Below are 144,179 nucleotides of genomic sequence, written 5' to 3' on the forward strand. Positions count from 1 at the left end.
ACCAGTCCACCACTATACCCATTTTTTCGAGCTCTTGTTTGTCCCTTATCTCCAACTCATTTGTTAGCAGATTTTCATATGTGGTTAACCTTCTAAAGGAAATCAACCCTGAGTGCTCACTGGAAGGACAGATCCTGAAGCTGAGGCTTCAATACTTCAATACATCTCATGAGAAGAGAAGACTCCCTAGAAAAGACCCTGATGTTGGGAGAGTGTGAAGGCAAGAGGAGAGGGGGATGACAGAGGACGAGATGGTCGGACAGTGTCATCGAAGCTACCAACATGAATTTGACCAAACTCTGGGAGGCAGTGGAAGAAAGGAGGGCCTGGCATGCCCTGGTTCATGGGGTCATGAAGAGTCGGACATGACAACGACTAAACAACAACAACAACAGGTAAACGTAATTGAAATGAAATCATAATTTTACTTATTGCTGTGTTTTGCAAAAGTAGGTCTTTTCCACACAAATCCTGGGCACCATGAGAGAGCAAGGTGGGCTTGACTCAAGAAGCTGATGGGACTACTTGGGGAAGTTGTGGCAATAGTCTTTTATTTCATAAAATAAAATCTTTCCAACACACCCTTGTGTTAGTATTAGAGCAGACATCTTCTGTTGAGTAATCGTAGCATTTTTGTTGTCTGCTAAAAGAAATACAAGAATCTGTTGCCTTTTATACTGCTTCAGTTCAGAAGTTAATAGTGGCATAGCGCTGTCCTCAAATGGCTTTCTAGAATATGTTTCTACCTGTAGTAATCATAAGGTCTTGAGAATCTTCCAATATGACAGGATATCTAGATTTTGTCCTCCAAGCTACCACTGTTACATGGTGGAGGGGGAAGGGTGAGAATTTCTGTCTTGGCATGATTGCAACTAATGGAGACATAGTAATATTAAGTATCTCAACAGGATTTCAGCCAAAGATTAAAATGTCTTAATAAATAAACATAAACCTTTTAAAGATTTGACTACAGGTATTCCATCCTTTTCCTTATAAACAACAATCTTCAAGGTCAAAAAGCAACCTTCAGAACATGGCCAAAGAGCCCAAAAAACCCACAACAGCCATTAGATCCTGGCCGTGAAAGCCTTCGCGAATACATCAACCATACAGCGTTTATTGTTGCAGGTTTTTCGAGCTGTTTGGCCGTCTTCTGGAGAACACCGCCAAATAGCCCAAAAAAATCACAACAACTGTCAGATCCCAGCTGTGAAAGCCTTCAAAAATACGTGCAGTATTTACTTAGGAATCCCATTGGTTTCAATACACTTAATCTCTGGTGATTTTACTCCCCTCGCCATCCGTAGAACTACTGCTTTTTAGAAGAACTGGAACAGGTAGATGATAGTTATTTATGAAACAAACATGAAATTATCAATTCCACGCTGTCCTGTGGTGTCCCCCTGACAGTTGCTGATGATCTACATGGCAGTGGGGTGTGTGTGTGTGTGTGTGTGTGTGTGTGTGTTTGCTAATTATTCAGACTCTCTGTGAAATCTCCATGACCTACTTCTTGGTTTCAAAGTAAAGATCCAGGTGGAGAAAGGTCACATTGTTTATAGGTGAAATCTCTTCACATATTTCCCCAGTTTTGACTTGTCAGTAGCACCACATGGGCCCTTAATTGTGCTACCATTCGAAAATGATGGGGGGGGGGGATCCACTTCAGTGCTTGTTGACTATGGATTGTTTGACATATGGATTTATTTCATCTGTTTTCTGATCTGGCTTAGCACCAAGACTACTTTATCCACCATGGACCAATCTATTCCTGAGAATAATTCAAAATTCTGGTCTCAATTTTTCAAGCTGTAACTAGGTGAGAACCTGGACATCTAAGGAACTCTCTGCAAACCTGTGTAAATATTATGATAGCTTGCTCAGACACTACTTTGCCTCTTCTTCATAACCTGTATGGAAGCTGACATTTGGAATCATCATGCCATCTTCAGTGAGAAAACAATACTTCCTTAGAGAATTACACTCAAGGGACAGGAGGGAAACTAGTCCGCCGCAAGAGGCTATATGACTAACAAAGAAAAATGTGTGTACGGGGAAATGATCAAGTATGAGAGTGTCTGCTGTAGGTGGGAAGCACTGGTGCAAAGTATTCCAAATGCCTATTTCTAATCTATTCTGTTGGTTCCTAATAGAAAAGTTACTTCTGCTAGTGTTGCTGCACAATTCTCCACATTCAGCAGTGAAGTGGGTGGCAACCTAAAATGGACCCTTTCACTGGCTGATTTTGTAGTGTTTCCAAGGGGAAGCCTGGGGCAGATTCTTTGGTTTTGTATAGCTGGAAAAGACGTGTGAGATCATCACACCTAGCAACCTGCATAAGCAGAACATCCACCGATAGAGCAACTCAGATGGGAGGCCATTTAACCTCCACTCAAAAACTTCCAATAAAAGAGAACCTATCATCTTCTAAGGCAGTCTGTTCTCGTGTTGAATGGCTCTTACTTGTCAAGATGTTCCTCCTAAAATTGCCTCTCTTGAAATCTGGATTCATTACTTCAAGTCCTATTCTCTGGAACTTGCTCCATTTCCATATGTCAGCCTTTCATATATTTGAACATGGCTATCATCTCATCTCTCAGCCTTCTCTTTTCAAGGCTAAACACGTCCAGTTCCATCAACCATTCCTCACAGGCTTCAGTTTCCAAATCTTTCATTATCCTGGTCACCCTCCTCCACAAGAGTTACAGCTTCTCAATATATTCTCAAACTGTGGCACCCAGAAGTGGACAAGGTATTCCAGATGAGGCCTGATCAAAGCAGAGCAATATGATATTAAATCCTTCTCCTGATTGGGACACTATACTCCTGTGGAAATGGTCTGGTATAGCACTGGCTTTTTTTGCTGCTGTGTCACACTGTTGACTCCTGTTTAGCTTGTGGTCTTCTAAAATACTGAGAATGTTTTCACAAGCACCACTGGTGAGCCTGCTGCCTCTCATCCTCTGTTGGTACATTTTATTTTTCCTCCGTAAGTACAGGACTGTTTTCTCCCCCCCCCCCCCGCCCCAGTATTGAAAATCCACGTTTGTATTGGCACAGTTCTCTAATCTGTCAAAGTCCTATTAAATTCTGATTCTGTCTTCTGAAGCATTGGTTACCCTTCCAAGTTTGGTGTCATTTGCAAATTTGACAAGCAGGCCAAGATTGTTAGGTGGCAGACACAGATTGTCTTCATTTAACCAGATCTTTTAATCTCTCATCTGCTTTTACTGTAAATTGTTGTTCATTCCCCTTTTCAGACTGCCTTTGCTTTCAATCTTTTCTTTTTTAAAAAAAATTGATGTTTATTTTTATTTTTAACCTCATCAATTGAAGTCCAACCTCAATTTGAGCTGAAGGATGGATATGAAATTTTATAAACAAGCAAGAAACCAAATAGAACAGTGGAGATGAGAAGGATTCATTATTTCCAGAAGAGAAACTTGTTGGATGCCTGTATTCAGACCAAAAACACCTATGACCCACAAGGGAGAAAAAAAGATGAAGCCCTCATTTATAACTAGATTGTAATTCTGTCTACTTGACTTTTAACTCCCCATTCGGAGCAAGTAAACAGCTATTTACTGCAGCCCAAGACCTAACAATTCATTGTTCATGTTTAATATATTATATCTATATAAAACACACCACACTCTAACCTTCGGCTTTAAATACCTAAATGCAAATGCATATTTTGATTTTTAAGGGATTTACTTGATTTTATCTCAAATAAATGTTATATTTTATTTGATATCTCTTTGCAGATACGTGAGAAGAGACTAATGGTGAAATAAAACAAAACTTCAAAGGATAAATGTTATTAGATCTCCACCAACTCCACATTTAACCAAAATTAAAAATATTATCCATAGTCAGTACCAGATTCAATTGCACTCAGTAGTTGGGCAGAATGAGAGGCTGATCAGAAGTCCATTGATGTGAATGAGAGTTTTCTATTGATTTGGGTCTAGTTCCCAGCACTCATATTAAATCAGCCATCACAAACAACAGAGAACAAAGAGCAACAATTCAATTAGAATTGTTTCTGAAAACAATTCTGGATACATCCCTTAGGAAAAAAAGTAGGACTAACAATGTCTGTTGGCTATTGGTTTTTTTCCCAAATGTCTGCGCAGACACACACCTGCAGACTCCCTTTCTTCTTGGCAAACTGTTCTAAAGCTGATTAAAAAGAGAAGAAATACAGTGCAGGCTAACACATTCATGCTAGAAATTCCAGGCTAAATAAATTAAAATGTGAATTGCTCATCCTTCTCCAGTTTCAGGAAGGCAAGGTCCTGTATCAACTATTATAAAAACAATAACAAAATGCAGGACAGTCTCTATGTTGTAAAATATGTGAAATCTGCACCATCTCTACTACTTTGCAACATTATTAAATCATAAACAACCCCTACTTACATGGAATCAAGTCAACTCCAGCTTATGACAACCTTTTGGGGGTTTCTGAGGCATGGAGTACTCAGAGGCGGTTTACTATTCCTTCCTTCTGGGGGATGTTTTGGGGGCATGGAGCTTGCCGAAGGTGACACAGGCTGGCTTTTCTCCAAGGAGGCAGAGTGGGGAATCTGTCAGACCCAGAAATTTGGTGCTCTGTAAGAGTCCTATAAAAATTCCACAGACCTCCAGGGGAAAAAAATCAGAAGTCTGTGTTTGCCCTAGCTGGCATTTATCCCAATTAGGGGTTAATTCTAGAATGAAACCAAACCATCTCGAACAATCATATTAAAACTGAACTCCCAGTCTCTGCCTCTGCAGCAAGGTACACAGCTTCATTGAGCTAACATTGCCTTCTGCTCAACTTTTCCCTGCCTGAATGTCGCAGTAGCAATAGAGTTGCTATCAAGCTTCTTGCCTCTTTTCATATTACTCCAGTTCAAGTCATAGGTATTTGCCTGCCTAACTTTTAGCCACCTTTACCTCTATATGTGAATGAGGCTCCGTGTGATTGAAGGAAGATATGGTCATGTTGCTGGCCCAATTGTGATGACTACACTTTAAGCAAAGAGTAGACCTTTGGTCTTGATGGGCGGGGTAAAAATCTAATAAAATAAAATAAAATAAATGTCTGAAGAGAAAGCTCTATGCACAGTCTTCAACACACTCTGGAACCCCAGTCCTGGGAAGGTCCAGATCTCATGGAAGCCTAAGTACGCAAACATCTACATACATAGGCTTTGTCTTTCCAGATAGCCTTGCTCAAGATACACATGTTGGAGGTGCAGAAGCACATGAAGCAGCTATTTAATGAGGTGTGGGAGTCCCACCGTGTTAATAGAAATACAAGATTTCAAGACAATACTTCTGTTAATGCATCCTACAATCACATTTGCTTTTTTTTTTGCAGGCACATGACATTGTTGGTTCATATTCAGCTTGTGATCTATGATTCCAAGATCCTTCTCACTCACAGTATAAATGATAAATATCCCCTATCTTGTAACTGGGCATGTGGTTTCTCCCACTAGGTGTAGAAGTTTGCATTTATCCCTGTTAAATTTCATTCTGCTGCTTTCAGCCCATTGCTCAAGCCTATCAAGATCCTTTTGAACACTGTTCCTATCTTCCAATGTATTGGCTATTCCACCCATTCCCTGCACTCCTTCATCCAAGTCATTAATAAAAAAATGTTAAAGAGTACTGGGGCCAGGACTGAGCTTTGTAGCACCCCACTTGTATGTATATCAACTATATTTCAGCACTTGGATACTCACAAAATCCAATGAGTGGCTTCATTGCCTTCCACACTTTGGTGCAAGAGCTGCAGATCAGGATGATTCATGTTCAAATTTGCAAAATTCACATTCCTCAAGGATCTCTAACTGTATGCAACAAACCTCACTAGCCAAGGAGGAATCTTTGCTCTAAGGAATAAAAATGGAATCTCTGCCTCACCCTGACACTGATATAATCTTCTGGTTCAGGCAGGCTACCTTACAAGTCACAGCAAGAGCTACTGTATACCTGCTGTTAGTGTCTGCCAGCTCCTTGGCCTCACCACACCCTTAACTGAAGGGTGTTGGCTCTGAATTCAATTACAGAACAATCTCTAACATACACTGAGATGAGGTAGCTACAAATACAACATGAATATGTTTGTAGTTAAATATTTCCTTATTTTTTTAAAAAAACTGAATGCTTATTGGAAGGAAGAATAGATGGACAGACAGGATATAATTGCTGAGTATAAAGTTAGTATATTCACCATGATGGGCAACTTAGCTGTCGGGCAGGCAAGGCTCACAAGGGAAAATGAGTTCATTAGTTAAACAATGTTACGTGATAAGTCATGTTCCCTTATTTCTCCTTTACATTAATAAAACAGACATGGAAGAAATGTCTTGTTGTTAGAGAACACTTTCCTACAAGAAAACAAATTAAGATAATGACTGTGTTTTTGTTTTCCTTTTGCTCTTTCCTTCCTTGTAACATCACTGGTGCCTTTAGGAACATGAACATGAACGTGAATGTGAACACATAGAGACTAACCAAGCTGGTGGAAGGAATGGAGTGTTTGGACAACATTTATTTTTAATGTTATAATTTTCTACTAGTTATGACAGCAGCCATTCAGATCACTTTGGTTCCATTATTTGCAAGCAACATTTCTAAATCATTGGAAGTCAGGTTTTCATTCTTTTTTGTGTGTTTTTTTTAAAATAAGAATTTGAGATTGGCTTGGATGAAGTTGGTGCAGTCCTAAGAATTCTTGCAGTGCTGTCTGGAAACTAGACAAGGTGATGGGGTCAGCAGAAAATACACAATGTTCCTGTTCATTGTGTTTCACAAATGTTGACGTCTGGACTTGGGGAAAATTCGAACAGTTAGAGAGGTGCTGCTTGCTGCCAACTAGACTTGCCTGCCAAAGATTGTGTAGCTTTTTGGCAGGTAAGACAAGTTGCCATTGTGAAAAAGGCCTTCCCCAATTCCTCTTGCTTATGTTGATGTACAGCCTAATATGATGGAAGTTATAACCTACAAATCCAGATGTGGAGCGTCAGTATTTTGATGTGGATGCTATTCTGCTCAATGGAGACACCAAAACTATGCTAAAATGTAGCTTTTTTGGAAGAAAGAGTTGTTTGTCACTCAACTGCATATGCCAAGAATGGTTCCAAGCCTTTGCCAACCTTTTATCATGACTGCCAACCATGTAGGTATAAAGTTTGGCATTAGGTCAAAACAAATGTCCCATTTAGTCCTTATTATGAAGAGAAAATCTAACATGGTAAGGTTGCCTAAACCATAACTAAAACAAGTTTTGTGAGGAATGGAAATTCATATTACAGTACATTTATTTTCCACCTAATTATAGAGTTTTGTAATAGTTACCTACAGATCTTTAATTACAATTATATGTTGCACATTTGTGAGTATTAGTGTTCATCTGATGGTGAAGAAAAGGCAGGCAGGCAGGCAGGCAGGCAGGCAGGCAGGCAGGCAGGCAGGCAGGCAGGCAGGCAGGCAGGCAGGCAGAAAGAAAGAAAGAAAGAAAGAAAGAAAGAAAGAAAGAAAGAAAGAAAGAAAGAAAGAAAGAAAGAAAGAAAGAAAGAAAGAAAGAAAGAAAGAAAGAAAGAAAGAAAGAAAGAAAGAAAGAAAGAAAGAAAGAAAGCTTTGCCTTAAAAAGAGGTCATGCTATTCCTAAACAAGCTGGACTCAAGTGAGGAATTCAAACAATGTGAAAACCAAAATGACTAGTCATTTTGGAAAACCTTTTGTCACCTTGTCATCAAGCACTGTAAAAATGCCGTTTGGATATAACCCAATTCTGTCATTCTTATTCTCGTTGATACATACATTCCAGAGCACACACAAGCATGCATGCACGCAGACATTTGCCCTGCTGTTCAGGTAAAGATAAGCATCATTAACCTCATTTCATTTATTAATACTCAGACTGTAGCATGAAATAAACATTTCCCCTGTTCCCTTCCATTGTGATTGCTCTTGATTGCATTGTGGGTTATATTGTATGTGGCTATACATTTCCTGCTATTAAAAACATATATTTCTTTCAAAATACAATCAGACTTGTAAATTAAGCTTGTGTTTACCTCCATATACTATGTTATATAATGGGTTACCAGTTTGTCGGCTGAGGGTGGCTGGAGCAAGCAATGTGGCAGGTGCCATTTTATGGCTTAAAGTCTTCTTCCCATGGTTAGTGCCCAGCCAGTCAGAGAGGCCAGGAGCAGTGCTGTCTCCACATGCAAAAATGAAGGAAGATGCTTCTTGGAGCAGCCATTTTGATTCAGACCTTCTGTGCATGATCCTTTGATTTTTCTCAAGGTTGTGATAGGCAGTGTACTTGTGGGGCAATGGACTGTTTTTCTTTTTATTCGCGATGGCTTTCACGGCCGGGATCTAATGGTTGTTGTGGGTTTTTCGGGCTTCTTGGCCGTGTTCTGAAAGTGGTTCTTCCTAGCGTTTCGCCAGTCTCTGTGGCTGGCATCTTCAGAGGACAGCAAACTGTGCTCTGGGTAGGCTTGAGAGTGGGTGGAGTATTTGTGGCTGTGAGAAGGCTAGTTTGTGAGGTAGGCTATTGTCCTAATCAGGAGATGGTTGATTAATGTGTTTTGTTGTGGATGTATTGTTTTGATGAAATATATTGTACCTCACAAACTAGCCTTCTCACAGCCACAAATACTCCACCCACTCTCAAGCCTACCCAGAGCACAATTTGCTGTCCTCTGAAGATGTCAGCCACAGAGACTGGTGAAACGTTAGGAAGAACCACTTTCAGAACATGGCCAAGAAGCCTGAAAAACCCACAACAACCATTGTTTTTCTTTTCTTTGTCACAGCTTTGCTGGAGGTGGTTTTTTTAAGCATGAGGACGGGTCAAGGCAAATGAGGGAAAGGTCAGGCAATTCCTTGACTCTCCCTAGTGAATCCCCTTCATGGGGTAGAGTGGAGAGCCACTAAGAAGACTCAACTCAGGGGACTGAAGAAGAGGGAGCACACAGTGGTGAACTCTCATGTGGCTAACTCCAGTTCCAGTCACCTTGGTTTACCATCAGCTGGCAGGCAGGCCAGCTCTATGTTGGTGCCAGAGCTATTGACAGTAGTAGCCAAAAAAGGCTGGGGCCTGTTTATGTCCAGTTACGTTTAGTGTGTATGGTTCTTTCAGGGGGCACCTTTTGGGGGTACCCTGTCTTGGCTGTCGTACAGCTCAGATGACAATTGCTATTAAGTCACTTCCAACCTGTATCAAGCCTAATAAGTTTTTGAGTTATTTGAGATATTCAAAGAGCAATCTCCTGAGTCCTAGTCTGAAACTCTATCTTGCTCATGACTGATCATATGTAGCACACAAGCGAGTTTGCAAAATGTGGCGTGAGGCAAGCTCATAATAGGAGAGTCAGACCTCTTTCATCACATATAGAAGTTCTGCTTCTAATGACACGCAGACTGCTCCACCTCGTTTGAGTCTCTGTATGTGGCCTACTGAGATGGGAAAGAAAGCAATAGCCGCTTTCTGCTTCAGACATGGGATGAGATGGGCAAGTCCTGTCATTTGAGTGTTACCCAATTCCCTTCCTTAACATTGTGACAGAGTTCAGCAAAACATGCTCAGAGACCAGAGACTTTGTGTGTGTTCGTGAGAGAAGGAAATGTAAGAGCTATCAGGGGGCTATATTAGTCTTACATCTCTAAGGGGCACCCATCATCTTTTCTCACTGACCTATGGGGAGAAAGCCAGCAAACACATTTGGGCATAGTCACCATTACATAAAGTAATATGTTTTATGTGCTGTAAGATTATCTTTTATCCATGCCCCCCAAAACCCATGTAATACAATGCAAGGTCAGTGATAACTATAGAAATTTTCAGGAATCGGTGGAAAAAAGCAGCTCATTCACATGCATAAACCCATGCACTGTGTGGTAAAGAAAACAGACCATTCAACTCAATTCATCTTTTGAGAGAAGGGAGAAAATATGCTGAGCCACAGGGGTGCAGTACAAGAGCCCTTCCCATGACAGAAGAATGCAGCCATTACTTTGAATGCCACAGAAGTCACACTGGGACTACTTAGAAAGACAGAGGTCAACATCAGCCTTTCCCGTGCATATAAAACATCTCAGCCATAACAGAGCTGGCAAAAGCCAGAGGGTTTCTCAAAACTGAAGAGACTTCTACAAATGTTAGAAAGAAAGAGCAGCATGGACTATATGATCCTCTCTCGAACAATGTGGGGAACAGACTTCTCAGTTGAACTTAACAAGTGGCAAGTGAGGTCTTTTCTACTAAATTGCCACTGAATCGTGCAGCATGAGTAACCAAAGCATGCTTGTTCAGAAATAAATCCCACACCATTTAATGAGCCCTGCATAGGAACAAAGTCTTAACTTTCCTTTCTTGCTTCATCGTTGCCAATTAAGGAAGAACTCTGTAGGCAGTAGGGAGTAAGGGTAGTTAACCTTCCCCATCTCATATAATTAACCTGAAATTAGGCCTTCCAGATAATTTCCTGTTCAAGCCAGAATGCTTGCAGCCAGGCTTTCGGCCTAAGCCCTCCTTGACAAAACACAGAGCTAGCAGTTCGACTTGAAGGCAACTTTTAAAAATATGGCAACAGCTTGTTCGTCTTATTTACAATCCTAATCACATCATTGATTTTGGTAATCTTTCCTGCACTAAGAGCAGTTATTAATCCTCTCAAAACAGGACCTGGGTGTTTGTTTGTTTTGTAAGCCTAGATAATTAAAATTAAGCTGAGTAAAGACACTCTAGAGAATTCTCTTAGAACTATTAGAAAGACCACAACCAATGTTAATGGGAGAAATTAAAGCTAGCATAGAATTTCCCAGCGTAACTGAGATCATGTATGCATCAAAGATTATTCATTAAGAGAGTAGACCAAAATCCTTCCTTTCTGTGGCACTCTATAATATAAAGCTGGCCAAGATGGAAGTAGATTCATAAGACATTAGAACCTGATCCTAAAGGACAGTAATAATGTAAAACTCCCCATAGCTTGAATTGTTAGCAGGATAATCATTACAAGTGCCACCATTGAACCACAGAAAAAAAAATCACATTTTCTGTTTTCCAAGTTGTAAATCGAATTGAAGTATTTTTCTATATATATGCATTTTAAGAGTGTCTTCCCCCCCTCCTGTAGACTATAAAACACATAGCTGATGTGGTGCTGGTGTTGGTAATGGAGGAAAAGAAGATGATACATTCAAGAGGGCAGAGTACAAAATCAAACGTAGAAGGTAGAAACATCATTAGACCTGTAAATTACAGATGCATGTATGAACTCCTGCCTGTTCAGAGACAACATGCATTTAGAAGAGCTCTAAATGTTAGCAGTAGTGCATGTGGGCAGAATTTCCCCAGGAACATGTATGTTGGTTTGCACATACAGGAGCTATTCTGGTGAGTTGATATTGAACACACACACAATTAATATATACACATAATGATTGTGTTAAGAAATTGACTTGTTTGTAAGATGAATGTGATTCAGTGGATATGGAAAGCAATCATTCAGAAAGGAGGAGGACCATTCACCTGTGCCTGAGAGTTACAGTTAATAAGGCTTGCCTTTGACCAAGGAATGCCATGAGGAAGAGTATCTCCATCAGTGGAAAACTGGCTAGTTTCCCATGAGCTTCTTAGTAGGATCTCTGGGCACTGAGCTGGCTTAACCTTGATCTGGGCTGTTCTTAAACCAGAGTCCATAATAAGGAGCACATTGCAAAATCAATTGTGGAGATCCAGAACATGCTCTCTTGCTTGTATGTATTTTTAAAGAGGCAGCTGTGTTAGTCTTTATAAACTAACCTTGCACAAATCTAAAAAAGAGGTTAACATTGAATGGGATAGTTTTGATCCCACTGGATTTTCCATGGATTAGAAAGTAGTAGTAGGGCTAGCAACTATGAGTGCAACTGGAAGGGTTAAATTTACACATATTTCATTTCCTGAATCTACTCAGAATGTCAGTGCCCCCTGTTCAAATGGGGCCAACCTACTGAAAACCACATCATCAGGTTGGCTGGAACAAAAATCTAGCTAAGTTGCAAATAAAAGTAGGGATAGTCAGGATATATTGTTTTGGTGATGGGGTTTTTGCTTCTTCACATATGCGCACGTGCACACACACACACCCCAGTATATGGCATGTGGCTGAAAGTCAGAGACTTGGTTTATCACTCTGCAGTTAACAGTGCCATACAGTGTTTCTCTTATACATGCAGATGTGAATCGACTGAAAGAAAGCATGCCTCTCAGAGAAAAATATATCCTATCCTGGTGCATGGAGGTTAAAATATATCACAGGTGGCAGTAATAGCAGAATGTTGGAGCCAGAGGACTGCTCCTTTAGAAAAGATGCCTGAGCAGGCATTTATGCAACAGGTAAAGTTGTCTTCATCACACCATCTCCCTTCCATGGTCAAATGTGTGCCCATAAAATACAGACGTCTTTGTGGAGGAGGCAGGGAAGACAGTAGCCAAAATAAAACACAGATGAAACATGTCTTGGTAGCTAATAAACTATCTAATTATAATTTACCTTAACCTGCTACACTTTTCATTTCTTCTCTATAACTCTTCATCAGAATACCTGTCATACAAAAGATTCGTAGGTGTAAATCATCACCTGTTTTCCTTAAAAATCTGTTCGATGAGACTTGGGATGAAGTGTAAATCTGATCTCTTAAGAACACTGGGATTTACATTTTTAACTAAACCTGTTCAAAATTTCCAATTACTATTGCCTTTTCTTAACGTGGATTAAATATAGATTATTTAACACAAATCCCATTTTCCCATGGAAGAAAGAGAAAAAGTTGATCCAGCTCTGTGGCAAAGAGGGGTTTGCCTTAGCTTCTTCAGTTCTGCATTCTACAGGTTGTTTATGCAACATTTCCCTCCACTATGATGAGTCCGATCTTGTTTGTATGTCATGTTCATATGGGCTCCTAGGTCTGTTTTGACTGAATCACAATAATGGAGATGCAGTAGCATATTCTAGAACATGTCCAAGGAGAGTGACAAAGATGGTGGCCAAGTTTTAAGGAAAAAGGCTGAAGGAGGTGCCTATGTTTACCTATGTTTAAACTCAAGAAGAGACAATTAAGAAGACTCCGAGACTCTTAAAATATGTGAAGGCTATCACACAGATTATAGGGCAAGATCTTTTTCTGTTATTCCAGAGTACAGAACTCAAACCAGTGACCTCAACAATAGGGGAAGGGAGGGAGGGAGTGGTTTAACGTAGAGAAGAAATTTCAGAAATTACAAAGTATTTGATAATGGGAAAGAAACTATATTAGAAGATTATTTTCATTAGAGGTCTCATACTACGGATGCCTAGCAACTGACTTCTCACACTGGGAGGAAACTGGACAAGACAGCTTTTCAGGTCTTTCCAAAATTACTTTTCTGGTTAGAAAATAGCAGTTTGAATAGGATCTTATTTACACTTAAACCTGTTTAGTGCACTAGTCACTGGTAAATAAGACAGCATCGGGTGCATCAAATAAAGCTTTTGACAGAATATGGAATAGTTTCCTAAACAACATGTACATACAGGGCTGTTTTGAGTCACAGACACTCAATTTGTTAACTCAAAGATGTGATCCTCTTTCAATGAGGAAAGGAAGGAAAGAGCAGTCTTTTCCTCTTAACTGAACACTTTTGCTGATCAGTTGGGAGGAAAGCCCAGGATCAGAAAGTAGCATGTTGTGCTTTTCATCTGTGGATCTGCTGACCACTGAGAACAATCAGGACACTGGTCAGAATTGCATTTATGTCCATATAAGGCCTTTACAACTTGCTGCAACTAGTTACAGTTATGTGGTAAGGTCCTGGGATACATCTCAGTTGCTCAGTTGGACATCTCAAAAAGTATATATACACACATACACACACACACACACACAGAGAGAGAGAGAGAGAGAGAAAGAGAGAGAGAGAGAGACCATAAATAGGCTGCAATTAACCCCAGCAAGCTATGCAGACGTTATGTGACCACCAGTAGGATTCAGGGCCAATATGTATATTACAATCCCATAAAACAATGGAAGTCACAGAAAACAGCTCTGGCAAAAACTGCAACCAAATGCTCTCACACACATGCCTTCCATAAAAACAAATCTATTTGATTAACACTGTGCTAAAAGCAATGTTTTCCTAAACCCAGATCCTTGGATAATTGGAACAAAAACATTTCATGGTGACGAAGGAGACAAATGAGGATCAAGACCAAAGCACACTGCAAAGGGAGAGGAATCTGTTGCTAATTGTCTGTTTCAATCGGAAAGGTGGGATTTTCCAGGCTGGGACCATTTATTTGCATTTCTAAGTGGCAGCATGGAGCAAAATGCAGTTTTGCAAACAATTAGTCTTCATTTGTCGAAGTAATTGCTGCCTAAAACAATGACATATGGAGGAGCTGACAGTAACGGTGGCACTGAGGTCGATTTTCGTCACTTGCCTCCAACATGAAAGAATAAATAAAATAAAACAGAAAACCTCATTTGGTGCTGGCATTTTAAAAGAGAAGGAAGAGAAAAAGGCATGTCTGGTGAAAAACTAGCCCTGGAACTTCTTATTAATCAATAGCCCTTATTGAAAAGACCCATGTATGGCATCACAGCTGCAACAGTATTATTAGAAAATGATATAGTGAACATTAGGATGTATAATTCATATTGCCTTCATTTGCTCAGGCCATCGTGAAAATCCATAAATCATTTTCTTGTTCGTGTATTGCCTAAGTGCAATTTGTCATTTTGCATTAGGGGCCTGCTTCAGATCATCAGTGCTTTTAATTCACTATTTAGAGTTTAACAAAATGCTGCCCAGCCCTGCCTGACAACTGAGACTATATGAGAACTAAGTGCCCTTGCATGGAGTTTAGACAAATAGAGAGATGAGATAAGGAGGATGCCCTTAGCAATGAAACAACGTTCTTTTACCCTGATGCCTTGTTTATGCATATGAGATACAATCTGTTGGGAATTTATCCTCCTGTGTAACCTCATAGAAGTAATGGCAGGCAGTTGTACAAGGGCATTGAATGGGATATGGACAGGATTGTTTCTAGACTTTTTACTATACGTGTTATATATACTGCAACTACAGTAGTTAAAAACCCTGAGTATTTTTAACCCATTGGCTTTCCTACCTTGGCATCATTGATAAAAGTAGGCTTACGGCTCATTCACATAGGACATGATTTTCTGTAAAATATTGCATAGAAAAAGATGTGCTTCCTGACTTCCTTTTTAACATGGCAACCAATATGTTTATGACGAGGCATAGCCAGACGAATTTATGAAGTTGACTCACCAAATCCCCATGGGCCAACTCTAGTGCAACATACTACTCTAAGCAACAAGATTTCAGACATTGTTTATATATTTATATACTGCCTTTCTCCTTTCCCCATCACTTCATTCCTCAAAACAGTAACAGAATGTGTACTGACTCTACTGAAAAGTCTGATACTGTATTGAGAATAATGTTATGTGAAAAACTGCAGTGTTTTATCTTGAATAAGTCATTCACATAAGAAAGAAATCATTTAGGGTGAAATCCTCTACTAAGAGATGCCCTCATTGAAATTGATTCAATTTGTGTAAATATGGCTAGGGATTAAGCTGACAGTGGCATGATGCATGCATGCATGAACTATGCATGCATGAACTAGCATATAGTAACATATTATACGCTCACAATTGTTTCTGACTTTTGGTGACCCTTCCCAGAGTTTTCTTGGTGTAAAGTATTCAGACGTGGTCTACCAGTTCCCCACTTTTGTAGATGCTCTGGAACTGTGCGTGTTACCTAAGGTTGCACAGCCTGGCTCTTCTCAGGAGGACCCAGTGGGGAAACCAAACTCCCAATCCCTTGCTCTGCAACCATGTGGTCCAATCCACTGAGCCATCCAGAAAACAACCAGCCTATCAACAACCTCATAACTACATTAACATCTTTACAGCAACTTCTTGTATTTCCATTCCAGTGTTTGGCAGTATACCAGACCTGCAGAAAGTAGGGGAAATGGGGGGAATCCCTTATTTTGTTGATTTCTCACTTTTCTAACTACACAGGCTATATTGTATCCTCAAGGTATAGCTGTGAATGAGGCCCAACAAAGACCTCTGTAGCTTTCTGGAGTTTAATAGGAACTGCAAGTTAACTCAGTGGCTTAGGTATCTAGCTCTGGAGCCGGAGGTTGTGAGTTCAGTTCCCCACTATGCCTCCTTGACAGTGGCTGGACTTGATCTATAGGGTACCTTCTGACGCTGCAATTCTAAGATTATTATTGTCAAATACTGTATATTATAAAATATATAAGGCAGCATTTATAAACGGAGCATTTTATTCTGTGTTTTTAACTTGGGCTGTGTTATTATTCTTATTCTGGATTTATTTGTTTAATCCTTTTTACATATTTTAACAATCTGTTATTTGGCTTTTAACTTTGTTTCTTTTAATACTATAAGCTGTCTTGGATCCTTTAGGAGAAACACGGCATATAAGTATTTTAAATAAATGAATAAATAAATGCAAGGGTTTTGTGAAGCAAAGTCCATTTCACAATATGCACTTATTCAAGTGTTCATGACACGTTATCCAGAATATCTATCTGTTCCTGAAGTTGTGCACAACACGTCATACACCTAAGGAAGCTGACTGTAGCCCACAGGAGCCCACATCGATCTCATGCAAACTAAAATGATGGCTCTAAATTGCAGGAATTAGGCACACTCAATCAGGCATTCCCTCCCCTTAAACAAAGAGAAAATACAGTACTAGCGAGGTGAAACATCCTCCTGAGCTATCAAACACATTGACTTTATTGTGCGTCACATGATAATACCCCTTTTTTCTCAAAACACAACACATTTTACAGGTTTTTGCTCCAATATTCTTTATTTAGGCCCTAGTTCTAGGATATTTCCCGAAGAAATGTTTTTGTTTCCCTTTCCTCCTTGTTGTTTATTGGTTAATTATCCTAGCTGGGCCATCCTTTTTTCTCTCGCTCTCTCTTTTGAGAATGCCTTTTTATTACCCCATCTGGATTTCCTATTTTTCCTCAATTACTCAGAAAATGCCTCTCGCCAAGCTCCAAGCATGCTACAATAATAAGAGGATTTAGAAACAGATTGCTTTCAAGTCATATTAAATCACCACAAGCAGTCATTTATCCAGATGTTAACAAACTGCCCCTTCCTTTTCTGCAACACCCCTCCTTTTTCACTTTATGAAAACTCAGAAAAGCAGAACCAGGACAGTGTTTTTAAATATATCCATCCATAAGCACACACAAGCATCTGTCTGTCCGTCTGCCTGTTTCGGGGTATCCAGCTTTCCCCAACACAAGAGCCTTCAAAATGGGATGGCTGGACTACAGCGCCAATCATCCACAACCAGCGTTAGACACTGGCGCCCTTCAGACCGATGGAGGCTGCCTTGAAAACAAGCCCTCGCATCCAGACCCCTACAACAAGCCAAACCCGCATGGCAGGGTCCACAAGTCAACCTCCTCAGCCTCCGCTTGCTGTTGCCTGAAGAGCGACAGATAGACTGCGACTGCTTTGGGGAGTTCTCTCTCCCAGGACCGGTGGGGAAAGAATGGATCGTGAATATCACACCTATCTTGGTGGGGGGGGGGAGGAGGAGAAGATCACCCCAGGGCACTCGATCGTGGTGCATCGTGGTCCCCCCTCCACATATATTTGCTTAGGTGAAATGACTTCCTCGTAAAATGGGGGGAAATATGTCCTGTCCGCGGAAGAGTAACGCCGAAGACTTACGGACAGGAGGAAGGGATGGCAGGGGAGAAAACGGAGGAAGTGTATGGCGGGTGGTGGAAGAGGAGAGAGCAGACCCCCCCCCCCACGCCCCAACTGATCAAATTCCCTCCAGCGCCGCGGCGGCACCAAGAGCTAGGGGGCCGGCGATTGCCTGCGCGCCAGCCCAGGGAGACCCTCGCAGCTGTTTCCAGGAAGGCTGCAGGGGCGCCTTTCGAAAGGTAGGCACCCTCTCCTCTTCGGCGATGAGGGAGGGAAGTAAGGGAGAGAAGCCTGTGGTCCGTACATCACCCCCCCCACGCACACATACACACAGACAGCGAGCCGCCTGCCAACCAACCCGTCTCCGCGCAGTGCCTCGCGCTCGCCGCTAAGAGGCGCCTGCTGCCTACGTTTGCGAACCGAAGCGGCGCCGGGCGCTGGTTTCTTGCCGCCTGGAGGAAACTTACACGTTCGAGTGGCTACAGTGGATTATTTACTATCGGTCCGTCCATCTCTCCCCGCGCAGCCCTCCCTCCCTTCTCCTTTCTGCACACGCCGGGCTAAAGTTTCCTTTCCGAGGAAGGAAAGGACCGTGTGTGTGTGTGTGTGTGTGTGTGTGTGTAGAGATCGTCTCCAAGAGACAATCTCTTTAGTCATCCAGATTGCGTTTTGAGAGCAGGAGAGATCAAATCGGATGATCATTAATCATCCTCTCTCCCACTCGCTCGCTCTCTTACACGCATGCAGAGCTTGCATCCAGCGAGGCTGAATGGAGGGCTAGTTCATGGGATGATCATGATTGTAACGGCAGCCCATCAGTCAGGGAAAGAGGCGGTATTGAGCCAAGAGGGAGCCTCTCCGCCCGCCTGTTCAGCCTCCTCTTCCATTCCGGGTAAGCCACAGGTCTCCCACCCACCCAACCCTCTTCCTTTTTTCACCAACCCCCGCCCCCCCCGCCTGCTCGCCCGTCCGTGTGACGCTGCCATGGCTGCTTCGCTCTGGCCGCCCGTAAATCTCCAGCCGAGAAGGGACCAGCCATTCCCCTTCCCTTCCCTTCCTTGGCGGCTCCGGGGTTTGAGCTGCTCCATGACAGGAGCCATTCACGTGAAAAGAAGCCGAGGAGAAAGAGGACGCGGCAGCAGCAAGCAAACTGGCTGCGGGGAGGGAGCTGAAGGATGCTCTCGGAAAGGATGCTTCGAAGTGGCTGCGGGAGGGACGGGGGGGGGAGCGGAGGGAGGGAGAGGGAAAGCGAAGAGGCGAAGTCCGTGCATGGCGGGGATGGTGGTGGTGGAGGGACCTAAAAGAAGTCACGGCGGCTTGAAGCCGAGGACTTGCCTTCCTTCCCCCCCCCCCCTCGCGGTGGCCGAGATGTAGGGAAGTGCCTCCTCCCCCACTCCAGCACCAGAACCTTTTGATCTCGGAACCGGTCGATCTTTTATGGCCCTTTACGCCATCCTGGACGAATGGAGCCCCTGCTCGAAGCCAAGGCATCTCTCTCGTGTGTGTGTGTGTGTGTGTGTGTGTGTGTGTGTGTGTGTGTGTGTGTGTGTGTGTGTGTGTGTGTGTGTGTGTGTGTGTGTGTGTGTGTGTGTGTGTGTGTGTGTGTGTGTGTGTGTGTGTGTGTAAATTCGGGAAATAAAATAAACATCCGTGCTGCAAACAGCGAAGTAGTCGATGGCCAGCACTCCGCTGCTTTGATGTCATAAGCATAACCAGAAACGAATCGTGCGTGGAGAGAAGAAATAAAACGCACCCTCTCCCCTCCTTCCTCAGCCTTTGTGGTTCTTAAGGGTTAGGTCCAGTGCTCACTCGGAGGATTTCGGACGGCGGTCGGACACGCGTCGGCCTGGGAAGGGAGCCCCACTGAATTCAATGAGGGTTCCTGTTTGAATAGACGGGTGTGGGACGGCCCTGTAGTCGGGCGAATCCGGAGCTCTCCTAACCTTTAGATCAGGACAACGTACCCCGATCTCTGTGTGTGTCCCCCTCCTTCTACCTGTCCCTGGAGCGCAAGATCTCCCGGCCGTTCTAGGGGAATCGCCGTAAAATGGCTTGCAAACCGTCATCCAAGAGCCCCTTGCGCGGCAGTCGTGGCGCAGAAGCGTCTCAGTGTTATTCGGGATTACTCTGCCGCCTGCATCTACAGCTCCCCCCCCCCTTCCTGGGCATCCTTGCCCTTCGTGGGGCGTGTTTGCTAAGGAGCCATGTACGGATCCCTCGGATCCTACGGCTGCTGGCTGCTTCCCAGAGTCGCCGCCCACCCCCGCCCTTAGGAGAGAAATGTGTGCGCGCAAGTGCACGGCCGCCCGTTTTCTTCCCTCCCCGTCGATCTGTAGGTTGCGATCCTTCACTCAGCCGCACCGCTGGCGACCCCACTGGAGCGATGCAAGCCTACGCGTGTCTCCTCAGAAGTAAGACGACTGAGCCCGCCAGGCGTGCTTAGGATCGCACGGGAACAAAACTAGGGACTAGTTCCATTCCCCGAGTAGCGAGCTGCTTCCTACAGCTCAGCATCCTTGGACCCAGACGTCCGCCTTTCCTTCGTGCAGCGCCTTCGGGCCGCGGCTTGTGCCTCGTCAAGGAGGATGCCTTCTCTCGGGAGAGTGGAGATGGCGTCCCCGGGAATGCCCCTTCCAGCCCCAAGTCCCTCGCCGGGGGTGGCGGGTGCTCCTCTATGGCCTCAGGTGCGCTGCTCCGGGAAGTCAAAGAATAGATACACCAGGCGCCCTCAGGTAGCGCTTCACCAAGACAGCAGCTGCGCCCCGTTGCTATAGTAGTACAAATCCTTGGAGTCACAAGAGTCTGAAGTCACTGTGCCCAGGCGGGAAGCCAGATGGGCCGTAACGTCAGGAAAGGCGCCCTGCCCGGGCACGAGCGTCCGCCCCCACGGAATGCTTTGACCTCCCAAGTTTTCAGACCGGCTGATTTAAAACCTCTTCCACCCGCACCCCCACCCCCAACCAAACCGAGCCTTCTTCCGTCAATTCGGAAGGAAGTCCTCGCCCGCCCCCTCTCAACTCGAAGGGAGGGACGCCCTTCGGCGTACATGTGGGTCGCGGGGTGGGGTGGGGGGAATCGAACCGCTGGCGGTGCCGTCCATGTGGGCGGCGGCGGGGGGGGGAGAGAAGAAAAGAGACAGGAACGAAGCCCGCCCATTCCAGTTTCCCACACAACCCCCGCTTTCTAAAAGCAGCGGCAGCCAAAGGGAAAGGGGCGCCACGAAGGCTACAGGAGCTGAGCGCCCCCCCCCCCGTCCGACAAATGCGAGCCGGGCTCCGGAGAGTAGAGCCACGAAACTGCAGAGGGGCCGGCCGGACGCCGGTCAGATGGGAGGAGGGCGCGCGTGCCAGGCTCCATCTTCATGTACACGTACACACAAACACACCATGTACAGTCCAATTCATTCAGTGCAAACCTCCTTACTAATTGTTCGTAATTTTTTTTAAAATGTCTTTTAATGATGTCAACCACCGCTTGCATCCTGTTTTCAACTACAAATATTGTCTTTCATTGTTTCTAAGCCGCCTTGGGTCCTTGTACAAGGAGAAAGGCGGGGTAAAATATTTTAAATAAGTGAAATAACATATATGATAATGATCCACTTCCATGTTATGTAGCATATCCGGAGGCAAGTAGTACAGTATACTGGGCCAGCTCACTCGATCTTCTGCGTATATTTCCCATGTAATATGTAGCGCCTTCATCGATCGATAGACAGATCTGCGCTCCCTCCCTCTATATTTCTACTAGAGAGATAGATTTGTCTCTCTAGCTTTCTACTAGAAATAAATATAGAGAGGGGGCACGCAGGCGCAGGCACACACACACGCGCGCTCCAGATGCTGGCTTCCATCTGGTGACTTGGATCGCGGTTCGCACATCCTTGCAAACACGGCACGTGTGAACTTCTAGGCCATACCAGGCGCTTAGTCGTTTTCAGAGGTTGAAGACCACCCTCCCCGACCGGATCGGCCTCCACGCGCTCCTCCTCCTCCCCGCTTTCCGTCGGCCACCGGTGTTGGCTTCGCCCCCCTCGGTTTGGGAGCCGAGGCGAAGACCCCCCCCCCCCCGGGATCGCACGACTTGAAGCGATGGGCTGAAAACCGACCGCCCCCCTTCGTCGCATCTCCCTGGGCTACCGAAAGCGGGAGGCCGCCACGGAAACCTCGGAGACGGAGGGAAAGGCGCCGGGGGGGGGGAATCCACTTCCCCCGTTCCGTGCCCATAACGCGCGTCGGGGGATGAGCGTGTGGAAAGGTTTAAAAAAAGAGAAAGGAAACATGGAAATAGCCCGAGACGAAAGGGAAAGTCGGTGGCAGGTGGAAACTCCATCTCCACGGAGCCGCTTGTTTGTTAGCGTCACGGTTTGCGCCGATGACGAGAGGCGATCTCCTCGCTCAGTAAGTAACTGCGCCGAGGGAATAGTAACTTTCCGCGCCCGAGATTCCCCTGCCAGCGTTACACACACACGCACACATACATGCACAGGGGGAGAAAGAGAGAGAGAGAATAGAGCACCGGGTACTCCCGCGCTCCCTCCTTTCCCCTTCCCCCGCCCCCTCCGCCTTTCCATTCCCCGTGACGGAAGCTGCTGGACACGGGGGCCATCCAATGGGCGGGCGCCCGAGGGCTGTCCCAGCCCGGCGATTGGTTGGCAGGAGCCGGGCGCTGCGCAAAAACAGACCCCGCCGAGCGCTCGGAGCTCAGAAACTGCCAGCCGAGAGATCAGAAGGAGCGCGAGCGGGCTGAGCGAGCCGAGCCCAGTCGAGGCAGGCAGGCAGGCAGGCAGGCAGCGTGAATGGGTTTCCAAGCCCAGAGATAGCACAGAGAGAGAGAGAGGGAGAGAGAGAGAGAGGCGGGGGGTGGGAGGGAGCCGAGCCGGACCTTCGCTAGCCAGAAGGCAGGAAAGTGCGGATCGAAGAAGAGATGCCGAGGGGGAAATCTAATCAGAGGAGCTCAGCTCAGCCCCGCAGAAATGAAAGGAATTAAAGTTTCGGGCTGCTGAGCTCTTCTCTGCCTTTTTTTCCTCCCCCCCCCCCCCAAATCCCCAGCCCAGCTCGACTGCATCCTTTCCGCTGGCTGTCATCCTTTTTTTTGTGTGTGTGGCTGGTCTTTATTTTCATTTTATGTATTTTTTTTGTTGTGTTTTTTTTAAGCAAAGAGAATCCCGCTCCCCCCTCCTGTCTTTCATGTTTTTTTCTTCATCGGAGGAGGAGGCGGCGGGCATGACCATCGGCTCTCCCGGCCACCTTCTCTCCTCCTGCTCCCAGCGCGAAGGCAAACCGAGGACAATCTTGAAAGATACCACTTCACGGGAATTTGCTGCTGCTGTTGCTACTGCCTCCGCCGCCGCCGCCGCCTCCTCCTCCTCTCCGGCTGCCGCGGTGCAGCTCTAGGACGCTGGGAATAAATTAAAGCGGGCTCCGGTGTCTATATAGCCACCTACGTAGTGCCTCTCGTTGGTCATTTCTGGCGAAGATCACCGATGAGGTGGCAGCCCTGCCTGGCGTCCTCCCGCACCCGTCTGGGGTGATTTCTCTCCCTCCTTCCTTCCCATCGTTGGTTTTTTTTTTTCGTTTGTTTGTTTCGAATTGTCTTTTCCATTTATTATTATTTTTAACCAAAAGAAAACAAAATCACTACAGGGAAGGCGATGGAGGAGAACAGAAGAAATGAAGGAGAAGGAATGATCAGAAAACCTTTCTAACGCTCCCATCAATCTCTGCTTGCCCTCCTTCCCTCCTCCCCCCTCCCGCAACAGACACGGTATTTCTCGAAGGAGGAGGGGGGATATATTTATTTATTTATTTTTTCTTCTGGAGAAGGAGGAATCCTTGGTGTCGGAAGAAGGGGAGATCTCTCTTCCCCTTTTGGAGATGGTGGTGCTATTCCCCTTGGCCTTAATCTGGATGGTGGAGGGGGTCCTTTCGCAGCTTCACTACACGGTGCAGGAGGAGCAAGAGCATGGCACGTTCGTGGGGAATATCGCCGAAGACCTGGGCTTGGACATTACAAAACTTTCCGCTCGCCGCTTCCAGACGGTGCCCAATTCGCGGAGCCCTTACCTGGACCTCAACCTGGAGACCGGGGTGCTGTACGTGAACGAGAAGATCGACCGGGAGCAGATCTGTAAGCAGAACCCGTCCTGCCAGCTGCACCTGGAGGTCTTCTTGGAGAACCCGCTGGAGCTCTTCCGAGTGGAGATCGAAGTGCTGGACATCAACGACAACCCGCCCGCCTTCCCGGAGCCCGACCTGACGGTGGAGATCTCGGAGAGCGCCACGCCGGGCACCCGCTTCCCCTTGGAGAGCGCCTTCGACCCGGACGTGGGCACCAACTCGCTGCGCACCTACGAGATCACGCCCAACAGCTACTTCTCGCTGGACGTCCAGACGCAGCCCGACGGCAACCGCTTCGCCGAGCTGGTGCTCTCCAAGCCCTTGGACCGCGAGCAGCAGGCGGTGCACCGCTACGTGCTGACCGCCGTGGACGGCGGGCAGCCCCAGCAGCGCACCGGCACCGCCTTGCTCACCATCCGCGTCCTGGATTCCAACGACAACGTGCCGGCCTTCGAGCAGCCCGTCTACACCGTCTCGCTGCCGGAGAACTCGCCGCCGGGCACGCTGGTGCTGCAGCTGAACGCCAGCGACCCGGACGAGGGCCAGAACGGCGAGATCATCTACTCGTTCAGCAGCCACATCTCGGCCCGGGCGCGGGAGCTCTTCGGCATCTCGCCGCGGACGGGCCGCCTGGAGGTCAACGGCGAGCTGGACTACGAGGAGAGCAGCGTCTACCAGGTGTACGTCCAAGCCAAGGACCTGGGGCCCAACGCCGTGCCGGCCCACTGCAAGGTGCTGGTGCGCGTCCTGGACGCCAACGACAACGCGCCGGAGATCAGCTTCTCCACCGTCAAGGAGGCGGTGAGCGAGGCGGCGGCGCCCGGCACGGTGGTGGCCCTCTTCAGCGTCTCCGACCGCGACGCGGAGGAGAACGGGCAGGTGCAGTGCGAGCTGCTGCAAGGCGACGCACCCTTCCGCCTCAAGAGCTCCTTCAAGAACTACTACACCATCGTGACGGAAGGGCCCCTCGACCGCGAGCAGCCCGGCGGCGACGCCTACACGCTGACCGTGGTGGCGCGGGACCTGGGCCAGCCGGCGCTGAGCACCAGCAGGTCCATCCAGGTGCGCGTCAGCGACGTGAACGACAACGCGCCCCGCTTCTCGCAGCCCGTCTACCAGGTCTACGTGAGCGAGAACAACGTGCCGGGCGCCTACATTTACGCCGTCAGCGCCACCGACCGCGACCAGGGCGCCAACGCGCAGCTGGCCTACTCCATCCTGGAGAGCCAGATCCAGAGCATGTCGGTCTTCACCTACGTCTCCATCAACGCCGAGAACGGCTTCCTCTACGCCCTGCGCTCCTTCGACTACGAGCAGCTCAAGGAGTTCAGCTTCCAAGTGGAGGCCCGCGACGCGGCCGGCGGAGGGGACGAGCCCGACGGCGAGCAGCAGCAGCAGGCCTTGGCCGGCAACGCCACCGTCCACATCGTGGTGGTGGACCAGAACGACAACGCGCCCGCCATCGTCAGCCCGCTGCCGGGCTTCAACGGCACCCCGGCCCGCGAGGTCCTGCCCCGCGGCGCCGAGCCGGGCTACCTGGTGACGCGCGTGGCCGCGGTGGACGCCGACGACGGCGAGAACGCCCGCCTCACCTACAGCATCTTCCGCGGCAACGAGGCCAGCCTGTTCCGCATGGACTGGCGCACCGGCGAGCTGCGCACCGCCCGCAAAGTGCCCGCCAAGCGCGACCCGCAGCGCCCCTACGAGCTGGTCATCGAGGTCCGCGACCACGGCCAGCCGCCCCTATCCTCCACCGCCGCCCTCCACGTCTTCCTGGTGGACAGCGCCGTGGAGCGCCAAGGGGCCGGCGGCGGCGGCGGCGGGGGAGGAGGAGGAGCCGGAGGAGCCGGCGGCGGCGGGTTAGGCCCCGGGGGCGCAGGAGGCCCCGGGGGCGAACACCGGCCCAGCCGCGCTGGAGGCGCGGGCGGCGGCGGCGAGACCTCGCTGGACCTCACTCTGATCCTGATCATCGCCCTGGGCTCGGTCTCCTTCATCTTCCTCCTGGCCATGATCGTGCTGGCCGTGCGGTGCCAGAAGGAGAAGAAGCTCAACATCTACACCTGCCTGGCCAGCGACTGCTGCCTGAGCTGCTGCTGCTGCTGCCCTGGCTGTAGCCGCCAGGCGCGGGCCCGCAAGAAGAAGCTCAGCAAGTCGGACATCATGCTGGTCCAGAGCTCCAACGTGCCCAGTAACCCGGCCCAGGTGCCCGTCGAGGAGTCGGCCAGCTTTGGCTCCCACCACCACAACCAGAACTACTGCTACCAGGTCTGCCTCACCCCGGAGTCGGCCAAGACCGACCTGATGTTCCTCAAGCCCTGTAGCCCTTCCCGCAGCACCGATGCTGAGCACAACCCCTGTGGGGCGATTGTCACGGGATACACCGACCAGCAGCCCGACATCATCTCCAACGGCAGCATATTGTCCAATGAGGTAAGGGACCTGGCCCCTGTCCACAGCCTCCAGCACCCTCCAGGGAAGTTCTCCTGCCCCTGCATTCCTCTTCAAAAGTACCCTATTAAATTGTCACTTAATTCTGCCTGCTTACTGAGGAGGGGAGTCCCTCTGGCTTCAGTGGCCAAATTTAGGATTGTTTTACTCAGAAGGAAGGCCCTTTGCTACCAAAAGGAGGGAAGTTTCAAGCAAGGGCACATCCACTTGGAACTCTAGTGGCTGCATGAGAGTTTGTGATGGTTACTACTAGTAGCAAAGTTACTACAGGTTGCTTTCACCTAGTAGTGCAGACGGAGTAGGCCTGTTGCCTTGCGATCGCTCCTACCGTGCAAATGCTTGGAGGTCTCTAGTTTGAATTTTAGATACTGCCTGCTCTGCAGTTTTTTTTCCTTTTGTCAGACTGTTGATTGTTACCATGGTATTGCTACTGGCAATAGTAAATGAGTAGTAAATTGATGGATGTCATCTCATTAAGAGCTAAGCCATTTTTCCACCAGCACATGCTCTTGATGGAGCCTTTCCACACAGTATCACCATCAAACTGCAGTGCAGCTTTTCCTTACTCTGCACTGTCTCTGCTTTCCCTCCCCCTTCCCCTTATTTTCATTGCAATCCTGTACATACTTATCTGGGAGTTAAGTCCCACCAAGTATGTTGGGACTTACACCTCAGTAACAATAAGGAGGATTGCACGGCTCATTGCGTCTTCTCCTGCATACACAGTTCCAAGTAGCAGCTTCTTCATGTCTCTTTCCCTCCACGTAATAGCTGTGAAGCAAATTCAAATAGTTATGTTTCCCGAGATATTCAGTAGCTCTCTTTCAGAGGTACTAGTAGTTGTGCATTGGAGATCATTTTAGAAATTGTAGCTGAAGGACTACATTATGTGCATTTGAATGAAGCTTGTGGCGTCTTCCATTTTCTGTATGAAGCTAACATAGCCTTAGGTTAGGTGCCAAGATGCATTTTCACTCTTTGCAGACCAGCTAATGTATCTGAGGGCCACTTAAAAAAGGCAAAGAAGACCCTCTGGTTATTTTATTGCTCTTTTACGGAACAAATATAGCAGACATAAATATGCCTCTTTAATCATATCTCTACAATGCAGCAATTAAAAAAAAGAGAACCCCACAAAACCACACACACATCTGTATCTAGGAATGCTTGCATTTATGATTAATGCTATGAAGAAATTCTCTTGTGGGGTTTATACACATCTAACTACCAGGCAGCAGTTTTAATTAATTCGGGAATTAAAGATTTATTAATTAACTTTTCATGACTCTAGCAGAGTCATTCCATATGAAGCATCTTTTTAAGGAGGTATCTGAAAAGAATTCAAACCTTTATCAGAACTTATCACTGCCTTGTGTTATCATTGTATGTCTGTGGATTGTTATTCTATTAAAATAATTTTATCTAGAGGTTAAACTGCATTTTCTGTATCTGTTACTGGGAAGCAAAGCAGATTTTGGGGGCTTATGAAGTCAGTTATCAATGCTTTGCCTTGATTTGTGTATTCAGAAGTAAGTTCTCTAAAATTCAGCTGGATTTATTCTTGGGTGATTCAAAATTGCAGCCTTTTAAGGGTTTATATTCATTTTTTCAAAGGAATATATTTTTTTAAAAAAAACATTGTTATTTAAGAATTCTGAGAATGTATTTTCTTTCTGTCTTTTCTTCTTTATTTATCTTTCTCCCTATTATCAGCTGTCTTCTTTTTGTAGGTGTATTGAAATAGGCATGGGTATCCAGTGTGTCAGTGTGTTGATCAAAATTAATAGCCCCTCACCTGATACTCTGTATCTGTGGTAGAAGTTATTATTCAGTAAGGGAGGGAATGGGATTCAAGTCCATGGATGGAGAATCCCTGTTTATTGACCTTAGAGCTAAACCTCTAGTTGTCTGCTACTGTGAGTAAAGGTGGTGTAGCCTGTAGATGAGATACTATTTTATTTTTATTCAGCCTTTATTGACTTAATTCTGTAGATGCACTTTTATATACCCTTCATAACAATTGTAGGTTCATAGTCTGCATGCCTGCAACCCTCCCTCCAAAAATTGTGGGATTTAATCTGTTTTTTTCCTCATCCTTTTTCTAGACTAAACACCAGCGTGCAGAGCTCAGTTATCTAGTTGATAGACCTCGGCGGGTAAACAGGTAGGACCTCCTCATTCCTGATTTCCTAAATTAATGGCCCTAATTTTGGCATCGCCTAAGATGTATTTCAGCAAATATGAAGGAGGATGTGGAAATATGTTTACTGCAGATGTCAAATAATAGCTGAGGGATATAAAAATGAATTTGCTCAGACAGTACCATTAAACAAAATAAATTGGCCCTGAATGAACGCCTTTGAATTATGGCTTTTGGTGAGTCTCTTGGAGATTACCTGAAAAGAGAGCAGAATCTCATTTTGTGCTGGTTTGAAACGTGCCTCAAATACTTATGAGCCTCTCTGCGAGGACTTGGCAGATAATATTGACTTCCTTGTGCAAGTTTTGCCTCCAAGCTTAAGCCAATCCAGCCGAATGGTTTAGAACAATTGTGTGTAATGCAGGGAATATGATAAGGACCACTGTCTGTGCTGGCTGAGCTATAAACGCCTAAAAGAGCAAGTTTGGTTTGTGATGGAGAAAGAATGCTGATCCGAAGCAGTGCCGTGGGAAGGTCTGGCTGAGTGCAGCACCGCATGTGGCCATGTGATGGCAGAAGAATGTTTTATGAGTTTCCCTTTTCCTGGGTGTTCAAATATTAACATCCCCCCCTTTTTTTAAATGTTTCTAGTTCTGCATTCCAGGAAGCAGACATAGTAAGCTCTAAGGACAGTGGTCATGGAGACAGCGAGCAAGGAGACAGTGATCATGACGCCACTAATCGAGGTCAATCCTCTGGTAAGTCTGATAAGGGGAAATCTAAATATTTGATCTTTTAATAAGAGAGGCAGCAAGGGCAATTACAGATAGATAAATAAATAATAGACTGGAAGTAATGAGATACAGAGTGTTTATCCTCTTATGTGCATATACAACTGGATGGGCTTAGAGGGATCCACTTCCTATTATGCAGGGAAAAGTATATACTTTTGCATACATACATGTAAACATGTGTATGTGCCTGATTATATGCATGTATGCATATTGGTGTACCTGATTATACACATAGACACACAGCTGTGGATAAATAACACGGTTTGTCTTAGAGAACAAGAGGGATGTGGTATTATTAATTTTGTGCGATTGCCTTGCCTTGCGTGTATTCACAGTGCAGAGATATCAGCAAGTTTTATGACAGGCTGAAACATCATCTGAAAAGCTGCTGAACAGTTTTCAAAGCAGATGGCAGCTGCAGTAGCTGCAATCTAGCATCACTTAGCAGGATGATGCTCAAAGGGTGTGCACTAGGAGAGGACAGAGGAAGAATCATGAACCAATGAAAAGTTGGGTTGTGACTTTATTGGGGTGTTGCAGTCGGTGCTGTCTCTGCATGGTGAGAAGTCTGATGCTTTGCGTTTGCAGGATTCCACGGCTTTCTTTGGGATCTGTCTATTATTCATTAATAAGGGAGCCCCGTAGAATTGGGGTGTTTGGATTAATAACCATGTTGTTCTGGTCTTTGTTTCTGGTCTAACTCTTGCACTGTAGCTGACAGAGCTTCTTCTTTGTGAGGGCCAGTGATTCTTCCAGAGTTCACTTGGCTGAAGTGTGCCCTGCAGTTTATTCAGTGTCAATGCCAGTGGTCACTAGATTGTAATCGACAGAGGTCTTGGAATCTAGGATTAGCTGTAATAAGCTTTGGCCTTCAGCAGTTTATGAGCTCCAGGGGACTTCTTGTTGGTGGGGAAAAATGCTAGGCTCAGAGGATGCTCTGAAGAGGTGAAAGCTTTCTCCCCTCCCTCCCTCCCTCCCTCCCTCCCTCCCTCCCTCCCCAGAATCCTCTAAACTAAAGCATCAGACTGAATGGCCCCTATATACACAGCAGCAGAGCGAGACTGGGTGGAGGCAGTTGAAGTATGTTGTTCTCTTCACTATGGGAAGCCTGGGCACCGTTGCTGGGCATGCGAGGGTCTGGGGGCTGGGAAATGGGGTTGGCTCAAAGGCTGCTTTATATTACTGCAGGTCATTAATATGCAGCCCTAATGAGACTTGAGGAGAGCCAAAAGCCTCTGAACTCCATACTCCTTACAGGGTTTCCGTGCTTAGTGAACACAGCGTTTATTTTGTGTCTGGGAGCCTGACAACAAACCAGGTCCTGCCAGAAGTTTACATCCAAACACAGAGAGCCACTTCATTTATTTATTTATTTATTTTGTGCCTTATATTTGTCTCCCAAAGGCAAGGCTTTAGCTTCTCTCCTCCCTCCTCCCCCACCTGCCACCAACTGTTCCAGGCTCTTTCGCATCATCTGTGAAGCAAGAGTCAATACTTGAAGGTTATAAAATCCTCCTTTGCCTTATTTTCTTGTCTCTCGCCCCTCCTCCCCTTTTAACATTGCTTTCTCTCTCTCTCTCTTTTTTTTTACACATTTTATTGCAACACTCATATCGTCGTGAACATTCCACTCAGCTTATTCCCTCAACATAATGAACCATAATAACTAAATAGGAGAGCAAGAATAAACATCTGCATGAAGGCCTGAAATGGAAAGGCAGAATGTGGGAATATAATCATTGTGATAACGCATCAAGTAAAAAAACAAAAAACAAAAACACCAACATTTTATTGTAAAAGCATCTTCCCATTTTTATATACTCCATATTCTCTTTTCTTAATGGGTTATCTCAAATTAGGTTAGTCATAATGTGCTCAGACTTAGTGTCTGTTCTTATATTGAACCAATTCATGAATGCTTTTCAGTTTACAACATAGGAACCGAGCTCTCAAAGTGTTGTTTTATTTTACTCCACACATTTCTCTTTCAGTAACAAGTCTAGCAAGCTGAAATAGATAAGATTAAGTTAATTTAGATCCACAGATTTCATAACTGTGGACTCTGCCCTACCTGGTGGCCTGTTAACTTGAATTACAGGTTTGTACCTGTGAAAATGAGAGGAATACATTGCATTTAACTGTTCCTTTCAAGTCTAATGAAATTACTACTGGGCATATAGAGGGACCACTCTGCAGAATTGTTTTTTGCATGTCTGAACATGTATTCACGGTGTGTGCTGGAATAGCTAGCCTAATGCCTGTGACTTTAGGGTTCATGCATTAAGCTCCATGACAGATGTAAAGCTCCCATTTTCCACATAGGTCAAGGTTTCTTTAGTAATAGCTGTAAAAATGTGTATCTCAGCTCCATCTTGTTCCTATCAATTTCTTTTCGTTGGTTCTATGAAAAAGTGGCAACGAATGTGACTTCAGTTTCAGTAGCTTACAACAATATAGAGGATATTCAAAGAAATTCTTTTGTCATGGGCTATACAAATGATCAACATATGTAAGTACACAAAATAAAAATTGAGAAATAGAAACATAAGCAGTGCTGTATTTGTACACAAAGAAAAGTTAATATGTAAGTAAGTGAACTTAAATGTTTTATCTTCCAGTTTTATTAGTACTGTAATTCTGCTACCAGTTAGAGCAATTCAGTATTTCAGCTAAGTTCTTTTAATTGTTTCTTTCATTTGTCGGAAAGTTATTTTCATATACTTACATTCATATTGTTTAATTACATAGCTGTTGTTCCAGTCATATGCAATGGTATCTCTCTTTCCCCCCAATCCATTATTTCTTTTTAAAAGGAGTCAATACATTTGTACTGTTAGATTGCTACATCCTATCCTGGTATTCCTCTTTCGTATCACCTTCTTGTTTTGTTTCATTCTAGCTAAATGACCTTTACTTGTCTTTCAGACCCCAAATTATTCCACTGTAGAACCACATTCATGTTTTAAAATGGTTAATAAGTCATGCCATTTTTAAAAAGATAGAATAAGGATGCAGTTGTATATTTGCATGTCTGGATGTAAGCCCACTTAACTCTGTATTTCCTATTTAAATGCCCCTCTAAATTGGCCCTGTGTATCTCTGTGTGTGTGTGTGTGTGTGTGTGTTTATGTGTGTACACACACACACACACACAAACACACAGAGTGAGAGAGAGAGAGAGAGGCTCCTTGTAGAATGATGGGAATTGTAGTCCAAAACCACAAACCTGCACGCCTCTGTATAAATACATCATACTTATTCAAAAAACTACTATTTTCAGTGAAGCCAATAAAAAATCTAAAACAAATGAAAACAGCTATTGAACAAAAACAAAGTAAAACAAACAGCAGATGATAACAAAAAAACAGAAGTACCTTTTAAAAATTGAAAGTCTGAAAAACATCAGAGGATAAAATGACCTTCTGGGGTGCCCTGAAATGCTCCAAACTCCACAAGTGAGCCTTTCTTGGGGAAAATTTAATAACCAGGGCACCACCACCAAAAAGCCCCTCTCCATTGGTCTTGTGTTATTCAGACCAGAAACCTGAGGAAGACTGTAGAGTAGTCCAAACTGTTCTACCCCTCCTTCATATACTGATGTCACAACTCCATTTGTCATTTCACTATTTAGGCAATGGCCTCTTAAATAACTACAGGAATAATCGTGTTTTCTTCAATAATCTGCACATATTTCCTCTCTTCCTTTTTCTTGCCACCCAACTTGAGTTGTTCCATGTGTGGGCATTTGCCCTTCAATCAGACCCTTGTAACACCCTCTGCATAACCAATACTCAAATATTGAGCTCCACACCTTTCAGCTTTATTTAATTTAGTAGGATTTTCTTAAAATAACAGCATCCAAAGGATGTCATTTATTCCTAGGCTTTAAATTCATTCAGCACAATTCTTCACCCTCTCTATCACTTTCCTCTTCGAACTCCAAGCTCTTTTATTTAAAATGATCTTCTATCTGATCTCTTTACCCCTCCAGTCTGCTTCTTAGACTCTGGGCATTATGTCCTTCAGATAACTTGGACCCAAGTAAAATTATAATGTGGGACTGTAAAGATTAATACCAGCACTTTGAATCAAATCTAGAAATAGAGTGCAAGTCAATACATTTTTTAAAATCATTAACTGTTCTTTCTTAACATGTGAGATTGTGTGCAGTCCCGATGAAGGTGTGATTTCTGCTGTAATTGTGGGCTTGTAATTTATTTGTACCATAACAACACTGTTAAAAGCAGGATGATCACTGAATTATTGGGACTTCAGAAGATTTTTTTCCCCCTCAGGAGTACAAAAGATAAAATAGTCAACAATGGAATAACATATCAATATTGAGTGTAAAGGGACATTTAGAGAGGATGAAAGCAGAGTCAACAAGTTCATTTTCAGGTTGAGAACAGGCAGTAATTCCACAGCAGAAATTAATTTAATGTCCAGAAAGGATGCTGAGATTGCGGCTTCTCTTGGTAAAGAGGAATATTTGCTCTCTACAGGATGGCTTCCATTAAATAATGCCTTTTTGTGGGTACAGCCATCTCCTGGAAATAAATCTCTCTAAGATGAGATGTCTCGATGTGTGTATGTTTATGGGCATTGTCTATGGATAATGAAGCCCTTGGCTTCTCCTCTGTGACTTCCAGCATAGGTGCTAAGTACCACTCTCTGTGCTCATTTGTGTTTTATGCTGTGCGATGTGAACACCTGTCTTCCAGAAGCTGGCCCTGAGCCATCACTCTGTTTCATCTAGATTTGTGTGAAATAGCCACATGCAGTTGGTGCTAACTTGAGAAGACTAGATTTTTTGAGACGGAGGAAGAGAGCTATTCTCAGTCCTGTGCTGAATTTTAAAACGGGAGAATAAACAACTTTGATTATATACGACCTTTAGAGTTTTGCTTGTAGGTGCTGCTATGAACGCAACACAGAGAGAAATGTCATTTTCTACCTGATGAGTGGGTGTCAGATGGGCTTTAGTTTTTGTTTCTCTAAGCATTTACATGAAAATGGTAACCAGAGAATTCACCATCAAGAGTTGTGTCCATATGGAGAGTAGTTACATGTGTGACCTTCTGTTGCCAAGGAATTTTGAGAAGCAGTTCTTCCCAATTCTCAAATGAACTTGTGTGGGTTTCAGATATATAGAGTATGTTACCTTGTAGTTTCTGAGTTAAGAGTGACAAATAAAAAAGACAATATTTTCAAAAGGGGCAAGAATAGTGAATTTTGCCATTCAGCCCATGAGATGGTATAATTCAGTTCTGCTGTGAGGATTGTTTTGTCGCTTGTATTGTCTTGGGAGACATGGGATTTAACATGTGGAAAAGGTTTTAGGTAATTCTCTGACAGCAGCCAAGTAAGTGTTTATCCTTCTGTTTAGCTCTTGTCTTTTAATATTGTTCACAACTCACAGGTCTAGAATCTGCAGAGATGTTAAGGTGTAATAAATCTTAAGAGTAGACAAAAGGTACATGGGACAGATACAAATACCCATTGCTAAAAGACCTTCATTAGAGTGTCTGTACTGGTGGAGGGATAAAAAATGTGATGGAAATGTTGCAGAAAGTGGGTGTACTTGGACAAAAAAAATCTGGCGGACTTATTACTTACAATTGCATTTTTAATTGGTTAATTAGACAGTCATACTTTGAAGATTATTCAAAACCTCTAGAGGCTTTGCATGCAGAGAGTTTTTTTCCTTCTTCTCTTTAATTTAATCAAGAAGAAACAAATCTCAAAAGTGCCTCATGCTTTAGAGTGAAATATGTGATTTTGTATAAATTTTAGAAAGGCTTTATCCCTGTGAATAAGTAACATGCTTTAGTTCCATAGAATTGAGTTGGGATTGATGCACTGTATTTATACATGACCAAGTAAACTCCAGGTTTTACTTTTGGAGAAGAGCGAGTGGTGGGAAACAATGGCTTTTTTTACTTTGTGTCAAGGATGTTACTTGGTTACTCCAGCTAAGTACCACTGTCTTATGTAGCATTGCCTTTATAATTAAAGCTTTCCTGTTGGGCAACCTGCAGGGCTAGTGTTAGTAGACACGGTTCAAGTGTCTTGATTTAGAGGAGAAAATGCTTGTTGGTAGTCTTATATGTGAGGAATATTATTAAGTGTGGAATATTATTAAGAAGTACCTGGCATTAATTTTTAGAACTCTTTTTGTGAGACATGTTGACAGTCCACAACGCACCGGCAGTCCTTGACTCATTGCTGAAAAACAATTACGTACTTTATGAACAATTAAATGTCAAAAAGGTATTGTGCTTTTGAGAAAAAAAAACATATGATTTCTTGTGAACTGTATGAAGGCTTCAGCCTTGTGAATAGGTAGTTTTTAAAATCATTTCCCCCCCTCAAAATTTAGCTGGCATTTTCAAGCCTCCACCTCTCCCTAGTAGATCTGTAAGAATAATGGTTAGATTGGGTGAGAGTGTTCACTCTTATGGCAGAGTGAAGATGGAAGAGTGACAGAAGATAACGTTTTCATTAGCAGAGTTCTAGGATTAAGAAAGACTGAAGGAGGTAAACAGTCATTTCTGTTTTCAGTATCATGACTGTGGTGCAGAGTCAGAAGCTTTCACAAATAGTTTATGTACATTCTGTTCTTCTGAATGAGTGGAAGAACTGTTAATAATGGCAGCAGACAAAATCTATTTGTTTCTCTTTACAAAATACCTGGCCCCCCACGATACAATGCCAATGGAGATGCCGTGTGCCACATATTTTTTTTGTTTGCTTTGTTTTATTTTGGCATTCTTCTTTGTGTGTATGGGGTTACATCTAAAGAGATAGATGGTTTTAGAAACCAAGTACAGAAGTTGATAGCTGCCCTCCATCTTAAACATAGGGGGTTTTTTTGGGCACAGCAGAGTATAAACAGACTTCTGGAATTATAACGTAAATAAACATGGTATTGTAAGATTTACATCAGTAGGTTTTTATGCTTGGATTAAAATTGCTTATTTGAATCTACTGAATCTACATCAGTCAGTCTTGTGAAAAGCAAAATGGTCAGCAATTAAATGCCCTGTATGCAACGAAACACAAAATGTGCCCTTCTTGCATGAATATAAAGTAGTCCATTCAGTATGCATGTCTGCTCAGACCCAAGGCATACTGAATTCACTAGGGCTTACACCTAGGATTGCAGCCTGAGTTTATGTCTTGTATCATGGTAGTGGTCAAGTAAATGTGGAGCCAATTAAGTTTCCAAACACTAAGCCTTTCTCATTGTCTCTTTACTGAATCTATGCGTCACCAGCTGTGCTTCTATTGCTACAATTCTAGGCCATTATGGCGCCATGAAGAAACACCTGTTAGAAACCATTTGGTAAAATGTCATTGTATTATAGACCATCTAAAATGTGGCAAACACTGAACTGGAATTAAAGTCTGCGTATGTGCTAGTGCTATTTCCAAACAGAATCTTCATTTCTGTTTATAGTATTGTAAGATATAATAGCCTAAATCTACAAGCACTGAGGAAGAATGGTTGTAAATGTTACTTTCTATCTCTTCAAAGATTTTGCTTGGGTAGCAACCTTTTCTTAATTCCACACATTTTCTCAAAAAAATGCTATCAGCAATGTGCTGAACAGGACAAGTTCGTAGGTAGAAAAGCAAGGCAGACTATTGAGGAAGACTACCTGGCAAATCACTCCTCAGATTCTAGAAACAGCTCTTACCATCTTCTCACAGTGCAGTCCTATATGTATCTGCTTAGAAATATCCACTGCTTATTCTCAGATAAAAAGATGTAGGGCAGAACCCAGCCTCCTTTTGCTTCTTGTACTATTGCTCTGGCAGTTTCCCTCTAGTACAGATCAAGTAAATCTATTGGCCTTTCCCCTAATCCCTCTGTATTTATAATAATTCTGTGATTTGAAGCTCCCTTCTTTAATTTAATTTTTTTTAAAAAAAAAAATCCAAATGTGCAAAATAAATAACTCCCTCTTTTATGTAGTAGTAGTAACTGTAACAGTAACGAAATAACAACAACAATAATGTATTGTCAATCGAGTTCTGACTTTTGGCAATGCCTTTGCAGGGATTTCTAGGCACAAAGTCCTTAAGAGTGGCTTTCCACTCCCTTCTTCTAGAGACGCTCTGGAATTGGGCAGCTTGCCCAAAGCTACACGAGTCACAATAGGAAATCAGACTCTTCACCTTTGCCTCCACAGTCAGATACCTAACTCACTCAGCTATCCAACCTATTCTTTTTACTTGGCTACATTAAAAAATATTATGACGTAATTTGGCTAAGTTCTATACTTGAAGCCTGCAAACGTCATAGTCCTTGACTGTAAATGCCATTGAATTTTGTAGGGTTTATATCTGATGAGACATAAATAAAATGGCTCTGTGAAGTTCCATTGATTTCAGAGCTCAATACACATTACTGCTACCAGTTGGACTATTTTTGCAGTCTACATGTTTACTGAGAAGAGAACCCCATTGAATTCAGTGGGGTTTCATCCTACCTCATTGTGTTTATAATGGTTTCCTTAAAGTTATTCAGTAGAGGTAGATCATATTGTTAATTTTCTGTGGTGTATTTGTACATTTTCATTTACTGAGTTACAGTGTTCTTTAATTTATATGGTTCACTACAGTTGGCAGCAGAAATCAAAGGAGTCTGCAGTTTGAAACCTGATATGAACTTGTAAACAGCAGGTAGTTTCTACTGAAAAACTAAATTGGGGCTGGGAAATTAAAAGGGAGCTTTGTTCTTGAATAATTTTTTTCAAATGTTTCTCACTAGAGGAAAATATCTTTGATTCTTTCCCCCATGTCTTGGCATCAGTTTCAGAAATGGGATTTCATTTTCTGAAAATGTTCAACAAATACAGCAAAGGCACTTGGAATCCTTGTAGAAAATATTGGCAGAATCCTATTGGTGTTCTTGTAAGGCATGGAGGGTAATTGTAGATAACTGTTGGCAAGCCATGATATGTCTTGGTCACATTCTTGGTAATGAAACTAAAATGCACCTTGGCACCTCAGCAGTTAGCCACAATTGGTCCCAACAATTATGTAAAGTTTGCATAAACACCAATAGAATTCTGGTTGATATGACTTCCTTCTTTGTTCACTTCATTTTTCATGAAATATAAATGTTAAAGGTGCAATTTTTAAATCTTTTGTGGTTATGCTATCATCTAGAGGATCGACAACAAAAATTTATATGCAGAGACGGGGAAAAAACATACTTTCTAATTGCCCATCCCTTTCCTCTTCTACCAGTGAAGTATAACTTGATATTTTATTTCACAAAACAGTGGTATGTTTTCTGCATGATCCCTCCTTTCAAATTTTTAATCCAATCTGCATTTAATGTTTGCATTCCTCAACAGCTCACCGATTAGTAATTTACTTTCAGACGTCTGCATGTCAGTTCCCAGTAGAAGGCTGCAATCAAAGCCCAAGCTTGTATTGCACATGACTTAATCTAGAATAAAATTGTCACCATAAAGTGAGATTTGTCTGAGATAAATTCTCTTGTATGTTTCCAGTTCCCAAGTATTGGGTGGGATTTCTTCTCTGTTTGAAATTTATCAAAACTCTGCTTCTACTAGTACTAATCAAATTAAAAGTGAACAGCAAAGTCAAATTCGAAATACTGCTCTTTGCTTGGAGGAGTGCTAATGATGTCTTTGTGGGATTAGTTGCATACCCTTTTGTCAGGAAAGTAGGCATTCCTTACCAGGAAATGTAACCTGTAGGAACCATCACTCATTCTTAAATCCCAGCAGAAAGAGCCATGTAGTTTAAAGGACTTGTGGTAAATGAATCCTATTCTTTACAACCAGTGGCTTGCCAGCTGAATGGCAAGGTTGCCATCGTGCCTTGCCAGTGGGTCTTGGCCCAGAATGTTGGCAGCTGATGATTTTTAGTTTACAATGTTGGATAGTCTGTGTTGAATGGGTCATATAGATTACACCGTTGACACTATATTTCCTGAATGTTAATGAGCTATGGTCCTTTGGGAGCATGTGTATGTGTGTAAGGGGAATAGTTTTAATCTGACTGTTGACAGCCAGATTAACTAGGTATCTTTATCTGATAAAGTGCATACTTACTCAGCTCTAAAATACTTCACTTCTTTTCCAAGAAAGCCATAAGAAATAACTTCTTAGTACTGATCTTCTGTAGTAGGATCTAAATGATCTTAATATCACTTTTGAGTCAACACTGATGATTCCCTTCCACTCCAAAGATCTGACACATTTCTGCTTCTTCAGCAAACTGGGTCCAATGACAAGACATCAGCCAGCCCATTGAAAGGTCAATGAGAAAGTAGTCATCTTGCAAGATTTGTGGAAATCTTGCTTGTCATTGAAAATTGAATAGCTTTAAAGGATTTGTAAGGAAATTCTTTCACCTTGACAAGATCCCAGATTTGCTGGTATAGAGTTAGCATTAACACATTTGTCAATAGTATTGGGATCTGTATCACATCAGACGTGGGCTACCCTTGGTGCCATTAATTACAATAATTATGCTGTAGGTTTTTCTTCAGCTCCTAATATGGTTTTGAAAGTCGTCAGAGACATGGCAGTGGAAAATAACTTGAAAGAAATGGTGATAAAATCTGGTTCTGTTAGGTCATATTCTTTCCTTCAGAGTAGAGTTCTTAATCTTGTCTCTGGCCATGTATAGACATTTTCAAGGGTCATTCTCTTTTTTCCCAATGGGGGAAATTGATTTTTCCTCACTTACTATTTTTTCTCCTTTTGGGGGGGCATTGTATCTCCCCTTTCATATCGTACCAACCCCTTGTTGATAATAGTTGGGCATCAAGCTGATGGCAGTGCCTTTGGATGGCATGGGACTTGCTTCAAGATAGAGGATGAGGCTTACAAGGACCTTTTAATTCTAACAACCATACTTGTCCTCTTGCTATTGTTTTGCCATTGATAGAGCACTGTAGTGCATCTTTTCTTTTGAATGGCAATTCTGGCTTTTGAAGACTTAATGGTCAAATTCCTTATTGGTAGATGATGTTGGTGTCTTTTTGACCTCCAAATCCTTATACATCTATCAGCAGCTGGTCATGATGCTGAAGATTACATCTGCAGTTTTTCTCTCTTTTCCCTGCTTGCAGGCATGGATCTCTTCTCTAATTGCACAGAGGAATGTAAAGCATTGGGCCACTCAGATCGGTGCTGGATGCCCTCTTTTGTCCCTTCTGATGGACGTCAGGCTGCGGATTACCGCAGCAATCTTCATGTTCCCGGTATGGACTCTGTTCCAGACACTGAAGTGTTTGAAACACCAGAAGCCCAGCCAGGGGCAGAGAGGTCCTTCTCCACCTTTGGCAAAGAGAAGGCCCTTCACAGCACTCTGGAGAGGAAGGAACTGGATGGACTGCTGTCTAATACACGAGCGCCTTACAAACCACCATATTTGAGTAAGTACTGTTGAAAAGGCTGCTAGAGAGTGTTCCGTTTATGAGAATAAAACTCCATTCCCTAGTGTGCTTGCTAGGAATAGAAATATATACCAGAGGCAATAGGGGGGAAAAAGCCTTGAATCCCTTTGGATTGAAAATCACTGAAGAGAGCAGTGTTGAATTCTTTTTTAAAGAAATGCCTGTGGCATTTAAAGCTTGTAACTTTTAAGACCTTGCCGAAGATGGATCTGCAAAAAGCAACACCGTGCTTCTTGTTGATTTGAACTGATGCCTAGCAATTTTTTTTCTTTTGACTAAATAATGATCAAGACAACATCTTCATATTTGTAGCTGTTGGTGGTGCCTCTTTATTGTCACGTCTTGTTGCTTCAAACTTTTGTGCCACGGATGCTTTGTTCCCATCAAGCAGAGCTTGGAGATCATCATCTGTGATATTTCCTTTCTGTTCCCACTACTTTTTATTCCCTTGACCATCTTTCAAGGGAAAGACTTGAATATACTATCGGGTCCTTTTTTAAATTCTTATGACAGTCATCAGTATGGTGGTTTTTGCGTTTGACACAGAAGATGAGCTTGGGGAAGTATTGCATTATTCATTTCAGCTTCTGTGCCAACTGGAGTAGTTCGAAGTCACTCTTTGTCCCAATATACTATATTACCATGCCTACTCACCCATTATATTTTATCACAAGATTTTAAGAGAGTCTTCCATTGATTAGAAGTGGGTGTGATGAGTCTTATAGTCTAGGTGGCTAGAACTGTGGAAAGCATACAGCATCAGCAAAAGCAACGCTATGAATTAGTAGGTGGCATGACTGCAAACTTTGCAGAGACTCTTCTGGGGGAAAAAAGGAGAAAAATCTGAATAATGGCAGGATGATATCAGAATTCAAATGCACATTCCCTTTTGCAGGCTTCCATTTTCTTATTTCCCCTTGCCACCTCTTAGTATCCTGTCTCAGATGCAACGCTATGTAAAGTGGGAATTCAGCCTTCAACTCTTTGTGTAGCTGTGAGATTGAGCTGAGTAGAAACTTTTGATTTAAGCCTTGTGAGTTATATATTCATGTTAAAGCACACCACTTAATGTAAACTGCCATCTGGGTTGCTGAACTTAATGATATAGAGAGAAATGGCAGTTTTTAATTGTCCTGTTATATGAGCCATCCCAGGTCCCTTCTTCACTTTTCAGCTTTGTTTTGTTTTAGCCAAACATTTTTTTAAAAAAAATCCAGATTTTTGCCTTTCGCCTCTTTCACTCCTACAACATTGTATTCCTCCTCAGGATACCATACCATCTAGGTTTGTTTGGTTTATGGAACTATGGAGCATTTCTCTTTAGTAGTGGTGGAAAGAAAACAGTGCCTTTATGATGGCAAATTGATGTCTTAATTTGTAATACGTCAGTTTTAATTAGAATTAAAATCCTAATTAAGTGAAATCAATCCACTTTCCTGTGAATTTGTGCTTTTAACATGGGGGGGGGATGCATGTGAGCCTTCTGGCCTCTAGTTTACTGTCTCAGATTCTGTGGCTTCTTCATCTGAAATATTTAGGCTGAACCTGGAAGCAAGTTAGTGATATCAGATATCATTTTGAGGTTTCAGTGTGGGTCAGGTTAGCTCCCCCACCCACATTTTGTATTCTAGTCAAGATTTTGACTAGTGTTACTGGAGTTACAAGACTAGCTTTATTATTTTTCCTTGAAACTAATTTTTTTTCTTTAGCATAATCTTAGGGTTTTATTTTGAAAAGGCAGAGATGAAGGGCAAACATTGTGGCACAGTATTTTGTAGAAGTGAGAAAATACTTCACAATGAATAATTTATTGTTGAAGTGCAAAAAGAGAAAATACTGTTTTCAGTTCTTTACGAAGGGAAGCCACAGAATAAGTACAAGCAGTGATAGTAGGAGAACTGCTAAGTAATATTGACCACAGCATGTTCTTCATTCTCTTGAGACAGATTGCGCCAAAAACTAAGGAAACACTGGAATCTACAAGGGAAATAAACAAAAGAGTAATTGAGAAAACCTTAAAAGAGTAAAAACTGCAAATTGAGCACCACACAAGCTACATTCATAGTGGTGGAGGACAGAGGTGTAGTTGTTGTCTTTGAATTTAGAAGTAAAACTCTTTATCACGGAAGACTACTGTCTTAAGGAAGAAATTGCATAATATATATGCTTTATTTGGAAGAATAAATAAAACCTGAAAAGATATGTAACTATAACTCTCTGTTTATCTGAAGATGCCCAGAGAAGGGCTGAAAGAAACTGAAACCTTCTCTCAACCCCTATGTAAAGGTCTGCATTAGATCTGCAGGTTTTGATCAGGTTTGTTCCAAAACACTTTGCTGCTCAGAGAGTTGGATCTTAGGAACAGTTTCCCAAGGTAACACTCTAAAAACCACAGGGCATAAACATAAGACCAGGATCTGCTTACGGGTGCTTATTTGAACAGCACTCAATCAAACTTGGTTGAGTAGAGAAGAAACAGTGCTTGGAAAATGACTTCTCAGAAAGATCATTATTATTATGTATTAAACAAACAAACAATATTTAGCCGCCTAGAGTGGACAAATAGTCCAGATAGGCGGGGTATAAATCAAATAAATAAATAAATAAATAAATATTTGCTAAGTGTCCCATTATGTCATTTGTGGCTTGCAGTTATCTTTAACTCCTTTACAGAAATCAAGTTAGAACAGTAGAAAATGTCCTGAAATTTGTGAGGACAGAAGTGGGAGTCAAATTGCCCCCTGAAAACATATCTCTCCCCCCCCAAAAAAAAACCAGGTAAAACCACCAAATAAACATGGCTTGTTCATATGCAGTTGTGCCTGCCACAGACGGCTTTTGTTTCAGTCCCCTCATGATAACTACTGAACTACAAAAAGTATAAGCTGTGTGCATTTTTGCATGGTAGAACTACAAGATTCCAAAGACCTGGATAGCTTCACAAAGAAAATAGGGAGTGTAATGTGAGTCAGTAAAATGATAGTTATTTGAAGACTGCTTAGCATATTTCTCACATAAAGAGTCTGTGTCCAAAAAATGAAAAGATGGGGGGAAAGTTCATAAACCTGATTTGGTTCATCATGGGTCATTCCCATGAGATTCCAAAGAAGTTATTATGAAGGATCTGTCCATTGTAGCTATTCCCATCAGACGACAATTATAAGACTGTATCTGAGAATGAGAAATTAGGTGACAAAGTGCTGGAACAAACTGTCACATTAAATAAAAACAAGTTGCTGGTACCAGATGGCAAGGATTTTGAGGAGAAAAGTTGACTTGGTTTCCAGCGACAACAAAAGTAGTCTGACAGTACAGTGCCCCATGTTCTAGATAAATATAGAAAATATTGCACTTTAAAGTATGATTAAATTGATGGCCCCTGCAGTTGAGTTCATTTCAGAAATTTACAATTTAAAAGCACAGGGGAAGATACAAGGGTTGGGAGTTTTAAATCACCTGGGAAAAGAAGTCAAAGTTTCCTACTTGGTCGGGCTTTTAGACAGAAGAACTATGTGTAATATGGTATTAAAGCCCAATTTCTAAATTGGCAGGACTGGGAATTCTACCGGAGAGTAAGTGTGGAAGGAAAGGTTTAATGAATGCATCAAGTGAAATAATGTGTTTTTGGGCAGAGAAGCAGATTGAGGAGAGTGCATGGAAAAAAATAAAGCAGATAATAGTCAAGACAGTCCCCACAAATAATTTTTCCACTATGTTCCATATGTAGCTTTACATTGCACATGAAAAGAGAATACTGTGGTTCTTTAAAATATAAAGGTGGTCTTCGTTCTGTTGGATGTCTTAAATAAGACATGGATAGAGTTGAAGTGATCTGATACTAAGTTGTTGTTGTTGTTTTTTTACACCATGAGGCCAATAGCCCTCTCTTAATGATATCCAGTGTGGTGTAATAGATAGAGTGATGGACTAGGACTCAGGAGGCTTCGGTTCAAATCCCTGCTCAGCCCTGGAAGCTCATTGGGGTAAAACCAGTTGGTTCCAACCTGATGGTGTAGAACAACAACAAGGAGGAGTAGGTTTACTCAATGGTCAGTCCCACTTAGATGGTATACCCTGCATTAGCAAGGCCAATAAAAGTTCAGTCTTGAGTCACGGCAAAGATGAATGTTTGCTTGCTTGAGAAGACATGGAAAATGGAGAAGGAATCACAATCGATTTCTTTAGGGTTCTAGACTGGCATTTGGAAATGTGACCCAAGTATTCTTCAAGTACTTAATCAAATTCAAGTTGGCATTTCCTTATATAGGACCTATATATAATATGTGAACAAGGAGAACAAACTTGGTCTGTGTGCAGGCTTCACATATCATAGCCATTTTTCACCTTACAAAGCTGAATTGTTTTAAAGTTTTTGTTGTACGAATAGTGAGAATCTGGGAACCTGCAGAGTAACATTCAGTGCTCGTTTGAGATGCTGCAGTTCAGAAGCGCAAATGAAAAAAAATACATGACATTTAAACTGAAGCATTTCATTCAAAATTTGGGCAGGAGATCTGTGAGGTGTGTATGGAAAATTGCCAGAACAGAACTCGAATATGTACTAAAAGCCTTTGACCAGGTGCATGAATATCTGAAGAGTATCAAAGTGAGGAAGGATCACTTATGTCAGCTTGTGCCTCTGCTGAGAGATTGCAGGCTTATCCACAATAAGTGTGAATTTTAAAAAATTATATTTACAATCCTGTTGCACCCACCCATCTGAGCTTAAAGGGGCCCGTTGCTGAACAGACTTGTGTATGATTGCCCTGTTGGGATACATTGCTGAATACATATGCTTGGATGTGTGAACCTTGCCAAACTCACTGAAAGTATTTTTTGAGTAAACAGGCAAAGGATTACACAGTCTAATTTTTTGAAAAAGAGAGAGGAAGCATTTATTTATTAGACTTCTATCCTGCCCATCTAGACCAAAGGTCTACTCTGGGCGGTTAATAGTAATAGGAATGGATACATTAAAACTGGTTGTGTGATTTTTTAAAAATTTCTTGCATTGTAGTCTGAAACAGGGCTGCCACTTCATTCATCCTTTATAAGACAGGAAATTGTTCTCCATCCTCATATTTGTTCCTTCTTGAGCCTTGTGGCACAGTGCTTAAACTCCAGTACTGCAACCAATACTCTGCTCATGACCAAGGTTCAATACCAGCTTGAGGTTCACTCAGCCTTCCATCCTTCTAAGGTTGATAAATTGAATATCCAGCTTGCTGCAGGGAGCAATATGTAGCCTGCATAATTAAATTGTAAACCACACATAGAGCTTTTAAGCACTATGGGGTGGTATATAAGCAGCACACTTTGCTTTTTGCTTTTTCTCTTGGTATTTTACACATCTGTAATGCTGATTATTTGCTCTTATTTGAGAAAAGCTGAGAGATTGTTTTGAACACAACATTTTCATACCATTATTATACCTGAATGCATCAAGAAACACATGAAGGATATATTTCTATTTTTAGCCATATGATTTACAAAACAGCTATTGCTTAGAACAATTGCTTGCATTTTCTTTTTGTGGTATAGGTACTTCAGAGAGCTTGCCAGTATGCCTCAATAATATATAAGGGACACATTGCCAGTGATTTATATTTGCATAATACCTTTCATCTAGAGTGCATATAAACCTTTACAAAGCTAAGTATAGGTAGTATTGGCTCATCACTGAAACTGCCTTCCCTTTATAGAGAAATTCTGCATATGCTAACAGCCCAGGGCAATACTTGGTTGCATAGAAGAACTGCAAATTAGCAGCTTGCCTTGTCTAGACAGCTTTACAAGAATGATGTAAACATCCCTTGGAATTTGGCTGCTTAGTCTGTAGGGATATTGGGTTTCTCTTAGTGAAATACAGCACTTGCAACCTCATAAGATTAGAAGAATGCTAAAATGTGACACTGTTAGAACAATAACAGTTATTAAAACTTAAGTTCTTAAATGGGTAGAAGGGGGTATATAATAGCTATTAGAAAATTATGGCACTTTTATGTAGCTAAGTAGCAGGAAACATTCAATATGAATACTGTTGGTTTTTCTATCACCAATCTGAATGGAATCTATCTTTGCAGGAATTTGGAATTTGTTCCATTCTCAAACAAGTATATGACAGAGTTTCTTTTGATTCTTCTTTTAATTTCTGGATCTCTGCATTGGACAGAAACCCCCAAATGTTTCTACCTGATTTGTTTTTCAACAATATTTTTCTTATCAATAAGCCAAATTTTCGAAAACAATAAGCCAATAAACAATATTTTTCTTATTAATCTATTTCAACTTGCTTCTATTTTTGCTTCTACTCCGACGCCACTGTCCAAAGGTCCCTGGTTCAACAACATCCCTCTTGACTTAAGAAGATTTTGTTTCAAGTACCTTCACTCTTCAGAAGAAAGAACTACATGAAGAACAGAAAATTAAACTAGATCTTTGAGACATTCTAGTTTCTTCATGCATCAGCTATCAGATGTGTACAGAAACTTCCAATAGGAAAAAAAGTTGATTAATATTGCTATTCATGATTTCTGATGTGTATTTATAGAATTTTGTAGCTTTTAGACTGATTGCCATCCAAGCTCTAAATTGGTCCTCCCTTCTTTTTCCAATCTTGGAAGACAGATTTCTTTTGGGTGCACATAGCAAAAAGAAATAAAGAAACTGAGTTAGAGGTGGATCTTAGTTCACATTTGCTCAGAGCATAGATTTTCATGCACATTCAAATGTTAGTATCTCCAGTTAGAAAATGAATCATGCCTCTGCTTCTTTCATTTGTTGACTTTGTGTCTCCGTGAAATGCTGGAGAGATTGCTAGCAATTAGAAAAGGCAATACTGGGCTAGATGGGCAAATGTTTTGTGGATGTATAGAGTAGCTTCCTGTATTTGCATGGAACGATCAGTCAAAAGTACTTATGGCAAGTTTTGGTTAATGTTGTTATATGTTAGGTCATGCAATGCTATACTGCTAATCTTTGTGGGTGGAAAAACACACAATATTTGAGATGGAATTAAAGAGCTTTTCTCAGAAATATCAGCACATCGCTGTCTCACAGTGTGGACAAGAAGAATGATAAAGAGATTGCAAATGGGCATAATTTCACTGACATTAGACAGGCTGCAGTGAGGATGTTAGCAGAGCTAGCATGAAACAATGTAAGTAGCAATTTCTTTAGATACAGGAGAGGATATGCTCCCATGGCCAACCTTTAAGTGGGTGCAAGCACCCTGACACAAAGGCTTTAAGACGCTGAATAAAAAAGGGAGAACATTTGAGAATTGCACTGGCCCTGATAGTTTGGTTTTCTTGCATACACAAGAAGCAGGCAGTTGTCTCCATTTCTTCCCCAACAGAAATGTCTCCCTTTAGTGAGGATGAGGGATCTTTTCTGCAGGCTAAAAAGCAAAGATGAAAGGAGTATTCATCAAGAGTGCATGTTAAGTTTATATCTCTATGGACAAAATGGAATGGATTTATGCAGCAACATAGGTGAAAGGGAGAAAACGAAGCGTGTTAATCTGGCTATCTGCAAAAATTTTTTTTCGTAAAGGCACAAATCTTATAAAAGTCACTTTGTAAGGAATAACATTAACAACTCTCTGGGGATATGAACAGGGGCTAAAGTCTTGATTATTGATTTATTACAAAGTTGTTGATTTCAACATGCATTGCATTTAGCATTATTCTACCACAAATGCTTCTTGACATACATTAAATCACCAGTTCTAACATTCACAGATCAGTGTTGTGAGTGTGTTGTGACCTCAGTAATGTTCTGGTTGAACCTTTCCTGCCATATCCCCTAAAAAGTTGAGTAGTTCTGCAGTTCGGATATATTGACCTGCCCATCTTGACTTGTGTCTTTTCCAAACCTACTTTGAAAAGAAAATCCTCAAGGACGCTAGCAATTTCTGTCTGGTGAAGGAACCCAAGCCGTTTAGCTTGAAGAAGAAAAGACTGTGTCTGCGGCTGATGATGGCACTCTTCAGATATCTAAAGCTTTCTCACATGGAATGAGGAAGAAAGCTTGGTTATTGTTGAACACGGAGGAAAATGTATTGAAGGTAGAAGCCGTTTGGTGGTATCTTTGTTGCTGTGGAGGTTTTCAATAAGAGTAGAGACCAACTGTGCCACACAGATATTGTTGAAATGCAACTCATGACAGTCTTAGCTAGCAAAAACAATGTAGAGGGGAACTAGGTGTTGCAGTCCAGCAATATCTGAAAAGTGAGCATTACCAACTTTAAATTAAAGTTTTTATTGCCATCTGTTAGGATGTTCTTTATCTCTGGGTTTTCGTCATTGAAAAAAGGATTGGCCTACAGGATTTTCTGTCTCTCTAATTCTTTGATTTTTACAAAAAAAGATTTAAAAGCAGTGTATTGGCGAAATATTAGAAACCAAATAAACATTTAAAAAAACCCCAAGGTACATCTGATATAAAAAAGTCAAACACCGGCATAACTCATATCCAGCTTCATATCTTTTCAGCTTAGAGTTTCAAATGCTTGCAAGTAAAAATGAAGTTGTCAGAGGCTAGGAGATGAACAGAGAAGCAGCAAAACAAGCTTCTTTAGCTACAGAGGTCCAAAGCATAGACATTTCTTTTTTTAAAAAATCTTCTATTCTGCACACTAGCAGTTGTGACTCTACTATTAATGAGACACAGAGAAGAGTTTGTCTTAAAGCGTTTTCATAAGTGGACAGATTCATATAGGAAAAGGTGGCCCTTGCAATAGGAAGCAGAGCTATCCTCTCCAAAATTGAATTTAGTTGTTCCTCCAAAGAAGGAGACCCATTCTGGACCAGCTGAGGCCTCCAGACACTTTTCAGAGGGAGCCCCACATTCTGTGCATTCCTAATCTTGATGTAACTTTATTATCGTGACCAGATCTCATTTTCATATGAACAGTCTTCCCTTTCTTTTCATACTTCTAAAGGACTAGAGAAAGCTGTCAGTCAGGTCTTCAGACACCTCTGGCCACAGCCAAGCAGATAAAAACATATAAAGAGGAAGTATGCAACAATCACAGCTCCATGGAGAAAAGGCTTTAGCTTCCAGCTGGTTTTGCTGTTGATAGAAAATACAGTGGACCCTCTACTTAAGGAATTAATCCGTATTGGAATGGTGGCTGCAAGTCGAAAAGTCTGTAAGTCGAATCTCCATTGACCTACAATGCATTGAAAACCGATTAATCCCATAACCAGTGGTTTTTATTCTATTTTTATTCCATTTTGTTTTTTTTTTTCTGGTCTGTAAGTCGATTCTCTGGCTGCAAGTCGAATCTAAATTTTGCAGCCAGAGAAGTCTGTAACTCGAAAAGTCTGTAAGTCGAGGGTCCACTGTAGGAAGTGATTCCTAGCTCTCTGTGACCGCCTCTGTGACTGTTCCAAAGTGCATGTACTCACATTATTACCAGTAAAATGGATTTTTTTTAAAAGTGAAATTATGGTAGGATCACATATGTCCTGGTAGTTTCCTTGAATGAACCAGGCTGGTCATTAAAGGTGTTTCCCACAAAATATGGTCATAAAAGACAAGATATGCAATATACTGTAAGTTAGAAGTGAGCAAAATACAGTCCTCTCAATGCTGGTTAGCTGCTTCCTGGACCTTCCTTTTATCTCCCATCTCTTTTCCAAAACAAGGAAGATTAGCCAGTCATTCTCCTGTAAGCCTGTAGGGGTCATGATTGCCAATTTCAAGACATTTTCACCTATTACCTGTTTTATTCGTTTCTGGTTTTGAATTAAAGCCTCTTTGGTATAAATAGACCCGAAGGCCCAAACAATCTCTCTCCCCTCTCCCCCATCCCCCCATTTGTGTCTCATGAGACTCTGGATAGGGTTTTGACGATTTTTAAGCCAACCAGGTTTTTAGTGTGGTGGTTGCAGAACTTTTGAGGGAAAGTGTGGTGGCTGTCTGGGGGCAGCCCCCAACATCTGGAAGTTATCCATCCCTGCAGGAATGTAAAGAACTTCATCCAGGTGTCTTCACGTCTGCAAATCTCTCTGTAGGGCATTATTCTGAGCACTTATATTCATCTAAGAAAGGTGGGAATTGCTTCTTAAGAATGTATGCTTTGAGTCAATTATATTGAAATAGGAATTGAATCAAACATTATATAGAATCAAGGTCTCATCTCCTGGTCTTAAATGCCTTTATTGATGCATTGAGAGCCATCTCCCATACACTTCCTCTCATTCAACACACACACACACCCCATCATTGACATTGCTCATGCAGCCTTGACTATGATAACTGGTGGCAGGGGATCTGTTGGCACTTGTGTCTCGTGGCAACAACTGTTTCCCAAGAAGCTGTGAGTTTAGATTTTGTTAACAACAGAGCACTTGTCACTGAGAACAGAGAAAAGAAGCTATTCCTTTCCAGAAAAGCTTGCTGCACTGAAATCCACTTGCACCTACAGAGGAAAGTTTTATTCTTACTGAAATCTACAGCATCTCAACTAGCAGTGGGTCCATCTTTTAAAAATAACAAAATCAATAACGTTTTCAGGAAAACTGCCGAAGCCCTTTATACAACAACCTGCAGGACATTTTCAGTCTGGCAAGTTTCCCAAAGGAATAAATATCCGTTCTGTTTTTAACCTGGATTCCACCTATAACTTTGTTTCATGCCATCTCTGACACATTTTCTACAGTTTGGGATTTTGTGTTTAACTTTGGTCAACAGCATAATTTATAATAACAGCGTAGTTGTGGGACAAATACAGACACATCTGTTGAATATCGTTGGATCATAGCCAGAAATGGGAGAAATTGCTGTTGCAGTCTGTAGTTCCCAAAACTACAGCAACTGACATGGCCAGCGGCTGTGGTGATTGTGGGTTTCAGGGAGCTATAACCCAGGAAAATATCTTGAAGACTTGTAGATTAAACATAAAAGATATACTAGACATTGTAAACAGAGATGGACATGAATCAAGTCATGGTGCTTTGTACGAAGTACTCGATGTGGCACCATAGGTATCACATGTTCCCTCCCCCCTTCCCCCGGCCAGCTGGCCCTCTCACCTGTTGTTGTCTGCCACCGGGGATCCTCCTCCTGCAGCAGTAACCCACTGCAGGCAGAAGCTCAGGGTTCCCTTCCCCACCTCTTCCAGTAGCTGTCTACTCAATGGCTGTGCAGGGAGCATCCCTGTCCCACCTCCTTGCCTGAGTGATTAGCTGCTGGAGGAGGCGGGGAAGGGCATCCCGAGCTTCTGTCTGCACTGGCTTGCCACGGCAGGAGGAGGACGTGGCAGCGCACAACAACATGTGAGTGTGGGCCAGCTGGCCAGGGATGTGGGGGAAGAGAACACACGGCACCTGTGGTGCCATGCCACATGCTTTGTACGAAGCGGCACAACCTGATTCATGCCCATCTCTAATAGCAAATAAAATTACCATGGAGAAATGGGCATATAAAATGGTTGAAGAACACCAGGTGCTGCGATTTTTGCTTATTCCTTGATTCCTCCGCCTTTGGTTTTATAAGAAAAATAATAATTTTATTGATTGAAGCCACTTTTTAGTTAATAAATAATAAAAGTCCTTCTGCTTATTTATTTTTAGTAGCCTTTCTTATGCCACATCAGGTTTGCTCAATTTAAAATTAGAGTAGATCTTTCAGTACCTTTGTGTAGTTAAATAAAACAAGAGCTCAAAAATGCGACTCACTATAACAAAGCATTCTAATTGTTGTTATGATGACCTAGTGTCAGCGATGAAGAGGATAACAAGTGGCTTATTTCAGGCATAATATGACCCATCACTGACTTAGACATAGTGCAGTGAAGAGTATGCTAATCGCGTATTGAAAACAATGCAGGCTTGAAAAGGATCACAAATCTTTTGCAGAATGCAATTAAGTACTCTATAATGATAAATTGGAGGGACGTGCTGAAATTGGGTAGGATGACACTTCAAAACAAGATATAATTGCTTTGCTTTTGAACTTAAAATAAAAGCGAGAGAAAGATAAAGCTGTGTAAAGAAAAAACAACACTCCTATGCTAAAGAATAATACTGTGGGAAGAAGTCATAGGAAACACTGGCTAAATTATCTTAACACAATACCTGATTATAAGCACGACAATAAATAATAGCAGAATGAACTGAAAACATCCTTCTTCTGTTGTAGTCATATGAACAACACAGGAACTCATTCCTTTAATCCGTGTAGTTTTATCTCTTTTGTACTGAACTAAGAACTCATTTTCACAATAAATCCACTTGGCTCAGGGTTGAAAGAGAGGAGTCAGATTGTGAGTACAATGGTGCCTCGCATAGCAAGGTTAATCCGTTCCGGATTAACCCTCGCTATGGGAAACATCGCTCAACGGAACAAAAAAATCCATTAAAACGCATTAAACTTGGTTTAATGCGTTCCAATGGGCCCTAAACTTACTGTTGAGCGAAGCTTCTCCATAGGGGCGGCCATTTTCGCGCCCTCGGTAAGCGAGGGCGCGGCGGGAAAAGTTGCGGTGGCCATTTTGGAACCACCAATCAGCTATTCTCCCTCGTTTCGTTGTGCGAAAATCGCTAAGAGAATCGCTTAGTGATCGTCGCACAGCGAAAAAACGCCATAGGGGCCATCACTGAGCGAACGCTCCAGCGATGGCCCGGACCCCCTCGCTATGTGAATTCATCGCTCAATGGAGCGATCGCTAAGCGAGGCACCACTGTACTGTAGTTGACAAATACAGGTTCCAGTTGCCTGTATTCCAGCTAGTGATGGTGTGTCATGAAGAGAGGGATATAGATAATCGAGAAAGGAGAAATTGCTATGCATGCATGTAGATGTAGGTGATGTCAGATGAACTTAGTAGATGGTCTGAAAAGGAAGTTTTAGATGAGGGCTTCCTATCCTGAAGTTTTAAGATGGGGGGAAATGCCCCCCACCCCAAAATTAGAAAGTTCAGAAATGTTTCATACAGTTACAGGAAAGGCATGATGTACATACAGGTGGCTTTCCACCAGAGAAAGGGGCTGTCCCATCCCAAATTAGTAGTATGAGGTACCCTCCACTCTTGAACCTTTACGTTTTTTTGGTTGCATGATAATTAGTGATCTAATCTCATTCAGTTTTATACATAAAGAAATACTTGCAAAAAAATGAAAGGCAAAAAAACCCACAAATAAAAAAAACACCACAATAATTTCTAAAGGGTAGGGTTTACAACTCTTCTGCTAAACTTGCTAAATTTACTAATAAACTCTCAGAGACAGGATGTGATGTTTTGTTCATTGTGTAGTCATGTCTGTGGGAACAAGATGCCTTTACCTTGTAGCTTCTCTCATTTCAGTTAAAGCCCAAGGGAATATTTCCTTTCACACAAGTCAGGTCAGAAAGTTTGGGTAGCCAGGGAAGCCACAGAATGCTGCGATCCTGTGCAAGGCAAAGTCTGCAAATGCAATCGCTCTTTGCTGCTCAGCCGGGATAGAGCAAGGCAGCAGCAAAGACCACGTGACATGGTGCAAAGGGCGGGAAGGCTTTAGCTATATAAGCAGCCTTCTCCCTTCGCACCCTCCTTTTCTTTTTCGGGCCCCCACCCGCCCTTCCCTTTTTTCCAGTGTGAGTTTTTCTTGTTGCCATTTCAGGGGCTAGATAGGAATTGTTGATCTTCATCCTGATTGGCTCTTGGACGCGGGGGATTTTTTGTCTATCCCACACTGGATGAGGGTTGTTGGCAATTTTGGTGGATTGATTTGGTCACTTTGGCCGATAGTGCGGAAATAACAGGTATTTTCGGTGTGTTCCAATTGTAATTCCAGTTAAGCCAACAGCGCATCCCACTTTCCAGCACTGCGGATCGTGCGATTCAGTGTCTGCGGCAGGGGGATGTGCTGGGCCACTTCTGGACCAACAGTCATCAGCTAAAGATGGCTTGAGGTCTGGGGGTGTTTATTAGCGGCTGACTGGGTTCCTGCTATCTATTGAAGCCGGGAATTTGGGGCTGGGGACTTGCCCATATTGTGACTAAGGGGTGTCGGCATACCCCTGCCTTTAACCTGTTTCCGCACTACTGCAGGCCCCTCTCTTTTTAACAGAGGATTGCCAGTTTTATTATTCTGTGTTATCAATAAAGTGGCCCAATTTTAACTCATCTCTTTGCGTCGCGTCTTTATTCCAGGATTGGGTCAGCAATGATGATGAGTTGTGCAAAACAAAAGAATAATTGATTATTTTGTAGTAAATTCAATAATACCTCCAAACAAAACTCTGAAAGGCCATCAGAATGAGGCAACAATGAAGTATTCAGGGGAAAAGAGAAGGCAAATTGTGGGACACAACACTAGTTTTATAACCCTCATTGAAGGGGTTACAGGGGGACGTTGTATTTTAAGCATTTGCTATCGAGACAGAATACATATGCAATGACTCCTCCAGAAATAGAACACTGAAATCTAGTGCTGAAACACAAGTTTTCAGAAAACATTTTTCTGTGTGTGGAATATCGTGAGGTGTTTCTATATCTCCTTTCTTATTTCCCTAGAAAAGGAAGGCCACTATTAAAAAGTATGTTCATTTTTTTTCTCCAGCCATGTTTTTATGTCTGTCACCTGTGCAGCTTCACCCTGGAATATTTTAGGATGACACTACATAGAGGACATTGTAGAAGAAGCAAAATGGTGGCCCAGGCTGCCAATTCAGTTACAATTGCTGCTACTTTCAGTGGCAGTGCAAAAACAACACAGGCACGTATTTCAAATTCCTTTGAATAAAAGAGCCACAAGTTATAGTGACCCCCTGCTCCCTGGGAAACTGGAGAAATTTTTCTTTGCCTGAAGAATTTAGAAGAAATTGGGTGCAGAATTTTAAAAGTCTGTTTGTACATGGCTACCATGTTAACAGAACAGTCCTGTACAGAAATAGGTCCCTTTGAAAGCAGCAGCGCTTAATCACAGAAAAGTGAATGTAGGGTTACAGCTTTACACTGCAATGTTATAAATGCTATCATTGTACAATAATTAGTGACACGCTTCTGGATTTGTCCAGTTTAGAATGTGAGGCATAATCAATTTGCTTTTTAAAATATATATATTTCCTGTGCATTTGGAAATAGGAAATCTTATATATAATAAATCTTATATATATAAGATTTCCTATTTCCAAATGCACAGGAGGATTTTTAGGAAGAAATTAAAGGGCACTTCTTCCCAATACTGGCCACAAACATACTCACAAGAATATAAAGGTTTCATGTTACTTTTGGAAAATAAATATGATGGTCCTAATTATGCTTTGATGAACAGTACAATACTGAATTATGTTGTTCATAATGTGTTGGTGAATAATTAAATACTAAATCAGATACTAGACACCTATTATGGTACAGTGGACCCTCGACTTACAGACGGCTCGATTTACAGACTTTTCGAGTTACAGACTTCTCTGGCCGCAAAATTTAGATTCGACTTGCAGACTGAGAATTGACCTACAGACCACAAAAGAACCAAAATGGAATAAAAATGGAACAAAAACGGCCGGTTACGGGATTAATTGGTTTTCAATGCATTGTAGGTCAATCGAGACTCGACCTACAGACTTTTCGACCTGCAGCCACCGTTTCAATACGGATTAATTCCGTAAGTAGAGGGTCCACTGTATATTGAATAGAGCTATGAATTAGGTGTTTGGAGACCATGGTTTGAATCCTATTCACTGAAAGAGTAGAACTGGTAAAACAGCTCTTAAATACCTCATTTACCTTGAAAGCCCTGTTAGGGTTGCTATAAGTCAGTTACAACTTGACGGCACCTATCTAACTAAATCAGATACTGAAAGTTAGAGTACATGGTCTAGTAAGTTTGAACACTCCTCTGTGGTAGTTATATTTAATGAATTAAATGCACGTTAAGAGTACAGTATAGTTATGTTTACTGGTCAGTAGGTCTGTTCAATGGACTGTCAAGTAAGTGAGTACAAGGATCGTAGCTGAAGAATGTAGGAACATGGGTAATAGTTGCTAAAGACAGAATAGCCTTTTCCATCTCTCATAACTGGACAGTTTTGGAATGGAAACGATTAGATTACATGCAGCACATAATCATCCTTTGTGAAACTGATGAAGCTGCATGTGTCTGCGTTTGTGTGTGTGTGTGTGTGCGTGTAAAAAAGTTGATTAGTAAAACCTTTTAAGCAAATTCATTTACTTGTTTGTCCACTATACACAAATATGCTCTGACAGAAAAAGTGACCTATTTCCATTTAGATGAGCCATCTGTCTGTCCCCTTTTGATGGTGGAGGTAACAGCATCAGCGTCAAAGTCATCCGGAAAAAGCTCTGTATGGTTAGTGGTACATCCATCAGTACCATTTCCATTTCTGTCTGCCTGGGAATCCATATCATCAAAATGGATCAGCGTTGATTTGGGTAGTGATAATTATGCATGCACTTGCATGCAGCCACATGGAAAGCAAAGTACACATGGCTATTTTATTGCAGCTGCGGGCAATATAGCTCTTAGTTGTGTGTATTCATCTTCAGCCTCGAAGTATGGGCAGGACAATTGATGGAGGAAAAGAGAATTTAATGATGTTCCCAATGTATTTATTTATTTAGATAAAAACAACGCTGCTTTTCAGAATGGAGGCAAACAGAGTAATTACTGCAGCCATTATTTTATTCACAGCCCGAAGACCTCGTGCTTGCAGCTCTTGTTTCTTTTCACATGGCTTCTAAATCATTATCCATGCTAGGGTGAGCATTGTCATCTTATTTTAGAGGCACATTAGAACTTTGGGTACTGGAGAATCTAAAAAGAAAAACTACGGCCATGGTAGTGTCGAAACTGCAGGTCAGATTTAGACTAGGTTGGAACTGATATCCTGTTCTTGCCTATTCTGAGAGTGGTGTTTTTGCAGTGGTGTAATTCTAGACAGAGTCTAGAACTACGTCATTGCACATCACAAAATGAACCTTTGGTGGTACATGAGGGCATGCTTTCTTCCTTATTGCTTTGTCTCCTCCCTGTGAAGACTTTGCACTTGGATCTGCTCTGACTTAGATGTTGTAATTGATGAAGGTCATGTTGATGTCACTTTGGTCCCTGCTTGTCCCATTATAATGGATGTTTCAGTTGATGCAGCCTGATGATGTGGATAGGATCTTTGGAGAGGTGAAAGTCACCGCATGTGTGCTGCACCCTTGCCCTTCCTGACTTATAAAAGCAACCAGAGAGAGACTGGAAGAGTGGGTGAGAGGAATGGTGAATGCCTCATTGCAACAAGGCAAAGTACCAGGATGCCTAAAGGAGGCAGTAGTAAGACCTTTTTTAAAAAAGCTTTGTTTAAATCCGACTGCATTGCATCAGCCAAACTCCAATATTACATTTTTAGGCAAGGTCTTGGAGAATGCTGTAGCATCTCAGCTCCAAAAATTTCTGGATGAAACAGATTATTTAGATTCATTTCAGTTTGCTTTCAGACCTGGCTATGGGACAGAGGTAGTTTTGGTCACCTTGGTGGATGATCTACGTGGGAACCTGGCAGGTGGAATGTGTCTCTGTTGGTTATGTGAAACTTCCCACCAACTTTCGATGCCATCAGCCGTGATATCCTTCTGGGATTCCTTTCTGGGATGGATCTTGGAAGTACTGTCATACAGCGGTTCCAATCCTTCCTGGGTGGCCAAACTCAGAAGATGGTGTTGGGGGGAATCCTGGATCACACCTGGCCATTGGTCTGTGGTGCCCCTTTGAGCTCCAGTCCTGTTCGTCATGTTATTTAAATGGCTGGGAGAGGTTGTCTGGTGGGGGGGGGGTTCAGTGTCATTAGTATGCTGATAACACCCAGCTCTCCTTCCTGTCTGATTCCAAGGCAGTTGTTCTGTGCTTAGACCAGTGATGGATTGAATGAGGACTAAGAATCCAAAACTTAATCCAGATAAGACAGAGGTGCCCCTGATCTGTCACAAGGCAAATCAGGGGATACAGATTCAACCCATACTGGATGTGGTTACGCTACTCCTGAAAAAAATCAGATCCACAACTTGCGTGTACTCCTGGACTCAGCCCTGAGCTTGGATACACAGTGATGGCCAGGTTTGATTTTGAAGAGTTAAAGCTGTTGTGGCAGCTGCACCTATGCCTTGGGATGTCTGATCTGGCTGTACTGACATATCCCATTTGGATTGTTGCAACATGCTCTCCATGGTGCTGCCTTTGAAGAGTGTTCAGAAACTTCAGCTATTTAAAAATGCTGCAGCCAGACTATTGTCTGGTGCTGGTTTCAGGAAACATTCAACTTATTCCAACAGCTTCGCTGGCTGCCAGTTTGTTTCCAGACCCAATTCCAAGTGTTGATTTTTATCTATAAAGCTCTGTATGGCCTTAGTCCAGGCTATTCGAACGAGCATATCACCCCGTATGAGCCTTCTCGGCTTTTAAGATCTTCAGGGGAAGCCCTTCTTTCAGTTCCACCACCTTCTCAAGCTTGTTTGGTGAGGACACAAGTGAGGGCCTTCTCAGCGGTTGCTCCCAGGCTTTGGAATATCCTGTCCCATTGCCCCCCCCCATCCCTCTCGTCCATCCATCATCAGGCAAAGACCTTCCACTTCAAGCAGGCTTTGAAGCAGTGTAAGTCTCAGGAATGCATTATTTATTTACAGATTTTTAATTTTTAAAAAAATAGTTTTTATCTTTGTTTCTTGATATATTTTAATTAATATGATAGCTATAGGATGTTTTTAAAATGGTTGATTGTTATATGGTTTTAGCTGTTGTGAGCTGCCTTGGGTCCTCTATGGGGGAAAAGGTGTTATATAAATAATATAAATAAATAATTGTTTCCCCCCCACCCCCAACTCTGAATTTGGTTGCATTAATTTACAATATGGATACCCAGGGGAGTGGAGAAAGTGTTGGACTAGGACTCAGGAGGCCTGGGTTCGAATACCTGCTAAGCTGTGGAAGCTCACTGGGAAGTAGAACTGGTAAAACTACTCCTAAAATATCTCACTTAGCTTGAGAGCCTTATTATGGCCACTTTAAGTCAGTTCTAACTTGATGACATGTAACAGCATAACATATTATAATACAGTTACAGTTCTCTAAAACCTTTGATATAGACTCTTATGCAAATTCTTTAAATTACAGTGGCTCAGATCCTGTTGAGACATGGAGTCATGACAGTTGCCACAGCTGATTTAAGCTACTGGATGAGATGTCTGCTGTGTGTCAGCCACATCCTGGTCACATGATCAGAAACACAGCTGGGCTTACCAATTACATGATTCTTCTTCTGCATGTGTTCCAACAGGATTTGAGCCACTGAATAATTAACTAGCAAGGAACAACAGTGAGGGATATACAGTGGGGTCTTGACTTAAGAACGGCTCGAGTTAAGAACATTTTGACTTAAGAACCACTCTCATAGGAAAATATTGACTTGACTTAAGTACTTAGATTTGAGTTAAGAACTGAAAAAAACCCACGTGGGAGGCAGGGAAAGTGCAAAATGTGAACTTTCAGTTAACTGTTGGCCAGTGAAAAGGGTGCCTGTCTGCTTCCTCACTCCTCCCAGCGTTTAGAGAGTGGATTGGGAGACAGTCTTCAGATTGCCTGGTACTGTACTGCCTGGACTGTATTTTCCCTGCCTTCCCTGAACCTTCCTTGACCTAAGAAAAAAAGAAACAAAATATCCCCCTCTAGTGGTCGAAGGCAGAATAGCAGCTTCCCATTAGTTTCTATGGACGGAAAAGAGCAGATACGGATCAAATGGTTCTCAATGCATTCCTATGGGAAATGCAGATTTGACCTGAGAACTTTTTGACTTGAGAACTGCCTTCCAATACGGATTAAGTTCTCAAGTCAAGACCCCACTGTATAATGGGCTCTGTGAGACATAGGAAGCTACCCATAGGTCATCTCAGTTAGGTGTTGTCTACACTGACCATCAGTAGAACTTCAAGGTTTCATGCGGCAATGTTTCCCAAGCAATATCTGCATATGCCAGAGACTGAGCCTCTGAAATTTTACTTACACCATATATTTCTGTCATGGAGGAGCAGTAATGTACAACTTAATCATCCCCCTTTTTTAAAGCAGCAGGCTTTTTTTTTTTTTCTTATTCTGTTCTTTATTTTTTTTTATTTACGTTTCTGCTGTAAAGTCTTAAAATTACATTGTTGTTTTTACTGTAAGCCGCCTAGAGTGGTCTAATATGATCAGATAGGCGGGATAGAAATAAAATAAATAAATAAAATAAATAAATAAATACAGGGAGAGGGAGAAGGGCAATCTCCTAACTTAGGGATTGGCTGTAAAGGAATGTACCACATGGGAATACAGTGAGATTCAAAGGGTGATTGGTAGCCATAAATAATGATGAACTAAGAACTATATAGAACCAGTCAATTCTTCAAAAAGCCTCCAAATTATGAATGTGGGCTATTATGCTTCTGTATCGATGATTCAAAATGCCAGGAAATGGGTCAACATCGCTGCACAATTTTGTGCTCTCATTGCCAGCAGGAAAAAGGAAAACCAAATTTTACATAGTGAAATGCAACCTGAATGTTAACCACACCAATGGCAGCAGTCTAGACAGTCTACAGTATCACCTCTTGTACCATTCACAAAGTGAAACAAAGTAAAATCCCAAAAGCTGACTCTTTTTCATCAGTTAAATATTTCTCACCCAAACACAAAGCAAATGTCAGGACTGATATTCAGTAAGTATGTATGGTAGTGAAAAGAAGAGGGAGACCTACGAAAGAAAGGCAGGGACCCAAATCTGTTTGTTTGAAATCCGGTGTTGGAGGAGAGCCTTACTGATACCAGAGAAAGACAAAGGCAGAAGAGTAGGCGCTCAATCAAGTCAGGCCTGAACTCTCCCTAGAGTAACTGTGTGTCAACTGAGGTTATCCTACCACGCACATGCAGAACTGACCATAAAATACAATATTGCTGGGAAAAGTGGGGTGGGAGAGTAGAACGTGAGAAAGAGACCTAATGTGAGGCTGATTGTCTCAGTAAAGGAAGCTACAGCTGTTAGTTTGCAAGACTTGAGCAGAACTTACTGGAAAATACAATATTTAAAGGGAAGCGGACAGTAGGAAGAAAGAACAGTCTAACATAAGATGTTGTTGGTTTGTAAGATCAGAGCTGAGTGGTTAATGGTAGAACATTTTGGAGGTTATTAACTCATATAGTCACTATAAATCGGAAGTGACTTCATGGCACATAATATCTTTGGAGTTTTTGTTTTAACTTTCAGACAATTGTATAATGACAAGATGGGTAGAATGGTTGAAATATGATAAGATACAAACACGAAAACTCTGCTAACATGAAGGAAGACCATCCCTAGCAATGAACAACCCCCAGCAATTGCACAACTTAAATGAGTGAGCATATTTGTTCTCTATTCTTTTTTTGAAATATATGTTTTTAAATATTTTTATAATTGGCACACAATCCCTTTCTCAGCATTAATGCCTGTTTGGCCATGAAGGAGTTAAAAAGTTTTCCTCCTGAGAGTCAGCTAATAGGCTCCTGACTGATTTAGTCAAAAGTTCAGATTGCCCCAGACCTGGAGCTGATTTCCGTTTGAAGATTAGTGTCAGGAGCCCAGTTTCAGAAATGTTTACTGAAGGCACTCAGGATTGGATGAACACAATTGCTATATATTTTTGTAATGCAGAAATTCTTTGACTATGCCTTACAAACTGTATGCAAACTCCCTGGAGATACATGACAAATGTCCCTTTCTGGAGTACTATTGCTGTCTCATTTTCTTTAAAGCAAACCTGTTTTTTTTTTAACAATGTCTCTTTTGATGTTTTTGTGACATTTCGTTGCCCTCCAATCATTTCCCTTCCCAGGCCATGGAGCTGCAGCAATGTATTTTGGAACTGCTTTAGGGGTAAGCTTGTTCCACACATTCTCAGTTTAAGAGAAAGTCACCCTTCTACCTTTTTAAAGGTTTTAATTTATTTTATTTTATTTGAGGATTAGTATCTCAGCTCCTGCAACCTGGATTCCTTCCAAATTAAAACAAACAGATGGGGACAAACATTCCCTTTCTAGATAAGCAAGAATGGTCTTTTCAGTTTATTCTTTTTCTTTTCTTTTCTTTTGCAATAAAGTTTTTATTTCACACATGCAAACATACATAACAGAAAACTAAAACCAAACAGAAATAAACACTAATAACAACTAAACATCAAAACTAAACATCCATACTACACAAATAGATCAGAAATTTCGCCATCATCTGGACATCTAAATATCATAAGAGGATTCTAGTGAGTACTGATTTGCCATAAACAATTTCTTCCCCTAAGTTCCGGTCTTTTCCTGGGCCCAATTATATATCAGCTTCCAGCTTTCCTTTACAAATGTCTTTGTTGATCTTATAGTGCCTCTGTAAGCATATCTAGTTCTGCAATATCCAGTAGCTCCTTTAATAGCTCATCCATCATTGACATTTCTCCACTCTTCCATTTTTGGGCTCAGAGTCTTTTCAGTTTATTCAGTGTGTTTTAAATCTGGGGATGCTTAAGGTCTCTTGTTTCTGCACAGAGGTAAACAGTTTTAATTTTTAAAAAGTCATAACTTGAGAACCTTTGTGCCCAAACTTCCCCAAATTTAATACAGCAAGAGCGGACTGTCTCTATATCTGTACCAGATCTGGTGCTGTTCCAAAGTCCAATTTCAAAGTTACACTTTTTTGTTTGGCTGTCTCCATTTTTTTAAAATTGCCTTGCAGAATATTGATTTACTCTGCTGCACAATAACATCACTGCACTCTCATGCAGTGATAATAAATAATGTAACTATTGTAAACACAAGATGTCTCAGTTTTCTTCTATACCCCAAGCTGAAGACAATTGCACTATTTTCTTTCTGATTTTCTGCATTAATTAATAGATCATTATCAGTCTCTAATCAGTCTTGTACTCATAGTGAAGGTTGTTAAGGGAGTGTCATCTCTTCTGTGTGTCCGCTGCATGCATACATATGTGACTTAGCTTGATTGCAGTCACTCCTCCATTGTTACTGATGTGGATTTTCTGAATACATTTGAATTTAAAAAAAACTGCAGATATTTTCCTGTTGCTCTAAATCATTCAAGATCTGATTTAATTTGTTTGACTTATATTTAGAAGTGGAAAACTAAAGCAAAACAAAGCATCATGTTAATTTTACATGTTGCATAAATATTTCAGATGTTTTTCTAGTAGCGTGAAGTAGCTGCACTGAAATATTTGAATAGGGAAATAAATCCTTAAAAACATGCTTAAAGTAGGCTTACAAAATGTCACATTCAAATTAATGTATTATTTACTTACTTGTGTAAAATTTGTTCCCTGCCTTTTCTGATGAGATGGCCAAAGTGGCTAACATAAAATACATTATAAAAATAAACACTGGCCAAAACCTCTTCAGATTGGCATAATATAAAATTACACGTGCAGAGGTCTGCCAGGCCTTATGCCTAGGCAGCTAGCATTGTGCAATTAATTGATCATGCTGTTCACATCATGGTCACACAGTTCACGCCTGCATGGTTCATGCTGTGGTTGTGCAATTGACCATGTGTTTTACATTGCAAGTGTCGTGTGACAAGCCTGTAGATGTACTTTATGGTTATTCCTGTTGCCCTGCTGCAATATTTTCTGTTGTTTTCACAGCTTTGCATTTGCTAGCTGTGCAGCAGGATGTCTCCTGATACAGTATGACATGGTATAGATATAGATTAGACATGGGGACAAATATAAAAACAAATCAGGATATTCGTTAACTATCCCTGATTTATCAGATATTTGTTGCTTCATATTCTTGGGGTCCAGAGACCCCAATGAATAGGAAGCAACAAATATAACCCTTCTGTATCCACCCATTTCGTCCCTATCGGCTTATGCCCCTGTGGATCAGCTGTTCCTCGGGGACATAAGCAGAGAAGGGTTTTCCCTTTGGGCGGCTTGCTAAAGCCTGCATGAAAGGAATCTGGGGCTGGGGGATGATTCCCCTTTCCTCCTCTTCCTATGCTTGCACGGCATAAGAAGAGGAGGGAAGGGATCAAAGGGATCCCCCCAGCTGCTACGGGATTGCTTTGATCCTTGCTTACTTTCCTCTTGCTGTGCCCCACTGGGCTTAGCAAGAGGAGGGGGAAAGGGATCAAAGTGCAGCAGGATTGCTTTGAACCCTGATTTGCGCTTTGTCCCCATCTCTAATATATACAGTGGTGCCTCGCTTAACGGGCACTCCATTTAGTGATGAAATCTCTTAGCAATGACTTTTTTTAGTGTTTTTGCGCTTCGTTTAGCGATGGTCCCTATGGGCGATTTTCGCTTAGCGATGGTTGGGACCATGCTTCGCATAGCGATTACATTTTGGATCCCCTGTTTCGCTTAACGATGGTTTAAACCAGTGGTTCTTAACCTTGGGTTACTCAGGTATTTTTGAATTGCAACTCCCAGAAACCCCAGCCAGCACAGCTGGTGGTGAAGGCTTCTGGGAGTTGCAGTCCAAAAACACCTGAGTAACCCAAGGTTAAGAACCACTGGTTTAAACAGCCTCGTGTTTGCTGTTTTTTAAATGTTTTTCTGTTATTTATAAAGTTAAAGTTTACTGTTTAAAATGTTTGAAATCATAAAGTGCACTTAATAAACCCTTTGTTAACCAAATTTGACTTTGTTCTGACTCTTTTTTAATTTGTTGTTGTATTTTTCCCCCACTGAGATGCATTGAATAGGTTTCAATGCATTTCAATTGGGGAACCGCATTTCGCTTAGCGATGTTTTCTATGGAGATTTTCGCTTAAGGACGGCAATTTGTTCCTATTGGAATGGATTATCCAGTTTTCAATGCATTTCAAAGGGAAACGGCGTTTCGCTTAGCCATGAAATCGCTTAGCAGCGATTTTTTCAGAACGAATTAACATCGCTAAGCGAGGCACCACTGTAGATATAGATAATCAATGCTAGAAGTGATTATGTTAATGTAGATATAATTTAGAACAGCAGCTAGTTAAAATTTGGAACTGATAGAGTTGGTTACACTTTTTCCACCTGGTTCATGAACCAGACCTTCAGTATGCATGATGCACCTTCAACCTTTTTTGTTGTTGTTTTCTTCACATTTTTGGCTGAATTCTGTACTCGGGGGTATGAGGTGGACAAATGAAACTGTTTCATCTTGCTGTACAGAAAAGCAATCTGTGTTTCTCTGGTCACCCATTTTGGGTCAGTCTGCTACTGGAATGCAGGCCAAGAGAGCTTCTTCAAAAGTTCCCCACCCTTGCCTTACGTTACATATTAGTCCTGATCCCCATATATGTTCACCAGAAACAAGACAGTCATTTCAGGGCTTATCTGCCGCTTAAGGTGCAGATTGCAGAATATTTTCATTTAGTGGATTCTTTACATCACTCGGAGTAGTTGAGCAGTGCTTGGAGGATGGAACTGTTCTGTTAAAAGGAATATGAGGAACTAGAGAGGTAAGAATTCAAATATGTAGAGAATATTGCTTCCAAATTTAAGACAGAACAAAAAGAGTCTGGCTTTTGTATACATCTTAAAATAAAAGAACATAAGAGGCTTAACCTGGAATGTCCCTAGACATATTTTCGTTATGCAATCTATTATTTTACAGTTGAAGCTAAGTGTGTTCTTGAGGGCTTGAAGTCTCTGTTCTTACATCAAGATTCACAGTTTAAGAGCCTTTCCCACTTCCCACTGTTGCATTCCTTGGCAGGCTCTTCTTTGCCAGCTGTATATGTTATTCATTTATGTTGTAGCAGTCTGTGTCACATAGAAATGAGTTAAAGAAGTTTGTTAGAAAAACATAATTATGCTGCAGTGGTCAAGTTCTTTGGTCAAGAATAAGTGCAGACACTTGTTGGCAGATCTTCTCCCATAATCAGACTCAGAGAGAAAAAGAGAGAAATGATTCATTTAGAAACAGGTTGGCCAAGGTTTTACAGTGTTCTTCCTTGAACAAAAAGAGGGGATACTTGGGAGAAATTGTTTGTGTTCTTTTGCTCGTAGGAAGAAGGATACTACAGTCAGCCTAGGTTGACTGCTTAGTCTTGAATACAACCACCTTAGCCAGGCAACAACTTTGCATGATAGGAAGAAAAAGAAATCTGGAACCAGAGACATAGTTGGGACCTTGAAATGGACTAAACTAGACAATACAGTCAGCGCTCTTTAGGAACAGGGATCCCTTAAGAGTTGGGTTTTTTTTAATGGTATGTTTAAGCATGAACTGTTTTAATGTTTTATTGTTGTTGTTTAGTCATTAAGTCATGTTTGACTCTTCATGACCCCATGAACCAGGCCATGCCAGGCCCTCCTGTCTTCCACTACCTCCCGGAGTTGGGTCAAATTCATATTGGTTGCTTCAATGACACTGTCCAACCATCTCGTCCTCTGTCGTCCCCTTCTCCTCTTGCCTTCACACTTTCCCAACATCAGGGTCTTTTCCAGGGAGTCTTCTCATGAGATGGCCAAAGTATTGGAGCCTCATCTTCAGGATCTGTCCTTCCAGTGAGCACTCGGGATTGATTTCCTTCAAAATGGATAGGTTTGTTCTCTTTGCAGTCCAGGGGGTTCTCAAGAGTCTCCTCCAACACCACAATTCAAAAGCATCAATTCTTCGGCGGTCAGCCTTCTTTATGGTCCAGCTCTCACTTCCATACATCGCTACTTGGAAAACCATTGCTTTTACTATGTGGACCTTTGTCGGCAAGGTGATGTCTCTGCTTTTTAAGATGCTGTCTAGGTTTGTCATCAGTTTCCTCCCAAAAAGCAGGCATCTTTTGATTTCGTGGTTGCTGTCACCATCTGCAGTGATCATAGCTAAGGCAAGGGTGTAGGTTACATTAGAATGGGTTTAGAGCAACTCCCACAGCTTTGTGTTTGGCCAACAATAACTCTAAAAGTGCCACTCTACCCCTTTCAGTCCTTTTGTATCTAATGGTCTTGAGGAACCATATCTTTTAATATGATGTATACTTTTCCTAGGGATGAGGGTTGAAATTATGGTGATTTAAGGAATAGCATACTCCTCAGGCCCTTCCTGCTCTTGGGAGGACTTAAAGTGCACGGTTCCGTGTCTAAGAGCAAGGGTACTTCCATATGTTTCAGTGGACTATCTGCAGATTTAGGTTGAGAGCCTTATTTTGGGCTGGGAAATTAATGTGTCTTTTCAGTGCTGCTCTGAAAACTGTTGGTCCAAAGTCATTATGCCATCCAGTGTAGTTCAGGGGGAAGAAAAACACTGCCAGAGTCAACAGCTGCATAGCAAGGACAAATTTTGAATTGTCCACAAGCAGTTCTGCCAACACTCTCTGAAGAGATGACCTCCTGACCTCTCTCTAACACACACGCACACACACGCACAGAGTACATACCTCTGGAGTCTCAGTGAGGGTGAAAAGTCATAATGCTGCTATAGTGGTGCACATTCAGCTAATTGACATGGCAGCAAGGTTTCCAAAGGAAATGTTTTAGAAACAATGATGTCCAAAGGGAGCTAGAAGTACTTGTGAACCAGCAACTGACCATTCCTTTCCTGTAATGTGGTGACCTGTAATTTGAGGTTTGTCTGAAATGTATGAAATGTCAGACCATGTGCCATGTGGCACCCTAGTGTTCATACTCAATGACCCCCAGAGATTTACATTCTAGAGTTGCTTATTTATTTGCCTTTCATAGTCTGATCTGCATTTTAGAAATAGTGCCCAAAATTCAGTGTAATATTTATGCAGATACATGTTCAACAGTGTAAAATTCATCAGAACATTGTCACTTGTTAAGAGATTAGCATGTTTGTTTCTTGGCCTGCACCAGGTCACATGACATTGGCAACAAGAAATCCAGAAGCTGACTCAGTGATTTAAGCATCCCACTGCAGAATCAGAGTTTGTGAGTTCAGTTCCCCACTGCACCTCCTGTGAGTAGAGCCGATCTGTGTGGCCTTGGGCAGGCTGTAATGAAACAGATGAAACAGTAATGGATTTGGCAGATAACTGCTTGAGAAGATAGATTGAGAGTGGTACCTCAGTTTTTTATTTAAATATAAATGGTACCAGTCCCAGGGAACCCAGCAGAAGAAGAGAATAATAAATCACTCCTGAGTATTCTCTCCCTGGAAAACCCTGAAAACGGTCACCATAAGAAGAGTGGCTATGTACTATAGAAGTTTACCTTAGAAGTTAATGGGGAAAACCCCTCTTGCACTTTATATTATCCAAAGCTATACCTTTAAAACAAAATTTAAAAATTGAAGTGGTATGTGGGGCTGGGGTGCTTGGGAAGGGAGGGACCTTTAAACATTGTAGCATTTCCTACTATAATCCCCAGAAGGAACAAAGGGACTTTCTAAACAAATACTTTTTTTTTGTAGAATTGTAGAATAATTGAGTTGGAATGGGCCTATAAGGCCATCAAGTCCAACCATCTGCTCAATGCAAGAATCCACATCAATCCAATTGGTTGTCCAACAGTTTTCTTTTTTTAAAAAAAAGTTTGTGATGGTGAATGGGAGATTGGGGATGCGGGGGCGCTGCAGTGATTTGTTTTAAGGCTTCCCTGCCAGTTTTCTTTCATTGGTGAAAGAGGAGAAGACAGGAAAAATCGAGTGTATCAGAGATAGCTTTATATCCCACCTTTTCTCCAAGGAACTTAAGCATGGCCTTTGTCATTCTTTCTCCTGACAACCTTTGGAGTCTGGCTAGAAAATTGTAATTTCAATGACATATGGAGCTATATCTTATTTTCATATAGATTTCTCTATCATGTGCTGTATTCCTGAGAGGAAGGGAAGAAATACACAGTATCTTTCCTTTTACACTTTATTATTGGTATGGGAATCTACCTTTTTCTGATTGGGATGTCCAAGTTAGTTGATTTAAAGGCCTCTTTTGGCTTAAAAATCATTGCTAATACTCCTATTAGGAATGATACAGGGCAGCTGAGGACATCATTCTTGCATGCAGATGAAACAGTAATGGATCTGGCAGACATCTGCTTGAGAAGGTAGATTGAGGGTGGTACCTCAGTTTTTTAAAAAATTTAAATATAAATGGTATCATTAGCATAGATGTACTCATAGCCTAGCTTTATCGTTGATATGTGTGGCCATATGTTGTCACAAAGCCAGGTGTTTGTTAATGTGTTATGTCAAGTTTTGTAGGAAGTTATGCCTCAACCTTTGGGATCCCCCTTAACAGCCATGCTAGCTGGAGAATTCTGAGCATTTGTGTCCAATAAACCCTCAACTTTTCCAAGTTTTTTTTTAATTTCTTGACCACAAGGAAATATTCTGTTGTGTTGTTACACATGCAGATTGAACCACACACATAAAAATCCAAGTTTGGACTCATTAATTAGCAGCAGGAAGCTTCTGCTAAGTGCATTGTTTGCCTTCCACATGTGTGGCTAAAGCAAAAAGATATTGGCCAGAAGATAAAGATTTAGGCATATGCATTATGATGAACACTATTATGGACATACATTAAGACAGGAATCAGTACCTGAAGGGAGCACTAAGGCTTCTCAGAGTATGGCACTAGCATTCTTTGGGTGCTGTGTTAGACAGCAAAAAGGTGCAGACTTCTACTAATAATATTTCAATATAGAACATTTAAGAATTGTTAGTCTTCTTTAGAAGTTAGGAACATAATTCTTGAGTGATATTTGAGGGGTGACATTTCCTTTGTGTGTGTGTGTGTGTGTGTGTGTTTTCCCCCAAAAAATATTTTAATGTTCTGTATCTGTAAGTTGAGCTTTTAATTTTTAAGAAACATTGCTTTGTTTGGAGCTTCCATAAATAAGCCATAAAGTTTGCAAATTAGTAGGAAAACAGTGAAATCAAGAAAAGGAGGTATGTGATTTGTTTTCCTCCCTTCTCTCCAAACTTCTCTGTCTTCACAGTGTTCTTCATATTTCTCCTGAAAATGCTAGTTTTACCCCAGTACTTCCCTTTATATTCCTAGATGGGAAAGTCCCTTACCTTTCTCAGATTTCTGTCAGATAACAGTTATTTTGCTGAGCATGAATATTTGAAACTTGGTCCCGTTTCTAGTAGAGATTATACAAGGGGCTTCTTGCCACTAGTGGCAAAATCCCTGAGCTCCCCATGCACTGAAATAATTTGAAAAGCCCCTTTCTCTGGATTTGCTATTAAATATGCTTTTCCCAGGCTCGAACACCTGTCCCTAAGAACTCAGCACTGAAGGGAGGACTCTTACTTTTTCTTTTAACCTCATACATGATCAGCATTTTTATGCATTTTATTTAATCCTAAAGATGTTTTGAAACTGTGTGCTTTTAGCTTCTAGTTCAATGCAGATACCAGTTGTCAGCCGGGGTGCTTGGGGAGATGGTTGCAATATTCCTATTTGCTAGCATGAAGCAGAAGCCATTGAAGGATAGCAAAAATGTACTTTCTTGTCAGTACTAAACAAAAAGAAATACTTAATGATGGATAGTAAAGTCCCTTGAGTTTCAGTAGTTCAAAAAACCTACTCCAGATAATCTTTTCTGCCTTTCTAAAGATGGTTTTTAGGGTACACCAGACGGGGGCTGCAGTGTGAAGTCCTGTGGACATGCATAATTGGATCCTGACCATTAAGCCAGAATCCCCCAGTTTGGGTTAAGCAAGATATTACAGGAATGCATATTCTCGGTTACTAACCTATTTTCTTTCTCACAAGATTTTCTCAGAGGTACATGTCCCAACAGTCACACCTGGAAATTAAGCTTGTGTTTACCTTCTTGAGACCAATCATTAAACAGAGCTTGTTACGTACAATATGCCTTGCTATGACAAATATGTATATTACCACTTGGGGGAGCACTTCTTCAGAATGTGACAAACCCGTAGTCTTGCTTAACCTTTGGCTGAACACAAGCCGGGATCTCTGCACCAAAGTCAGTACATGAGGGAAAGAGGGGAAGAAAGATTCAGGGAAGAGTGTGTGGTTTTGCCATTCATCCATAACTTTAGAAATACCCAAATATAGCAATAAAAGTTACACTGTATTCAGTAGTGCTTATTTCAAGGTAAATCTGTCATAGCAGAACCTCTGCTCTGTATTAGCATGTAAATAAAAATATGGGATTTGCTCTCATCCTACCTATTTATAGCTTTCATAATTTATGGTTATATGGTTATGGATATATCATTTTCATAAGATTCAGCCCATCCTATATTACATTATGTGAAGAACTTTGCTTTCTGTACTTGGCTATACAACACTCACTGGTATTTATGCTACTTTTATATTTATATACTGTTTTTATGCTTTTTTTGTAGGATGCTATCTTTAAAGAATAAATAAATACCTAAAATAAATGTATAGTTGCTCTGTTTCCACTTCCTTTTGCATTATATTAAACTCTCTCTGTGCATTTCTTAAAATCTCTTCTGTCTTTGAATAACCTTTTGGATATGCTTTTGAATTTGATACCATATATTTTTTTAAAAGTCTATGTTACAATTTCAAACAAATGTGCTAAGGTGAAGAACACTGCATATGTTAAAATAGCTTTTCTTTCCCCTTGTACTCTTAATCCTTTTGAACCCGAACACTTGCTATAGGACATTGGGCAAACATGGAAGCAATCTTATTTAATGTATTCGTGAAGGCTTTCACAGCCGGGATCTAATGGTTGTTGTGGGTTTTTCGGGTCAAAGAGCCCCAAAAACCCACAAGAATCTTATTTAACTTCGCTAATGATTTTTTTTTTGGGGGGGGGGGGGAGAAAAGGCATTAAAAGCCACCAGGCACAAGAGATCCACATAAAGTTACCATCTTGACAATTTCTGCAAACCATAATGAGGCATCTGTAAAACACTTTAGCACCAAGGGCTAAAAATAGCCCTACTACATAAGTAGAAGAGCTAGAAGTCTTGATTCTTACATGAACTCTTATAATGACAATGATGCTTTCCACCTCTTTAGGCCTTGCCATTTGCGGATCTCAGAGTGGATTATAAAAGAATTGTGGTTTAAGATCTGCAGATCCTCTGGGAGATAGGTAAGCATTATTATTCTCATTTTACAGACAGGGGAATCATGGACAGAGAGGTTTAGTGATTCTTTCCTCTTCCCCCTCCCACCCTCAAGGCAGAGCCAGATATAGCTCAGATACATTGTTTCTACGTCCTCTGCTTTAAGCATAGGGCCATCCTTCTTCCATAGAACCTCTCTGACCCTATTTCCCCAACTGTAAAGCAAGGATAATAATCCAGGCCCAGGGAGATTTCTTGCCTGCAGACTTTTCTGTGTCTGCAGGGAACCCAGAAGATTAGTCTTTAACCCTATTTTAGAAACAAGGCAAAATCTTTTTTTGGAGAGAGAAAAAGAGCTCTCTTACATCTTGTCAACAGGAATTATTTCGGCAGTATATGGCTAAGTTTGGAATGATGACAAATTATACTTCTTAAATGGGATAATTAATGCTTTTAGTAGTACAAGTCTAGAAATGTTCAGAGAGAGGCATCATGGTACACATCACTGCTGAATTGCTATCACTGGAATTCTTTAAATACAAGTTGTGGGAGTATTTGTCCAAAACTGGATAACCAGAACTGCTTTTCCCACTGCTGACAAAACTGATGGAGTTACTGAGGGTGCTTACCTCACAAAATATGCAGAGGACTGCATTGAACTTTTCATAGAAAGATACAGGCTGTTACCCTCAAGAGAGTGTGTTTTTAATACCTGTACAAGAGAGCATTTTTTTTTAACCTACATGAAAACCACTGCCAAAAATGAGCCTTCCGTGTCTGCAGCTTAGAGTCAAACACACAAATCCTGGTGGCAACTGCTATTCCGCAATGGGAAAATCTTTCAGTATTTATCTTAGAAACTCTTCTCCATGAATCCCCAGGTTCTGCCGGATGATGGTGTCTGTGTGGTGATTGTGATGGTGGGGAAGGTTTCTTTGAACAGTGGAAACCCACTTAAGCACAGATCTTCAAGTTTAAATTGGGACATCCCATTAATTAAATGTATTTAAAAACACATTTTGGCCCACTCTGCTTACTCTCCATTGACTACACTGAGAGTCAAAATGCTTTTTGGGGTATGCATCTGACTGCCAAATTAGTCTGGTATGCATGCAGTGATTAACTAAATAGAAAAGAGCATTCTGTGGGTTATGAAAGCCTGATAAAATTAATGTGGTATTAACAGTGCAGACAACTTATTTCAAGACTATACAGTTTCTTTTAAGAATTTGTTTGTTTATTGCCTTAGTGTAATCCAACACTGTCAAATTGATTTGTGTTCTTTTTTAAAATCATAGTCACTGTTACAAATACTTCTTTTTAAAGCTCTTCTTGCACATTTGCTCATTTTCTACTCAAAAGTATAGTAATGTACCAAATACATTAAATGTTAAATTGAGAAAGGGAAAATATTTTGTGTTCTCATAGCCAGGATCCAATAGTTGTGGGTTTTTTGGGCTGTTTGGCAATGTTTATTTTATTTTAGATTACAGCGAGTGTGGCCAGTGCCCATCTCTGATTATATTTTGATACGTATAACTAGTCATTGTTGAATTTCCCTGATTTAGAATAAACTTGAATTTACTCTGATGTCTGGCTTTAATCTGATTTAAACCAGATTTGGCCCAGGAAGTCTTCCGTTCTTGCATATTTCAAACCAAATGTTCTTGTGTTTTTGAGAATGGCAAGAGGTCTTTGTTAGACCATACTAAGAATTGCAGAAATGAAAGGGGTACTTCTGCTGTGATTTCTAATAGCTGTGAGTACTATATTTCCATCTTTGAACTGAAAGTTGACAAATCCATGCCTCAGTGCAGTTTTTTAACTCCATCACCTCGTCAGCAGATGACACACAAAGCCAGTAATGAATTAGCCCTGAATACAGTATTTAGGTTTCATTTGGCTTGATATTACTTAGATCAGTGGTTCTTAACCTTGGGTTACTCAAGTGTTTTTGGACTGCAACTCCCAAAAGCCTTCAGCACCAGCTATGCTGCCTGGGGTTTCTGGGGGTTGCAGTTCGAAAACACTTGAGTAACCCAAGGTTAAGAACCAGTGACTTAGATTGTAGTGGATTCTGGAGGTTTCAGGAGTTTATTTCTCACCCAAACCTTACTCATTCCATCACAATCAATGTAACTAATACTTATACAACACCTGAGCATTGCAGAGAGGTGGCCCAAAATCCTGTTGCTTGGCATAGTAAGTCTCAAGTAGATTAGCTCATTTAAGTCAATGGTACTTATGGAGGAGCTGACTCAAGAAATCCCCATTGATTCAGTAGGGCTATTTTAATCAAATTGCTATGCTATGAATTTATATATCTATCCCTCCCACCCATCTGGTCTGGTTGACCACTCTGGGCAGCTTCCAATAAGGTGTATAAGGTGAATGAGGTAATGTGGCAGCCTCCATGGGAACTCCTCTCCCCCTGCACACATTAGATAAAGGTTCATTTAGTCCAGTGGTTCTTAACCTTTTTGAAAGAAACGCCCCCTTGAGCCATTGAGAAAGTTATCATCGCCCCCCTCCCCGCGGTGATTATTTATTTATTTATTTATTTATTTATTTATTTATTTATTTATTTATTTATTTATTTATTTATTTATTTATTTATTTATTTATTTATTTATTTAAGACAATTAAATCCAATGACCCCTGAAAACAAAATTAAATTCCAAGAAAATGAAATGCCCCCAAAAAAGTAACATTTAATGATTTAGTTGTAAGTGAATTTTAAGACGCAAAAAGAAATATAAAAAGGGCATAAAAACAAATGTAGGAACTAAAAATTTGAAGACAAAAAGTCTGAAACTAAATTAAAATTGGAGAAAAATATATATTCATGCACACTGTAAAAAGGCTGCAGCCATCTTCACAGGTTTGGCTTGCTCCAGCGCCCCCCTACCGCCCCCCTTCTGCTCCAGCGCCCCCACGCCGCCCCTTTTCGTTCTACCGCCCCCCTGAAAAATGAAATCGCCCCCTGGGGGGCATTATCGCCCACGTTAAGAACCACTGATTTAGTCTAGTTGTGTCCAACTCTAGAGCGCGGTGCTCATCCCCATTTCCAAGCTGTAGAGGCAGTGTTTGTCTGTAGACAGTTTCCGTGGTCGTGTGGCCAGCGTGACTAGACACGCAACGCCGTTACCTTCACACTGTGGTGGTACCTATTTATTTACTCGCATTTTTACATGCTTTCGAACTGCTAGCTTGACAGGACCGCACACATTTCTGAGTTGCAAATAATCCTCATGACCCCCAAATCTAGCAGGGAACTTTTCTAATGTTTTATAGAAGTCACACAGGACTAGCATGGAGGTGAGAGGTCTGCTCAACCCTCTGCTGGTCTGAGGGCTCCCAGTCCCCTAATTTGTCCTGGAGATTCTTGCCAAATTGTGGAGCAGAGTGTTCTTTATTCCAAAAAAACCACATCCCTGGTTTATACATGCACACACCACCACCTCCTAGTGCCAAAATTCTCTTCCTCCAGATGGGTGCCTTTAAGTTTTTTATTGGAGCCTACACACAAACAGGGAAGATCCAATCCAATTATATACACTAACCGCTGCACAAAAGCATAGATTGACCCAAGGTTAACAGCAGAAAGGGCAATATTGATCAACCCATGGGAGATCATTTCAATCTCCTGTGACATGGTAGACCTAATTTTAAAATAATCATTCTTGAACAGAGGAGATTTTAGTAGGAGTTCCACATATCAAGGATGTCAGTTCTGTCACCTGTAGGTTGTGTCAAAATGATACAGTTTTAGCCATAATGGTATAGGTGTTAAGACAATTAGCTTAATGCCAGGATATTAGTGTTATCATCCATATTACAAGTATTATTTTTTAAAGCTATGTTTATGTTTTACTTCAGAGTGGGCTCCTTTCATGGGTCACAGTTCCAATTTTCAGGTTGCCTGCATTTTCTGGGGTCCAAAATCCTGAAGTTGTTGGAATTCCATCTTTCGTTCTAAATTCCTTTGAGAAGTTTTAAACACTTGTGGAGTGAGCTGTGATGTCTTTTAAAAGGTGAATGGCTTCCAGGCACGTTCACCTTTTTTACTGGGGGTTGAGGGGCAGAGTCAGGGTTGTGATGGAGAAATGTGACCCAGTGGTCTAGAATGGCAACAATGTGATTGTTACTGTTTTTCTTTTCTTTTTAAATACTGTAGATTTCATTTGCCTCTAATGTAACTGCTAACTCCCCACTGCCATCACCATGTCTGCCAACTTTTGTTAACAATTCACTCCAGACTTGCGAAACTTAAATTAACAGTTTGAGCTTTGGATAAAGTCATTTGAAGACTACAAAATCGTATGGCGTGATTAATTTCTTACCCTTTACGTAAGGTGTCTAAATTGTGCCCCCTGTTTTGACACTGGGTAAGCATTACTTTAATCATTTTATTTTGCATTTTAGAAGCCTAGCAGTGAATCAGCTTCAAAAAACACAATACCATAATTTCTGGTCATCTCCACTATGATTTACATACATTAACTCAGTGGCAGGTTACAAAAACTCGTTTCACTTTGATCCTAACACTTCAGTCCCTCACACTCCCTAAACACCAATTCTCCATATGGCTTCTGCTGCTTTGTTGTTAAAACTTATACCAGAATATTGCATAAAAAGACTGCTTCTAGAAAATAGAGCTCTTTCTTTTGGTACCTTAAATAAAGCCACAGTAAAGCAGAAGTGTTATTATGAATCCACTTTGTACTTTGTGTTCCAATAAATAATGAAAAGAGACTGTTTCTTTTTAAAGTTATCTATCTTTCGTCTTCTTTCAGTTTTCTTGTTCCAGTAATTTGCTCTGTAGTTTAGATTCCCACAAGAAGTTCAGTGGGTTTTTTTCTTTTTCTTTTTTTGTTTCTTTGAAAAACTGCCCCCCCAAACTGTATCAAAATTTCTTTGAAAGTTCCCTCAGTTTTGAAACTACCTACTGTGTGGGATAAAGAACTGCTGCTAAAAAACCACCTTGGGCTTGTGGAACTCATTATTGGATTCTAGCAAACATCCTTTTCTTCTTTTTGAAGTGGTTAATACAAAGATAATACAATGATAATTTTTAAGAACAATCAAACCACGTGTCTATCATTTAGATGCAGCTTCTCAGGCTATCTTAAAATTCAGACTCTCTCTCTCTCCCCCTCCCTTCCCCCTCTCTCTGTCTCTCTCTCTCTCAGCAACACCTTTTGGAATTTTTGGAAACCTGTTACCATGGTTCCCAGCCTTGGGTCCCATATATTCTTGGACTACAACACCCAGAAATCCTGGCCAGTACAGCTAGTGGTGAAGGCTTCTGGGAGTTTTTGTTCAAAACATCTGGGCACCCAAAGTTGGGAACCATGCACCCATTAGACCATTCATTCTGTAAACCAATTAAATAACTTACATATTACTTGTAACTACTTTTTTAAAAAACCATATATCATTATACCACATAACTAATTTTTAAAACCGTATATAATTTCATTACATGCAAAGTCTTAAGTTAGGATTAAACTATATTGTCTAACCAGCACATGACAAGAAGGGGAGCTCTGTTGGATAGCTCCAAGGTTGAGACATCTGGCTGCAGAGCCAGAGGTTGGAAGTTCGATTCCCCACTGTGCCTCCTTGACATGGGTTGGACTTGATAATCCATAGAGTCCCTTTCAGCTCTGGAGTTCAAAGATAATTATAATAAAAAAATACCTGTTTATCCAAGTACAATCTTCCCTCAGCTTCACATGGTGTAAATTAGCTTCCTCTTGTTTTGTGCTCGGTCACTGGAAGATAACTGCAGGCTTCATTTGCAGATCTGATTTCTCAGGCAATGAATTTTGAAGGAATTACTTCTCTGGAGGAGGGGAAATGCTGATGGCTTCTAATACTATGCTAACTGTATTGTATACTTTGATCCTTATTTGCACTTAGTTTCCAGTTAAATGAGTCAGATTCACTATTAAGTAGATCCTCAGAGGCATTTCAAACACTCAGTTCCAAGTCATGCATCAACGAACAATGGATACAATGGATCTATGTAAGCTTCGCAATCCAAAGTACCTTTGGATGTAATTGGATCCAGAGTAAACCCCTCCCCCCATGCAAAATCCTGCCAGCTAACTGTAGCCTAGGCTGGACCAGTTCCCTTATTGGCTTTAAGAAAACAGACCAAACTTTTCTACCCATTGAAAGCAAAGAGAAGATATCAACAGTTCCAACACCATGTTTGATTAGTTTCAGTGTCTGTCCAAGGGAGTGTTGAAGAAATGAAGTGATTTAGACTCCAGGAATAATATCTTCTGGCCTAGGTCAGTGAGAGCAATGGAGTTCTCTACTACTATATGACACAGAGAGGACTTCCTGCCTTACATAGACTTCCCTGTCTACCCATAAAAGAAAAAGACCAAAAATCCTTTCCCTTTTGTGCCATCCTGTAACGCAACATATGATTCTTCTCTAACAGCATGATTGTATATAGGTCTATTTTAAACTGTATCCCATAGAACTGAAAGAGTCCTATTCCCAGGTAAATGAGTTTTAAACTGCTGGTTAGTGTGCAATTATTATTTATTATTTTTTGTGTATAGTAAACAAAGCACACTATTCTTTGCTAGAAGTGCCCAACGTGGTTTGTGTAAAAGACAAGTGCCCCCTTTTTCTGGAGAGTTCAAAGGTCTGGAGGTTTCCAGCTCAGATAAATAGTGATTTTTTTGTTATGCCTTTTTCTAGTTTCATGGTGAACCTTGAATTGATACAATCCCAGAAGGATGCTTCAAAAGCAAGTGGATTTCTTTCTTTAGTTGAATCCATGCAATTCACATGAACATTTCTTGTCTTTTCTGAGTGACTGTTGTACATATTGTTGGTTACCTTTGCTCCCAATTACCGTTAACATTGCTGATCTCTGGAGCTAACTATATGTAGCTACATCTGGCAGACTTAGATTTCACTGGCCTTTTTCACCTACAGAAAACGTCAATGTTCAGCATGTTAGTAAATACAGTACCTGGATATGAATGGTAAAGTTAATGTAGCATTTTTTCATTATCTATTGGACCAAAAATATCATGGTTCATTTTAAGAACTAGCACTAGGTACCATACCTGAATGTTAAACTTCACATAGGAAGGTGAGGGAAAAAGCAGTTGGTTTCAAAATACTATATTGAACTACTAAAGCATGATGCACTTCTTCACCCAACTATTATGTCCCAATGTTAACTGATATCACATTGATTAGGATTCCAATAGTCTTGTCCTGCTTTTCCTAGCAATATAAGTAGTCTTGGGAATTATCCTTGTCACTGGCTTTGCACTCTGCATTTTTCATTAGGGATATGCATGTTTAGCAAGCTCACATTGATGGATGTTTCATGCCCAGTCCATGCCAATCTGCCTGACCTCCTTCCTTCCTTCCTTCCTTCCTTCCTTCCTTCCTTCCTTCCTTCCTTCCTTCCTTCCTTCCTTCCTTCCTTCCTTCCTTCCTTCCTTCCTTCCTTCCTTCCTTCCTTCCTTCCTTCCTTCTGGAATCCATTTCTTTTTTTTGCTTATTCCCCCCTCCCATGCTTATATTTTCATGTTCAAACTGTACACCTTGCCTGACTTATTCCCCATAAACTAAAGAATGCTTAAACACTGCTATCTGTGTCTTAGAAATATGGAGGTGTTTTTTTCTTCCAAATACCATTTTTCAGGTGTTTATTTTTTAAGGATGCATCCATGTTCATCTTTCAACATTGCATGTTCCTCACAGACATCCACGAAGGATGGGCAAAATAGAGGGAACATGTTTGTGTACATATATATGCACACTCAGTCTACCACAGAAGATCTCTTGCACATCTGTAGCTATAATTTCCACATGTCAATTCCTGGGGTCTTCACATGTTTCAGATAGCTGATCTTTATAGATCTAAACATGTACTCTGACTAGATGGCTGCTGCTAGTCAGCTAGACAGTCCTAGACTCCACTGGGGTATTTTCTCATATCTGTACTTGATATTACTTGATGTCTCCTAAGTGAATGTGTGAAACCTGTAGTTTTAAGACGAAAATGGGTAAATCTTGTTCACCCTGTGTTCTGCAACTTGATTTTGCTGTTTTGGCTGTTTGCACTGCATATACAGATAGTGAAGGAACATGTGGTAGACTGCAATACAGAAAGCAAGGACAGCAGAGTCATGCAGATGTGGACTGTGTTTGGAGTAATTCATTATGAGTCCTTGAATTCCCAGAGTACACAGATAAAATGCTAATTAAGCATGAGTAGATGTAAGGCAAATTACATGAGCCAACTCTGGTTACCATTTTATTGGAGAAATACCAGGAATTGGTGTGAATTTGTTGGGACTCAGTGCTTGAATTTCCGAACAGTACTGCTCTCTGACTACATAAGTGGGCACAATCCAGCTCATTTAAGAAATGAAGAGCACAAAGCTTTAATCTACTTTTAAAGCAAGTGTTTTTGACATCAGAGAATATGACATCTAAGAAAATCTGTGTAGATTATTTTTGCATTCCCCATCAGTTTCTTTGGGGAGAAGTTGAGGATTGGGTTTAATTTCCTACAATGGAAGGAATAGTTTTAGGAATGAAAATCTAGAGGATAATTATGCCCAGATCATTATCCATCATATTAATTACCTACCAATAAATTGAATGAATCATTGAAACTTCAGTTGCTCTCACTACCTATTGCAAACTATTTAAAAAGAAAGCTGAAACCTTATTATTGCTGTTTCTAATATTGTAATACAATACACCAACAATGGGTTTGGTGCCATAGAATTATTCTTTGTTACCTCAGAAGTGTCTTTCTCTTTCCCTACAGCACGGAAAAGGATATGCTAGTCAATTCTACGGGACTTACCTGAAGCAGCATGATTTGCACAAAAGTCGACCAACAAAAGCATCAACTTTTCAACTTCATTATCTTGGCCATCTGATTCTGTGTTAACTGAAGAATTACTGTGCTGTTGGAGACATCGTGGCCAATAATAGGACCTAATTGCTCTCAGCAGGCCTGAGAAATGAGTTGAAATGTATGGAACTGTAGGAACTTCATGAGGCAACGGATTTTGCCTCTCTGATCAGTGTGTGCCTGTTTACAGCACTATATAGCTCTCTTTCTCTTTCTCTCTCCAAAATGTCACTGAGCCCTTTAGATGTTTATATTCGCCACAAGAAGCCAATCGTACAGATTAAAAAAAAGGAAACATGCATTATAAATGCAATATCACTGTTTTAAACTTGACTGTTTTATATTATTTTTGTGTGATCAAGTGTCCCCCAAACTATTTCAACTTTACAAAAGAAATTGTGAATCATGTTCTTTTCACCTGTGGGTCATGAAAATGTTGTTAATCTGCAGGCCCACGAAGTATCAAAGACATTCTGTAGTTTATACACCGTGTTGCAAAGTGTTTACTGTACTATTTCAAAGCTTCTAAATAAATATAAAATATATATATTATATTACATATAATTTTCCGGGAAATGTGGTACCATTTAGTTGATTTTTAAATGAATTCATACAAGTTCGCACCATACACTAAAGCGAAAAGGTAATTCAGGGTCCTTAAATTATCCTTGCCTAAAAATAAAATAAATCTTTAATAATACTTCCCCAGTTTTTGTACTTTGGTCAGTCCTGTTTGTCCTTGTTAAAGAAAAGAGCTGTAAGCAACTACATTTTTTTTTCTGAAAGTTGTACTGAATTTTCAATGCCAAAGATACAGCTGTCAATAATTATGAAAATGAGCACTGATTATGTACTATCAAAGTATATATATTTCAACCTCCATTATTTTGATTCTATTTCTATGGCTTTTAATTTGGAATCAAAAAAAATCTTTTTATAAAGGCTCTATAAACTCACATGTATATGTTGTTAAAAAGTACACTGGGTGTCTGTACATTTTGCAGTATAAGATATGATGTAACTGAAGACCACAGTTTTAAGAACCCTCCTCTCCAACTCATATCTGACTTACATCAGCTTTTGACATAGTTCTGCCAATGTACCTTTTCATGCTGATTTGAAGTGATCTTGGGGGTGGGGAAAGGATCAGCCACAAAGTCACGTGTCATGTTGCAAAGTGAAAGCCCCCTTTACTTTCATGGTTTCTAAAAATAAGTATCATACAAGGGGGAAAGCAAACTATACATAGTAGGATCCTTCCTTCCTTCCTCTCTCCCACATTCTGCTGTCTTTATCTCCCAACAACTACACGTTTCAAGAGAACTCACAAAATTGTGCCTGTGCAGCTGGAGATAATTTAGTGGTGACAATGTCCTTTTGAATGAGTGGAAAGCATCCTATTTTATTTTGGAAGGTTTGGATTGTGCCCAAGGGCCATAAATTTGCTTCCTTGGTCACAGTGAATGCTTCCACAGAGTAATATATGCTTTGGTATAAGTAAGGATGGAGGAAGTGGTCCTTAAACGATTTTTTAAAAATGGGAAAATATTGCTAGGTATAGATAAGTGAAAACTCCATGTGGACTGTAATGGACGTATTAAAATTCTGGGCATGAATTCTTCCCCATTCATTTTATTGGAGAGAGCTACTATTTGCATGCCTATGTTTAAACTTCTATATGGGTGTGCATCATGGCTCCAGTACCTAAATGTTGTTCCAGATCAGAGTAATCTCTAGAACAGCCACTGGAATTTATTCCTGAAATACATTTTTACTATATTCCCAATATTTCAATGGGAATTGTGTTTATAAATTCCTCCAAGAGTTGAATATTTGATGATGTTCATTTCTGATCTCAAAATACTATCACAGAATAACTGAAAATTATATGCCATTGAGTCACTTCTGACTTATGATGGCCCAGGTTTTTTTCAAGTGAACTTTACCAGTCACCTAGTAGGACTGTGGGACTGTGCAGCTTGCCCAAGGCCATACAAGCAGCAGGGCAAGTAACTCAGTCAGCCACATAGGACCTGATCTTGCTGGCCCCTATCAAGGAGGCACAGTACGGATTTGGAAGATCTATACCAGTTCTTTTGAATATTCCTAAATTATTTCTACCTCAGCAGGCATTTCTTTAGGATCCTTTTAACACTGTATATTATACATAAATCACCGAAAAAGCACAGGATATAATGATTAATTTTAAGCAAATACAGTTGTAAATTATTTAGCTTTAGATAATGGGAGTTTTGTTCACCTCTCTGCCTTGTTAGTTTCATGGGGGAAATGTGCTGTTTTAGTAATCAAATGTGTGAAGAATGCTTCATTTGAAGAATTATGTCAAATTGTAGTTGCTTTTAAGCCAAGGAATCAAAATGCCCTCTTGAAATTGGTTTTGCGTTATTTTTATGGCCTCTCTTTATAGAGGTGTATACTGTAAATTAGGGTTGTTTTTAGTCCTGTGAAGAAGAAAAAAAGCACATTTTCTTTTTTATAGACTATTAAAGTGTTTTTATTTACCAAAACTCTCCCTCACATTTTGCATGCAACTTTTGGAGGAAACTATTTATGATCATGGTAACCATGATTTTATATGTGTACTCCAACACATTAATTCCATCTCTCTCTAGGTAATGGACTGTAAGATGCCTGCACATGTATCAATTTATGTTATGCTTTAGCCTTTCCTAATGCTTCCTGTGGTGTGTATGAATAGTACAGGGGAGGTTAGTGGCAGCCTGTCATGGAAAAACATGATTGACTGGACTTTTTACAAGATAGAGTTCCCAAGGAACAAAGTTGGTTTTGTTCGTTATGAGAAAGGGGAACTACTTTGAGAAAACTTATTTTAGTGTTCACCTACTTACCAGTAGAAAAAAGAATTAACAGTTACTTTGTGCTATAGTAACCCTGTTCAAAAGTTATGTATGGAATCACCAGTGTGAGTACATCATTGGATGTGTCTCCGGCAAGGCCATTTCTGGTATTTACTACCTGCCTGAAATCTTTTTAACAACCAGAGGTTTCTCTGATAGCACTTGATTCAAATGGAAAAAAAAATCATCACATGAAATTAATGTGGTGAAAGTCATACCACAATCACGTAGCTATGTCAAAAAGATAACATGCCAGTTGAGTCTCATTTCATCTATTGGGCAAATGTAGTTATTCCTCTACCAAACTCAGATATTGGCAAAATGAAGTCTAAATTTCAATACATGTAAGTTTAAATGTTACTGTTACTGATTGGATGAAATGGTAAAAGGAAAGTGGAATGCTTTCTGGTTTCTTTGTGTGAGCCGTTTAGAATAGAATTAGCTTTTGTTTCAGGATCGTTAGTTTCTGCCAACCGGTCCATGATTCTTGAGGGAGCTTCTGCAGCAAGTTCTGAAATAGAATTGCTTGTGTAATATTTATAAGCTCCAGATGCAGCCCTAAAGTTGTCTCGCTTCCAGACAGTATTGCCCACTTAAAAGAGAACTAATCAGACTAGCTTTCTTGATGCCAAATATTCCTGCTTAAGATACTTAAGTGTGGTTCTACTACTGAAGTTGATAACGTTTTTATTCATCACCTGCTTGGATTGAGAGACCACCTGGAAATTATATGAAAACCATTCGGGATTCTTGAAGAAACTGCATAATATCCTTTTCCCTAAGTTGGAAACCCTGCTGTACTGAAGAGTGGAGAAACATTGAAAATGGTAACCTGTATTTAACATATGTATATACTTTTAAAAGTAATTTCCGTATATGTAAGTAGCTAACATATAAGGTGTATGGTTCTGACCTTCAGAATCGTAAGTGCTCTTTTTAAAATGTATTGTTTCTCTAATTTGCTAAAGGACAAAAAAATTGAGTGGGTGCGGTAGTTTCATGTTTTACTGGACCTTATGTATAAAGTTTTCCTATTTTGCAGGTGTATGTAAGTGGGAAAAGTTACTGTCCTAGTTCACCGCCTGTACTTTTGAGTTCAGCACAAGGCACTGACTCTGAGTTCACTGATATTAAAACTGAACTCACTCATGTTCTGTTTGGTTCAGCAAGCCTCTCCTGAGCCTTGGCAGAAATTCTGGATCAGCTCCTCATGGAAAAGATAGTTTTTTTGTTTCCTATTAAAACAAACAGAGAATCTCTGTTTCCTATTAAAACAAACAGAGAAGATCTATCTTTATAACTTCAATATGTTTTCTTGATTCTGGCCAACAGAATTGGGTTGTAAGTATTTGTGTTGATATTATTTTATCAACAAAGACAAATGCCTGATATGTTGGAACTTGTGCAACTTCCTTGTTGTTGTTTTTGTTGTTTAGTCATTAAGTTATGTCCAATTCTTCATGACCCCATGGACCAGAGCACTCCAGGCTCTCCTGTCTTCCACTGCCTCCTGGAGTTAGGTCAAATTCATGTCGGTAGCTTCAATAACACTGTCCAACCATCTCGTCCTCTGTCGTCCCCTTCTCCTCTTGCCTTCACACTTTCCCAAACATCAGGGTCTTTTCCAGGGACTCTTCTCATGAGATGGTCAAAGTATTGGAGCCTCAGTTTCAGGATCTGTCCTTCCAGTGACCACTCAGGGCTGATTCCTTTTAAACTGGATAAGTTTGTTCTCTTTGCAGTCCAGGGGACTCTCAAGAGTCTCCTCCAGCACCACAGTTCAAAAGCACCAAATCTTCAGTGGTCAGCCTTCTTTATGGTCTCTGCTTTTTAAGATGCTGTCTAGGTTTCTCATTGCTTTCCTCCCAAGAAGAAGGTATATTTTAATTTCAGGGCTGCTGTCACCATCTGCAGTAATCATGGAGCCCAAGAAAGTAAAACCTGCCTCCATATATTCCCCTTTGATTTGCCAGGAGGTGATGGGACAAGCCATAATCTTAGGTTTTTTTATGTTGAGCTTCAGACCATTTTTGGCATGCTCCTCTTTCACCCCCATTAAGAGGATCTTTAATTCCTCCTCACTTTCTGCCATCAAAGTGGTATCATCTGTATATCGGAGGTTGTTGATATTTCTTCCAGCAATCTTAATTCCGGCCTGGGATTCATCCAGTCCTGCATTTCGCATGACATATTCTGCATATAAGTTAAATAAGCAGGGACACAATACACAGCCTTGTCGTACTCCTTTCCCAATTTTGAACCAATCAGTTGTTCCATATCCACTTCTAACTGTTGCTTCCAGTCCCACATATAGATTTCTCAAGAGATAGATAAGGTGGTCAGGCACTCTCATTTCTTTAAGGACTTGCCATAGTTTGTTGTGGTCCACACAGGTAACAGATTAATGTTTTGATCTTTGTTGTATCAGATTATTAATCCAGCTTCGTTCGGAACTAGAGATGGGCATGAGATGAACGACAAACCAAAAATCCCAATGAACGAAGATGGACTGATTCCTTTCATGATCTTGTTCAAGGATCCCATTTTGCCAAAGCAAAATGAAATACTGAATGTTTTTTCCCCTTTGGTGTTTCCTTTGGTTGAGCAAAATGATACCTGTCCACCCTGTTTCCACTGCCCCTGTTGCCTCCACCTGCCGCCTTCTGCTGCCACTGCCACATATGCCATCTCCAGAGGCAGCCGACCTGGCTTCTCTGCCAGAGGGCAAATGCTGCCTCTGTGCATGTGCCAGCGGTGGTGGCAGAAGCAGCAGGGGTAGGTAGCCCCCCCCCCAGCATGAAGCAGAAAAATGAACAACAAACTGGTTCATTTTCCATTGGTTTGTGGTCCGTGGTTAGCTGTGAACCACAAACCATCATGAACCACTGTTTTTCTGGTTCATGCCCATCTCTATTCAGAACTGAACAGCAGCAGCTCTCCCAAGTTCTACTCAGGACATTTCCTGTTCTTAGCTAGAGAGACCCCAAATCAAACCAGAGACCCTGAAGAATTTGTTCTGCCATTCATTCTATTAAAAAGAAAGACATCCATTAATGTAGTTATAGATAATAGTTTTTATAATTAGCGTTTCTCTATGCTTTTTTTTCTTTCCAAAATTAGCCCGGTCTCATCTAGCAACTTAGCTGGACCCACCAGGTAAAAGCTTTCCAGTGACATCTTCTGAATAAACATCTTGAGGATTGTGCCGCATAGCTTATATATTTAAATTCTTTTTTTTTTTGCCAAATATTCCCTAGTAGATGAATCTGATGAAGAACTTTGCTAGATCAAACCAGAAGTCTCATTAGTCCTGGAGTAACTAGAAATTTTGTAACTAGCAATTTTGGTGCCCAGGCCTCCAGTGTCCTGTTTCTAAACCTGGATGATATGAGATTGCCAGGTGGAGAAAAGGAGAGGAATGCCTGGATCTGAACATACCATGTTGGCTCTACACTGAATCCACTTATTTTGCATTTCCTTCTACCTGGAGAAGAACAGGCAGAGGTGGTATAAATGCTCAAAAGAGATATAACCATGCCCTTCCAGAGTAAATGCCGACAGGCACGTTTGTTTCTTCTACCAGCAAATTTTTGCTTCTTTCAAATATTGGTGAACTGGGCCAAAGCCCTGACTCTGCCAGGAGACTCTTCCCCTCAATGCTCATAGATACATTCCACAAAGAAGGCCTCTAGCTGCACATGGCCCATGGTCTTCACCCAACACTGTTGCATGAGTGTTCCTTCTCTATTCAGACCCCAAGCTGCATAGTGCCAATAGCTCAATAGTATAGTATTTACCTTTCATTTAAATCTTTCAGGTTCAGTCCTTAACATCTTCAGTTTGGGAAGGGTCTTGTCTGCAACTGAAGATCCTTGACATAATGAATATTAATCTAGATGGACCAATGATCTGACTTGGTGTAGTGCCCTGTAATACATGTTAAACTGTCTCTTGCCATTGCTCAATCCTGTCGCTCTCAACATGAATTTTCCTGGTAGTTTCCTTGCACTGTAGTTGATTCATTTCAGTCAGTTTTGTCCACCTGTAGATTCTCCTGAAAGTCAAGAGATGTGTACATGTTCCCATGTATCTCCTCTCACTGGAATGAACAGGGAAGCTCATGTCTAGAATTTTTTCAAGTTTATCAATACATCCCAAGTACCCTGTATTGGGTTGCAGCTTCTTTGTGTTAATTGCACTGCAATAAATGACCACTGCTCTCCACTCCAGCAACATTTTAGTGCTCTGTAGTCAAGAGCAGTTCTACTTCCCAGTGGCTTGTGTTTATATGAAAGTCTTCAGTCTTTTCCCCCACTCACTAATTTCCTTAGACCAAATGCATTTCTAGCCATCTGTTTCTTTGTAGATATCTTTCTGTGTCACTGACAAGCAAAGTTTGACAGCTTGTTTGAACTAAAATTGTTTTAGAATATGATTTTGCTTAGTTCACAAGACTGTGAGTGGACAGAAAAAGGAAGGTTCTGTCACAGTTTTCTTAAAAACACAATACATTAACTACAAAGTTATTCTAAGGGAGAGAAGGGTGTGGCATCTTTCATGGCAACAAGTGTTAGGGGAAAAAATTAGAACAAAACACCAAATGTTTTATGTAAACAAGTAAAATAAACATTTCTGCCATGCTAGATCACTCTTATAGGAAACAGGGTAATATTATATATGCTGAAATTCTTTATCTAGAAGGGGTGTCCCCCCCAACTTCAGGTTAGTGAGATTTAAAAAAAACAAACCAAGTACTTTGCAAAACAACTAGTAAGGTCTGTTAGATGCAGCAAAGTTCTCATAAATTCAGTTTCAAGAGGATTTAATCCTAAATGTTCTAATACCCAGTGAACAATATCAATGAATTTCACATAATTTTAATGAACTTGTCTCAGCATCATTAGCTATCTAAATGATTTTATACTCATAAGAATAATAGGCATGCTCCACACATAAAAATAGCAATGGTGACTTTACAACATGATTTCTCCTGCAGGCCCATTATTATATAGCAAAAGAAATGATGTGGCCTTCAGCATCATGGTCATTCCAGGTATCATGGACTTCAGAAGAAGTAGGAAAGATCTGGATCATTTTCTTGTTTGCTTTGAATAAGAATTATTTTCCTTTCTGAATTATGTAGTTCTTGGAGGTTTTTCTATCTCTTATTCAGTACTGTACTTCGATAAGACTATGAGAGTGATTCTTTGCCTTATTGCTGATTTTTTTTTAAGGACAAGCATTGGGTAGGTTGTTTGTATCCTTCTGAGCAATAAGCTTGCTCTTTTATATCTGCTGTGTTTGTCTGCTTAGATTCAGAAAGGGGGGAATATTAGAGACAATTTGTGCCAATCATACTAACCAGTGGGGGCAGGAGGATGTGCTTTCTTTCCTACTTTCACACCAAATGCTAAACTTCTTGCAGTGTTTGGAAAATCTTGGTAGGTACTCTCACCATATCGTGATGGTCTGTCTCAACTGTAAATGAGACTTGGGCAAAATTTCTTTTTATCTCTACCTTGATGTCCATAAGTAGTTTTAGACAGGGCTAGCGTTTTTTTTTAAAAAAAAGTTCTATTACATATGCAAAAGCCACTTTGTTTTTTTTAAATGAGATTGCAGATTTAATTAGCTATAGAATTCAGATTAATCTTTTTAAAACATTGTCTGCTTTAAAACATTACAAACACATTCATTGTTAGATACTTATATGTATTCAAATTTAAAAAAATTCATGTACAAAAAAGCATTCTAATTCTATGTAGGTTATCTGGTGTTAAAGATTTTACTTTTGTGTCATAAAGAAACAAGCAAAGAGTATCTAAAAATCCTTGTCTAGTACAGTGGTGCCTCGCTTAACGAGCGCACCGTATAACGACGAAATCGCATAGCGATCCGTTTTTTTGGATCGCTAATGCAATCGCTTACCAATGGGCCCTATGGCCGAAAATCGCTTTACGAAGATTGGTAAGCGTTTTTCCTTACCGATCTTCGCAAAACGAAGCCCCGACGATCAGCTGTTCAGCGGACAAAATGGCCACCGGAAGCTCCGTAATGGCCGCGCGCAGCGTTTTCGCGCCCTCCCCTCGCTTAATGAGGGCATGAAAATGGCTGCCGGCCATAGGAAACCTCGCTGAACGGTGAGTAAAGGAGCCTTTTGGAACACATTAAACGATGTCTAATGCGTTCCAATGGCCTTCCCTGTCCCGTTCAGCGATGTTTCGCTATAGCGAAGATTAATCCGGAACGGATTAACCACGCTATGCGAGGCACCACTGTATTTTACTGCAGATGCATAATACATGGTCCAGTACAGAGAAGTATGTGTGCAGTACTACCTGTTCTGTTTATTTTTATTTTTTTAGCGATCTGAAAGTAATGTGGTGGAAGGTTGTAAGATTTGAAGCAAGCCTAAAATTAACTGGCAGCAAAAATATTTTGGGCTGGCATTTTCCAGCCATCACCTGTTGTCAGATATCCAGCCCCATTTGGGAGTAGATGCCAGGGAGGCTTGTCTGTCCCCTTTAATTCTCTCTCTACTTCCTTCTGCACCTATTGTTAGACTCTTAGGGTCTGCCTATTATCCTCACCTTTTCTTGCCCTGTTCCTTTAAAGGGCAGACATGTAGTTGCCCCTCTTCCATGTGCCCTCCAGGCACAGATCTGTCTAGTTATGTTAGAGTTTGGATTTTTCTATCTGAAATGTAACTTTCTTAACAAGATTAGTCATTTGTTTTGAACTGCTTCTCCTGCTTTACTATTGGTCTATTGTGGAACCAACTGATTATGTGTCTATCAGCATCTGCTCTGGAACTGAGAAAAATAATCTTAATGTTTTTCTTCTTTTTCACAATAAGTACATGGATATGAGATCGATTATTGACTACTGGTTACTGCAAAAAAACCCACAAAAAACAAAACACCCCACCACCAAATTATATTACATTACCCAATTATATTACAGGTATGACTTGTCGGTACTTCAAGCAGAAAACAGCAGTAAAACTGTTAGGATTCCAGGTGTGTTTTTATGGGAGGAGGAATCTTCAAAGTATGCATTAGTTCTAACAAACATCTGTACAAGTTTTCAGAGCGTATAAAACAGGATTTCTAAATAAAGCTTTCCTCTACAACCAGTGTTTTATTTTGGAAGCATTGCTTCCTGCATTAATGGTAGTATTTCATTATTTCTGTGCTAATGGTAATGTTTCATTGTGAAGAACCTTCCTGCTCATCAAGGAAGGGCTGTGCAATGCACTGTAGAGCAACTGAAAAGCTATGAAATCTGTGTTGACTGACATTTTCTAACTCGACTTTGTACAATTGGTTGGTTTTCCTAAAGTAGGTTATGGCAACTTTCTAAATGAGCATGGAGCCAAATGTTATTGTGATTATGTCATTTTTAGCCCCTGTTTCCCCAAGACTGATTGCAGGGTTTTAAGTATTGTAAAGATCACTTTGCTCTCAGGGTGGCTGTTCATGACAAGCATCCCTTGGCATGTCAAGGGACAGAGTAAAGTACTCTTTCCTAGATAGTCACCCTAGATTATGCATGTGCAAATGGTCCATTAGGGCAAATGGTATGGCTCAGGTTACTCTCTGCCAACTCCCTCTTTCCTGTCTCTATGAAAGAAGAGTGTCAAAAAAAGCAAAGTGTGGTGCTTACATACCATCCCATAGTGCTCAAAGCACTCTCTGGGTGGCTTGGCTTTTAATTATGGAGGCTATACACTCCCTTCCACCCAGCAAGGTCAGTACTGAGTTTACCAACCCTGGAAGGCTGAGTGAACCTTGAGCTGGCTACCTGGGATTCAACCTGGGTTGTGAGCAGAGTTTTGGCTGCAGTATAGGAATTTAACCACTGAGCCATGAGGCTTCTGCTTATGTTTTTCCTCTCAACGCTTAACCGCACACTCTGTGTGAGTATAGGGGAGGAGAACAGGGGAAGGGGGTAGCAGTAAGCTGCCATCCATGGAACTGCCTACTTATGGTTGCCATCCATTCTGCCCCACGAATCACAGCACAAACCAGCTGCAACTGTCATAGGGAGTTATTTGAGGAAGATGGGTAGCTAACTGTTGTTTACTATTTACGTGTTTATCTATTTATTTTGCTTTGCTTATATCACTTAGTATATTCAACATACCATGAGTGCCATACTTGAAGAATTTGCAAACAATTCCTAATATATTTTACTTAAATTCTTTCATCTTTTCTAAGGCTGCAACTACAATGAAAAGTCATATCAGAGTGATTCAGTTTTGCCATGGCTTGATTTGCAGCCTATTTTACACTTCTGCTCAGATTAGATGATCACATGGAGACTCTGGTTTGCTTCAGTCCATATCTGTCCAATACAATTTGATCCATACCACAGCCCACAGCTCTTCACTTGGTTTCCACCCTCTGCCAATCCCTGGCTCTCCTTTTATCATTCATTGTAAAGCTGGCAGACTGTTTAATGTGTAGTACAGCACTAGGAAAAAGAGGCAGTTTTCCAAAGTTCATCACAATTCACAAACAGACACATAGAAACAGAGTAGAATGTTGTAGTTCGTCAGAGTTGCTTTTGTTTCATGTGATCACGGTAGTGAGTGTTCCCACTGTCCAAACCATCACACCCAGCTTAGTACATCACCAGAGTACCACCTGTAGTCATGACCCTGTCTTTTTGTAGAACAAAAGGGACTGGCGTATTCAGTGACAGCAGAAGCCAAAATGAGAGACCAGGTCTCAAAATGTGAATACTGCTTATTATGATTTGAATGTGTTTCTGCACACAAACCTTCTTTGGGATAATTTTTATATACAAAACAACAACAAAAACAAATTAGGACAACTGTAAAACTCATTTTTATATCCACACAGACAATATTCTATCAATGAATATGCATTCAGCTTCCACTGCATGATCTATAAGCTTCTAATAGTGCTGACCAACCAATATGAATTGATAATAACATTTTTTTTTACTGGCCAGTTTAAACATTTCTTTTTTATTATTTTTTTATTTTAAAAATCTTTACAACCTACACAACATAAACCTACCACCACTATACAATACAGTTACATATTACATCAGTGTCCCCATCACCCTCAGGGCTAACATTAATAATGCTTTAAATTTCATTCAATCCATTTTCTCTCCAAAACTTCATTGTTTCTTCCTTCAGTTTATACCCCTTCCTTCTCCAAAATACATTCCAAGAATACACTCCATATTTTCTTGAAGTCATTATTTTTGATAGGCCTCTTCTTATTTTTATATCACATGTCAGTTTGTCATTAATTGCCATATCCCATAATTCTCTATACCATTCCTCTAAATTAAGTTGCTTAACATTTTTCCAGTTTCTTGCAAAAATTAACCTTGCTGCCATAATCATTATTACTATTAAGTCCTTATTTTCTTTCAATAATTGATCCTTCTTAACCAAATTTAATAAAGTCATTGACGGGGACATTTAAATATTTAATCCAGTTATTTCCCTTATTTCTTTAATTTGCTTCCATTCTTGCTTTCTTAATTCACATGACCACCACCTATGTATATATGTTCCCTTCTCTTTTTTACACCTCCAGCATAATGATGATGCATTTTTATTTATTATATTCAGTTTTACCAGCGTTAACTACCACCTCCATACTACCTTATAACAATTTTCTTTTATCCTTACAGACATGTTCTTCATAATTCTTTGATCCCATATTTTATCCTATACTTCGCCTATTACTTCATTATCCAAATCATATTCCCACTGTGTTTGTAATCCTTGTGTATCTTGTTTGGCTTAAATTAATAATTTATATATTTGACATACAGTTCCCTTTCTTCCTGTCTTTTCCTCTGTTTTCAGCCTTTTCTCAATGATCTCTTCAAATTTTGTCATTTTTCTACTTTTCCCTTCCTTACTATTCCATGATGATATTGTCAATATGGACTCAGACAGTAGATCAGATCCACATAATGTATCCAACTGATTGATTAGTTCCAGACTTTCACAAGAAAGATATTTGGATTGTCTACGTGAACCTGAATGAAGGCAGAAGTTTCAACTAGGAGTTGGAAGCTGAGGATTCATCTTGGATGATTATGCAGTGGTCCTTTATCCATCCACCCTACAAGTGGATTATGTCTGCATGAAGAACTGGCTTAGTAAGGGTCATACTCACATACTATTTTTCAAGGTTGTAGCAAATCCACCTACTCACCTTCCACCTGTACTCACTGTGTAATGACTAGCTTGGTTCATGAATTCAAAATAGCTGGGATTTTAGTTCAGTGGATGGCTATTTCTGACTATGCCTCCATTGTTAAATAAACTATGGTACCAAGAAAGTAATTTTCATGAACAAAGAACCAAAATGATAGATAGGCTGTCCTGGCTGAACTATTCATTAAATATAATATTTGTGTACTCTTCGTATGCCAATTTTGTGATTGGCATCCTCTCATAGCAGATGTCAGATATTTGTATGGTACTAAATTGTATAATAACAAATGAGTAAGACCATTTATTGGTTTCCCAGGATATTTTAAATTATATTGTTACATAAACAAGCACTTGATTGTGAGCATACATATTATGGTAAAAACAGGTTGGTAGCATAAGCAGTGTGTTTGTTGAGGTTGATGCAGCTGAGTAAAACAGTGAGAGAAATGAGTCAGGTCATCACTAGAAGATAATTGGATATGGAAGAGGTCAGTAAAGTGTAAGTAAAACTGGAATTGTTTGGAATAAAGCAATGCAATCTTGACAAACATTTTAATGCAGTCTAGGAAACAGAAAATTCCTTTGTGGGGAAGAACCCAAAACAAAGTTGTTTGATCACCCTACTTATTGGAAATTGTTATTCAGTGGGAAATAAAAATTATATTCCATCTATTTTGCAGAAGATGTTCCAGCTTTATCCTGTCATTTGTTATTCAATTAAAAACTTTGTTTTAAAAATAACATAAATAAATAGACATGAATATGCTAAGTTGTCCAAAGTTAAAATCAGGGATTCTTCAATGAGGCTACAATATTATGTCCCATACCAGGAAGTCATCCCAATGGAACTCACTGGGAATTTTAAAAAATCACTATTAAAATTTGATTTTTTTTTAACAAAAGGGAAAGGAGAAATACATAGAATATCATGGGCTAGACCCATAAGATAATAAAAGCTGACTACGTGTTTAAACTATTTGGCATTGGCATCTGTAGAACACATTCTCATCTGTGGCTAAAGCAGTAGAGTCTTGATCATTCTCTGACAAATGGTCTTTTCAACCTTGGAATATTAATATAGATCTACTCGGGTGGGTCCTCCACATACACGGGGAAGTGTGATAGGCCCACTCCTTCGATCATCTCTTTCAACATGTGAAATCAAAACTCTGAAAACAAGGAAGCTGTTTTATCTGTATGTGTAGGTTCTCCATGTGAGTCACTGCCCTGTTATTTTGTACTTTGTTCTTTGTGTTGCGTTGTTTTGTTTTTTCTAGCTACTGCATACAGCCTTAACAGATAAAATAGTCTTCCCCCATCACCCTTTGGTATCTTGTTTTCACTGGTTAAAACAATGGTGGGTTAGTAGGGCTACCTTGCTCCCTTCATCATGCGTAAAGTACAGACATATACAGAATGCTGTGGTTGCTGCCAAGCCCCTGGACTTTGAGCAGCGTGACCAGCTCTTTGCCCTCCATCTGGGATAGAGTGAGACTGCTTCATTCACTTGAGACTCACAAGGGGGAGGGGGAAAGCCCAGGGTACTTTCACTCTCCTTTTTTGGGCAGCTGAGTGAGAAGGAGTCCACGCGCTGAGTGACATTGCTCTTAGCTGAGTCATCGAGCAAGCAAGCTTTGCAAGGACTGGAGGGCAGCATCGGCTCCCTCCCAGGGCTGAGTTGTTCTATTGTTGATTGTTTTGCTGATGTTGTGATTTAATTAATTGTGTTGTGTTTATTTAATTGTTTTACTTATATTTCTTGGTATACCCTGTTTATTTGTTCATTTAGTCGTGTCCGACTCTTTGTGACCCCATGGACCAGAGCACGTCAGGCCCTCCTATCTTCCACTGCCTCCCGTAGTTGTCTCAAATTCATGTTGGTTGCTTCGCAGACACTGTCCAGCCATCTCATCCTCTGTTTATTAGAGCGCTTAATTAGAGGCGGTGGTGTGGCTCTGTGCCTGCTGCGCTGCGAACGGTTCAAAATAAATAAATAAATAAATAAAGATAGAAATAATAGAAGAACAATAAAGGAGAAGGTTTACTAAGGGGGAATAGAGAAGGGACTAATAATTTTAAAACTGATTAGCTTGACTGTGAGCGGGATAAGGAAGGTGGAGCAAGAGTGTAGGGGAAGCAATATTTAAATGGGTGTTGGTTTGCGTTGGAGAGAAGCTTTATTTCGCTTAGAGCAGCTGCTCGGTATTTATTCCCCTCAGTTTCCCCTTTCTCTGTGAGGGCTGCAAAGTTGGCAGGGACCTGCTTTCCTTTTCCCACCAAACCCCCCCTTGTTTAAATCCTAACGGTTGGGATGCAACAGCAGCTAGCCAACCGGAGGGTCAACTAGCCAAGTGCAAATAAATAAATAAACCAACCAACCAACCAACCAACCAGCCAACCAGCCAGCCAGCCAGCCAGCCAGCCAGCCAGCCAACCAACCAACCAACCAACCAACCAACCAACCAACCAACCAATCTAATTTGAAAAGAAGAGTGAGTATGGCAAGGGGAAGCAATTGGTTCTTGGGCAATGCAGCATAGAGCACATATGCCCTGTCAGAACCATGAGGGTATACTTAGAATGGCAAGGGCAAGCAGCAGGATATTTCTTTCAACATGCTGATAAATCACCTTTGACTAAATATCAGTTTTGGAAGTTGACTGACTTAGTCTTAAATGAGGTTGGTGTTGTGGGCATAAAGTTTGGCACCTATTCGTTTAGGATTGGAGAGGCATCCACTGCAGCAGCCCTGGGTTACAGCATGGAGGAAATTAAACAATGAGGCCGGTGGTCATCTTGGTCATCTTCAAGTTATAAAAGATATATTAGGACTCTACCTAACATGTAGGCAGAGGCATGGCTTGTGTCTTTGCAGGTCCCCTTGAGTCCAGAAGATGAAAGCAGATAGTGATCATTGGCCATACCCACTGGGCAGAGTGCTATGCTGCCACATCCCCGTGGGGGAGCGATTTGGGGCTTGGCGCCCAGACACACATTACCTGGAAAGGTTTGTGCGGTATGCAGTGGATCCAGCTGTGCAGGATGATGGATTTTGGTCAGTTCCCACCAGATGTGCTGGTAGTTCACCTTGGAGGCAACAACTATAATTTCTGGTAAGGCATTGATCCTGGACATTCTGTGTGACCTTAAGTTGTTGAATGCCAAGTATCCTGTGATGTGGATCTTATGGTCCAGAATTATTCCTCGGTTAGCCTGGTGAGGCTCTGAGAGGACTGGCGATGTTAACAAGGCCCGGCAGGACGTAAACAGAGAAGTATGCAGAGGCGTCTAGAGCGGCCTTGGATCGGTAATAGGTCACCACAGAATCCAAGTGGAGATGCCTGAACTATTCAGGAGCGATGGTGTCCACCTTTCAGATGCAGGTTTGGATGTCTTTTTGGAAGACATCAAAGGGGGCCTACTTGTCGAGCTCGAAAAGCTGTGGCGGGCATGGGACATAGCATGGCTAATCCCTATGCTGTGGCGGGTAGTGCGGAATAACAGGTGTTTTCGGTGTGTCCCAATGTAATTTCAGGTAAGCCAACAGCACATCCAACCACCCAGCACTGTGGATCATGCGATTACAGTGGCTGAGGGGGGAAGATGTGCTGGGCCACTTCCAGACCAACTGTCATCAAATAAAGATGGCTTGAGGTCTGAGGGTCTTTATTAACAGCTGGCTGGGTTCCTGCTATCTTTAGACTTGGGGTCAGGGAATCGCCCATTTCTTGATCAAGGCGTATTTGGATACCCCTGCCATTTACCTGTTTCAGCGCTACAGCAGACCCCTCTTTTTGCCAAATGATGGTAAATTTCAAATTTGGATTTATATCAATAAAGTGTGGCCCATATTTAACCCATATCACTGTCTTGCATCTTTATTCCGGGGTTGGGAGGGCAATGCCCAAATAGGGCTAATAATTAAAAGATGCACTAGCTATAGGACATCTGGAATGGGCAGAAGACTCTTGTGCCAATCCATTTGCTGTTTTGCCTCCTTGTGCTGGCTGAAGTCAGAAATCTGTCAGTTGCAGAACTGCTGTGGTCACTAAAATCAGCTAGTAGGAAAGCCAAAAAGCAACGAACAAAAAACATGTTGGGGAACAGGGTGCTATCAGAGTTAGGCTAGGACTAGGGCAGTCCTACATAATTTGCAGCATTCCTAGGCTGAGGAAGGTTTGGATTCAAAACAATTTCAACAGGCCTAGTGTCAGCTCAGCTGGCTCTGCTTGTTCAGATGGCACCTTTAGTTGTTTAGCTAAGAAAGAGGACACAGGATTTAGCCTCACTAGCTGTCCAAGTTCAAAATCATGCGAATCTAGTTTGTTTGTTACTTTGTTTGTTTGTTTGTTTAATTTATATGCCACCCACACTACCCAAAGGTCTCTGGGTGGCTTACAACATTTAAAATACAATAAAAATTTAGAACAATTAAAATACAATTAAAATATATATATATAAATTGCCATCGGACCCACAGCTAATATTATTTCAATTAAAAGCCTTCTGGAACAGGCAGGTTTTGACCTGGTGCCGAAATGTCATCAGCGTTGGCACCAGTCGAATCTCAGTCGGGAGGGCATTCCATAGTCTGGGGGCAGCTGCCGAAAAGGACCTTTGTCTACAAGCAATCCCTCTTACCTCCTTGAGGGATGGCTCTTTCAAAAGGGCCCCCTGGCTAGATCTTAACTGCCGGGTAGGTTCATATGGAAGGAGGCGCTCCTTCAGGTATCCAGGGCCCAAGCCGTTGAGGGCTTTATATGTCAAAACAAGCACTTTGAATTGGGCCTGGGCAGCAACTGGTAGCCAATGTAACTTATACAGAATCGGCTTGATATGTTCCCTGGCGGCCACACCACCTACCAGCCACGCAGCTCGATTCTGGACCAGTTGCAGTCGCTGGACCATCTTCAAAGGCAGCCACATGTAAAGCGCATTGCAGTAATCTATGCGGGATGTTACCAGTGCATGTGTAACTGTCATGAGACTCCACTTGTCCAGGTAGGGCCGTAGCTGGTATAATTTCCGCAGCTGAAGGAAGGCCCTCCTGGCCACCGAGTCCACCTGGGCTTCCAGTGTTAGACTGGGGTCCAGAGCACTCCCAAGCTGCGGACCCTGTCCCTTAGGGGGAGTGTAACCCCATTCAGGGCAGGGAAATGGCTCTCCAGCCTGTCTGGCGAAGCACCCACTAACAGCACTTCCGTCTTGTCAGGATTGAGTTTCAATTTATTAACCCTCATCCAGTCCATTATCAGGTCCAGACACGAGTTCAGCACAGAAACTGCCTCACCTGGATTGGTGGAAAACGAGAGGTAGAGCTGAGTATCATCAGCATATTGCTGACTCCTCAGCCCAAACCTCCTGATGATCTCTCCCAGCAGTTTCATGTAGATGTTGAATAGCATGGGGGACAGTATTGAGCCCTGAGGAACCCCATGACATAACCGCCATGAGGCAGAGCAACTGTCCCCCAGCACCACCCTCTGGACATGGTCAGCCAGGAAGGAGCGGAACCACCGTAAAGTGGTGCCCCCAACTCCCAACCCAGCTAGCCTATACAGAAGGACACCATGGTCGATGGTGTCAAAAGCTGCTGAGAGGTCCAGGAGTATCAACAGGGTCACACTCCCCCTGTCTCTCTCCCAGCAAAGGTCATTGTACAGGGTGACCAAGGCAGTCTCCGTACCAAAACCTGGCCTGAAACCCGATTGAAATGGATCCAGAAAATCCATTTCATCCAGCAGCGCCTGGAGTTGCCTGGCCACAAAGTATGCATGTGTCTGCAAATAACAAATATCTTTCTTTTAAAAAAATCTATAATGCATCCAGCTGGCACAGATACATCACTGCACATGCCAGTCAGTCATATGGCACATAGCTGTCTTATCTGCCCAGCATTTAGTGGAAGGAACCAATTCCTTTCTTAAAATACCCAATTCAGTTTTTAATCTGAAGGGATTCACTGTATTGACACAGGGTGCTTTTCCAGAAGTTGCCTTGCACAGGATAATCTCTCACTGTATTTAACCAAATTATAATATTGCTGGCATCCTATTTAGTGCAGTTATGAACTGCAGTGGCTGTTTTCAGCTTCCCCAAGGATCCAATTAATATTTCTGGTACAGCACAACTGCTAGCCCATATATGGTCACCAAAGGTTTTGCCATTGTAAATATCGGTGTACACTACCAGGGAATACATAGACCGGTGTGCCATTGAGTTGCTGAGCAGAAAGTTCCATCAGTGAGTTCCACAGGATAGCACTGTGTGCATGAACACTGCTGTTTTGCAAGCAGTAATCTTCATAAAGAAAACCCACCCAGCCCTCTACTCATGGAACTGCAATGTTTGTGCAACAGTGGTGTTTGCATAAGTAACACAAGCTTACATTATTATTGTGGCTATTGATTGCAATATAAAAATGTATAAATGCTTGATCTGATCCTATTAATTGGTGCAGACACAGGCGCTTCATATTCATATTTAGGGGATACAAATATGAAGTATGGCACCACAGATGCCACTGTGGTCCATTCCTCTCCCCCAGAACCAGCCAGGTACACTCACCAAGTTCTGCTCAGCATGCATGTCCATCAGCTTCGTCTTGCCAATCATGGAAGTAGTCTGGCTGGCACTTCCCCATCTTTCCCCACAGCTACCAGCCCATTAACTGAGGCTTGTTTTCAAGCGAACACATATAATGATTGTATTATCAATATTCTGTTCCTTTTCATTTTTTAAAAAGATCCACTTATATATAAAAATGTTTCTAATTTATCTCCCCTCTTAAGATATAAGGTGTCCTACATCTTATGCATGACTATTTAGAATTAAGTCCCACTCCTGCCGGCCAGACTCCCGACTCTGTCCTGCTATCTCCAACTTTCTCTGAATGGGAATGCCCAGAGAGCAAGTCATGGCTGAGATTCCTTCATTCCTCAACACATCTCCAGCCTGCAAAGCAATGTGTACTCCAAGAGTTCAATACATAAAAGATTCTGATAGGCCGTCATGATCTCCCATGAAAATCAGTATTAACAATTTCAGTACCTTGAACAAGGCTAAGGCTCTGGACTTCAATTCTACCCCCTTTCCCCTCAGTAACCTTACAGACACTGGGTTTGTAAAATTAATTACGAAATAGGAAAAAAAAAAGAGTATGGAGAAAATTCAAAAAATAGGAAGGCAGTTCTAGGTACACACGCAAATTGTGGTTACAAAATTACAGCATACAAATGAGAGACATGCCAGAAAATAATAAGCAGTAGCTTATCCTGAATCTGTGGAGACACTCCCTTTGTTCCCCAACACCACTTCAAAGGATCTCAAATTTTTTATTGCTAGTCAGAGAAAGTCCCTGAATGGGGAGGAGTGCCCTCTCTCCTGCAGGACCAAGGGTGAGACAAAGAAACCACCTTCCCAAGTTTCATTTTTACAATTGAATGGCCCATTAACACCTGGGCTGCCCATCACCTAATTACTCATAATCTGCTTTGATCATGCTTACCTGCCTCTTTCCCTGCTTCAAAATCTGCATATCCTTGGGCAAGGAAGCACACCATTTTTTTAAAATTCACAGATAGAAGCAATTGGTGACTGCTTTGAGGTGCTCCTCAAAGATTTCCTCTTTGAAGTCTTCTCAGACCTTCTTTGAAGTGACCCTGGATAAGAATGTAAGATAGAGAAGTGCTAACAAGTTATCTCCAGAGGATTAAATGTTCACACTCCCATGCCCTCACAGGCACACAAGAGTCTCAAATATGAATTTCATTTTTCATGTTTCCCCAAGTCCTTAATCTCTTCACAGGAGATATTCCTTGAAAAGTGTACATCAGATTCCAGCCTCATAATACAAACATATTTATGTTTAGGCTGCAATGTTAGGGCATTCTAATGGAGCAGTAGAACCTAGAAGAAGCATATGAGATCTGTCTTTCTTACTGTAACCCATCCATGTACCAGGGGACTGTTAAACCCTTGGAGTTGAATGTAGCCCCCCCCCCTCCGAGGGATGCAGCAAGGAGAGAAAGGGAAGAATGTTCTTCAGGGCTTAGGTTGAAATTCTAAATACACCTACAAGGAAAAAATGTACCAAATCCTACCTTTCAGTACACACAGATAGGACTGCACAGTAGATACCCTTTTTTAACCAGCATCAATGTATTCCATAGTCTCCTCAAGCAATGTAGGTTCCATATCACTAATTTTCCATTTAGGTGCCCATCTTGCTGTTATTAATAAATCGATCACAGTTCTGCTGTCCTCTTTATATCATTTTAAATATATCTGATAAAGTCTGCAATGTCTCTAGAAGACATTGTAGCTGAATCATTTCCTTTATTACACCCATTCAAACAATACTGTGAAAATATGTCCATTTGTTTTATGTTATTGGTATCTTTTTACACATAGTCTTTTAGCAGAATTATTGTGTTTTAAGATTATTATGAGCCATTCTGGGAAATATATCTGAAAATCTGTCTGGCCATATCTGTCTGCCTGCCTGCCTGTCTCTCCTGTCTTACATTATGTTACTCAAAAAAATGTTCCCCCCTTTCCCATCTCTACTCCTCTCACTTAACACTGTTTATTCAGTTTCACCTTAGCAGTCTTTTCTCCAGGGAGAAACCAAAAGGTGTTGATTTCCTCTTGTTTCCAGGCTGGGTACCTTTCACTTTTGTTCATTCCCACTTGCAGGAGCTGTTAGCACATCAATAGAAAGCATCTCTCCCTGACTACTTGTCACTCTTCAAGGGAGCACCTTTCTTTTTGTTCACTGCTTTCTCTCTTTTAGATCATTTCTCCCAGAATTTTCAATCTTTAATAAATACATAATCAACAAAATGCTTTCATCTATTCATTAGATTTTCATAATGCCTCGGGAAATGACTTTTTGCCTTCCATAAACTTGTCAGAAAATCTGTTTACCTCATTCATGAGGGTAAAAAACGCTTTACCTCTGTTACCATCTCAGTAACTCTTTGTGAGGTGGCCTGTACATTTTTGAAATGCATAATGAACAATATTATTCACCATGGCATACTTAACTGGTAGCAAGAAGTTCTATTTTAGCACAAGAGAAATAAGAAAATGTGTGGCCAGCTTTGAAATTACTACCTAGTACCTAAAGAATTCAAAGTTACCATCATGTGCACAGATAAATTTACAAATCTTATTCAAATGAAAGGGATGCAGCCGTGTTTACCTTTGTGTCCTGTATCCACGGGAAGTCAGAAGAAGTACACAGAGACTGACTACAGTGGACCCTCTACTTAAGGAATTAATCCGTATTGGAATGGTGGCTGCAAGTCGAAAAGTCTGTAAGTCGAATCTCCATTGACCTACAATGCACTGAAAACCGATTAATCCCATAACCAGTGGTTTTTATTCTATTTTTATTCCATTTTAGTTTTTTTCTGGTCTGTAAGTCGATTCTCTGGCTGCAAGTCAAATCTAAATTTTGCAGCCAGAGAAGTCTGTAACTCGAAAAGTCTGTAAGTCGAGGGTCCACTGTAGTAGATGTCTGGATGAGCTGCAATTGAGCAACAAAGATTTCCAACTCCCACTGTATGACTCCTAAGGTGCAGCAAGTAATTCCACTAACCCCTTCTTCAGCTTGTTTACTGCACCTTAAAATGTGTATGTGTAGTGCAGAGACAGAAAAATTATTGGACAGACACCTTGGGTTGTGGTCCATATCCCTAAGCCAGAGCTCTGTAAAAATTCCAGTACAATTTTTGATGGTGAGGTTTGAAGAGATTTCAGTGAATTTCTTCAGTGGAAGGAGAAAAATTCCCAAAATTGTCTATAGGCGTGAGGCTTCCCATTATCAGTTCCAACAGGTTGTTTTGTTGTGGCTTTGCTTATTTTCTGTCATTCCAAATGGTTAAAATAAGCAATCATGTTGACTGCTAGGTCATCATCTTGCCCCCTCTTCTGGAATAGTATTTGGATAAAGTTTTGTTTTCTACTTTTTCAGATTTTTTTATCAGTCAATACTTACCTAAATTCAATTGCTTTAATTTTTGTTGTTTAGTCATTAGGTCGTGTCTGACTCTTCGTGACCCCATGGACCAGAGCATGCCAAGCCCTCCTATCTTCCACTATCTCCCAGAGTTGGGTCAAATTCATGTTGGTAGCTTCGTCGACACTGTCCAACCATCTCGTCCTCTGTCGTTCCCTTCTCCTCTGGCCTTCACACTTTCCCAACATCAGGGTCTTTTCCAGGGAGTCTTCTCTTCTCATGAGATGGCCATAGTATTGGAGCCCCAGCATCAGGATCTGTCCTTCCAGTGAGCACTCAGGGTTGATTTCCTTCAGAATGGATAGGCGATGTCCCTGCAGTCCAGTGGACTCTGAAATGTCTCCTCCAGCACCACAATTCAAAAGCATTAATTCTTCGGCAGTCAGCCTTCTTTATGGTCCAGCTCTCACTTCCATACATCGCTTCTGGAAAAACCATAGCTTGGACTATTCGGACCTTTATCAGCAAGGTGATGCTACTCTATTTGAGATTAACAATTGGATTTAGTCCTCTATGTTTACAGTCATTCAAGTTTCTCCTCTTCCTCTTGATTTTATTTTGGGGGAACAGTAGAGAAACAGTGAATCTTGCCTAGTTGTTTTAGTCACCTGGAGACCCTTTCTTGCTCCCCAGCCTCCAAGGGGAACAGTGAATCTTTTGGCCTCAATGATGATTTCACATAGTCAGTTGTGGATTGGTAATGGTGCATCATGTGATTATCCAGTTCAGTGTGTGGAAGAGGGGCCTTTCCATTCATCAGAGTGAGGCAGCTGTCTTGGGTAACAGGTATTTGGGCCCTCCAAAAGGGAACCAAACACTCTTTTTTAAAAACCTATCCTTGATGAGGGATTTTGTGTTTTGTAGTCCAAAATCACCTGGGTAAATTTGGATACTATGTGTCATAAATAGGGTTGCTGTGGCCAATGTTTGCTTCTGTGTTTCTCCCAGCAAAATGTTTCTCATTGGTAAGCAATCTAGGTGGATTTTCAATCTACCCAAAATAAAATAAAAATAAATCCAAGGCAGTATCTGTGCTTAGTCTGGAGCAGTAAAGACAAGAAAGAATCAGACAATAGTGAATCACGTGTGAACACCTATACAAAAGATGGAAATGAATCGTTACTTTCAACTGGAATAGGTTCTTCACCTTCAGCTAACTCTCTTCCTATTCTTAAACCAAGAAACCCATGTGTTACAGGTTTTGTCTGCCAAGATGGCATACATATCCCAGGAAAAAAAAATGAAATAATTCTTTGCTTCAGAGTGCAAGGCCAAGGGGTTTTCGGACTGTGGTGTGAACAAAACAGCAAGAGTTAATGTCCTTGTTCAGAACGTTTTGTACAATAAGCATAAACATATACTGTGCCTAGAAGTAATAAATCTGAAACTGCTTCATATGTTGCAGGAAAAAAAGGTATCTGGCTGCTGAATCTGCAGATTCCAAAGAACCTGTTACCAGCCAAACCTGGGTTCTAAGATTTTTTGGCAAGGAATCAGGCATAGAAACAACAGCTGAACCAAAGGCCCAATTTTATTTGAATAGCAGCAAATAAAAGGTCATCTGGGACTTCTCTTAAAAGCAGAGAAGATCCCAAAATACAGTGTACATATGTTTTATATGATAGAGACAAAGAGTCATAAAAGTTCTACAATTCTATTGGTCATTTGTACCCCAAGTTTGGATCCAGTCCCTCATTGGGTAGTGATGCCAACTATGCTGATCTATTGGTTCCCTATAGATATGCAGATTGTGTGCCCATGTGTCCTTGACCTATGCCCAAGATGTGCCTGATTGTCTGGGGAAAGAATCTTATCTTTATATGTTTATATGTTTCTTTCCTGGGCCTTGATATATGGCCTTCACTCTCTGGCTCCCCGGTTTTGGCTTGTCATAGCTGGCTTCCTCCTGCCTGCATTCCAGGACCAGGCCATCACCCAAATCAAAAGGAGGATGGGCCAAACAAAAGTGTTACAATGATGTTCCATGCGATGTGTGAATGATCCTCTATTTGCCTGAGCTATGTGTGAATGTTACTGGGCCTAGTTTCTCTGAGGCCATGTTTTCTCTGCTAAGGGTTATATTAAAATCTAGTTTGATTCTGGTTTGATGTCAAACCAACCCCCTCAAAACCTCTTGCCTGAAAGCTCTCATCAGGGAGAAAATATTGAGCATTCTTTGGACCTTTTATTCAACAAATTCTCCCAATAACTTAGGAAAGAGTATCAGTATGCTGGCTGCTAATGACAAAAATGCCAGCTTTATAAGATGTAGTAATCTTTCCAATAAAGAATTAGGCGGCACTTAAAAGGACTAACAAGTTTTTATTTCCCACAAACTTTTTTGTGTAGTTCTTCAGGATACAAGAAAGAATGCAGGGAATGCAGGAAAAAGCCTGGTTGAGAAAATGATAACCCTCTGTTGATGGGCAAAGAAGAAATGAATGGATGGATGAATAAATTTCCTTTATGAAACTCTGCTTGAAGCCAGGTCCATAGTGGAACTACTGTGAGACTTTTCCAATTAGCATTAAAACACTTAATGTTAGCACTAAGGGTTTAACATTATTTCGGAACACTATTCCCCTACAGCATCTAGAGTTTTAAATCAACACCACAAAATCAACTCGCTACTAGACTTATTAGCTTGGAACAAAACAGAGCAGTGATTATATTCCTTTAATTGTACTTAAAGTCATTAATACGTATGCAAGTACCATTCTCTACTCTCCAGAGTTATTCCCTCATTACACTTTGTGATTCACCAAATCACACTATTGTGAATAGTGCCTGAAACCAGTGTCCAAATCATATCAGGAAACTGCTGGGTTCCTTTTGCTGAGGTCAATTTAATTACATTGTGCATGACAGCAACCATGCCATTTGGGTATTGCCTTTGCCACCAGCAATTGACACCTGAGTGTTAATGAGCTAGTAATTAAGAGCTGGCATAGACAAGCACATTTTCATGTTGGAGACCGGGATCTCTATGGGCTGCTTCAGTTTGGTGCTAACAGCCTTTTGCTAGACATTTGCTAGGATATACAAGGCTTGTAAAATATAAACACGTTGCAGATGCCCAGCCTGTCCTTTTGGATACTCAGACTAAACAATTCTAATGAGTAATGAAACTCCCCTAAAATGTCCTACCAAGTGGATTATTTTTCCTTGGTTTCAGTTTTGCTCAACACAGCGTGTTAGAGTTTGTTTAAAGGTTAATAGCTTCAGATGATAATCCACCCCAAAAGTTTAATTAATATTGGATGCCCAATGCGACAAATTATGTTTAGTGTCAGAAACAGGCCCAGGTTTTGATCATAACAAAATCACTTTACAATTAGAGGCTATAGTAGAGATTGGGAAAGCTGCTTGTTGCAGTGATAACTCTTGGAACACTGCAGCCAGGATGGTCAGTCGAGAAGCTGTACAATTCTGGGAGGTTATAAACAGTAAGATTTCGCATCTTTTCCAACAAACAACATTACATTGTTGGTATTTCCTTCCTATCAAATGCCCCTTCACAGAGCTGTACAAAGCTTACATCAATTGCAAAATCTCCTCCTAGATTCTCCTCCTCCTCCTTTTACTATCTCCAGACTGACCTTAGAAATATATGAGCCTGTATCCTCTTTCAGAGCTTTGTTAGCATAGTGGGAGTGACATCACTGGCAGTGGTAAATTGCTGCTAATTAAGGAGTTGCCTGTTCAGTGACTCCATTACATTATGCTCAAGTCACATACACCCCAAAAAGGAACTTTTTAGCAACAACAAACATCTGCTAGGGATGTTATTCCTATTGCCCTAAGAAGCTCCTGAAGAGAATATTAGCTTGGACTCTGAAACACTGTGTATTGTCAGTCTTTGGAAGCACAAAATACTTATTTTTGCAAGGCAGAACAAAGCTAATAGATTTCTTTCCTACCACAATTCCCACTGATCAAGAGCGTCCCTAATTTTTACTGGCATGCAACAATCCATTTGGTTCATGATTATCTTCTTCTGTCATTTGCCCAAAACAATACTATCATGCCCTTTGCACACTTGGAAGGCCCATTGCTTTCCAAAGGGTGAAGTCCAGGTTGTATAACTGCAAGATGGAGTCCTTTGGAGCACTAAGTCTGTGATGCATTACACTCCATGTTTTCCTGAAAGAAAACTGATGAGTGTGCATCAATCCAATATGTAAATATATATACTTGGGGAAAAAGTGGGGGGAATACATCTGTTAATCTGCTTCCCTGTGAGAGAAATTGGAATGTCAGCAACTTTGGGGATATACCAATATTTCTGTTTGTATAAAAATACATCAAAGCAATTACAATAGGCATTAAAATGTATTCTTTTGTCAAAATGAGAAATTGGTCTTAATTCAGAAGGGTATCTATCCCTTAATGTGGTATCCTTAAATAAACGCAGCTGCTGCCCTTCACTCTTTTCCCCCTTTTCTTCTCAAAACCCATCAGCAACTCTTGACAAAAAAATCCAATTAGGACTTCTAATAGAGTCTTCCATTCTCCTTCTCACCTAATGCAAACAAATAAGCCTTCCAGCACACCCTGCAGGTCAATGAACTAACACTTTCCCAAATGCCGAGAGAGGGGCTGAGATTCCAACCCTGAAGAGGTCCCACTAACAGCTCACACTTTATGTCAGGGGAAAATAAATGACTCAAGGCAGTGGCTTAACAAATCTTCGTCACTTTACAAACCCACATTTACCCTATCAGATGAAAAATGCATTAACTTTTATTGAATCTTTGGTTTTGGGATTTACTTCTCATTTCTCATTTTCATCTTTGGGAAGAGTTTGCTTTTTCCGACTGAAACGCTCTGTAGGACATCCATCCTTTTATATGCAGATTGGTATAATTATCCTTTGAAATACTCTCAATTCCCAGTGGCTTAAACTGAGAACATGAAAGGGCAAATGTTATCCTGAGCTGAAGGATAGAAAAAGTGGCACATACATCAATCCAAAATGAGATATAGAAAGGAACAGCTCTTCTTTACCCATTGATGGCAGCTTTTGACAGATTACTGAAGGAGCGGTGCAACCGCAGAGGCTATCTTTGGTAGACCTTATTAAAAAAAAAAAAAAAATCTGCAACCTGCTGTGCCTAGGGATAGCCTTATCAGTGTGGGGATTTTTTTTTAATACCAAAAGGTGAATCGGTGTTAAGTGAAAACACAAAGAACATACTATGATGAAAAGAAAAGAAAGAAAAGAAAAGTCCTTTCCTCCCAAACTTTCGCTTTCTTCTCCAGAGAATGACATCTGGCGCCAAGTGGTGAGACAGGATGTGATCTGATGATAAAATCATCTAGCTAAGCTGTCAAGCAAGGAAAGGCATCTACACTGGCCTGTCCATCTGGGGACTGCGATAGAAACTGCAGAGGCAAAATTCCTTGTCTGCTGAGATCCACATGACAGACATCTGGCTCCCCAGTGTAGCAGGAGAAATGGCTGTTCAGCTGTCACGTATATCAAGCATCTGTTTAAGGCATCCAGATTGACAACAGGAAAGGAGAAGTGGGGGCAGAGGAAGAAGTCAAGTTCTGTAAATTGTTAAGAAGTATACTATGAGACTCAAGTCGTGCCTCTTTTGGTTGAATTAAAGGGACATAGATAAGGGTGCTAGGACAAAAATCTGTCAGGCTAGTATACTATCACTAGTCTCGGCTTGAGTGTAGACTCACCGAATGGAGTGCTAAATGGTAAGTCAACACTTTTGCAAATCCCATTGGGTCTGGGAGAGATATTGGTATAACATTCAATTATTTAAAAAACCTCCAGTATAAGCATGTGAGACTATGTGCTTCTGTATCCAAAATTCAAAATGACATTTGTCAAAAAACCACCACCACCACCACCACAACAAAAACGGCCCTAATAATTGCTTTGTGTTTGGGTGAGAAGTGGTTAACTGATTTTTTTAAAAGGAGTCAGCTTCTGGGGGTTTTCTCTTGTGTGGTTTCACTTTGTGAATGGCAGTGAGCACAACAGGTACTCTGTAGATATATTGACTGCTGCTCTTGGTGTTGTCAGCATTCTGGCTGCCCTTTGCTATCTGAAATTTGGCATCCTTTTTCCTGCTGGCAACATAGGCACAATGTTGTGCAGCAATGTCAGTTCATTTCCTGATGTTCTGAATTATAGATGCAGAAACACAACACACCACATACATGAACCAAAGGCCTTTTAAAAGAATTGAATTGTAATAGTTCTCTTTGTCTCTACAAGACAGTCGCTGAAGAATTGTGTTCAGGATCCTGAACTTATTTCTGTAACCTTTTACTTCTTGCCTTTCCTTGACATTTTAAAGGGTTCCTTCCATCATCCATTTAGGCTTCTCCCCCACCATAGCAGGGGTCTCCAAACTTTTTACTGATTCCACAAAGTCAGTGTCACTAAGAACAAGGCCCAACCGCTTCTAGAAGACTTCCAGGCCTCCCTTGCAGTGGCAGCACAGTGCAGAGTTGGGCAGATAATATTGGGGAGAGATGCTCCAACAAGTCATATGGTCCCAAACTGTGAAGGGCTTTATATGCGAGCATCAAAACCTTGAACTTGATCTGGTACACAACTGGTAACCAGTAAAGGTAAGCCGAAACTGGAGTGCTGCAATCTAATTTGCTCACTCAAGAGTCTGGCCATCACATTCTGATCCCACTGTAATCTTTGTGTAAGTCTGAAGGGAAGCCCCACGTAGAGAGCATTGCAATAAATTGAAAATAAATTGAACAATAACACATGCATGTTTAGTTACTCATCTATGTATTAATTGCTTTTTTCTCCATCAGTGCCTCACAATGTGTTATAAACAAAACCTGAAATATTCTTTTAATATAAATAAATAAATAAATAAATAAATAAATAAATAAATAAATAAATAAATAAATAAATAAATAAATAAATAAATAAATAAATAGCATTATCCATCCATTAATTCTTTCTGAGTCTTGCATTATGTCAGCCAGCATCAAAGGAGCCTGGAAATTGGAAAAAGGACAGTATGATCATTTCACTGGTGAAAATTTTAGCGTTGGATAACAAATGAAGTGATTATTATTAATCCCTATGATATGCAAACCAAAGGGTCCCTACTGTGTTGAGAACAATCTGATTAACTCAGAATTATCAGCATGATGGAAAAGTGAAGTGTTTTGAATGCAAGGAATAAAATTTTGAATACAAAGCTGTAAATCAGAGTTGTTAAATAAGAGAAAAGTGAATAAATGCCAATTAAAAATTAGCCATTCATGTCAAGGCAAACTGTGTTTTTCCATCCAAGTTTCTGAAATGAAAGCAGTATGCAATCAAAGTAGAAGAAGGGACATAATATTTTGTTAAATATTCTATATCATTATGACAGTAGAAGAGATAGTAGATTTACATTTGATGAAAAAGTATGGTATATATACCAGGTTTAACCCACTTTTAGGCACCTGCTAGTGAGGTGGTAGAAGCAGGCTTTCCAGTTCACAAGAAAGATTTGGGAGAGACTGTTAAAGAATATGAGAGAAATGGCAGATCTTCCCAAATTGGATAGAAGTATCTTCTCTACATGGCAGTCCTCCCTTTACTCTGTACCATAGCCCACCTTATCCAGCAAGGTCTTCTCAACCTTCTCTGTAGCATTTTGAAGATTCTGGTGGTTGCCATAGACCTAGTTCACTGCATCAAGAATACATTGTAATTTTAAAATAAAATTTGCGAGGTTTGTGGTTGGTTTCTCTCTACAGGAACATGTCTTTAAATATACAGTTTACATTCCTTATCTCACCGAGAGAAGCCAGGTCAGAGATTAGAGATTTTAGTAACTTTCTACTCATTGTGAAGAACAAATGGCATGGAGCTCAATGTTCAGGAGCAGCATTTTTTGAAAAAAAATGTACCCTACCCTTCGTAAAATATTCCTAGAACAGCTTGAGTACCAGTAACGATGTATGAGTCATTTTCTCAGTATCTATTTTTCTTTTATCCTTTGTAGATGTAGAGGTTCTCAAAACTGGGTGAATCATGAAGACACTGGCATCTACATTCAATTGGCTCACATGTCGGATGGAAATTGCAAGCATTTTCAAGCCTCAACATAACTATGAAATTACTGGTAAACTTTCATTTAAGCTAATGCCAAATGATCACCCAACACAAGTCAAAACAATGAAGTACATGGTAGTGTAAATGCTAAAACAAACAGTGAATTATTTCAAAGATTAGTTTACTCAACTGAAAAAAAACTGATATTAGTCATAACTAGCCATATTTCTTTTGGCATGTTTAAAAGTTTATTTAAAAGTAAGAAAACCATTTTATACTGAAAAACAGAATACAGTTGGAATGAATAATATGTTTTTTTTGGTTTATATTTAGGGTTTCAAGCATAATGGGTTGAATCCACTTGGTAGTCCTAGCTAGCAAAGTTCAACTCATGGTACATGCCTAATATATGGGAAGTGCAGGAGGTGATTTGTTAGAAGTTCTGGATAAATGTTTTTTGGATTTTAGCCTTGTGCAAATGGCATTTTGAAAGTCTCCACCCTAACTCCAGGAAGAGAAATTGGAGGAAAAAAAACTCTTTAGTAATTTTTCAAAGGTGGAAAATTGGCAGAAGCTGCCCATTTGCTCTCTTTTTCCAAAGAGGGTTTTTTTTTAGGCGGGGGGGGGGTTTGCACCGTCAATTCAAAAGTCAGCAACAGCGGTTGTGTCGGCAGCCTGACCACCATTTTCCTTCTTCCACAAGGCCCTCTGCCTAGTGACATTTTGGAAATAGCAGTTGTGATTGTGGCAGTTATGGAGCCACCAAAAATAGTGGAAAAAATTGGCAGATAGTTATTCAGAGTGACCTTATTTCATACAAATGTTAGAGCTGTAAGGGTCTCCAATGACTATCTAGACCAATCACATACCTATACAGCAAATAAGTTTCGAAGGGGGTAAGAAAAAAAATAAAAATCTGAGGAAGTTTTTCAGGAAAAAATAAATCTTCTCAGAAATGGACTCAGTATTTGTTTAATGCAGCTCTATCCATTTATGTTCTATAATACAGTGGTCCCCAACCTTGGGCCTCCAGATGTTCTTGGACTTCAACTCCCAGAAATCCTGGCCAGCAGAGGTGGTGGTGAAGGTTTCTGGGAGTTGTAGTCCAAGAACATCTGGAGGCCCAAGGTTGGGGATCACTGCTATAATAGGTATGAAACAAGACAGTGCAGTTAATAGATAGGGGATTTTTCAAATTTTTAGACTATAAATCCCATAATTTTCTATTCTGGGTGTTTTGCACCTGCTTATGTGATGTGCTGTGAAGTTATAAGTGAGATATTTAAGGAATGGATTTAATTCCACATCCCCAGTGAGTTTCCATGGTTGAGTAGGGATTTGAACCCAGGCCTCCTGAGTTCCAGCGTGTCACTACACCACACCTACATACACCTAAATGTGATGCATCTGGGGAAGAGGTCTAGCTGGGAAGGCTTTGAGGACTAACATAAGCCTAGTTCTCCTCTAGCTTCCTATTCAGAAAGGAAACAGCCTCACTGCTAGCTGGGAGCTTCCTTTCTGTGTAAGAAGCCAGGGCAAATGAAAAGTAGGGAAATGAAAAGTAAAGCACAAAAGCCTTCCCAGCTACACCTTTTCTCTAAGCCAGCCATATTAGGTGTCTGAAACTCCCAGAATGGAGAATTACGGAATTTGTAGTCCAAAAATGCAAAAAATCCATCTCTAGGAAAATGAAGCTAGTGCTGTTGTATAATTTGCCCTTCAATTTCACAAAAGGTTTAGAAGCTTTTATTTTTTCCTGATTCATTTGATGGACCTTTGATGTCTTTTTTTGCTTGTTACATTTTTGAGTAAAAAAAACCTTATAATCTTAACATTACAAAATGATCGCACAGTGATCCTGATTGTCTTTCTTCTTTCTGTTACTTATATCTCTTTATTATTCTCCAGCTTTCCTAGTTCTCAACACATGATCTGAAAACATCTTGAGGAAGTTGTTACCTTACGATACATTTCTTTGAGCTTTAGTTGAAGTTTGGGAAGCCGAGACAGCTGCTGGCTGCCACACAGATGGTCATACAAAGAAACACAAAACATACATATTACTCCCCTAGGTATGTAAATACCTGTTTTTCTCACCTTCCCATAAGCAGCAGACAAAGAAATTACACTCCTTGCAGAATGAGAATGCGAAGTATTTTTCTGAGCTTTCCACATGAACAGAAAACTAGACTATATATTCCCAAACTTGGGTAAACCAGGTGTTCTTGGACTGCAACTCCCAGAAGCCTTCACCACTAGCTGTGCTGGCCAGGATTTATGGGAGTTGCAGTCCAAGAACACCTGGTTTACCCAAGGTTGCGAACCACTCCTTTAAAGCAAATTACAGTATGTGAAACTTAGATGGCTGCTAGTTTGTGACTTGGTCTTTTGAGGATCACAAGCATGGATAGGACATTAGTGTCTTTTTTAAACTGTCATACAATCATCTTGTGCTTGCTGTGTTTTTTTTAAATCTGTAATGAAAAAAGGACATTAGTTTTATACAAAGGTAGGTTGTATCATGAAAAGAAAACCTTGTCTTTTTCTTGCTTGAGGTTGAGGAATGTCGTAGGCCTTGCACATTCTTGTTCAAGGTATTTTGAGAAGGCACCCTAGGCATTCTTTATGTCCCAGTTTGCTAAGAGTCTCATAAGTAAAGTAATTAGAAGACTCTTGAACTTCACCCATAAGAATTTCCTTGAAATGCCATTTCAAGGGAATATATTTGCTATCCAACTGAATGAGAATGGTCACAGTGGGGAATGAAGAAGAAAATACCACAGCACTAACCTGAATTGTTGGGGAACCCTGGAAAGATGTATGGTGCCATGGGGGGTTGCTGGGAAGGAGAACTGATGTAAAAGATCTCCCTGCTGCTTCACCAGCATCATCTGCTAGATTCAACTTCCTTCCATGGAATGGAAGGGACATTCATTCATGGAAGGTCTTTTTCTCACTCTCTTTATCCATCTCACCACCACTCACTATCTATATATGTACCGTGTTTCCCCAAAAATAAGACAGGTTCTTATATTAATTTTTGCTCCCCAAAACACATTAGGGCTTATTTTCAGGGGATGTTTTATTTATTTTTTCGTATATAACAATCTACATCTGTTCAAATACAGGGATGTCATCTTCTTCTGGTTGCTGCACAATGGTTGGAGGGCGGGGTTTCACTTAACTGGGGCTTATTTTGGGGGGTAGGGCTTATATTACGAGCATCCTGAAAAATCATACTAGGGGTCGTTTTCAGATTACGTCTTATTTTCGGGAAAACTGGGTATCAACAGTTTTTGATTGATTGATTGATTGATTGATTGATTGATTGATTGATTGATTGATTGATTGATTGATTGATTGATTGATTGATTGATTGATTGATATTATAGGAGCATCATTGGACCTGTAAGTTAAGAGTGGTGATTTATTCATGTCAAAAGTGGTACTCCACCATTATAAGCAGAAGTTGAAAATACCATAGGTACAACATTGGAAGAAGTCACAATGGATACTGTGAAACTTGACTATGTGGGATAGCTAGGTTTCCTGATGATTTCTGCTGCTTTTGAAGCAAAATGCATAAGAAACATCTTACTTTGGTAGGATCTGAAATCGAAGACTGACTTCAACAGTTTGACTGGAGGTTTTGTTAAACTTTTTTTTGCAGACTTTGGTGTGGTTTGGTTTTTTGGGTTTTTTTTCCCCAATGTACTGTACTGACTTTTTGGGGGAAACATATTTTTGTTACATCAAAGGGAATGCCTACCCTGTACTTTGTTTTAGGAGCTATTGAACATGTTTGTAGGTTTTTATCCCTTTTAAAAAGGTGATTTTGTAGCCTATTTTAACCTGTCCTAGGTGACAATGTTTGTCTTTGCACCTGCTCAATAGGAACCTGGGTTGCCTAGCAACAGCTTCAGCAGGAGAAGCTACCTGTTTAGAGTGGTGGAATCAAAGCCCCTGGCATGCAGAATGAGGGGTCTGGTTTAGTTGTTAAAGTGTGGTTTTTATAATGACAGGGTCATAGGTTTGATTCCCATGCAGGCCAAGAGGTGTGGTGTTGTTGCTATTGTTGATTCTCATTTACTATAATGTTAAAAGAATATAAAAGAAATGAATAAAGACAAAAACAAGTTAGATGATAATTTGGCAGGCATTAATTTTGAAAATCCAAAAAAAAAAATAATGCACCATTAACCCAGTGAACTATTGAAAGAAAGAGTTCAAACTCAGTTTATGCACTGTGCGATGGGAATAGAGGAATGTAACATTTTCTCTTGATTTTCCTTAGGCTTCAAGATGTCTGATGCATTTGTTACTGCTTACAGTGCATTTTTTTACATTTTGTTTGTCTTTTTTTCTTTGTCTTAATAGTCTGTGACAAAGAATACCCTCTATGAACCTAGTAAAGATACTTAAAGAGGAAATTTTAAGGGCCCTAGAAGGGGCTGGATTTTACTATACTGTATAAGGCAGTGATCCCCAACCTTGGGCCTCCAGATGTTCTTGGACTACAACTCCCAGAAGCCTTCACCACCACCTCTGCTGGCCAGGATTTCTGGGAGTTGAAGTCCAAGAACATCTGGAGGCCCAAGGTTGGGGACCACTGGTATAAGGGACTCCAATTCCACCATCCCTGAAACTCCATTTTATAGAAACTTCAAAATTTTTCAGAGTGCAGCATTCCAACCTCCAGTTCCAAATTTCCATTGTCAGTGGTTCCCCTGACTTAGTTATCTCTTATATCCTTGAATAATAACTAAAAATTAAATAATAATAAAATATAGGGGAGGGGAAGCATTCAACAATAGAGGAATTAAAAAATACCAGAAAACAAATGAATAATGAATTGCCCTAAATAAAACATGACCAGATGCTTTTAAACTCTATTTTCCATATGATTTTGCCACCTAAGAGGCATAACATAAGTTGCATATGAGTGCTTAAGCTTCTAAATTTTGTGGGATTTCTTTTTATTATTACTATTATACTAAACTTCTCATTTCAGTTTCAAGTTTGCTTGATCAAAAGATTTTAAGGCAAAGCTTTCTCAAAATGTTACTAAATCCTACTATAAAAACAAAATAAAGTAAAACAAAACCTTTGATCCAGTACATTGTTTTAAGGACCTCCCATGTTCATTCAGCCTCCAAAATCATGGAAACCAACTGCTGTTCCTGTTCAACAGATCCTATTTAGGCAATATGGATATGTTATGGCATCATCTGGATAGAATTTGCTGCTGCCGTGCTTGTCATTTGGGAATTACCTTAGATTAGCAGGGGCATAATCCCTGATGTGTCTGTTCTTTATTCAGTTCCTCAGAAACATGTAGTCTGTACAAGAAGGGTTTTATGCAGTTACAGGTACCATTCCATGTTACAAATATCTCAGTAGCAAACAAATACCATGCAGAAGAAATAGCAGACTCAAGGTACAATGATGCTAGACACAAAGCTAGGTGAAAAAAAAAGGTTAGAAAAGACAAGAGGGACAAGAAACCCAAGCCTACCTAGCTGTGTTTTTAGATTTATATATATATATACACACACACACACACACACACACACACAGAGAGAGAGAGAGAGAGAGAGAGAGAGAGAGAGAGAGAGAGAGAGACATAATAGTACGCTGTGTGTTGATACTTTTTTCCTCTCTTTTGAATAGCTTCATCATAGCAACCCTGTAATATTAATAAATCACCATATTGTTATGGATGGTGGTATGTCTGTTGACATTCTTGTATTTGTATCTTTGCATGACCTGCTTGATCAATTGTTTGCTTTAAACATTGCTTTACATTCCATGCATAAAACTAACCTTCCAGTTAGTGGTTGCTAATGACTTGAAAGTGAAATGGTCCAGTCATGACTTGTATCATGAAAGTAAAAACTGTTTGAGACATTACAACTTTGATGAAAAGTATTATTGCTATACCTTTCATCAAAGTTGTGGGATGTGGTGGCGCTGTGGGCTAAACTGCAGAAGCTTGTGCTGCAGGGTCAGAACACCAGCAGTCGTAAGATCAAATCCATGCGACGGAGTGAGCGCCCGTCACTTGTCCCAGCTCCTGCCAACCTAGCGGTTCGAAAGCATGAAAGTGCAAGTAGATAAATAGGGACCACCTCGGTGGGAAGGTAACAGCATTCCGTGTCTAAGTCGCACTGGCCATGTGACCATGGAAGATTGCCTTTTGATAAAACGCTGGCTCTATGGCTTGGAAATGGGGATGAGCAGAGAGTCGAACATGACTGGACAAAAAAATTGTCAAGGGGAACCTTTACCTTTACCTATTATTGCTATATTGGTTCTAGAGAACTGAAATGCTAGTGGTTTGAGAAAGTTTTTATATAAAAAAACCACTCTATTTTAATTATTTGTGTCATTAAAAATGTTCCTAAATCACCCTAAATGTTCTTGAAAACCTTTCTGTAACTGTTCATCAAATCCCATGAGGAAGATACTCTTTGATTCTATTACCTTTGAGCTGTTTGTCTCTGTTTGTTTATTTGTTTCATACCTCTTTTTACCAAGCAACTTTCTCCTCAGGTATGTTACTCAAATATTAAAAAACCGTAGATCATAGCAAAGAAATGCAGTAAGTTATAGCATTAAAACATAATAAAACATGTCATATTGAATCAACATTTAAATAATTCAAACATTGAGCATGAAAAGGTTAAAGAAACAAACAGCGCATCATTCTCCACTTAAAGCCCCTTCGGTTCACAGAAGACTGGCTGAAGAAAAAAGTCTTTGATGGCCAGGAGAAGAACAGCAATTACTTTCCGACAGTTTTTGAAGCAGCTTCTCCTTTTTTAAAAAAAGTTTGGTTAATTCTGGTTTGTATACTTTGTATACTCTGCATACAAACCCTGGGTTAGATCCAGATTAAGTTATGCCATCTGTCTATATATACATAGTAAGGATGTGCTTCAAATTCAGGAATTCCTCTGGCCAGACTTCTAGGGTCCTTAATCAGTCAATCAATGTCCCGACAAGTGTTTTCACATTCTTACAGCTAATTAATTCAAATTCTAGTAACCATTTCTATTCTGGGGAAGTGGACGGGCAGAACTAAGCTGTGTGGTAGTTTGTAAGGGATTTAACTACTTATGGGTGTGGTCATCTCTGTCCATTTATTTTCGGTAGGATAGTTATGCATCGGAAAATGTTTTTTTTTCTCTTTTCTTTGAGACAACTGCACATGCAATTTGCATTACACTTTAGAATCCAGTAGAGTGAGTGCTTGTGTTCGTATGCCATAGATGTGTTTTGTGAGACTTTGAATGGAATAGGTCACACTCATATTAAGAACAGAGCCTAAGTGATCTCTCTATATTTTTATATTATACATTTTTTTAAAAAAAGCCTCCTGCTGCCTTTCATTTTCACAGCACTTTGTCTTTTAATGTGCTTGTCCATGCTTCAGACAGTATACATAATGCAGTGATCAGGTATTGCACCTAGCCGGGCAGGGAAGCTGCAAACGAAAGCCGCCTAGAGTAATCTTAATTGATTAGATAGGCGGGATATAAATAAAATAAAATAAAATAAAATAAAATAAAATAAAGTAAGTAAGTAAATAAATAAATAAATAAATAAATAAATAAATAAATAAATAAATAAATAAATAAATATTCCTTCTCCACTCCAACAAAAGTTTTGGGGGCAAATTCAAGTAAATTGCATGGTTCCTGGTGGGGAAGGAAGGAAGGAAGGAAGGAAGGAAGGAAGGAAGGAAGGAAGGAAGGAAGGAAGGAAGGAAGGAAGGAAGGAAGGAAGGAAGGGGACTCTGCCCTCAATATAGAGTTTGAACAGTAGGTGATGATACTGAGTTTCACATTAATCCAAGTCAGAGTCCTTTATTGTCTCCATTTTCATGATTTTGTTGTTGTTGTTTTGCCATTCAGGGGCCCATACAAATATGTATACTTCTGAATATTTAGGTATTTATCAAAGGGTGTGAAGTTACAAACTAGCTTGAAGTAAAGTGGTTGCTAATACAAATCAAATACAGATGGAATCCATCTGACACATACCATGTGTGTGTGTGTGTGTGTGTGTGTGTGTGTCTGTGTGTGTGTGTGTGTGTGTGTGTGTGTGTGTGTGTGTGTGTGTGTGTGTGTGTGTGTGTGTGTGTGTGTGTGTGTGTGTACCAGTCATCAGCCAGAGCATATACATTGTGGGAAATACCCTAATGGTGTAATGGTGACTGGGACAGGTAGTTGTCTGAAACTTCAGAATATGATGCCACATTTATCTCCCTCCCCCACCTGGTCATAGTCCTAGTGTGGTGAATGTTATTTCTAAATGTCCACCAAATGCATATAAATGAGCATGTGGAAATTGTAAGTGGGCAGTGCCTTCTGTCCTTTTTAAAGAATGCTATCAATCTGCAATGAATAAAAAGGGAAAGAAAGTTGCCGAATGTACAAATAAAGCTGGAAAGGGAAAGCAAGCATCCGTTTGTTGAAAGGAACAGGACTCCCCACATGGTGCACTGTCTCATAGAACTTTCTGAAATTGTTTGATCAAAGTAACTTCATGTAATAACTTTAAAGAGGTTTCTCTGCAGGCTTCTATTTTTACAGAAAATTGTTATGTTGTCGCACACAATAAGGCAGCTGTTTGTAAAGTGGTTTCTATTGGGACTAAAAGTCCCTTAATCTTTCCCTTTCTCAGTCTCTCCTTTTCCCACTCACTCTTTCTCCCTCCCCCTCTCCCCACCCACACTTTTCAGTTTTGGAAATGTACTTCTTCTCTAAAATCCAACAATATTTATGAACTGAAGGCACACAAGAGTAATGGCACTTGAATATGGGCCGATAGACGACAGTGTGCTTGCAGTATATTTGTGAAATCTTTTCAACTCGCTGTAGGACTTTAGTCTGAAAAGCAAGGTGAGGGGTCTAGCAGAAGCAAGGGGAAAATGCTGTTTAAAGATATGTGTATGTATCAGATCATCCAAACTTGTGTAGATATTGTTATTGAATTCATTTGTTGAATTTATTGAGGTTTTATTGAAAATGTGTCTCTGTGCCAAGTGTTCCATAGATGAGATTATGCACATGTCCAGGATACACCCTCCACAATCTTCATTTTCCTGTGCACCATGAAGCCATAATGAAAAAAGTCACTTAAGAAAAAGCAGGAGATCTGCCTCAGGATAATCATGGCCTTGTGGACTGACAAGGAGCAGGGCATCATGAAACAGCCAGTATGTCAGAACTCTGGAAACTGGAAGAAATTATGTGGGGAATTTGATTCTTTTTTCCATTTGAAGAAAGTGATGACAAGAAGGGTAATAAGACTCATGAGACCTTCACTTCATATGTTGGCTACATTAGTAATTAACACCTGACTGGACCTGAATCCAGCTGGTAATCTCAGAGCAGACCCATTGTATCAAGAGATTTGTGTGTGTGTGTGTGTGTGTGTGTGTGTGTGTGTGTGAGAGAGAGAGAGAGAGAGAGAGAGAGAGAGAGAGAGGAAGAGGGAGAGGGAGAGGGAGAGGGAGAGGGAGGGAGGGAGGGAAGTGAGGTGACTCTATTTAGGGTCTAGCAACTGGATTAGTCCTCATTCCTTAAGACAGCCTCCTTAAAATAGCCTTAACAGGAATTTATCAAAGATATGTTCCTCTGTAGAGTCAATTGGGTTTGATACCTATATTAGTATTACTGATTCTACTAAATATTCAACTTAAATTTCCATGGCCTTGATTTTCACTATCAAATATACTAAAAATGTCTGTGCCCATCTGGTTTATCAATGTATCAATGCCATGAACTATTTTCTAAATAGTGAGAATATGCACATTTAAAAAATTAAAACAAAATTGGTCAGTTTTTTGAAAGCAATTGATTTGCTTCTGAGAAATGACCCTTTCATTCTGTCTCCTGAGTTATATCTGCTGTGTTGATCAGAAGAGCTTTTCATACTGACTTTTTCATTTAAGATATTATCAACATTCTACATGAAAGGAGAATGAAACAGTATATTTGAAAGACAGATATGTGGAACACATTCTTTTTGTAGTGTTTTTAGAATTGGCTAAGTGATATTTGCAGAGAATCACTAACATATTCCCACAAAGAAGCTGTTCTATAGTAATTTTTTTGCTCTTCCGTTGTTTTTAACTTCAGCTTCTGGAATGTGTTACCATTGGCCTTGCTCGGCTGTAACTTCTTGGATTTGAACCATGGTGAAGAGAAGAATTCCATGTCTGCCTTGTGTCTAGATGTGAACATTCTTTGCTGATGTGTTTTGTCAAGTTGAGAGAAGCTAACTGGCTCTGAACCAGAACAGAGCAGCCCATTATCCAAAGTGATGAATGGGAGTCAACCAGATCTTGTGATCAGTGCACATGGCTGGAATGATCTGGAGGGATGGTTTAGCAACTGATTAATGCTTACTCACAGATAGGTCGGTAGGTCAGTAGGTAATGAACTGGGTCAAGGATTCATAAAGGAAAAAGAGAAAAAAGCAGCTTTAGCATTAGGAATACTGTAGTTTAGGGAAGGCATATAAATTTCTCTCCCTATTAACTTGCCAATGTGTTTTCATCTATACAGTTTTAAAGAATTCACAGGAAATATAACATGTAGTCAGGCTTTTCATTTTGACCACAGTGCAGTCTTGTATGAACAATCTGCCCAAACTGTTGTCTTCTTGCTGTGTTTTTGTTCTAGAACCTTCTCCTGCAATACCACTTGAACAACAAGCTGCTCAGAAAACTGGAGTGTTTAGGGGAATGATTTGTATATTCAAGAATATTGGAGAGAGGAAGTCTGTTACTGGGAATACTGAAACATAACCACTACAAGTCCAGTATCTGGGAACTATCTGAAATATCACCACTGCATATTCAACTATATTTCTGTGCTATTCAGATTTTGGCCAGTGTTCTTTACATTCCCTAGTCAACTGGTGACACAAATTTTCCAAATTTTTGACATAGGTACAAGACTTTAGGCAAAGCAGGCTGGCTTTGAAGCAGACCATTGCATATTCAGCTAGGTTGCTGTAAAACTCAGACAATTAAAAAAAAGACAGTTGTAAAATAATATACTATATTTCATAATTCGGCTTCTCTAAGTTTTAAGCATTGTACAGTGAAAATATGCTTTCAGCTGTTGTGAAGTCCTGATCATGGGTTACACCACTCTGAGCATTAAACAGACATCATTCTGTCTTTCTGTTCTCTGAATAGAATTCACTGGTTGGATTCTGAAAAAGAACTGAGGCACAGCCAGCATCACCACATTAATTCTACCAAGTTTCTGAGGTTTATAAATGTGGCTTCAGCTATAATAACCAGCCATCTGGTGTGAACATGGCCTCTGCACTTCTTGCCTACTTGCCAGGTTGCTTTTATTGCTTTCCAGTATGCAGCACTAATTGTTCCATTTGGTTCCTTTTCCTAGTTTCAACAGCACTGTGTTACCTACTGCTTTGGTGAGAAGAGTGGACCCCCTCCATGGCGGCTAACATTTGTCTCACTTCATAGAACTTTTTGACCATCTGGCAACATTTCAGCCCCTTGAAATAAACAATATAAACACTTCTCATCTGTAGAGAACAATCAGTTTCTAAGGCACACATCAGAATTCTGACCCCAACCCCTCCCAACATATCTAATCCCATACTAGAATGCCAATTTTATACACACAGCTCTAATTTATCCCTTAAGAGTTTTCAACACCCTCTCATGGCATGCCTTCAGAAGGCCTTGTCATCTTTTCCAACCAACTTCACAGCAACTTTCCTTTTTCTGATCATCTCTTCTTAAACTGGCTGTATCCAATGTCTAGAGGAGCAGACGTCTCTCATACTTGATAAACAAGCAAGCCAGTATCTTTCCCTTGACAAAAAGGCTGTATTCATTGTAGATATATCACAAAACATTAGACCTCAGCATGTATGACCATCTTTCGCATATGACTACCTCCAACATGAACTGATATGCAAGGTGAAAGATAAGATAAAAAGAAAATTGATGCCTAGTCCACATAACTTTGAAAAAGTGCTTTTTCTGGATGATAGCTGCCATTATTTCACAGTCAGCAATGATTGGAGGATTCTTAGAGCTGCCACCCAAGGAAGCTATCAAAGCTGGTGAGATTGTTGTAGGGGAGGAGTGCTTTACCTAATACTTGCTGTTTAAAAAAAGGAAGCAAGAAACCTGCATAAGTATTCCCCAATGTGACTGGTGGAATTTTAAGCCTTTGTAGAAGGATTTGACAATCATCAAACTGGCACAATACATGCACAACCCCATTCCTCACTATGCAAAATTTAGGAAGAAAGTCATACTTTCCCTGCAGGTATACACTGTACTTCAGAGCAGCATAAGTATGAATGGCTATTACTCATTATGGCTATATGTCTTCTCCAATATCAGAGGAGGCATTCCACTGTTTGTCAGTTGCTGATGGACATGAGGTGGTCGTTGCATTTGCATTCAGGTCTAAGTGCTCAGTTACCCAAGAAACTAGTTGATCATTATGTAAATGGGATGCTAGACTAGATAGCCCTTCAGTTAATGCAGTGTATTCTCATTTATTTCAAAACAGATACTATTTATTCTTTGCAATAGATATGCTACCATTGCATATTGGTAACTCAATGCAATTGGCTAGATTAAACCCACACTTAGTCCTACTCAGAGTAGGACTAGCACAAATTTTGCATATCTGCACAGCTCAGTGATTTTCTTCAGAAGCGTGAGTATTTCAGTTTTATTATTCAAATTATGCAGATATTGTGGTCCAGAAAAGTCAGACGTCTGAGCAATATGCTGCACTTTATTTAATCCTCAGCAAAATTCTTAATATTTGCAGTGCAGTAAGTCTATAACTTATTTTAAAAATGCTACCTTTTAAAAGGTCAAAATGGGACAACTGACTTTAGAAGAAACTGCATAGAGAATAAAATCAAAATCACAGAGTGGTGAAAAGGCATTTAATGAACAGAAGCTGAACATCAGGATAGGGGATCTGTACAGTTGGACTCGACAGATGACCTTTTCAGTTTAGTTAACCTTTTGGTCATTTTTTTGAAAGTTATCACTTATGAAGATAAAGGTCAGAGGAGGCAAGCCTCTCATCATATATTATCTTACTCCTTCCATACCGTTATGGTTGTTTGGACAATTCTTCCTCTACTGGTGTGTTTGTTTCCACTCTTCACTTCAGTGTCCACTAGACCAGAAGATGTACTTTGAAGATCATTAAACTATATTTGTTTCAATAAAGTCTGACAGGTGGCAAGTTCCTACAGTGAAAAAGGTCCAGGGCTGTCTAGGACGAAAGTTCAGCAGTCACAGGTGTTGACTAAAGGCATAATCCAGGATAAAATTAGAAGGCAGGAAGTGAGTCAAAGTTAAGTATGTACCATAGGAATGTCACTTTCTCTCTCTCTTAAGAACACTCATAGTCCTTCAGTCAGCATAGGCAGTGGCCTATTGGATTCTGAAAATCCTGTTTTAAAAAGTAAGTTTTGAAAGCTATGTGTTACATGAAGAAAGCATGAAAATGAGAGTAAGCAAGTAATAGTGCATGATATTATTGTAATGGGCCAAAAAGTTGTTTCTGATTTGTAGCAACCCCTATAAATGATTGACCTCCAAAAGCTCCTGTCATCAACAGTCATGCTCAGATCTTGCGAAATCTCCAGGCTGTGGCTTTCCTGGTGGAGTTAATTCATCTCATATTCGGCCTTTTTTTTCTGCCTTCAACATTTCCCTGCATTATTGTCTTTTTCAATGAGCCTTGTCTTTTTAGGATGTGCTCAAATAAATAGGCTCAGAGAATTCAAGTTTGATTTGGTCTATGACCCACTTCTTTATTCCGTCGGTGATCCACAGTATTCATAAAACTCTCTTCTATCACCATATTTCAAATGCATTGATTTTATTTTCCTGTCAGCATTCTTCACTACCCAGTTTTCTCATCTGTACATAATAGCTGTGAATGCCTCAGCTTGGTTCTGGGGAATTGCTAGTTTGCAGGGAACAGTATGGTTAAGTCCAAACAGATACACAGTATTTCAGTCCTGTAGGATGGAAGGAAATGCTATTCATAGAAGCTCCAAGGTGATGTTCAGATTATTTTCTGGATGGAGTTGCTCTTCCCTTTAATTATGGGGTTGGAGGTACAGTATAATATAATAAACTCAGTATCAATAATGGAAGCCTATGTGGATTCGTTGGTAATGCAGAAAGCCTTTCCCTGACTATAGCTAGACTGTCCCACTTGTCTTGAAATGACAATAAGACTATAGTAATGAAAGCTCTACTGATACCTAGCATGGACTATTGCAGTGTGTCACATGCTGGACTAACTTTGAATACTTAGTAAAGGAAAGACTGTAGCCTCCTAACTGAGATTGCCCAAATAAGGATTGCAGCACATGGTGGGAAGCACATTTCCAACCAGAGTTCAAACATTGCTAAAGCATTAAATCCCCAAATAAGTAGGAACATGGATTCTGGAAGTACTATTTACCATTCCACAAGCCTACTGGACAACTTCTTCCATGACCTGATGTCCTACTGGATTATCCACAATCAATTAAAATATAATTTTGTGCTGTCAAGTCAATTTTGACTTGTAGTGATTCTTTTCAGGGTTTTCCAGATACAAAGAACCAGAAAATGGTTGACCATTCCCCTTTCTCCTGGGAGCACACTAGGACCAGGTGGCTTGCCCAAGACCACACAGGATGATTATTCTCCTAGGAGGCACACTGGGGAATAAAACTCAAGACCCCCTTTCTCCATCCACCATCCTTTCCATCTTTTATTCATACTCTATACATCTTTCCAGCCAAATACTTATCCTATGCCTTCAGAGATTTTCAAACTGTAGGTTTTTTTAAAGAAACAGTAGACATCATTTCAGAGTTAATATAAAAGAATGTTCATTCTCTCACAAAAAGTGGGAACTGATGCTCAGAGAATTATCATTAGTCCACGAATAACCGTTTATCATTTGAAAAGCGGCTGAATCATCAAGGCAAACAGTGGAATGTTTGCTCATCCCTAGCTTTCATTTGTTTCTAGATATTTGACTTAAACCTTATTTGAACACAGCAGAATTTCTGCCAAGTGTTAACATAGCAAGTACGGTACTGAAGAGCCAGGTGTGACATGAACAAAAGAAGTAATGTTAATTGCTGCTTTTCAGCACTCTGTCTGTATGCTGACCACTTAGCACTTCAGCATATTAAATAATAATTAACAAGATAAAAAGAATTGCCGTTGTATTATATTTCTGCATGAAGGCTGTACAGCAATAGCGTACACCTTAACAGATAGATTCCATACTAAGAGAAGTGTCCATGTGCCAATCAGTATTTGTAGCTTTCCATCTTGGGAGTCTTTTCTTGTATTTTCTTCATGGGCAAATTCGTACTAAAAAAAGAATGTGGTGTAATGAAAGCAGCCGGTGTGATCCAACCCACCAAGTACTATATATATATAGTATATATAGTGCTCTCCCATGCTTTGTCTCTTGGGCCAGTTTGTTACTACATATACCACATATAACGTTACATGCAGAAACATAATTAATGAGTAGACATGGTCTAGAGGGGCGGGGTGAAAATCAAATAAATAAAGGCGGGGTGAAAATCAAATAAATAAATAAATAAAATAAACAATAATAACTGTTGCCTAAAGTGCAACAAGAGTTGAGAACATTGCTTTAGGGAGTTGGGGAATGAACTTTTTCCTTCAGTTTATCATCCAAGTTCATCCAGGCAAGTAACCTATTCATGCCATAATCTATTTGTACCAGCAGGCCAGGGAAATAATCTTTGGTTCCTCCTGGTAGTCTGCTATTGCAGCTTTGTGTCTGAAAAAAAATACAAAAGAGAAAACCAAATCTGCCTCTTACCATATAGGAACCATAACAGAATGGCATAAAACATGGAAAAATGTTTCAAATTCTGCTAAAAAATATCTGAGAATGTCTATAAAATATTTTTTAAGTAACAATAGATGGTCCCCATTACACCTAAAATTACTCCTCCATTCCTTTTAGGGCATCGTTACATCACTTTTACTGTAATATGTAACCACTCATTGCATTGTTTAATATCAAAAAGTAGGTAGTTCAGGTAACTATCTCACTTGTGATTAGTCAGAAGTTCTGGAAGCAAGAACTAGGAGCTATGAATTACTAGTAACAACACATCTCACATACTATAGAAAACACCTGCACAATGACCACATTTCATGACTGCGTGGTAGGAGAGACCAGACGTCATCTGAAACCTATTGCACAGAAGTGCATAGGAGGCAGGGTGAAAAAAGCAGTAAATAAATCCTTGGATATACTGTACCTTGCCATGGTACCATGCAGGGTGAGGGATTCAAAAGACCTACATTTAGGAGTGTGATTTGGTACCAGGTTTACTGGTGCAAGCCATGCAAGTAAGGATCCCCCACAGAACTCTTTACTTTCAACATTATTGCCGAAACAAACCAGATATTGTTGTTAATGATGTATTTGAATTGGTTACTGCTAAGGATCTAATTGGTCAGCGATATGAAAACCGATACATTATTTTCTGTATTCAGAGTATCTCATACTACTTTAATCTAGGAGGAGGTGTGTGTTTTTAAAGCAAATATTCTTTTATAATTTCAGTGCTAATATTTATTCATGCATTTTGAATTCATCCCCTTCCAAAGAAAGTAATACAATGAATTTAAATTTGTCCAGGTATTAGACTGTATTCAACCTCTCACTTCTCAACTGACTAATTCAGACATTCTTAATAGCATAAAAGTGACTTACTCACCGTTCTTTTTTAATTCCAGATAACCAAAGGTGAGAAGACAAATCAGAAAACTGACATACAGTATGCCCTGTCCTGTACAATGACTTTTACAGTCACCAGTGCCAGCATATCAAAGATGCACCTCTTTTTTCCTCTGTAATTATTCTGAAGAAGGCGTGATCTGCCTGTGGAAAGAAGTCACTTTGCTGGCCAAGGATGCCATCGCAGATATAAATTAATCAGGAAGGATGGTGAGTTACATAAAGCACTGGTGAGCAGTAATGGTGTTTCTCTCCATTTACAAGCTGCTCAGTGCCTGCTGCTTTCTCTGAAAGCCAGGTCCTTCTGTGAGTGATATAAATGTTGGTAAAATACAAATTATCATGGTTAAACGGTATGGTCTGCATATTTCTCTGAAATCAAAAGACATTCATCTTTCAGTCTCACAGATATGGATACAGCTGCCAGGTCAACAGTATCGTATCCCTTGACATTTCAGGGTGAAAGCCTGAAACCAGTAACTAAGCCCTTGTCATGTCACATCAGTATGTTGTTTTGATGTCCAATAGGTCTCACAAACAAAGTCTGGGTGAGGTCCAGAACTGTTTCTGGGCTAGCCAGTTCTGGAGTTGAACATAAGGCATTCTACATCTTGCTTTGGTCCAAGCATTTGCACTCACTATCTCTTTCCCCCCCTCCCCTCCCCTTATACTTCTCTTTTTAATTTGTGGATATTTCACAATAATGTGCAGGTACACAGAGCCCATGAGAGCCCTTGTACCAGCTCAGAACACATTGAAATGATTGTGCATGGTTTAAAGCCATCTTAGACTTAAACATAATATTTTTCATCCTCTAGCAGCACTTGCCCAGAGATTCCTCCTTTTTCTGGACACCTGGGAAAGCATGGCAATCTTCAGACTTCAGTTGGTTCCCTGCAATGTAGCAGCATAACATGGGGGAAGCTCATGACCCACAAACGGTATGTTGCACTTGCAGGCTCTCTAAATCAGCTGCACAAGTTGTCAGGCCATCCTGACATCACTAAATTTCTTCTTCCTCCTCCTCCTCTTGAGGAGGCAAGTGCATAGGGATAGCAGGATGGCAGGTAGCTATCTTAATATGCTGATCCAAAAAAAAGAGGAGTTCTAACTCCTGTCCTCTGAAGATGCCGGCCACAGAGACTGGCGAAATGTTAGGAAGAAAAACCTCCAGAACATGGCCAAACAGTCCTACAAACCTACAACAACCATCAGATCCTGGCCACGAAAGCCTTCGAGAATACAAAAAAGTAAATTTACCACTTTATCAGATGCAAACAAATGAAATAAAAATAAAGTTTACCTACGCCTAGCTAGAATTACTTGTCTGGAATTAATTGTTTACCTGGATTTCCAAGGCTAATTAAGTAAAGGCTGTTAATTCAACAGGAAGGAATCCATTCACTGCTGTTATCCCCACCTATTTCTGTTCTTTCTGCCTCTACTGATGGTGTTTCTCCCCAGCAGCAGCTGCCTTCCTGCAACTGGGCCATAGTCTAGGAGTCAACATGCACAGGGGCTACAAGGGATTATCAAAGGCCGAACAAATAAACAGCCCAGATTGAGAGATTTAAAACAATATTCCTCTCAGAGCTGCAGTATTTTCAAGGTTTCAGAGTGACCAGAAAAATACTGTGCAGCCATGTGGCTTCAGATTGAAGACTAACGATGCATAAGTTACCAGTACACTTTATGGAGCTTTGACTAATTGGGGGTATAATTCATAAATGCATTATGTCTCAAGAGCCAGCTATGGTATAAACAATGCATGCTGTCACTTGCACATAAATAATCACAGGAGGCTGTTGATTCTAATGTGATTTGTAGCTAACTAGATACAATGGGCTCTGGCTTTCTTATCTCTATAAATCTGTATGAATCCTGTTCTTAAAGTTAACACAAAGCAGAGACAGAATGTCCATTGAATAGTTCTACAGGGAGTTCAGTAGGGAACTAGCTATCCTTAGCCAAATGTTCGATTCAATGGTATGCAGTCAGCTGAGTGGGAGCAGAAACTGCTACTTCCTCTGCAGGATAATCACACCTCACCTGCTTTATCGAGTAGGTCCCTGGGTGGCTACAGAGCAGTAAAAGAAGGGGACAGACTATAGGATGACAGAGTGAATGAGTGGAAGATGTGGACAAGGCATGGGATGGCTGAGGCAAAAGAGGCAGAGGACCTGAGCCTGCTTGTTCTCCCACTTAAATAGGAAAGCTAAATACAGTTATAAAGGCAAACATTACATCCAGCATGCTCACACACCTATGCCTATTCATTCATTTGTTCGTTCATTCGTTCGTTCATTCTTTCTTTCTTTCTTGGCAAAGGAAGGAAGGATGGATGGATAGCTAAATAGGTCTGAGGTTTAGGTCTCTAGCTGCAGAGTCAGAAGTTAGAAGTTCAATTCCCCACTGCGCCTCCTTGATAGTGAGTGAGAATCTTGTGCTCTGAAGTCTTGCCTACCAGTTTGCTACTTGAGAAGTCAACGCTCTGCTCGTTCCTTGGAAAGTGTATGCTCACTATTTCCTTGTGAGAAAAAAAATGCAAGTGGTATTGCAGCCTTATAAAAGGTTAAAAGCTCAAGGTCTGTTCACTGCTTGAATGGGAAATTTTATTCAAAATTATAACTAAACTGCCTTGGATTCCATGACGGAAGGTTGAAACTTGTTAGCCAAGACTACCTCTCAGCTCTACCTCTCGTTTTCCACCAATCCAGGTGAGGCGGTTTCTGTGCTGAACTCATGTCTGGACCTGATAATGGACTGGATGAGGGTTAATAAATTGAAACTCAATCAAGACAAGACGGAAGTGCTGTTAGTGGGTGCTTCGCCAGACAGGCTGGAGGGCCATCTCCCTGCCCTGAATGGGGTTACACTCCCCCTAAGGGACAGGGTCCGCAGCTTGGGGGTGCTCTGGACCCCAGTCTAACACTGGAAGCCCAGGTGGACTCGGTGGCCAGGGGCGCCTTCCTTCAGCTGCGGAAATTATACCAGCTACGGCCCTACCTGGATGAGCGGAGTCTCATGACAGTTACACATGCACTGGTAACATCTCAAATAGATTACTGCAATGCGCTTTACGTGGGGCTGCCTTTGAAGACGGTCCGGCGACTGCAACTGGTCCAGAATCGAGCTGCGTGGCTGGTGAGTGGTGCAGCCGCCAGGGAACATATCAAGCCGATTCTGTATAAGTTACATTGGCTACCAGTTGCTGCCCGGGCCCAATTCAAAGTGCTTGTTTTGACATATAAAGCCCTAAACGGCTTGGGCCCTGGATACCTGAAGGACCGCCTCCTTCCATATGAGCCTACCCGGCAGTTAAGATCTATCCAGGGGGCCCTTTTGAAAGAGCCGTCCATTAAGGAGGTAAGAGGGACGGCTTGCAGACAAAGGGCCTTTTTGGCAGCTGCCCCCAGACTATGGAATGCCCTCCCGACTGAGATTCGTCTGGCGCTGACACTGATGACATTTCGGCGCCAGGTCAAAACCTTCCTGTTCCAGAAGGCTTTTAACTGAAATAATATTAGCTGTGGGTCTGATGGCAATTTTATATATATTTTAATTGTATTTTAATTCTTCTAAATTTTTATTGTATTTTAAATGTTGTAAGCTGCCCAGAGACCTTTGGGTAGTGTGGGTGGCATATAAATTAAATAAATAAATAATAAATAAATAAAGAGTAGGGGTAGAAAATTGTGTGTGTTTCTAGCATTTTGGCCTACAATTCTTATCAATCCCAGCCAGTATGGCCAATGGTTAGTGATTACGGGAAATATTGTTTCAAACACCTAATGGGTTCTCTATTTTCTACCTTAATCTAGAGTGAATATAACTGCAAACACTGTGTCTCTGCAAGTTGTTAGATTTTAGTTCCCAGCAGTTCCAGGTTGATGGACCATAATCAGGCATGCCAGGGACTGTAGCCTTAAGGACATCTTGAGATGTAAGATTTGGAACTGTTGTTCTAGGATAATAAGTCTTTGTTCAATTCTCAAATGTGTGAATGTGCTGGTACGCATGTACATCTCTCGAAAATGCCAGGTCTGAAGCTCCTGCTTTGCATGAAGAAGGTCCACACAGCTGCTATCATCTCCATTGATTTGGTCATGTGACAGGTGCTAGAAAAGACCTCTGTTTGAGTCACTGGTGACCTGTCATTTAAAATGTGCATATTTTGCCAATGATCTCATTCTGTATAAGGGAGCTTCAGATATCTAAATTCTGAACTAGCCATTTAATTGGCCTTTATCCAATTAAGTCCCAGATTTTTTCCCTGACTTTAGTGTTTCTTGTTTACTTTTTCCTGTTTCTTTTGTTTAATATATGCTTCACTTTGAAAAATTGATGCTATAAGATACCAAGCCATCAGCTTGTAGCTTCTGATGAGTAGACCATTTAATTAATCTAGCCTACTCATCAATTAATTGTACTTCATTGAAATGCTTTATGTATAATGCAATTGTTATAAAGGCAATTTATTTCCCATACTTTAAAAAGTCTAAGCCAGTTGCAAGTTCATTTTAAAGGCATCATCATGATCATATATGATCTGTTTTCTGTGCTGCTATTTTCTGTAGTTATAATTTGCTTATCTAACAAAATATTTACAGAGTTTTCCAGACAATATAAGAATGTAACAAAGAACAAAAAATGCACTCGTTGCAAGCCAGAAAAAAAGTGGAATAAAAATGTCAACACAATTTTTGTGATATGGCAATGCCTCCAAAAGTCACATCATGCTATAGTGTGACCCTGACACATAGGCTAAGACATACCACAGCAAAATAATAACAATAACAATAACAATAACAATAACAATAACAATAACAACAACAACAACAACAACAATAATAAATAATAATAATAATTTAAAAAAAATCTAATCTTGTGACATATCTTTCAAATCAGCTGAATGTCTTGAAATGCTATGAAGTGAAACTGAAAATATGTCAGTATTGGATAATGTCTGCGTAGAAGAAAGTGGATAAAGGATCTTTAAATTGTAATTACACAAAACAGCAATTGATTTTGCAAAATGAGAGTGGTAAGTGTATCTCAGTCTTTCTGGAGTTCATGATCTTTAAATGAGAAGTCGTTGCTATAATTTCATACATGCAAGGACGCAATGTGGTTACTTGATGGCAAGATCTTCATTAGTGATCATGCATCAGATAACCTTTTCTTCTCCATCATCGCTTAAAAAGAAAGAGAGTGAGAGAAAGTGTGCATACTGTATAGTTTGCGCATAAAGATTCTACATTCAATCCTCACTATCTCCTATTATATGATTTCAGGTCTGCTTAAGCCGCTCAAAAGTTACAAAACTAGACTGACTCAGTTTAATATAAGATATTTCATATCCCAAAATAGTCCCAATAAAAAATAGCTTCAGGGTTTTGCCTCAGATGAATTCCAACCCCAAGGAAAAAAGAAAATGCCAAAGAAAATGAACTATTCATCTCTCAGAATGAATCATTTCCCTTTTGTTTCACAGCATATATTTTCCTTCCTTCTTTTGCTGTGATAGTTGCAAACCAAAAAGTGACTTTCTCAATTTCTGACTCTTCTCTACCACATAACCTCTAAAAAGTATCTAGTTGACTTGTCTTGGCTTATATTCTGACAATGGCAAAGTCACATTGAAATTATGAGTTCCATCAAGCTGCTCATTGGCAGTTGATGTTTTCACATTGTGCTCCTGACTTCTAGGAGCTATTAAGAGGATGCACGTGGTTGTATGGCTGGAGTGTCAGACTGCTTAAATAAAGTGTTTCACACGCTTCTATTCCAGTGCTATGGAGCCAAATGGGAATAGTAAGGGGCAACATCTAATAAAAGTAGATGTCATGCAGTGTAGGTTCCAAAATCACCTCTATGTCTGTGTGGTCTTAGCACCATATGTTCATCACTTATATCCTGTGTTGTTTGTATCGGTCCTCCTCCTCCTCCTCTTCTTTCAAGCTCTCAATCTGGTAAAGCAAATAGAGGTCACCAGCTAAACACAGTGGATTTGATTCAGCCTTAGTCATATTTAAATGAGACCTGTTACAATCAATGGGACTTAAATTAGTCATTACTAACTTAAGTATTATTGATTTCAATGAGTCAGTAAGACTGGATCCTCTCCAGCTTGCTTATACTGGCTAGGCATCAATTAAATCCTGACTATATTTAAACATAGTATTTAGACGATAATTACATCTTGTATTGTAGAGGTATTTAAAATGCAAACATTCATCTCTTCCTATCAGATGTCTCTCAATTGATATTTTCAAGCTTACAGCATACTCGGAGGTCAAAGGGATTTTATTTTAGAGCATTTTGCTTTCCCAAAGAGTATACTGTGCTAAAATAAAATAAAAAATACACACACACAAAGACTTAATTCATGGTATTTTCTGCTTCTAAAAGTAATATTTTTATGACCCAGAAGAGGGGAAACAGCTCAGACATATTTTAATATAATGGTTTATCCAGAGAATATTTTAATGCTCTTAAAGGATAATTTTACCTTGTCACTTCTGCTACACCCTGGCATGCTAATTATTGGCTGTAAAGAAAATATTGAAATGTAGGAGCAGCAGGCACTTTAAATGGAGTCAGGAAGGCTCCTGAAACTATCTTAATATATGATAGTTTAAAAACCAATAAATTTGTATGTATTTTAGCGTATATTGCCACATTGGTTTGTTCCCACTCACATTTTAAAAAATGCAGGATTTTTTCCCCATTCTCCTCTCTACACATTTCTCCATACTGGAAATAATTGTAATGTGATTTTTTTCCATTTTTTTAATGCAAAGGCTACAGATAATAACATAATGCATCAATTAATCCTTGTTAATTCTATGAATAGTATAGGAAACAATGTGATGGAAATAGCATGCTACTGGGAGGAAGCTCTAAAGTTAAAAAATGTGGATAGCCCATCAGTTCAACAGTGAAAGATTAAATGTTCTTTCCTCCCCCCACATATGTAGCCATGTGTAGGTTCCTATTTGTTGTTTTAGAATTATCATGCCCTTCCCAGGGACAGGGACTCATGAGCCATGACTCACTCTTGAGTCTGACTCAAGTTGCTTGACTCTGGAGTTTCTGTGGGGGACTCATGACTTGACTTATGACTTGGACCGATTTGTCTGAGCTGTGTTGTTGACTCCCTTTGAGTCTGCCTGCCCCCACCATCAGCCTACTTGCTACTGCCACCAAACAAATATGGGCAGCAGGGGCAGGCACATAGGCTCTCTCTCTCTGCACATGCACCATGAGTCCTGAGTCCCAAGCCTCAGAGTGTGAGGCTAAAGACTTGGAGATTTAGACCTGAGGTCTTTTATTCATTCCTTCATTCCTTCATTCCTTCATTCCTTCATTCCTTCATTCCTTCATTCACTTGCTTACTTACTTACTTACTTACTTACTTACTTACTTACTTACTTACTTACTTACTTACTTACTTACTTACTTACTTACTTACTTACTTACTTACTTACTTACTTACTTATTTAAAATATGTCTATGCTGCCTTTTCCTCCAAAAGGACCCAAGGCAGCCCACATTGTTAAAACAGTATTTAAAAGCTTAAGCTGTAAGTATACAAATATTAAAAAAGAATTAAACACATATATTAAAATGGTAACGAAGATCAGTATTAAAACACATTTAAAACAACAGAGCATAACAGTCCATTTAAAATCCCTCTCAGACCACCGGTCATTAAGGAAAATCCTAGCTGAATCGAAAGGTCTTTGCCTGTCTGCAGAAGGACAGGAAAGATGGGGCCAGCCTAGTTTGCCATGGAAGGGAGTTCCAGAGTCTAGGAAGAGCGACAGGGAAGGCCCTGTCCCATGTCCCCAACAAGCCTACTTGTGGTGAAACTGAGAGAAAGGCCTCTCCTATGAGCAGGCTCATAGAAGGAGATGCAGTCTTTTATATAGCTTGAACCCAGGCCATTTAGGTCTCAGATCTGAGAATCAAGCCCAAAAACTCAGACTTGGGACTTCAATCTGAAGACTCGCATTCAGACTTGGGAGTCAGACCTAAAGATTTACCAACATCCCTGGGCCTTCCATACTAATGTAAAGTCATGGAATGGATTAGATTATGAGAAAGATAGCATATGGATTACCCTCAATTTTGTGGCACTCTAGGCTTCACCAGTGGCTTATGATTATCGCAGGGTATTATGAAATATGGAACTGACTCAAGGAACAGCTCAATCACAGATAAAATGTAGTAGAGTAGATAGGCTCTAATTCAATACTTTAGCCTTTGGATATAAAGACCTATATAACATGATCATCAAAAGGAAGACTGTCCATATCAATCTTTACAATGGTTTTGTGTTGTGTGAAGTTTGTAAGGGGGAGCAAGCATATTGGTGGCGTATTGTTCTTCCATATTGCTTGTGAAGATTGCCACTGAATGCACTGCTGTCTAAAAATGATCTAATATACTTTGTCTTCCTGGTGTAAAATGTCTGACATCTAGGCACATCTGGATTCATGCCATCCAGTGCTTGTATGGCCATCTGTCAGAAATAATCAACTATAGAATTCATCCATGTTTGGAATAGACAACCCTTGGGACCCCTTCCAGTTCTACAATTCTGTGATTCTAAATAAATAAATAAATAGATCAATTCATTATTTATCCTGAGACAGTCGATCATACTATTTCCAGTCCGTATAAATCATAGGACAGACATCTCACCAATTTCAATATAACAGTCCTTTGTAGGATTTGTTTAAAAATGCATTTAGGCAATGGACAGGTTGATCTAATCTTCAAACAAAGTGTCCTCTTTGTACATTAGTCTTATAAAACTAGGGAATTAATGAAATCACACAACAACTTACTGGCTGAAAGTCTACTGCACAGAGCCATATGTGTAATGAAATGACATCATCAGCCATGGCAAATTGCCACTGATTAAAAGCTTCCTTTGGTGTTTCAGGGTGCACACAACTTGTACACAATGCAACACTAGCTAGAGTGCCAAACAATATTATGGTGATTAAAGTGTTGCTGCAGAACTCTTTTACTTCCCTATATTTCTGTATAATTGTGGGAATGTGATAACTATTGGTTTTTCAGGTGTCCAAAAAGCTATCTGCTATCATAATAAGTGGCCCTGACATTTCACCTGAGCTGTAATACTTAACTGGAGGTTGTTGCTAGAGATGGGGATGAATATAAAAACAGATCAGTTTTTCCGATGAATATAGCTGATTCGTTAAATATTTATCAATCCGTATTTGTGGGTTCCAGAGATCCCCATGAATCCAAAGGGATGAATACTTACACGTTTTATTCGTCCTTCATATTAAAAAACACCAAAAAACACACAACAAAACACCGTTCTGCCTACCAGTCGCCAATCAGGTGATCAGTGGCAGAAAGGCAGCCACCACCCCACACAGCCACTCAATACCACAGCCTACCCCACCCCCTTCCTTTCCCTACCTTAGGCCCCACTCCACCCCAACCCAACCCAACCCATTACCCCCACCGACACCCTCTTACCTTAATCGCTGCTGCCAAGGTCTTCTGGCCTCAGAGCCATACATGTAAAAAATGGAGACTGGATGCCCTTTGCAAAGATGGCAGCTGCAGCTTCCCTAACCTAAATGAAGCCACAGCTGCCATTTTTGCAAAGGGCAGCCAGTCTCCCTTTTTACACCCAGTGGCTGCGAAGGCCTGATGGAGACCTGGCAGCAGCTGTTAAAATGAGGGAGTGTCGGTGGGAGTGGGGTGAGGGCTAAGGTAGGGAAAGGAAAGGGGCTGGGGTAGCCTGTTGGGGTGACTGGCTGCCTATCGGCTTCTTATCAGCTGATCAGCGGCTGGTAGGCAGAATGGGCTTCTGTGCTGTGTGGTAAACTCTCCTGGGGGGGGGGACCCAATTTGTTGGTGAATAACTCAGATGTCCGATATCCAATCTTCACCAAAGTTGACAGGTGTATTGGGAAAAGACATAGGAAGCTCCATTGTGATTCTGGAGTCTCTAAGTACCTGAGGGGGCTTTCCTTGGGGGTCCTCTTTGTGACTATATAACTCAGGGGTCCATGATCCAATGTTCACCAAACTTTCAGGAATTGTAGGAAAGTGTCTGAGGAAGCTTCCTTGCACATATGCTGTCTCTAGGTCATTGGGGGGGGCAGTGTTATAGCCATTTAAATTACAGATGAATCGACGGATTGATTAATCGATTCATTGAAGAATATTCGTATATTCATATTTGTTGATCCACTAACCTTGACAAATAAATGAATTGCCATTTTTTTTATTTGTCCCCATCTCTAGTTGTTGCTAAAGGAAGTTCAGAAACACTGTGAGTAAACAGAAAGTGCAGCACAAATCTGTTATTAAAGCTTGCATGCAATTTGTGTACCTTATTTCTAATCCTACTTTGCTCAGCTGATATGTTCAGAACTTCCTTTGCTTGCTGCAAACTATTTTCCCCAAAGAAGAGTTGACTGGAAGTAGTACTACTACTAACAATTAGTAGTAGTTACTTCTATTGGTATAGGTCAGAGATTGTGTCAAAAACTGTCATATAATGGCAGTTCTCAATTGCGAGCACTACCCTTTTTCCAAGATAGGAAATGTGCGCACACAGTTTCAAGCAAATGAATTAAGAGCAAGACCCTTTGCAATCACTGTCAATCAAAATCCTGCATAGCATTGCAATAGAAATTGGGAACAAATCCAGTTGCTGGTCCCCTCAAGAATGGAGTGATGAATGGTAAGCCATCACATACATAAATTCATGGATTCAATGGATCTATTTTTGTGTGACTTATAGTTGAATAACGAGATGGAGAGTTAGATAAATCACAAAATGCTGCTTTTCTGGGAGACTGCACAGTTTTTCTTTAAAACATTTGTAGTTGACATTCAGCTTTTATCAACTATTCTTTCTCTTATCCTTTGTTCTGGCTTTTACAAATAAACAGCCCAATAAGGATTTGGCAAAGCTTTTAACAAAACCTCAAGGTAGGTTTCTGCTGTTTACTGTGAATAAAATGCTAACTTTACCCTTCACATGCTTTGAAGTATGTTTTCATTTGGTGCATATATCCCATGGCAATCCTAAACAGTAATGTGAATGTGAAGTTGTTTAAGAATGTATAGTTATATTTGCTGGAAGTGGCATACCCAAAGCCCTAGTGCATTATTTTTATAAAAGTATCTTGCTATTACTGTCAACTGTATATATTTTTTGGATTTATATAAAGAGTTGATGTAGAGAGCTCTTGAAATCCATTTGAATAATACCATTTTCTTAACCTTTGCATCTGGTTTTCTTAAGATGTATAGTCCTAACTAACATTACATGAGCATATACTTCTCCCTTTTGAAGTGAACATTTACTATTCTTACTTTCCAAACTAAAGTGATATATGGGTCTCAGGAGAAGTGCCCACTTAATTAGAAGAATTAGTCATATTAGGATGTGCCTAGCTGGAGAGGAAGACCAGTAATAAATACACTCAAAAACAGAGTTCTTATTTTAAAGTTCACCTGTGCTACCCACAAAAAAGTCAATATATTTTAAATAAAAATAGTAATAGCGGTACCTCTAGTTGCTTCACTAATGAAGGCAATAACATCATCATCATGTCAAAATTGCAGAGCTGGAAGGGACTCTATGGATCATCAAGTCCAGCTCCTATCAAGAAGGCCCAGTGAAGAACTGGACTCCCAATCTCTGACTCTGCAGCCAGACACCGAAATCACTGACCTATCCAGCAATTTTCAGAATTGTGGACTTAAAAACAAAGCAAAACAAGGCACAAAAGGACCCCCGTATCCACAGGAACAGTATCCATGATTTCACTTATCCACAGCCTGAAAATATTTAGAACAATAATTTTTTAAAACGATGTAATCCGCAGAAATTGCTACTACAGGGAACCAGGGACAATGCTATATATAGGGTTCACTATTAGCAGTTTTTGGCATCTGCAGATCCCACAATCCCACTGTACATAGTTTTTTGTTCTGGATGAGTACTATTTGGAACAAGAGGCATTGCACTACAAACCTGTGTCTTTGAGTTTATTTCCTTTCAAAGGCAGATAAAAAAAATTAACAATAACAGTAGCACACAAACTTACTTAAACCCCTATCAACCCCTTTCCTTTTGTTGCCATTTCCCCTTGATTTTCTGGAAGATTCCCACCCCTCACCGGTCTTTCTTTCTTTTTCTTTTTTGGATTATTTTTGCCTCTTTCAGGCAGCAGCCTGTGTTAGCATTCCTCTTTAGGATTATTTTTTGGACCTGCCTCCACGCTTTCTTTAGAGATTTCTCTGCCCTGCTTTGTTTCTTTGTTTGCTTCTTCTTTCTTTTGTTATTTTTGCTGTTTGCTGGCCTGCCTCCAGGACTTAAAGATGATAACAGAAAGCATCACATGGTAGTAGGAGGAATCTCCCCATGTTCTAGTAGTTTGGTTGGGCTATGAGGGAAGAACTTTTGATTAATTTTAAAACATTTTTGCCGTTCTTCACCACTTCCTTTTATTAGTTCCTTTTATATATATCCAACAATCTCTTTAAAAATTAAGGCAATTAGGAAAAGTACACACACACACAGACACACAAACACACACAGACACACACAGAGAGAGACACACACAGACACACACACACAAAGATCTATCGATCGATCGATCGGTCTGTCTGTCTGTCTGTCTGTCTGTCTGTCTGTCTGTCCTAGCGAGTACAACTTACAGCTCTTCGAACTGCTTGTAGCCAAGTCCAACAGGCTGCCAGGAGATGCTCCAATGATTATTGGCTTCAGCTCTGCTCTCAAATACAGATGGCAGCGGACACAGGTAACATCAAAGGAATGTATGACGGTATCAAGCAGGCCTTAGGTCCAATACAGAAGAAATCTCTTCCCTTGAAGTCTGCTACTGGTGTGATCATCCAGGACCGAGCACAGCAGATGGAACACTGGGTGCAGCACTACTCTGAGCTATATTCCAGAGAGAATATAGTAACCAAAGAAGCATTAAATAACATTGAGTGCCTGCCTGTCTTGGAGGATCTGGACAGCAAACCAACCTTAGCAGAAATAAAAGCGGCCTTGGATTCCCTAGCCTCCGGCAAGGCACCTGGAAGGGACAACATCCCTGTTGAAGTGCTGAAATGCTGTAAGGAGATCATCACCACCAAACTGTATGAAGTCTTTTGTCTTTGCAGGAGGAAATGTGGAGTACCACAGGACATGAAGGATGCAAACATTGTCGCATTGTACAAGAACAAAGGAGACAGGAGCGACTGCAATAACTACTGTGGCATCTCTCTTCTTAGCGTTGTAGGGAAGCTGCTTGCCCGTGTTGTGCTGAAAAGGCTCCAGGTGCTTGCAGACAGAGTCTATCCAGAATCACAGTGTTCGAGCTAATAGATCCACCACTGACATGGTATTCTCCCTCCGACAGCTGCAGGAGAAATGCAGGGAACAACAACAGCCACTCTTAGTGGCCTTCATAGACCTTACAAAAGCATTTGATCTGGTTAGCAGGGATGGCCTTTTAAAAATACTTCCCAAGATTGGATGTCCACCTCGTCTCCTTAACATCATCAGATCTTTCCATGAGGGAATGAAAGGCACTGTAGTTTTTGGCGGCTCAACATCAGATCCCTTTGACATCAGAGGCGGAGTGAAACAGGGCTCGCACCAACCCTTTTTGGAATCTTTTTTGCTGTCATGCCTTTGGAACTGCAACAGAAGGTGTCTATCTCCGGACTAGATCAGACGGAAAGCTCTTTAATCTCTCTAGATTGAGAGCAAAGACCAAAGTCCAACTGAAATGCATGCGGGACTTCCTCTCCGCAGATGATGCAGCCATTGTTGCCCACTCTGCTGAAGACCTCCAGCAACTCATGAATCATTTCAGCAAGGCCTGCCAAAACTTTGGACTAACAATCAGCCTGAAGAAAACACAAGTCATGGGCCAGGGCGTGGACTCACCTCCCTCTATTACCATCTCTACACAAGAATTGGAGGTTGTTCATGACTTTGTGTACCTCGGCTCAACCATCTCTGACACCCTCTCTCTAGATGTCAAACTGGATAAATGCATTGGCAAAGCAGCTACCATGTTCTCTAGACTCGCAAAGAAAGTATGGCTCAATAAGAAGCTGACGACACATACCAAGATCCAGGTCTATAGAGCCTGGGTCCTGAGTACACTCCTGTACTGCAGTGAGTCCTGGACCCTTTGTGCATGGCAGGAGAGGAAGCTGAACACCTTCCATATGTGTCGCCTCCGACGGATTTTTGGTATCACCTGGCAGGACAAAGTTCCAAATAGAGTAGTCCTAGAATGAACTGGAATTTTCAGCATGTATACATTACTGAAACAGCGACATCTACATTGGCTTGGGCACGTCGTGAGAATGGCTGATGGTCAGATTCCAAAGGATCTCCTGTATGGAGAATTAGTGCAGGGAAATCACTCCAGAAGGAGACCACAGCTGCATTACAAGGATATCTGCAAACAGGATCTGAAGGCCTTAGGAACAGACCACAACAAATGGGAAACCCTGACATCTGACC

The 144,179-nt window shown here is 40.7% G+C and overlaps 1 protein-coding gene across 7 annotated transcripts; it reads left to right on the forward strand.

The window, feature by feature from the left end:
- The first annotated feature begins 23,154 nt into the window (after window positions 1-23,154).
- Window positions 23,155-82,330, forward strand: PCDH10 (protocadherin 10). 7 transcript variants are annotated; one of them, XM_073001649.2, is made up of 6 exons: window positions 23,155-26,336; window positions 28,460-28,518; window positions 29,146-29,252; window positions 40,408-40,713; window positions 72,667-72,742; window positions 81,541-82,330. In XM_073001649.2, exons 1-5 carry the CDS (start codon window positions 23,664-23,666, stop codon window positions 72,699-72,701), a joined length of 3,180 nt encoding a protein of 1,059 aa, XP_072857750.2. In that variant the 5' UTR covers window positions 23,155-23,663; the 3' UTR covers window positions 72,702-72,742; window positions 81,541-82,330. The 7 variants fall into 7 exon arrangements, with proteins under 7 accessions (XP_072857750.2, XP_072857751.2, XP_072857753.2 ...); XM_073001650.2 differs by lacking the exon at window positions 72,667-72,742; XM_073001652.2 differs by lacking the exon at window positions 40,408-40,713.
- The last annotated feature ends 61,849 nt before the right edge of the window (window positions 82,331-144,179 follow it).

This window comes from Pogona vitticeps, chromosome 5, assembly GCF_051106095.1.
Source record: "Pogona vitticeps strain Pit_001003342236 chromosome 5, PviZW2.1, whole genome shotgun sequence".
In the NCBI taxonomy this organism is placed as follows: Eukaryota; Metazoa; Chordata; class Lepidosauria; order Squamata; family Agamidae; genus Pogona; species Pogona vitticeps.

What these genes read in the sequence shown, in the direction of transcription:
- PCDH10 (XM_073001646.2), top strand. Translation starts at nt 23,664, where the DNA reads ATGGTGGTGCTATTCCCCTTGGCCTTAATCTGGATGGTGGAGGGGGTC. An exon ending in TAATCGAGGTCAATCCTCTG is followed by an intron (nt 29,253 to 40,407) that starts GTAAGTCTGATA and finishes CCCTGCTTGCAG; the next exon opens with GCATGGATCTCTTCTCTAAT. An exon ending in TTACAAACCACCATATTTGA is followed by an intron (nt 40,714 to 47,065) that starts GTAAGTACTGTT and finishes CACTGTCCAAAG; the next exon opens with GTCCCTGGTTCAACAACATC.